Raw genomic sequence first — 144,179 nt, 5'->3', positions numbered from 1 at the left:
ACCTCCTGCCTGAGAGTGAAGTCTATTGGGAGGAGGGGGAAGAGATTCTTCTGCAGAGACTTCTCCCCATACACCTGGGGGCTGCAAGAGATGGAGGCGCTGCACCTGTGAGTATGATTCGGGCAAGACCCCAGAAGCCTGTCCTGTCATTCCCCTATAACACCATGCGGGAGACACAGGGCCCCCTGTTACCAGTAGTTTTGCAACACACTATACCATGTAACCAGACAGAGAGAGTTTCCCAGAGATAGCCCTATGTGAAATTGGGTGGGGGAAACAGGGTTACATGTACATTTTTCACTGAAGTTTACGAACCAGGAGAAATGATCCCCTTTTTGCTGAAGAATTTAAAAAAAAGTTCACATTTCACTCGCAAAATATCTGGACATTAAATTTAAATTTACTGGTCATATGACCCTTTATATAAGACCATTTTTGCAGAAATTTGAGCACTGTGATCTTTTATGAAAATATTGCAAAAAGGCGAACTCTACGTGAAATTCACCCCCAAAAAATCTGCATATCGCACATGCCTATTGAGGATTGTAGCAGAGGTGCAATGCTGTTGTATTCCAATATTCATCTGAGATTTCCCAAACTTAAACTTAGCTCACGTTGCATGAAGGAAAACAACCTGTTGACATAGATGGACATACAGGTATACAGATAATAAGTACCGTATGGTGCTTGAGCCATACAGAAGCAATGAAATTCAAAAGCATAATTGAAATGCTCGAAAGATTTGGAGATGTGACAAATATTTAAGTAACAGTGTACTAATACACAATACGAAACAAAAGAATTCCAATTATAGCCAGGCGAATGGTACAGTATTATATGTTAATACATATGTAACACAGTTTCCACCTCCCTCTCTGGAAGATTTACTACTGGTTACTGCTGTTTGTGGTGTGTGCATGCCTGTGAGGGTCCAGAAGAGCTGACTGGTCCGCGATGTTGTGGGGAACAGGACAGGCTTTTGGTGATCTTGATGTTCAACTCAGTGAGTTAGCGCCTCCAGCTTCAGTGGGCTCCAGTATTCCCAGAGACAATCCCCACAAAGCAGACTTCTTTCACACCCCTGCCCAATAGACTGAAGACGCAGGCAGAGGTATAGAGAGAAAGGGATGATTTATTTGGGCAGTCACTGCAGATGGTACACAGCGGATGCAGATTGATGCCAGTGGGTCCCAGGCCTCTGGATGGTGCTAAGCCCTCTGTTAGTTTTGAGGCCTCTGATCTACCTTGGCTCAGTCACTCCCAGCCAGGAGAGCAGCACACACCTCCTCTTCCTAGGAGGGGTAGAACAGCACTCGGTATAATTTGGCACTTCCTCTCTGAGACCCCAGAAGGGGAGGGTACAAGGTCTGTTCCATGATTCACTGTACACAGACCCTGAGTCACCACCACTTCCATCTCTCAGAGAGTCAGCATGCAGGGGGTCAATGCTCACAGGATAGCCTGTCACAGCCTGTAGCTACTAAGGGCTTACGTGACGGGGGTAGAGAGTCAGTCAAGGCCAGCCATGCTACACATATGTAACCCTATATGCCTGTCTCAGTTGACTACAGTATGTGCTTTTCTCAGTCCCTCATATCTTATCAGGGTGCTGGGTCTGCGCAGGCTGGATTCAGTTATACCGACGGAACAATCAAGGGTGCCAGGAACTTTTATATAATGTAGCCGATCCCCTCTGGGTCCCCCTTACCTCCAGTGTGGCTACGGCTGATAGCGAAGGCAACGGCGGGAGTCCAGGGTGAGTGCAAGGAGATGCCGGGTGCTGCCAGAGTGGTAGGCGGACCCGGCACAGCTGTAGGGAGCAATGCAGCAGGCGGGCTGCGATCCGGTCGCCGGAGCTCCGCAGTGGGAGGCCGGTAAGGGCAAGTGTGCATCTTGAGCATACCCAGTGGCCTAGTACTGCGGCAGCCATTGGAGGAAGGCTCCGCGAGGGAACTACAGTTCCCAGCAGCCACTGGGGCTGCAAGCACATGGGTGAGAACAGCCAATAGGGCTGCCAGGATCTCCTGCCCATAAAGAGATACATTTGGCACGCTGGCACCTCGCTCTCAGTCAGGAGCTGGACAGAAAAGGGTGAGGTAGTGTCTCAGGTTCCAGTGGCCCTGAGACTAGGCCTAGAGTCCCTCTTCAGGCCCAGCTAGGCCCCGACTCACCATCAGTCATCCCACACTAAGTCCATGACCTGCAAGGTGCAACAGACAGAAATAACCCCCACGTCATCGGCGAGCGCCCCAATGCCTAGCACCAATGAAACCACCAAGCCGGACACCTAAAGTCGAGTGGGACCGGCAGCAATTATACACGGCCTCGTGGAAGGTATAAACCAATTAAAAATGTTGATATGAACAGAAAGGGGAAAACTATACATTAATATAAAACCAAATAGAATAATGACCATAGATAATATTATAGCAATACGTAATAGCCATAAAGATCTATAATCGACATCCTTGTCTATCCCATTGTGTTTCCCTCCCCTCACTTATGATTTTTCGTTTTATGTACTTTGCAACAATAGTGTATGTAATTTTGATCTACTATTTTGTCCTCAGCAGTCATTTGCGTAACACGAAAATATGCTGCTGTTTATTATTCTTCGATACAAGTAAAAACTATTATTTTGACAATATTAATTATTTCGAGTGCTGGGAACAAATTTCTTGTAATAATATGTTTACGTTCATACCCCTTATCAATGAATGTCTTACTCAGAATATTAAATTGAGAAACAAAATCAATATCCCGCGAGCAGTGTTTCTTAAGCCGATGAAACTGGCCCACGGGTATGTTTCTGAGCCACAGATCTTTATGATTGCTAGAGGCATGAACGTAATTGTTGACTGACACAGGTTTAAAATAAGTCTTAGTAATAATACCAAGCTCATTGTCCATAGATAATTCTAAGTCCAGAACTATAATAGAACTGGAGCTCACATCAAAAGTTAATCTCAGACCTATTATTTTTCAAATCTAAAATAAAAAGATCATGTTCTATCAGTGGGAGTCATAATTTTGTGAAAGCTAATACATCCGTTTCTAAAGCTCCTAAATTTATCACCACGTTTAACCAGTCATTTAAGTCTATTTAGGCTATCCTGAACAGACATTGGGGTTTACTCAAATGCGATCCGCATTTGGGTCCCGTGTTACCTGATAAGGCAGCAGTCTTGTATAGGAAAGCGAGGAACCTTAAGGGGTCCCTTGCACCTAGTAAAATCAGACAGAATGATTCTCATGTAAATACTATTTTGGCAGGGTCATTAGGGAATTTGAGATGTGGACGGAATCGTTGCATTAATATTGATTCATCTTTTACATCATTTACTAAAGGGAAAAGTTACAAAAAAAAAGTCATATTAACTGTTTGAGTACCTTTATTGTGTACCTGCTCACATGCAGTTGTGTCTATCAGTATGTGGGCCTTTGAGTACTTGCTTCCCCGAGCACAGACGGAATGTCGTTAATGGCAACCGTGTTCATAGTGTTTCCAGACATTTCTTTACTTTTTTTATTTATAAAAATGTTTTACCAGGAAGTAATAAATTGAGAGATGCCTCTTGTTTTCAAGTATGTCCTGGGCACAGAGTTATAAAAAATACATGTTTACATTAAAAGAACAGGGTTATACAGTGAAGTCACAGACATTTCATGGACAGATAGAGTTAGAAAATTGGGTACAGGGGATAGAAATAGAGCAGCTTTAACATCAACCAACATCAGCGAAGGGCAGCCAACGGCTCATACCCTTTGGCTGCCCTTCGGCTGGGCGCCTTTTGGGCAATGGTGATGTACACTGTGGAGGGTGAGATTGAATCTGATGCATCTGTGAACAAAAAGATATTTTCTTTGTGTCCCCTTGGCTCATTAACATTCCATTGGGTGGGGTTGCAGATTCCACAAAGAACAAGAACATGTTAACCCTTAGCAAGCTGGTCCGGTGCAGAGGGGAGCAGTTCTTGGGGGGGGCAATCAAACTGTGTGCCTTTGGGGCAACGCAGATGTACAATGTGGTGGGTGAGATTGAATCTGATGCATCTGTGAACACACAATACAGATCCGTCATCTCTTAAGATTGTTGTTGCCCTCTTGTTTTAGGGGGCGATAGATTCAAAATTCTGTGCAAGAGGGAATCTTATTGGATCTACCAGCTGGGCACTTTGTCCCCTAGTGGATTCAATGAGTGCTTGGACACCAGCATCTGTAACGCGTAGCTCATCACAAACGAGGCGCGACCATGGGGCTGACTTAGGGATTGATATAGAACGCAGACCACAACAGCGAGGGCGCGTATAGAGTGTAGGATAGTCTTGCAAGCCGGGTCAGGGTTATAGAGGACAGCGTAAACGTGGTACTTGCCGGGTCTAGGATTGGAGAGTCTCGGATCGTTGGAGTATGTATCCAGAGTAAGGATTGGAGAGAGCAGAATCGTCATAGAGCCAAAGCCAGGTTCAGCGCAGGAGAGCGTAGAGTCGTCGTATCCAAAGCCAGGGACAGTGCAGGAGAGTATCACAAAGTCCAAGGTACTATCGGGGTCAGGCAGCAAGGTAAGAGGCAGACAGGCTAGATCAGGCCTGCACAACTCCAGTTCTCGAGGGCAGCAAACAGGTCAGGTTTTCAGGATATCCCTACTTCAGCACAGCTGGCTCAATTAGTGGCTCAGTCATACTGAGCCACTAATTGTGCCAGATGTGCTAAAATGGGGATATCCTGAAAACCAGGCCTGTTTGCGGCCCTCGAGGACTGGAGTTGTGCAGGCTTGGGCTAGATGCAGTGAGGTTCAGCGTCACAAACAGAAGTTATGCTCGGCAAGGAAAGAGAGTTCAGACAGCATATTTAAAGGACCTCCCACCAATGGGAGGCATCCAGGAAGCAGACGCGCCCTCTCTGATAGGCTGGCTGCTGGATCATGCAGGTGTGTCCCACTACACAGTCGTTTGAGGCAGAGGTGGGGCTTCTAGAGGATGCGCGCGCTCCGAATAACCCGCGCATCACGGTGGCAACCCTGTCGCGTGCCACCAATGTGCGCCACCAATGTGCGCCATGGCACTCGCGGCAGTATGGGGGATGGAGACCGGAGGCGGGACCCGCGGAGACAGTGGAGGAGCGTGGGGTACTGATGTGATGCGTAGCTCTGCCGTCAGAGCAGGGGCCGGATCGAGAGACAGGGACCGCAGACCGCCGGGGAGACCGCACAACGCAGTGCCAGAGTCAAGAGAGTGCACCCTGGACACAGGAATCGCGGAGATCGACGGTGCCTGTGCACTGCCCACGCGCCGCACATGAGCACCACCTCTAGAATGCCTTTCTTGAGTGCCACTGGATCCAGATGGGCAGGTGAGGGTTAAGGGGACAGAACCACCAGAAAGGTGAATCCTCACAGCATCATAGTGTAGGGAGGCTTTTGTTATCTTTGGTTCTCTGTTTGGTTTGCTTCTTCCTGATACGGAGTATGTCGCTCATGTCACACTTTGGTTGTACATCCTCAGTTCTGTCCTCCCTTTCCCCCCTCTTTTTAGCAATTTTATCATATACATCTTGATATTTATATTATAGTACAACTCAACCCCGTTATAGCGCGATCCGCTATAACGCGGATAGCTTATAATGTGGTTTGAGCATGGACCCCGAATATTAAAAAAATAATAATAATAATTGTTTTGCACACACACACTGCACCAGCACACAGCACACAGCACACACAGCACACACTCACTGCACACATACTACACTCACAGCACACTGCACACACAGCACACACTCACAGCACACTGCACACACTCACAGCACACTGCACACACACAGAACCAGCACACACACAGCCCCCCCTACACCCCTACCTCTGGTGTCATGGCTGCTGGGGGCATCGTGGGGCTGCTGGGTGGGATCGGTGCAGGGCTGGGGGGGGTTGGACTGGTGCGGAGCTGCATGTGTTGAAAGGGGGTTGGCCATTTACTCCTACAGGGGAGAGAAGGAAAGTGGGGGAGAGGAGGTCAAAGGATAAAGCACTTTTTTTGGCATCCAGGAAATAAGATTGCAGCTAGGGCAGGAGAGGTAAAGTTAGAAGGTATATATTTTTTTGACACTAGCCCCAGAGCCACAGCAGATTGGATGAGCGTGGGGTACTGATGTGCTGCGTAGCTCTGCCGTCAGAGCAGGGGCGGGATCTGGTTGTACGTTTCAGGATCGGTGCGGAGCTGGGGGGGGAGGGATTGGTGCGGGGCTAGGGGGGATCAGTGCGGGGCTGGGATCAGTGCGGGGCTGCTGGCAGGGAACGGTGCGGTGCTGGGGGTGGGGAATCAGTTTGGAGCTGCTGGGGGGGGGGATTTGTGTGGAGCTGCTAGGGCTGCTGGGGGAAGTACGGTGGCTGCTGGGGGATCATGTAGGGCTGCCGGCGCCTCACACCACCTCCTCCCCCTCCCCCCTCCACCCCCTCCCCCTCCTCCCGATCGGGCATGCGGCAGCCATTTTTTTTAAATTAGCGCGTCCCCGGTTATAGCACGGTCGGATCGGGTGGCCCCCGAGGACTGCGCTATAACGGGGTTGAGCTGTAATTATTTTTACTTTTGTATTGATAATTTTCACTTTTATATATAATTATCAATTTATTTATGATTACTGGAATTATATATTTAGATATTCTTTGCTCACTGTTTTAATGATGTGGATTTCTTACACATAAATTTAAATTTATATTTATACGTCACTGGTCACCATACATACAGTGGCATCTTTCCTGTTAAGTCACTCTATACCATGTGATGAGAGGGCATAAACCCCTCTGAATGAGCTCCAAGAGGGGGGCTACACATTAATAAACAGCTAAAAATAACTGGATCAAATGAGAAAGTATAATAGTATTTTTGTGTGAGAGTGAGGGAGGAAAGAGAGAGAAGTTGAGGGGGGGTGGAATAAGAGAGAGAAAGGGAGTAATGTAGTGAAGAAGCAGATAAGAAGAAGAGTATTAAGCTGGTATGGAGAGGAACGTGGGGTAGAAGCTGGTGAAGATGGGAGCATGTGGGTATGAGGCTTTGGTGCCGTCAGTGCCCACACTGAAGCCACAATGTCCATCTTATTCCCTGGCTGTCCTTTATTTACTTCCGCCCATACTGATGCTTCAGTGACCCTTTTGGTCACTGGCATCATGCCTATAAAGAGGCAGGAATTCCTCTAGGATGTTGCTAGAGCATATCCTGTTTGTTCCTGTCTGGATCCTGTGTTCTTGTTGATTTTCAAGCTGCCTTGTTTCCAGTCTGTGACCCCCGACCTTGCACCTTTGCCACATGCCTCCACCATTTACTGTGACCCTGACCGTACTCTTCTGCCACCTGCCTTGACCATTGGCAGTGACCCTGACCTTTCCTCTTTGTCACCTGCCTCGACCTAGGCCTGTGACCCCGACTACTCTTTTCTCGATTCTGGACTCTATCTCTTTTTTCAGATCTGTGATCTATATCCTACCTCAGCCTTGCGGTTCGCCTCCTGTTTAGAGATCAGCATTGTTACAGTGGGGAGAAGCCAGTGAGAAGGGTAAAATGTGGTTGAGAATCTGGTGAGGAGGGGGGAATGTGGGGGAGAAGCTGTGAGGCGGGGAGCATTTGGGGATAAGCTGGTGAGGCGGGGAGCTTGTGGGGAGAAGCTGGTATGGAGGAAGCATGTGGAGGAGAAGCTGGTAAAGAGGGGGACATGTGGGGGAGAAGCTGGTGAGGAGGGGAAGAAGGAGAAGTGAAGCTGGTGAGGAGATGAGCATTTGGGGGAGAAGCTGGTGAGTGGGGGAGCATTTAGGCGAGAAGCTGGTGAGGAGGGGAACGTGGGAGGAAAGCTGGAGTTGTGGAGGGGGGGAAGCTGGTGAGGTGGAGTCATGTTGGGAGAAGCTGATGTGGGGAGAAACTAGTGAGGAGAGAAGCATATGGGAAGAAGCTAGTGAGTAGGGGAGCATATGGGAAAAAAGAGAGTTCCTCCACTAGAACTGGATATGGCACTGAGAGGTAGTGATGTTAACCGCAGACCAATCATTCTCCCATAATGAGAATCCATTGTGCTCTACATGCCTCTGAGGCAATGGTGAGGAATGCATGACATATAGAATCTGTTGGAATGTTAAAGGGATCTGTGGATGATCTGCTGAAATGCCTACATAAATATTGGTTGCACGGGAAAATGTTTATTCTACAGACAGGAAAAAAATAATGTGAAGATAAAGGAAAGTAAGAAAAGAATCCAAGTAACCTAATCACTCTAACATCTATTTTAGAAATGTTATGCCCCAAGTCTTTAAAAACAGTCCAAATATATGTAGCCCCCTTTTCCTATGACAATGGGAAATATGTGTGCTGACTTTACCTGTGGCTCCCAGAAGGCCTAAGCATCTGCCACTGGGAGCCTGGGGAGAGCTCTCGCCCTTCTCGGTACAGCGCCTCCACCTGATGAGGGATCCCAACGTAGCGGGATAACCCTTCACAGGAACCAATACAGTGATAGTAACACACACACAGGTATGATATAACTGTTTACTAAAACGCTAATAATAATAACACTATAAAACAACGTCCCCAACAATGCAATGAGCCAACACACTATTCACACCCCGGTGTAATTCCCCCAAAGTTCTGAGGTGCCCTGGGCACCCAAAAACCCCAGTGTCCACAGAGCAAAGTTCACCCAAAGTGTGTGGATTAGCGCTACCCCAGTGTGTGATCGTTGGTGCACTTGGGATACCTCCCTGGGCACTCCTGTTCCCAGGTGTCACCGTCAGTAAAGGATCAGTCTGGTTCCACGACGTGGGGCCTGCAAATCCCTCCTCTCGCCTTATCCGGTCCACTGCATGGGACGAGCTCCAGCTGGAGGGTCTCACCATTAGAGTCTATAGTGTGCCTCTGGTCTGGTCCCAGACCACAGACCGTGGATTGCCGCATAGCTCCGTCCACCAGTGCAGCAACATTCTCACTATATAGATAATAAGGGAAGTGTCCCTATCTGGAGGCCTTCCCTATGCACACACAATCTACTGAGGATCGGGGACTAGCTGGGGCCTGCAGGGGAAGTTTGGCCTAGTCCAAGGGCTACTGGCACCTGGGACACTACCTCTTCCCTGGGCTGCCTCTCTTCGACTGAACGTGCAGTCTCTCTCTGCGCCAAATACACTCCTTGCCCCTCTGTGGATCCTTGAGACCTATTGCCCCACATGTGAGTCTCCACCGGAGCACTATGGGACATGAAGTCCTATGCGGAGCAGTCTGTACACTGCGCATGCGCACAGACTCCTATGCGCATGCGCGTGGATCCAAGATGGGTGCCGTCGCGGAGCAAACAAATTATTGTTGGCTCTATAAAAAAAAAATATTTTATTTATTTATTTATAAAAATATTTTACCAGTAAGTAATACATTGAGAGTTACCTCTCATTTTCAAGTATGTCCTGGGCACAGAGTTAAGACAAATAATACCGTACATGGTTACAAATAGTTACATAAATGAACAGGGTATACATTATATACACGACATTGCATGCACAGTTAAAGATAATAAATATTATGGGCGTATGAAACAGTTACAGACCAGATTTGAAAGAACTTAAACTGGTGGTGGATGTGAGAGTCTCTGGTAGGTTGTTCCAGTTTTGGGGTGCACGGTAAGAGAAGGAGGAACGTCCGGATACTTTGTTGAGCCTTGGGACCATGAACAGTCTTTTGGAGTCTGATCTCAGATGATAGGTGCTGCATGTGGTAGGGGTGAGGAGCTTGTTCAGGTAGCTGGGTAGCTTGTCCATAAAGAATTTGAAGGCAAGACAGGAAAGGTGAACTTTGCGCCTAGACTCGAGTGAAGACCAATCTAGTTCTTTGGAGGCCAGATGAGGAGTGAAGTTCTCTTGACTCAAACCAGTCTATTGACAAATGTATTAGTGTAAGGAATCAGGGAGCGCGTCCCCCGCGGCGTACTTTCTCCTTGCCTGATGTCTCGCGCAACCCCGCTATCCTTACAACGTGCGCGCGCTCCCGCAGGAGCTTTTCTGACATTGCAGAGTCTGGCTCTGCTCCCCCCCCCTCCGCTTGCAACATGCAACAACATCGTGCGGAGCGCACACATGATGCATGTGCACCGCTCCCAAGCTGCGTGTCAACTTTCCTTATCGTGCCCACCTGTCTCCTGTGTCTCTCTGCCTATCCGTGCCTCCGCGGAGGCTGTGCCTACACTCCGCCCCCCTCTCTCATTGGTTATGATCTCCCATATATGTTCAGCTGTGCCACTTGCATTTTGGCTGAGCATAGTTCCAGTTAGCGCTGTTCTCCCACTTCCTGGTTCCTTGTCCTGCCTTGTCTTGTTCCCTGCTGCCTTGCTTTCAGATTTACCTCCTGTGTACCAACCCAGATATTTTCTAGGACTCCACACTTCTGGCTTTTCGACCCGGTTTACCTCTGACTTTCCGCATCTCACCAATCCTGACCACGGCATATGGACCTCCACGCTCCTACTGGCTCCAACCCCTGACCATGGCTAAATGGACACTGACCATTCTACTGGCTCCTACTGCACCGACACACTTTATTCGAGCAAATACCCAGTATGTACCTGGCAGATACCTGGAATGCGCCGCTCCTCACCTCTGACAAGCCCCGTTGCGTTTGCCTTCCCAGCCTGGGTTCATGCCTGGCTGACGGGCGGCTGATCTGTTAAATGATAATGATTAGGATTTAATAGGCTGCAATGCTTCGCGTGTCTACCAGATGGCATAAATTCATGAATTGTAATGCAGTATATATATATATACTGTGCAGTATTGCAGCCAGCGGGAATAAAATGCTTCAATCCCTGCTTGGAAAATAACCCAATGCACTCGGGCAGAAAACAGTCACAAACCTCAATACACCCGGGTATACCCGAATTCGTGGGACTAGCCGAGCTCGAATAAAGTGTGTCGCCAGTGTACCTCTGACCTGGCTGAGGCAAGTACCTGACAATCATACTCTCTCCAATCCCGACCATCTGCACTCCAGACATGCCCCCGTGGCTATGGGTGGCATTATACCCATTCCCACCTCAGTACCGGGGTTCCGCCTTGTTTGTGGTGAGCACGGCGTTACAGTATGCTCAGCCCAACAAACGTGGACCCCACTGTGGTAGATCGGGCCCTGTCCTCAGTTGTGGACAGATGCTCCCAAATAGAGAGTCATGTTGCTGCCCTTGCGCAATCTTTTGGGGGTCTTACTTTGTAACACCAGCAGGCTAGGCCTCTGAGCCCTGCGACCACATTTTTGTCATCACCAGACACCCATCCTTCAGCTGAACCCCGTCTGCCTACTTCTAATTGTTACTCTGGGGATCATCACAGGTGTCGGGGTTTCCTTAACCAATGTGCTATTCAATTCGAGTTAACCCCTTCTCACTTTCTCTCCTCAAGATCTAAAGTGGCATACATAATCGCTCTACTTTCCGGAGATGCTCTGGCATGGGCTTCCCCCATCTGGGAACGGAGACCGGAGCTGACACAGAATCTCACAACTTCACTATGGAATTCAGACTTGTCTTTGATACCCCAGGCCATAAGGTGGCTGCTGCATCTTCTCTATTTAACCTTTCCCAGGGTTCACGCCCAGTTGCTCGCTATGCTCTGGAATTTCGTACCATAGCAGCTGAAACAGGCTGGAACAACGAGGCTCTGTCAGCCGCCTTTTGGCAAGGTTTATCTGACTGTTTTAAGGATCAACTAGCTACTCAAGAAAGCCCTGCTGACCTGGAGGAACATATTGCTGTCTGCATTAGAGTTGACCAACGTCTTCAGGAGAGGAAGGCCGAAAGTTCTCACCCTCGGCCTCTTCCGGCCAGATCACTGGCATCTCATTTTTCTCCTACAGGTCTGCCACCTCTTGATGATCTGGAACCCATGCAGCTGGGAAGCCACCGGTTATCCTTCTCGGAGAGGCATCGTAGACTTTCCAATTAACTTTGTCATTATTGTGGTCACCCTGACCATCAAGTCTTGTCTTGCCCGCTCAAACCAACGCTCAATGAGGTATCGGGGAATCTCGTTGGGCACTACCTCTCCTTCCCCGACTCCCCTAGAAATCCATCCTTCTCGGATCATCTCCCTCAAAAGGGCCAACTTCCAGGTCACTACCTCTGCCTTTATTGATTTTGGTTCTGGGAGCAACTTTATTGACCATAGCTTTGCTCTCAAGCATAATATTCCTCTCATTCGTAAAGCTGTGCCTGTCAGATTGGAAGCCATAGACGGATGCCCGCTTCAACCGGCCTTCATCTCTCTGGAGACCAGCAAATCTTACTACAGATGGCCATCAGGAGGAGATGTCCTTCACTCTCCATCTGTTAAGGTAATTCTCGAATGCCGTGGTTACAGCAACGTAATCCGCATCTTGATTGAACTGATAAATAACCCATCAATTGGAGTCCCCCCTTGCTTAAACTCTTCTCAACAGATCTGCATCCTAATTACTCCTAAAGAAGATAAGTGTATCCTACCCGAAGTCTGTGCTGAATTCAAGGATGTGTTCAATAAGGTACGATCCAAAATTCTTCCCCGTCCTTGCCCTTTCGACTGTCCTATTGATCTCTTGTCTGGTTCCGACTTACCAGAGGTAAATCTTATCCCCTGTCCCTACCCGAAACCAAAGCCATGTCGGAGTATATTCAAGAGAATTTAAAGAAAGGTTTCATTCGCAATTCCTCATCCCCAGCCGGAGCAGGGTTTTTCTTTGTTAAGAAAAAAGATGGTTCTCTTTGCCCTTGCATAGACTATAGGGGGTTAAACAAGATTACCTTAAAGAACCGCTACCCGCTTCCCCTTATCTCTGAGATTTTTGATCGTCTCCAAGGAGCCACTATTTTCTCGAAATTAGATTTGCGTGGTGCTTATAATCTCGTACGGATAAAACAGGGCGACGAGTGGAAGATGGCCTTTAATACCAGACACGGCCATTACGAGTATTCAGTCATGCCCTTTGGGCTGTGTAATGCCTCTGCCGTTTTTCAAGAATTTGTTAATGAGATTTTTCGGGACCTCCTAAACCTTTTTGTTATCGTCTATCTTGATGATTTTCTTATCTTTTCTAAATTTCTCTCTGAACATATCAAAGACACTAAGGTGGTCTTATCTCGTCTTTGTGAGAATCGTCTTCATGCAAAATTGGAGAAATGCCAGTTTCATCAGACTTCTACCACATTTCTAGGATACATTATTTCGTGCTCTGGTTTTGCCATGGATCCTGTCAAATTGAAGGCAGTTCTGGACTGACCACAACCTACCTCTCTCAAAGCAATCCAGCGATTATTATGATTCGCAAACTACTATCGTAGATTCATTCGAAATTTCTCCACCACAGTCGCTCCAATCACAGCCTTAACTAATAAAGGGGCAGATGCTGCTTCTTGGCCACCCGCTGCGCTCCAGGCATTTGAGCTTCTCAAAAAGACTTTCATCTCTGCTCCTATCTTAGTCCATCCTGATCCCAAACTTCCTTTCACTTTAGAAGTGGATGCTTCCGATGTCGAGGCTGGCGCCATATTATCTCAGAGACAGACACCCCAGGCCAAGCTACATCCCTGTGCTTTTTTTTCCAAGAAATTTTCGTCAGCTGAACAGAACTATGATGTCGGTAATCGGGAATTATTAGCCATAAAACTCACTCAACAGGAATGGAGACACCTCTTGGAAGGTACGGAACAACCTATCACCATTCTTCTTTTTTTTTTCTCAAACGTTTTATTAGGCAAAAGTAGTTACACAACAAGTCATAGTTTATACATAGACTAATACACATGGTTTTTCAAACATATAGGAAAGACAGGATAGAACATCGCCAAATGTGGCGAGGCCTCTTGGCCACATAGTGGGCCTCGACTGATAATAAAGGAGGAGGGGGGTATGGGGTGGGGGGAATGACCAACTCATTCCTTAACAACTGGGTTTGGAGAGCTCGGGGGGGTAATTAAGGGATCAGTCGAAAAGAAGGCTGTAAAAAGAGAAAAAAGAAGGGGGAAGAAGGGGGGTAGGGGGAAGGGGAAGGCGGTGGGGCCACCTCTCTCTCCGACTGCCAGGGGCTGATACTCATTTACCAGTGGTCAAGTCTACCGGATCCAGCAGATCCCAATGAGGAGATTGACCTCAACCCGGAAACTAAAGTAAGTCCTAACCACAGATCCCAGGTTTCATAAAATCCCGAGGTTGAATGCTTTTGGAAATCTGAAAGCTTTTCCATCAGCATAACCTCATTGATCCTTATTTGAATGGTTTGTTTAGAGGGAGGGTACACTTTCCTCCAGGAGGCCGCCACGGCACATCTCGCCGCATTAAGAATGAAGGAGATTAATTTCTTATTGGCCAGTCAATTTCCTCAATCGGCCGTGCCAACAAGTACATAGGTCAGTGGATCAATAGGTACGGTGAGGTCAGTTACTTCTTTTATAATAGTTTGTACAGAAAGACAATATTTCCGAATCCCCCCCCCCCTCCCAACCATTCTTATAGACCACAAAAACTTGCTGTACATTGAGAGGGCCCGTCGTCTTGGAGCACGTCAGTCAGTTTTTTTTTCACGCTTTAACTATATTATCTCTTTTATTTCGGGGTCAAAAAATCTTAAGCGGATGCCTTATCCTGCCAGTTCACTGCCGAAGACAACACTGAGTGTCAATCTGAGACTATACTTCCATCTAAATACATCTTGTCCGTTAATTCTTTCAACATCCTGGATGATATATTGGCGAACCAATCACATATTCCGGAAAGCTAGAGGTTCCGGATGGATGTCTGTATGCAGCGTCACGTATTCGCAAGAAAATTCTGGAGTGGAGCCATTCATCTAAATCTGCAGGCCATCCTGGCACCCGAAGGACTACCGATCTCATCAAACGTACATTTTGGTGGCCCACCATGCAGAAGGACACTGAACTGTTTGTCAAGTCTTGTTTCACGTGTGCTCGTAACAAGAGCTCTCTCAGTAGACCACTGGACTCTTACGCCCCCTCCCATACCGGATCACCCTTGGAGTCACTTGTCTATGGACTTTATTGTTGAATTACCTCCCTGAAAAGGGATGACTACTATTCTCGTTGTTGTCGACCGTTTCTCTAAACAATCTCATTTCATCCCTTTAGAAGGTCTTCCCAACTCGGCCACTCTGGCCGACATTTTCACCAAGGAAATCTTTCGCAACCATGGAGTGCCCTCGAACATAGTCTCTGATTGAGGCTCTCAATTCGTTTCCAAATTGTGGCGATCTTTTTCCCAGAGGATGGGAATCTCTCTAGATTTTTCGTCCGGATACCACCCTCAGACCGAGAGGACAAATCAGACTCTGGAGCAATACCTGAGATGCTTTATTTCCGACGCCCAAGATGTCTGGGTGGATCTTCTTCCCTGATATTGCCCACAACTCCCTTAGGAATGAGTCAACTCGAGAATCTCCATTTTTCGTTAATTTCGATTTCCATCCTGCACGCCTTCCCATCGCTTCCCCTTCTTTTGGGGTCCCAGCGACCGACAACAGAATCAATTCTCTACAAGAATCCTGGAGGAGAATACAAAACACCCTGGGAGAGGCCACCCGCAGGCAAAAATCTCAGGTGGATCGTCATCGGCGCAAGGTACCGGAGTTCAAACCAGGAGACAGGGTGTGGCTTTCCTCGAGGAACATAAGGCTTAAAACACATACTCTCAAATTGGCCCCAAGGTTTCTGGGTCCATACACTGTCCTGGAAAAGATTGACCCGGTTGCATACCGCCTTCAACTTTCCTCTTATATGAGGATACCATCCGTCTTCCATATCTCACTGTTGAAACCTGTGTTTCAAAGTTCACTTTCTCCAGATACCTCTTCTACTCCTGCTCCTGTTATCGTACAAGGACAAGAAGAATACGAGGTACAATCTATTAATGATTCAAGAATTTTGAGAGGAGTGGTACAGTATTTGGTACATTGGAAGGGATTTGGTCCAGAAGAAAGATCTTGGAAACTTCATCACCAAATACATGCTCCCAATCTCATAAGCGGTTTAACGCAAAATATCCTCTGAAGCCATATTGGAGTCTTCCAGACGCCGCTCCTCAAAGGGGGGGTATTGTAAGGAATCAGGGAGCACGTCCCCCGTGGCGCACTCCCTCCTTACCTGATGTTTCTAGCAACCCCACTGTCCTTACAGTGCACGTTTGTTGCCGCAGGAGCTTTTCTGAGGTCGCGGAGTCTGGCTTCGCCCCCCGCTTGTGACGTGCATCAACGTCGTGCGTGTGACACGTGTGCACTGCTCCAAAGCTGCGTGTCAACTCTCCTTATCATGCCCACCTGTCTTCTGTGTCTCTCCGCCTATCCGTGCCTCCGCGGAGGCCGCGCCTCCACTCCGCCCCCCTCTCTCATTGGTCATGCTCTCCCATATATGCTCAGCTGTGCCACTTGCACTTTGGCTGAGTATAGTTCCAGTTAGCGCTGTTCTCCTACTTCCTGATTCCTTGTTGTAAGAGACGTGTTCAGAGGTACGCAATTGAGACTGTTTTAAGGTGAAATTAAAATAAGGCTTTATTGCGCCTGTTGCTTTGAACACAGCAAACATGTAAATCAGCAATCGAAATCCGCTACACTCTGGAGTATATATACATTTGTAGTCCAGCTCTCTTTAAGTGTGTGGTTATGATTCACCAGCCTAAATCATAGGGACATTTATATATATTATATATATATATATATATATATATATATATATATATATATATATATATATATATATATATATAAAACGACATAGACAACAGTCTTATAAGAAAAGTCTTATCTGTTTCTTGTAGTTGGAGGGGAAGTCTTCTCTGTTCCTGGGTTGTTGCCTTTTCCTCAGGCTATATCAGCATTCAGGTTTAGAGGTACTTTCCCCTGTGTCTTGCTGGCAGCGTGCAGGCTCAAGACATCTGTTCCTATGGTCAGTCCCACAATTTGTGAGACTCAGGAAATCTCTCTTTCCGTCTCAAAGGCAGGCTTTTCAAACAGACCTCTAATCAGCCAGGTGGTGTTGGTTAATTGACTACCAACAGTTAACCACCACACTGCTGGATTAGAGGCACATTATTGAACATGTAACAAGTCCCCTGTTACATACCTCCCCTGTTTGTGGGAAGCTCTGGCTTACCATGACCGAAGCCCATCCTTCCACTCTCATTCGAGATATCTTTGTGACTTGAATGAGAGTGGATGGAGGAAGAGAACCCTCAGTCCCACTGGGATTGGAGCCCTTTCTCCAGTTTATTTGTGTCTCCTCCCGAAGGTGCTTGAGATCAGCACTCCTCAGTCGCTCGAGGAGGACTTTTTCCAAGTATAGTCTTTTTACTGCGTGCGCGGTCATGAGATTTCCCTTGCGTCGGGTGCTCCTCTTATTGTAGGCAGACTGTATGGCAACAGTTCCAGAGTGTTTAAAAATAGCCCTTTGAGTTTTCCGCTCTTGAAGCTGTCTCTCTGCCCTTGTTCCGTTCAATGGAGTTGCTAGATCAGTTTATTTGGGATTGAGTTGCAATTCCACATCCACTTCCTGAGAATGTCCCATCTTTTCAGCTTCATCAGCTAAGGATTCTTCTGGTTTTGATTCAGCACGTGTACCTTTTTTTGTTGCCTGTTGTGTGGCTGAAGGTTTTGCTAGTGCTTGTTTAGGTGGTGCAAATGTTGCAACCTTGTTTTTCAGAAAAGCGGTATTCCCAGCTCTCACTGTACCCTTGTCTTCATGGGTTTTTGTGGCTGTGGGATATTGACGCTTGGTCAGGGTCAATACTTGTCCTTGTAGAACTGTAATCTCATCTGCGAGAGATCCCTGTTTTTTGAGTACGTCTTGCAAGTCTCATATAGGGACTTTATCTGCACACTTTGCTTTCTCTGAGCTTGCTTCCACATGTTCATTGTATTGTGAGGCACTGTGAATTTCTTTGCTCGGGCATAGTTACTTGTCTCAGTTTCTGGACCTTCTTGTGCTCCCTCTTGTGCCGAGTCACCTGGGCTCTAAGCTTGGCCTCTAGCGATGCTTTGGTGATGCTTTGGTGATGCTCAGGGTAGCCTTCAGTTTCTCATGCTGCTTTGCAAAGACATACTGGGTAATCAGACTTTCCTGTAGCACTTGTACTTCTTTAGCAGCCTGCAGATTGTCTTCCTGCAGAGTTTGCTGCTTCTCCTCAGCCTTCTGGAGGTGCGTACGCAGACCTTGCAGTTGGTTCTGCAGTCGGTGCTCTGCTTCAAACTTCTCATCTTCCAAAGGTTTATTTATTTCTTTAAGCTCGTGCAGCTTTTCATTCTTTTCCTTGACGTAGTCTGTCAAATGAGAATTTTCTTCTTTCAGTTTTAAGTTTTCTCTTTTTGCAGTCTCCATGTAGTCCTCCTTCCATTTACGTACATCTGCTTTGCGTGAGACTTACATCTCTAGGTTGAGGGTCTGAAGCTCCTTCTGAGAGACTTTGAGATTCATTTTAAGACTGAGGTTAGTTTCTTGAGAGATGTCCAGCTCCTCAGTGAGACTGTGAAGTTCCTTTTTAGAGACTTCCAGATTTGTGCGGCAGGTGCCGATCTCGTGGTGTGAGGCATCCAGTGCTGTGTGGAGTGTATGAACCTCCTTCTGGGATTCGTCCACCTCTGTCCAGACACTGTTGACCTCCTGTTGTGAGGCATTCAGTTGTACGCGAAGAGTGTGAACCTCTTGCTGAAAGACTGTAATCTCCTTCAGTGCCTCCTCATACTTCTGCTTCAGCTTAGCCATCATTTTATCAGATTGGCTCTGCTTTTCATCCATGGTGGCATTAGTAGAGTTTGCAGCATCTAGCTCAGTCTTGAGATCGTCCAATTCTGTCCTGGCCAAAGAGTACATTGTGAGCACATATTTCTATAGCTTCGCGTTATTTTTCAGTAGCTCTGCGTAATCATCTTTCTTTCGTTTCAATTGTTCACTGAGCATATCCCAGTCATGCCTGTCAGTTTTCAGGACAGCTTCAGGGCTGCTCAAGGGATCGTCACTCATTGGTTCCGGTTCCGCTTCCCTGGTATGGTTGGTTGAGGGTTTCTCCCTATTAGCACCGGACAGACACATCTTTGGGGTAAACGACTTCTGCCTTGGGCCCTCTGGATATTCGGTTATCCGCGGGACGAATTCTCTATTTTCTCTAGGCTGCAAGGCATCTTGGTCCCCCTTTTCCTCCGCGGAATCTGCGGACGTGTCTGTTCCTTCCACTGTACGTGAAGAACCGCTTTTCTTTTTTCGCCTTTTTGTTTTGGATGACTCCGTCCCCTCAGGGATACTGGGGTCTCCATCTTCATTTGAAATTTTAGCAGCTTCACTGGATCCACCATGCTTTTCTTGCAACTGTATTAGCTGACGGAAATATTCGGTGATCCGCTGCTCCCGCTCTTTCTCCTGCCGATCATATTCGTCATCATATGGAGTGGTCTTTTCGGTTCGTACCGAGTTCAGGCATCCCCACCATTCTTGGGGTGTTTTGTGGGTGTGACTCGGTTTGGGTTCCCCGTAAGAAATGTCTTCCTCCTCATCTGACTGGAAGGGCCATTCTTCCGTGGGGTAGGGTTTATTACAGGAACGCCGCATCTTGTCCTCCATTTTGGGGCTATCAGGTGTCTTTTTCTTCCTGACCTCTGGAGGCGCTATTGCAGCTTTTGCCAGTGTATTTTCTAGAACCAGTGGAGGTGATTTGGTGCTCAAGCATGGAATCCTATTGCAAAGTATTATGAAAGGAACACTTCTGGGACATAAGATATTCAACCTAATAAAGAGCTCCAGATGCCCTGAAGGCAGGGGTAAATGCACAAAAACACCCCCCCTAACCTCATTGGGCTGGCCCCAGGTAAGTACTCACGAATGTGTCACCAGTGGTCCCTCTCAGTCTGCGTGCTGTTGCCAATGGGGAGAAGTCCAATGCAATATGGGTTGGTGCAACGCACAGCAAAAGAAAGGGGTGATGGCAGGTCTGGCAAAAAAGTTTCTTTATTGTGTGGACATAAAAACAGAAGGCTGCAACCTTCTACGCGTTTCGTGCAGACAAATTGCACTTTATCAAGATATCTTGATAAAGTGCAATTTGTCTGCACGAAACGCGTAGAAGGTTGCAGCCTTCTGTTTTTATGTCCACACAATAAAGAAATTTTTTTGCCAGACCTGCCATCACCCCTTTCTTTTGCTGTGCGTTGCACCAACCCATATTATATTTTCTAGAACCCCAGCTTGTGATAGTCCTACCGGTGGGCATATTTTGCTTGTAGAGGTCATAGCTCTCACAGGCATCTCCGTAGACTTTTTCTTTCCTTTAGTAAGTTTTAAAACATCAGCAGTACTGTGCATGCATTCTTTCTCATTAGGTATACTGGATGTGCAGTTGCTAAGTAAAAACTTTTATTTGCTTTACACCATTTACTTGCTAGGTACAATCCCTCCGCTTCAGTAAAATAATGTGGATTTCTGCTTGAGTTCAGTAATTTTCAGTCTCATCTTTGGGTATTATGCCATTCACTCTTCACACTTTGGGTGCCTGTTTTACTCCCAAGATACATAGACAGACTTTACTTTGCAGAAAAAAAATATATTCTTTGCAGTGGAATATTTCTTTTACTCCCAGCAGGGTGACTCAACACTCAGCAATTGGTTTTGGGTTACCTTTTACACAGTTCAGCAATCCCTTTTTATCTGTTAGGGCAATTTTACACTCAGCACTTGTTTGCTGAAAATTCCCCTTCTTCAGCACAGTCTTGCATCAATTTTCACACTTTTCTGCATACACTCCATTCACAGCTGACAGTCCTATGCAGTGTGGTAGCCTTTACTTGCAGAATCAGTACCGCTCGTGGGTCACCATCTGTATTCACTGCTTCAGCACAATTTTTTTTTTTAAACAATAAACAAAGCTTAGCTCCTCTGGAGCGCTAAACTCACTTCTTGAACCCTGACTATGACTGGAAGACAAAGCCCCTATTTTAACAACCATATTACACTTTATTCTGATAGGCAAGTAAGGTTTACCTGCTTCAGCAGTCTCTCTCTCTCCTCTTGGGATTGGGGAAAAGAGTCCCTCTGTGGTTTTGTGGCTTTCTTCAGTGCAGTGTAGATTTCCTAACTGGATGTGTTTCCCTTTAATTCTGATCTCTGCTGTAGGTGAATCTTTGTTTTTGTTGCTCAGGCTGTTTGTAAAAACTGTATGCAGGCAAAAAGCACAAAAAAAATTTCACAGGCAATCTCCGGGGCCCCTTTTAACTTCAAGGGCCACCTCTGTCCCAACTTCTGACACCATATGTAAGAGACGTGTTCAGAGGTACGCAATGGAGACTGTTTTAAAGGGAAATTAAAATAAGGCTTTTTTGCGCCTGTTGCTTTGAACACAGCAAACATGTAAATCAGCAAACAAAATCCGCTCCACTCTGGAGTATATATACACTTGTAGTCCAGCTCTCTTTAAGTGTGTGGTAATGATTCACCAGCCTAAATCATAGGGACATTTATATATATATAACGACATAGACAACAGTCTTACAAGAAAAGCCTTATCTGTTTCTTGTAGTTGGAGGGGAAGTCTTCTCTGTTCCTGGGTTGCTGCCTTTTCCTCAGGCTATATCAGCATTCAGGTTTAGAGGTACTTTCCCCTGTGTCTTGCTGGCAGCGTGCAGGCTCAAGACATCTGTTCCTATGGTCAGTCCCACAATTTGTGAGACTCAGGAAATCTCTCTTCCTGTCTCAAAGGCAGGCTTTTCAAACAGACCTCTAATCAGCCAGGTGGTGTTGGTTAATTGACTACCAGCAGTTAACCACCACACTGCTGTATTAGAGGCACATTTTTGAACATGTAACAAGTCCCCTGTTACACTTGTCCTGCCTTGTCTTGTTCCCTGCTGCCTTGCTTTCAGATTGACCTCCTGTGTACCGACCAGATATCTCCTAGGACTCCGCACTTCTGACTTATCGACCTGGCTTACCTCAAACCTTCCGCATCTCTCCAATCCTGACCATGGCATATGGACCTTTACGTTCCTACTGGCTCCAACCCCTGACCACAACTAAACGGACACTGACCATTCTACTGGCTCCTACCTCTGACCTCGGCAAGTACCTGACCATCCTACTCTCTCCAATTCTTACCCGGCTGCCTGACCATCTGCACTCCAGACGTGCCCCCGTGGCTGTGGGTGTCATTATACCCATTCCCACCTCAGTACTGCGGTCCCACCTTGTTTGCCTTTATTGGCTTGCGTGACCTCTTTTTAGACGCATTAAGTGGCATTCATTGACCAGTTTATTTGTACTGGTTACCTGTTGCCTCTCTTTGATACAAGCACATAGTGCTATTATTTAATGCATTTTTATTGTACTCACCCTATTTAGTCTGGTCCAGATATTTTAATGCATATCAATTAAACAGTTATTTTAATTCACTAATTAAGCAATACATTCAGGACCAGCATCACTGTTTTATTTCGCCTCTTAGGTTTGTGATAAGATACTTTCCCTTATACAGACATTGAGTGCACAATATACAGTAGGGACTTATCCGGGTAGTAGTGTCTATGCTCCATCGGTGTTTTCTATCTGTTGTCCATCAGCATTAAGATCAGTGTTGCTCGCCATGTACAGTATGACTGCAATGATCTGACCATTATGTAATTTTTTCTAAATTTCACTCCGAGCATGCACCAATATGCATCAATTTGAACTATTTCATATTCTATTTCCTAAAAAAATCCTAGGAAAGGCACTTCCCTCTCAAGGCTCCTCCCCAGATGTTTTATGAAACAGAATATAAATTGGTGCAAATTGGTGAATACTTGGAGTGAAATTTAGAATAATGATGTAGCGGACAGGTTATTTATAAATAACATTGTTCCCCACCAACGATTCTCACGCACGTCGCACCTTTCACCATTTTGTGCAGTATTTTTTGAGAAGCCACATGGCAAACCTATCTGTACTGTACCTGCACATACACCACGTGTCCCTTTTATTTTGTACCTGCACATAAACCCCTCACTCTCCAGTTGCTGATTCAATACATTCCTTCCGCACATGCTGCGAGTAACACGCCAGCCAATCAAAAGCCAGGACTCCGTTCTGCGCATCTCAGCAGTATTTGCAAGCCTGTCAGTGACACAAGGAACCGATGGGGTTAAAATCTAGCTGTGCGCATGCGCTGTTCTTGCCAGTCTGTGGTAAGGGCAACTTTTGGCTTAAAGGCGCAGCGTCAGGGAATGGAACTTTGCACAGTTCAGTTGCACAAACGCGCTGCAGGTGCTCAGGCACACCACGCTTTCCTAGTGGCATGGTGACGTAGTTGCCCCATGTAACCCAAAGTCTCTTGGAAAGGAGCTGTAAAGGACCCGGGTCCTGTAACCAGGGGGAGCAGGGATTAGAGGGCGAAGCAGGCCAAATTTTCTTCACATTTTCTGTGGTTCCCAGGTTCCCCCCAGGTTTGGTGTGGGTTCCCCGGTTTGGTTTAGGTTCTCTGAGCTTGGACCGGGTTAGGTTCCGGTATCCCGGGTTTGGGTCACCAGGTTCCGTTCAGGTTCTCTGTGTTTGGGCTGTAAGGTGAGAGAGAACAGTTGCTATAATATCTGAATCCCACTGCTGGACAAGGGTTGCTTTCAGATGTCTTTCACAATATTACCCTTTTGATTAAATGCCAACACTGGGCCTTATTGTTCTGCGGCTTGGTGTTCTGCATCTGTCAGTACTGTATCTGCTGCCGTTTACATTTTAACATTCCCACCTCAGGGCCACTCATTGGATCTATTGGGTTTTCCCAAATTATACATTTATACATTCACCTTTGTAGTTCATTCCCCTCTTTTGTATTAGAGTATTGTCTCATTTCTTTGTCCTCTTTCTTTGCCATATAAGGACATTTTTCCACCCTATTTCACTCTTCTTTTATTGTTTATTTCCTTTTTCCGTGCATTTATTTATTTTTGTTCCCCCTGTGATATATTGGCTATTTTTAATTTTGAATTGTAATGTCTCATGGGTTCGTTGTTATTTATATTATGGTGGTAGCTAGGGACACTAGATTGTATTTCTATCAGGAGGTACTGGTTCAAAGCACAGTAACAAAATTATGCATGCGGTTTGTAGAAGATACACGGAAGATACACCGATCTCTAATAATTACAAGAGAAGTCATGAACGGTCCCAAAACATTGCATTGGTCAGTATGTTGACCTGAATAAATCGCTAATGAGTCTACTACTTTTTTGTGCGCTGGTTTCTTATACCATTTTAGTCTCCAAGGAGGAAAACAAAAACTTAAATTCTATTTCACAAAGAAAACAGTAAATTCATGTGAAATTTGTGCAGATGTTAAAATGTGACTAAGTTGTACATAATAAGATGGATCTTTTTATATATATATATATATATATATATATATATATATATATATATATATATACAGTGTTCGACAAATCACCCAAAAATCTACTCGCCCAACCAAAAAATCTACTCGCCACATAGTCCCGCCCCCAACCCGCCCCCAACCCCGCCCCTAACCACGCCCTAGTCCCGCCCCCAACCCCGCTTTAAAATAAAATATATAAATAAAATACATTTAATAAATTCCTAGTCAGAACATAAGTTTTTGACATAAATGAATTACATTATACTACAATTAGTCCTTTTTACATGTGTGTGTGTGTATGTGTGTGTGTAAATGTCGGATCTAGAAATAAAAGCCAGGTGTGAATGACTAGTTTCCTGAACCCCTTAACCAGTGTCTGGACGTCCCCGCTTCACAATATCTAAAGCAGCAATCCCGCCTGGGATCTTACCTGATCCGCAGTCCCTCATTGTCCAGGTACCTCATTCCCGCAATGTTATACATTGGAGGGGATGTGTTCCCTACCTGTCTTCTGGGTTAGAGGGGATTCCGATGTCTTCCGTGTGAAGCTTGAGTCAGAGCTGGAATAAAGCAGTATAGGTTATTTCGGTGTAGTATAGGGCAGTTAAGATATATAGGGTAAATAAGAGATCCAGAGTGTGAGAGAGAGAGACACAGAGAGACAGAGAGAGACACACAGAGAGAGAGACAGAGAGACAGAGAGAGACACACAGAGAGACACAGAGAGACACAGAGAGAGGGAGAGAGGAGAGAGAGAAGAGAGAGGAGAGAGAGGAGAGAGAGAGGAGAGAGAGGAAGAGAGAGGAAGAGAGAGGAAGAGAGAGGGAGAGAGAGGAGAGAGGGTGAGGGAGACACAGAGGGAGGGGGAGAGAGGGAGGGGGAGAGAGAGACACACAGACACACACACAGAGACACACACAGAGAGAGACACACACACACACAGAGAGAGAGACACACACACAGAGAGAGACACACACACAGAGAGAGAGACACACACACAGAGAGAGAGAGAGAGAGAGAGAGAGAGATACACAGAGACACACACACACACACACACACAGAGAGAGAGATATGAGAGAAAGAGAGAGATATGAGACACACAGAGAAAGAGAGACACACAGAGAAAGAGAGACACACAGAGAAAGAGAGACACACAGAGAAAGAGAGACACACAGAGAAAGAGAGACACACAGAGAAAGAGAGACACACAGAGAAAAAGACACACAGAGAAAGAGAGACACACAGAGAAAGAGAGACACACAGAACGAGAGAGATGCAGAGAGACACAGAGAGATAGAGAGAACACACCGAGAGAGAATGAGAGAACACACACAGAGACAGTGCGGCAGAGAGAGTGCGGCAGAGAGAGTGCGGCAGAGAAAGGGCGGCGGCGACAGGGAAAGGGCGACAAGGAAAGGGCGAGGGCGACAGGGAGAGGGCGAGGGCGACAGGGAGAGGGCGAGGGCGACAGGGAAAGGGTGACAGGGAAAGGGTGAGGGCGACACAGGGAGAGGGTGACACAGGGAGAGGGTGACACAGGGAGAGGGTGACACACACTCACAGACACACACTCACAGACACATACACTCACAGACACATACACTCACAGACACATACACTCACAGACACACACATACACTCAGACACACACTCACTCACACAAACACTCACAGACACACACAAACACTCACAGACACACACACTCACAGACTCACACACTCACAGACACATACAAACACTCACAGAAGCACACACACTCACAGACACACACACTCACAGACACACACTCACAGACACACACTCACAGACACATACACTCACAGACACATACACTCACAGACACAAACACTCACAGACACATACACTCACAGACACATACACTCACAGACACATACACTCACAGACACATACACTCACAGACACATACACTCACAGACACATACTCACAGACACATACTCACAGACACACACTCACACACACACACACTCACAGACACATACACTCACAGACACATACACTCAGACACATACACGCACAGACACATACACTCACAGACACATACACATACACTCACACAGGCAGACAAACACTCACAGACACTCACAGACACATACACTCACACAGGCAGACACACACTCACAGACACTCACAGACACTCACACACACAGACACACACAGACACACACAGACACACACAGACACAGACACACACACACACACACTACAAGAAATGGAGCCGGGAGTCCCACTCACCAGAGGTATGTGGGTATCTTGGGCCTGGGGGGCGACATCGAGGTCTGCGGGTGACATTGGGGGGCCTTGCGGGTGACATTGGGGGGCCTGCGGGGGACATTGGGTGAAATTGGGGGGCTTGCGGGGGAAATCGGGGGTATGTGGGGGCCTGCGGGGAACATCGGGCAACATTGGGGGGCCTGCGGGGGAAATGGAGTGCACGTGGGGGCCTGCGGGGGACATCGAGCGACATTGGGGGGCCTGCGGAGGAACTGGAGTGCATGTGGGGGCCTGCGGGGAACATCGGGCGACATTGGGGGGGGCTTGCGGGGGAAAGCGGGGGTATGTGGGGGCCTGCGGGGAACATCGGGCGACATCGGGGGGCCTGCGGGGGAAATGGAGTGCACGTGGGGGCCTGCGGGAGACATCGGGGCGGCCACACCAACTCCCCGATGGGAAACGTGGCCGGACGGTGACGCGCTTGATCCAGCAGCGAACTTTGCTTGCGCGTGCGCACGCGCACTACCCTTGTGCATACAGAGCTGTCAGCCTGCAGCATTAATCTGCCCGCGCGGGATCCAAAGGAGCGTGGGACGGAGGGGAAGCGCTTCCCTTGCTCCTCCCGCCCCTGGCAGGGGGCAGAGGGCAGAGGGCGAGGGGGAGGGGGAGAGAGAGGCTGACCCAGAGCTGGCAGAGGGAAGGGGGAGAGGCTGACCCAGAGCTGCCAGCCAGCCCTCTTCCCCCGTCAGACCAATCAGGGAGAGGAATTATTTATTTATTTTTTAAAAAAAATTGAAAATTTTGGCGCGAGCAGGGGAATTAATAGAGCCGCAGCAACGGCTCACCAGTGGCCTAAATCCACCCACCGCGGGCGAGTATTTATAATGAATTGTCGAACACTGTATATATATATATATATATATATATATATATATATATATATATATATATATATATATATATATATATGTATGTCCCTATGATTTAGGCTGGTGAATCATAACCACACACTTAAAGAGAGCTGGACTACAAATGTATATATACTCCAGAGTGGAGCGGATTTCGATTGCTGATTTACATGTTTGCTGTGTTCAAAGCAACAGGCGCAATAAAGCCTTATTTTAATTTCACCTTAAAACAGTCTCAATTGCGTACCTCTGAACACGTCTCTTACAACAAGGAATCAGGAAGTGGGAGAACAGCGCTAACTGGAACTATACTCAGCCAAAGTGCAAGTGGCACAGCTGAGCATATATGGGAGAGCATGACCAATGAGAGAGGGGGGTGGAGTGGAGGCGCGGCCTCCGCGGAGGCACGGATAGGCGGAGAGACACAGAAGACAGGTGGGCATGATAAGGAGAGTTGACACGCAGCTTTGGAGCGGTGCACACGTGTCACACACACGACGTTGATGCACGTCACAAGCGGGGGGCGAAGCCAGACTCCACGACCTCAGAAAAGCTCCTGCGGGAGCAAGCGTGCACTGTAAGGACAGTGGAGTTGCTAGAAACATCGGGTAAGGAGGGAGTGCGCCAAGGGGGACGTGCTCCCTGATTCCTTACAATACCCCCCCTTTGAGGAGCGGCGTCTGGACGACTCCAATATGGCTTCAGAGGATATTTTGCGTTAAACCGCTTATGAGATTGGGAGCATGTATTTGGTGATGAAGTTTCCAAGATCTTTCTTCTGGACCAAATCCCTTCCAATGTACCAAATACTGTACCACTCCTCTCAAAATTCTTGAATCCTTAATAGATTGTACCTCGTATTCTTCTTGTCCTTGTACGATAACAGGAGCAGGAGTAGAAGAGGTATCTGGAGAAAGTGAACTTTGAAACACAGGTTTCAACAGTGAGATATGGAAGACGGATGGTATCCTCATACCCTTGAGAAAGGTCCTATTCCAGGACCGAAACGTCGGATTGGGTGACTTATCTTTTCTATTCAGATGCCCAATACAGTTTTTCATGATTACTGAACCAAGTGCAGTCTTTCTTTACCGGACGAGAGAATGGTAATGTTGTTTTTTTATATATATATATATATATATATATAGGGAACCATGTTAAAAATGGTTATTGAGGCAAAAAGTGACACTGTGTGCTCATTTGCATGTCATTTCCCAGAATCCCTTGCTGCAGTGGAAGTGCTGTATGCTGGGTGATAATGGGGAAAGGCGGGGTTGCAGACCTGCCTAAGACATGCAGATGAGCATACAGTTATATTTGTGTATATATATATATATATATATATATATATATATATATATATATATATATATATATGAAAAGAGAGAAAAAAACTGCTGCGCTAGCTGGAATACCAGACAACAAATGATAACAAGTGAACAATGTTAATTTACCAGAGGAATACAATAATTCCTGAATAAATAATATTGCTACTAAGGACAAAACAACGATAAACATACAACACAAACAAGGGGAAGGAAAAAGGAAGGGGAAGGAAAGGGAGGGGAAAAAGGGGGGGAAGAAGGGAAAAGGGAAGTAAATCAAGCCCAAAAAAAGAAATAAGGATAAATAAAATAATAAAGTATGAGTGTCTGTAATCAACTGCTGGGTGTCGCTGCCAGTCCTCAGGAAAAAAACACCTTCCTCTTGATCTATAGAACGAAAAGAAGACAGCGCGGCTCCCATAGCATAATACTGTATTTTAATGTTAAAAATGTGCATGCAGATAGATCATGGACACTTACATTTTGCAAGATAAAATAAGACAGTGATAATAAGTCTTTAAAGTCACCCGATGGAGCTTCCATAGATGGATGTCGTCGGTGAGATCCAACACGCTCCTGCCGTGGAAACCAGGAAGGTGTGCGTGCAAACAGTCTCCCCCTGGCAGTAGGATCCCGCGAGAGTTGGTAACCACCGGCACCACAAGATGCTGACAGGGCAGTCAAGCTCCCTGCACGATGCTCTAAACAAAATTGAACTGGACAAGCTCCAAACCGGGCAGATGGATAAAGTACTCAGAGATAGATATAAATAATAAAAAAAGTCCAATGCTGGCTCCTTCCCATATATATATATAATGGCAACAGTGTTTTACTGGTTCTCATTTGTAGGTCTTTGAAACTTTAGCAGATCCCCAGCATTTGGCATATGAAAATAGGTACACTTTATGTGCTACATGAGTGCAGGATAGAGGGACTACCAAGTAATTTATACTTTCTAAGTGTAGTGCACTTTACCCCACCCTCTGGGAGATAAGGCATCTACGGTGTATGTGGTGCTTTACCTGTGGCTCGCAGAAGACCTGAACCTCCACCGCTGTGAGCCTGGGGTGTACCTGATTCGATAAGTAACAGCGCCTCCACCTGCACGGGATCCTACTATGTGGGATAACCCAGTGCATGACCATATATGTACACACACTGTTGCAATAAAACAATAGTACTTTACTGTGCACATATCATAACAACAATAGACTAATAATGCTACTAGTTACAGCTACCCATCCAGCCTCGCAGGGCAGTGACCCACCACCGTGTAACCCACACCATGTCCACAGTACCTGATGGGGCCCTTGGGCACCCACCCACCCAGGTGTCCAGAAGAGTATAACCCCCTCCCCTTTTGTGTGGTCAGCGCTGCCACTATGGTGTATGTTAATGGGTTGGTGCACATAGTGAGGTAGGTACCTGCCGGGTGCTCCAGCACCCGGACGCGCCGACTGGTAGCGGTACAGGATCTGCTGATCCAGCAATGATGTTTGCTTCTGTGATGAGTCCTCCTCTGCGTGGGTGGTATCCAGATGGAGGGTCCCACATACAGACTGTCTCTACACTTGGCAGTGTGGTCTGGTCCCAGACCACAATCTTCAAGGTTGCGCAGCATTGCAACTGTGTCCCTGCACTCAAACCGCTAATGGGGCAGAGTCCCTACTTAAGGGGCCTGTCCCTGTAGCACCCACAATGTAGTATAGGAGTCAGGACCTATCAGGGGGTTTCTGGCCTAGTGCAGGGGCCACAGACACCCTGCACATACATCCTCCCCTATGTGCATCCCAGCTCCGACTGACTAGCATGGTGTTAGTGCGTGAAATGTATCCATTCCCTGCCGCAGGGAATCCTAGAGCCCTATTGGCTCTCGCGCAACATGTGGTCTTCGCCCCTATGCCTTATGGGGCTTGTAGTTCCCCAAGGAGCCTCGAATTCTATTGCGCCTGTACTGCGCATGCGCGGCATCTCGCCCATGAGCAACGTAGTCCAAGATGACAGCGGCCTGATCGGGAGCCGCCGGTAGTCACTGGCGAAGCGCTCGCCCTGCGCAACCCTTCTTCCCCCGCAGTAACCACACTCTCCCCAGCTGCAACGGAGGTAAGGGGAACTAGAAGGGGGAACCCAGGCCCCATAAGGATACACTATAAAAAAAACTTTGCAATTAACTATATTCAAAGATTATATTACCAATAAAATATGTATACTTGTGTTATCTATTCGTGCATACTTATACACCCAGACAATAGAAAATGGTATATTCCCAGAAAACAAAATTGTATTTCAAAAATAATTCTAAATGCCCAAAAAAAAAAAAAACAGAATTGACAGCAATGTGATACACTATTACATTTGCACCATGTCTCAGTCATCCTTTCCTAAAGTGCTTTCTGATGATGTGTAATGTTTCAGCCCCCCTAGGAAATTTCATCCCTCAGCCCTCCCTGAGTGTTTCATTTGGGCAGGAGGCGGTGTTGCACTGTTAAATTCTTCCTAAAGTCTCTCTGTGACTTGCAGTGGCTACTGCTGTTGTCTGAATTCGCTTTGGAGCAGAGCAGAAGTTATGCTTAAACTTTTCGGATTAAATCTAGCTATTAAAAGTAAACAGAGAATCAGAGGCGAGGGAGAAAAAGAAGAAACACGTCCCCTAAATTAAAAGTTTTTAATTTCCTTTAGACTAAAAAAACACATGAATCCATAGTCATCCTCTCTGGAAACAAAGGACCAAGGAAAAAGAATGATACGACAGACTATGGAGGTTTGAATGCATTCAAAGGACATCTGACTTCACTATAGGACAGAAATGGATGTGTAACTGACAAAAAGGCAAGACACTCAAGGTAATTACACTGGAGATGATATAAGAATGAAATCTTTATGGCTGTAAAATATTTGTTTTCTAACTTAAACCTTTCTATAGACTTGTGTAATAAATAATTATTTTAAACAAATGTTAACTACCGTTAACTAATTGTCCATAGCCTTCATTTTTTTTCAAATAGTCGAAGGCTATTTGGTAATATTTAGGCACAGAGCCTTACTTTACAAAAAGGCTTGAAGAAGCAGGAACAGCAGTGTGATGTAAATGTTATGAACGTATAAATTAAAGTATTTAAACTTTACGCTCTCAGGTTAATATAAAAAGTCTTATTATTCAAACATTTGAAAATGATTAAAATGTTGTGATTGCACATGGGTGTTTGCTGGGGGGGGGGGAAAGCAAGGGGGGAGGGTGCATTGGAAAACTACGCACTTTAATAAATAATTGATTTATTTTATAGTTATAATAACATGTTTCACTTGATTTATTTGTTTCGTAACTCAAACTTAGTTAAGTTCATGTTCTGTTATTCTAAACGAAAACTAAAGTTTTTTTTTTCCTTCTCGCACATGTGTTGCCTGGCAAAAAGAAAAGTTTAACCCTTTCAGCGCTTGTGAAACTTGTATTGTATAACCTCCCCCCCCCCCCAACTATATGTATTTGTTTATTTTATGACGCCAAGCAGGTACGAAGCGCCTTACATTTTCTTTTACAAACATTAAAATACAGAAATAGAATAATACAGATGGGATAAGTGTATCACGATCAAGACATACATGTAATGTTCTTACAATAGACAACATTTATTTTATTGAGCCATATTGATACAGCTGACAGTGGAAGGTTGAAAGAGGGGAGTAACATTGCAGCATTTGTTCCCAGAGCCAGAACACAGAGACTACCAAAAGATTACAGGAAACCAAACATTCAGCTGTAGTGAGGAAGAGGCAAAAAATGTTGGGGGAGGGTTGAGATTAAGATGAGTCAGAAACATGTTTCATCCAGGTTGGGGAGGTAAGAGGAAAGGTCAGAATTAAAGGCAAATGTAGATAAATTGGACTGACGTACAACTATAAAGAATATTACAAACAGAAAAAATAAAAATAGTGGCATATATTCCAAGAAAATATTTTTGACACCCTAAAAAACTCTTTAAAATAATATGTATTATTATGAGCAGGAAATATATACAAGTTAAACATTGTGCCTGGCACATTGAAAATAGCCTTTAATAATATATATTTTCACCATTTAAGTGTAATATGGCAAACCTGTCTAAAACAACATGCTGTGTCTAAAACATAATGTTAGAAACTTTGTTAAACTTTCTTGAAGTATGCCCTGCAAGCAGCATTGTTATGTTCTCTAATACAATACATCAAGAAATCTTTTTGATATAATGTGTAATGTTACTCTACCCACCACCATCAACATGTTTCATCTCAGGAATTGATGGTACTGTAGGATTACTACAGTAATTGTTCAGCCACAGTTACAATAAACTGGTGTTTCTTAAACTGCTTCCTGGTCATTTCTAAGGCTTACAGATCCCTTCCTTATGAAAACCTTTGCAGGAATTGGCATTAATAGCTGGATATATAGATAAATGACCATACCCTGCCATTTACTAATAAGATGCATTCATGCTGGAAGTGTAAAAAAAACATAATTTGTTTGTTGAAAATATATGAAAAAACTGACATGTCTGTCTAAAAATCAATAGGAAGAAATAATAAACAATTCAGAACTGAGGATGTGCATTTGCATATGCCTTTTGCATTACACATTGTTCAGACATTTGTATAAAAAATAAACAATATTCTTAAAAACGGAAATATTTTTGTTGCGTATATTGATGCAACTAAACAATAATAAGAGTAAGTAATTAATTTAAAACCTTACAAAACACATCTTACATGTAGCATGAGAACACTTCATTCACACTGTACCATACGTATGATTATGTTTCAACTAAAATTAGTCATAGTTAAAAAAAAACTGCATTGTAACGAAGAATGTGGAGACAAGAGAAATTGATTCAAAGACCAAAAAGGAGTTAGAAAAGGAAGATAGATAAAAGGTGCAAAGAAGAGGGACAGAACAGGACACAATATTTTACAAGCTGAAAATTATAGCTCCTTAAAGAAAGTTGTCAAAAGCGCACACATATAGAACTAATTCTTAAAAAATATACTGTACTAAACCACATCGATTTTATACCCTTCCTAGAAACCATAAAATCAAAGGTGACAGCAAATAAAAATATTTCTTCTTTTATTTACTGATGTATTAAAATTGTGGGGGTTTTTTTCTGTCTTTTGCAGTCAGCTACACAATGAATTGGATAATAATTTTACGTCTTTCAAGTCTGATAGCAGCATGGTTAGTGTGTGTTTCTGATCAATCTCAGGGGACATCACCTAGCAGAAACAATGGAGATATTCTTACGGCACACAATAACAGCAAACCAGGGTCCTTACCAGGAAGAGCAAGATTTTCCCAGAGACTATACCCTCATTTAGTCAGAAATCAAACTCATTCTGTTTCTGGAAGGAGCATATATTTAAGTAAAAAAACTGTACCGCCAAGTACATTAAGAGTTGAAGGCCATACTCAAGAGAACAAACAAAGGGCAAAAGTATACCAGGGACAGAACCCTGTTGGTAAAAATCCCCAGTTTAGAATGTTAAAGGATGATAGTGCAACAGCCGCACGTTCAAGAATGGTACGCTTTCCTTCTGGTTCAAATTCTCCAAATATTCTTGCTAGTTTTGCTGGAAAAAATAGAGTGTGGATTATCTCAGCACCACACGCATCTGATGGCTATTATCGCCTTATGATGAGCCTCCTGAAAAATGATGTATACTGTGAACTTGCTGAAAGACATATTCAACAGATTATTCTATTCCATGATGAAGGTGAGGAAGGGGGGAAAATTCGCAGAATTAACAACGAAGGAAAGATTTTGGAGCAGCCACTTGATCCATCAATTATACCAAAGATAATGAGTTCTCTAAAACTTGAGAAAGGAAAATTCGGTATGGTTCTTCTAAAAAAGACTTTACAGGTTGAGGAAAGATATCCTTATCCAGTGCGTCTAGAAGCTATGTATGAGGTTGTTGACCAAAGTCCAATAAGGAAAATAGAGAAAATCAGGCAGAAAGGCTTTGTACAGAAATGTAAAGCAGCCGGAATTGAGGGACAGGTAGCTGAAGAAGGAGAGAGTAGTAGTAGGGTTGTGAAACCAACACAAACTAGTGTCCAAGTGTCAGCAAGAAAAGAGGAGCCAAAGAAAAATGCTGTGCAGCCTACAAGATTCTCCAAAGTAAAAGCTACAAGAAAATCTATTCTAGTGCCACCAACACCATCACCTACATCTAGAGCAACCACAGCTTTTCCACCAACTAGGGCAACTACCCGAATATTAACTACAACAACAAGACCACCAACAACTACACCTACAACAATATTGCCCACAACTCAAAAAACCTGGACAACCAAAGCCTATACCACTCTTGACACTCACCGACTACCCATGATAGCTGAAGTAACGACAAGGGAACCGGAGACCCAAAGTCCATACTATCCTGTGAGAACAGATAAACGCAGAGATAGACAGCATGTCCAGACAGGAAAGCACTTTGCTCCTACAAGCAGAACAAATAAAGCAACAAGCCATGTGTCCCATACAGATGCTCCCATTGTTTTAACAACTGCAACTGAGCACTATACAAAAGAAAGTACAGGACGGTTTGGGGATAACCGGACAGACAGAAAAGATCATAATTCCCATGATAACGTACCAAGCCAAAAGAAGCCTCCAAAGACCAAGGCATCTAAAAAGAAAGCAGTAGAAAAAATATTAAACAATGAATATGAGGATAAATTTGAGCCTGGAAGACCTACTACATCACATTTGGAAGAGGGCATAGAAGAGACAAATGTTCCACAGAAAAAAGGTAAAGATAAAAAAAAAGAGGAAAAAGCAGACAAAATAGAGAAGAAGAAAAAGAAAAGTGAAAAAACAGCCAAGCCTCCAAAAGCTGAAAAACAAGCAAAGAAGGAAAAGGCAGAGAAAAAGGCTAAACCAGAAAAAGATCGAAACAAAAAAAACAAGAAGGGTGGCAAAAATGACAACGATGGATTTATTAAACCTGCCAAAAAAACATTTGTAGAAAGCCCACAAAGATTATTATCAACCTTCCTTGAAAACTTTGAAGGTAAACGTAGGCTATTGGTAAGTCTGCACTTTTTTTTTCTTAATTCAAATAATTATTAAATTGTTACAAATGTTTCCTATACTGTATATTATCAGGCTAAACTATTATTTTTCACTTGAGAAGATTTCATCTCAATTTAAAAAGTGAAGCTGACATTTTCCCAAAGAAGTGGAAGAAAACTGCCAAACATATTGAGAAATAACCTATACTGTATGTTTACATATTCATATTTTACAGTACCACTTGTATGATTATTTCTGCCTTGACTTTGCCTTTTCTCTTCAATGGGAAATCCTCCGGTTTTTATTTATTTCAGATATTATTTGATGTAAATAAATATGTAAGAGTCTCATTAAAAAGTATCCCATTTTTGTTTACAAAGAGTTGCTTCATATCTATGCTCTTATAACTTTATCAATGGAACCATTGCAACTTTCCCTGGGATCTATGTCGAAAAATGTCCTGCAGCATGTAATTTGTCGTGATGTTTGGAGTTCTGACTTAAAGCCAAACTTAAAAATTTATTTTATCATCTGAAAAACATGTATACTGTACTTGCATAAAAATGTATGGAGTAAATACTCACTTTGTTTCACACCCATTATTTATTCCAAAGTATTATTCATACTTTCATTCATCCCTTTTTATTTTGAGGAAGACTCATAATTCATTGAAAAGTGTATCTCTGCTTTCCCAGTGTAAAAAATATAATCAACCCAATGTAAGTCAATAGAAGATGAAGAGATCAACTATATTTTTCTACCATATCTCACTGAAAAAAGTTTTCGTATGATGGCGAGCTATGTGTGAACCTGCCAAGATTTGCTTCGCTGCTATTTCATTTTTTGGCAACATAGCATTTCCGCAACTTTTTACAGTTTTTTTTTAAAAGTTTGATTCAATTTGAAAGGGAAAGTAATTGAAATTAATCGAACATGCATTGACTATTACATATTAGCATTAAGCAAACTTGTTGTAAGCTTTTGGATCAAAGTAATTGCAAAGTAATTCAAACTTCTTTTCCGAACCAAAAAGGCTGAAATTCCCAAAGTTGGCTAATGTATGCAAAACGTTTGCACATCTCTAGTGTTGGCCAAAATGAAGAAATGTGCCAACTTGTTCTAATTCGCTTTGCTTATGTGTTGCTCAAACTTTTAAAAAAGTTTGAAACGTTCACCATCTCTATAGTATTTATTACACAGTGACTTATATACCTGATAAAACACTCATTTATACAACACATGGATAGATTAGGTGAATTCACCCAAAATATTTAGGAAACAAGATAATTTACAATATGCAAATTAGCGTATTTCCCTGGTATCTCAGATGGGACCAAAGGCAATACTATAAAAGACATCATAAAAAGTGACAGTTGTACAAATGTGTGAATGTCTCGCAATTCGGTTTGTAAAAATGTTTGAGATTTTAATTTTGTTCACTTATTTTTTTGCTATTTTTGCCATTTTGCTGCAAGTGTTTATCATTTTCTCCAAACAGATGCAAATATTAGCCAGTGCAGTATCCAATCCCTGTTTGCAGCCTTAGAAATCTGGTGGTTCTCTCACATGCACTGTAACAGCTAGCAGTCAGGGGAATAGTTCCTCCAGCAGAGAGGGGACTCAGGATTCTCAGACACCAAGAAAGATTGTGGTGGTAGGGGACTCCATTATTAGGAAGGTAGATAGGGCAATCTGTTGCCATGACCGCATGAACCGAACAATTTGTTTTCTCCAGGGGGCTCGTCATCATTGTGGATCGGTTAGACAGATTGTAGGGAGGGGCTGGGATTGACCTGGCGGTCTGGTACATGCTGGCACCAATGACAAAGTTAGAGAAAGATGGAGGGTCCTAAAAAATGATTTCAGGGATCTAGACCCAAAGTTTAAGGCAGAGACCTCCAAGGTAGTATTTTCTGAAATACTACCCATACCATGCACTACCCCAGGGAGAGAGTCGGAAATTAGGGAGGTTAATGCATGGCAAAGAAAGTGGTGTAGGAAGGAGGGTTTTGGGTTTTTAGAGCACTGGAACTCCATTTGTGAGAGGTGCAATCTTTATGCTAGGGACGGATTGCACCTCAATGAAGAGGGATCTTCTGAGCTAGGGGGGAGAATGTTAAAATGGTTGGAGGAGATTTTAAACTTGGATGGAGGGGGCAGGGAATGAAACAGATAACAAACAAAATAGAATAGATGAGGAAATAGCAAGGGGTTATGGAGGTAGAATGGAGGCAAGTGTGAGTTTGACAAGAAGCGAGACACCCATAATAAAAAAAGGTAATAGTAGAAAACTTCTAAAGACTAAACCAAATTGGCGCAGAAAGGAAGGAGCAGATAAGATAATAGTACAGGCTGAAAAAAAACTTAAATGCATGCTTGCTAATGCAAGAGGCCTGACATAAAATGGGGGAGCCTGAATTAATAGCTGCAAGGAGCAGTATGATATATAGGCATTATTGAAACATGGTGGGATGAAATTTATGACTGGGCAGTTAATTTAGAGGATTATTCCCTTTTTCGCAGGCTCGAGCAAGTAGAAGAGGAGGTGGACTATGTTTATATGTTAAACCGGATCTTAAACCTATTATAAGGGAAGATGTTAATGAAGGGAATTTTGAAAATGTAGAGACCTTGTGGATAGAAATTAGCAGTGGAGGTAAAAGTACAAAGAAAATGTTTGTAGGAATATGCTATAAACCATCAAATATCTGTGAGATTGAGATAGCTCAAATACTTTTGCAAATGGAAAAGGCATAAAAACTAGGTCATGTTTGCATAATGGGTGATTTTAATTATCCAGACATAGACTAGGGCAATGAGATTAGCATTACAACAAAAGGAAACATGTTTTTGGGGGTGCTTAAAGACAATTATATGACCCAAATTATTGAGGAACCAACAGGAGAGGGGCAATACTGGATTTGGTAATATGAAGCAAAGTAGAAGTAATAACAATTATTCAAGTCCTGGAACATTGGGGTAACAGTGATCATAACATGGTCTCATTTGAAATAAATGATGAAAAAACAGATGACTTGAGTTCAACAAAGACCTTAAACTTAGAAAGGCAGGTTTGAATAAACTGAGGACTAATCTACAAGTAGTACATTGGGATGATGATTTTGCAGGGGAAAATGTAGAAGATAAATGGGCAGTCTTTAAAACATTGTTAGAAAAGCACACTTATCAGTGGTAACCTTGGGTAATAAGTATAAAAGAAATAAGTCAAAACCAATGTGGCTAAATAAACAGATAGTGGGGGCAATTGAAAAGAAGAGGCAGGCGTTTAGAAGAGGCAGGCATTCAGAAGGGATGGAGGCAGCATATCAGAATTATAAGGAATGTAACAAAAATTGCAAAAGGGCAATCAAATTGGCAAAAATGGATAATGAAAAAACGATTGCAATAGAAAGTAAGGCTTTGGACATGGTCAGGCAGATGGCGCTGAGCCGCGCTTAGGCAGCGGACTTACCCCTGGCACCCATTATGAGGGTGGCTTTAGGAGGTGCTTCCGCATGCTTCCGCAGGCGTGCGGAGGCGGAGAAGACAGATCAATTTAAGTTTTGGTGCTGAGGGGAGCGGAGGGCCGGTCACATGAGAGGTTCGCCCAATGAGGGCAAACCAGCTCTGTGACATCACTGGCCTGCCCCCAGACATGCCCCCAGGCGGCGCGCGCACTAAGGCCAGGGAAAGCACCCGCTTTCCCTCAGCCTCCGCGTGCCTCCGCACGGCTGCAGTCTCTATGGACTCAGCCTAAGATCAACCCTAAAAAGTTCTTTAAGTACCTTAATAACAAAAAGAAAAGAAAATATAGGACCCTTTCAGTATGAGATGGGCAGGCAGATTATTGGAGATAAGGAAAAAGCAGAGGTATTAAACAAATGATTTGCCTCTGTGTTTACGAGGGAAGAATCAATTTCAATAGTAGTGCAGCAGGAGGAAGCCACAACCTCCATATTAATGAACAATTGGTTAACTGAGGAAGAAGTTCATAGACGGCTTGAAAAAATTAATGTAAATAAGGCACCTGGCCCCGATGGCATACATCTGAGAGTTCTCAAGGAGTTAAGTTCAGTAATAGCCAAACCATTCCATTAAATATTCAAGGGCTCAATTTCCACAGGCTCAGTATCACAAGATTGGCATAAAGCAGATGTAGTGCCTATATTTAAAAAGGGCTAGATCACAACCGGGGATTTACAGACCTGTAAGCCTGACTTAAAAAGTGGGGATGAAGAGAGAAAATAGCAGAGCACCACTCATGCAAAAAACAAGAGAATAGCGTGTCCCAATGTGGATAAAAATGAAAAAGATTTACAGGCATACCCCACATTAACGTACGCAATGGGACCAGAGCATGTATGTAAAGTGAAAATGTACTTAAAGTGAAGCACTACCTTTTTCCCACTTATCTATGCTTGTACTGTACTGCAATCATCATATACGTGCATAACTGATGTAAATAACGCATTTGTAACAGGCTCTATAGTCTCCCCGCTTGCGCACAGCTTCGGTACAGGTAGGGAGCCAGTATTGCTGTTCAGGACGTGCTGACAGGCGCATGCGTGAGCTGCCGTATGCCTATTGAGCGAGATGTACTTACTCGCGAGTGTACTTAAAGTGAGTGTCCTTAAACCGGGGTATGCCTGTATTGGATCAGTGCATGACAAGGGCTGGAGGCCCATACCTAAATGTTTCGCTAAAACAGGGGGCTTTAATCAAGCCTTGATAAAAATTCTTGTTGACACAAAACATTCCGGTGTGGGCTTCCAGCCCTTGTCATGCTCTGATCCAATAAATCTTTTTCATTTTTAGCCACATTGGAACACGCTATTCTCTTGTTTTTTGCATGAGTAGTGCTCTGCTATTTTCTCTCTTCATCCAATTTACCTTGACAGTGGATTTGCACACAGTACTTGAGGACATCTGGAAACCGATTTGGACTTTGTCTCGTTACGTGAGTCCTTTGATGTCTTCAATCAAGCTTATATGAGGTTTTTGACCCTTTCATTTGCACACACCATTCATTTTCTGGACACAGGATTGTTTTTAAGTCTCCATTTTTGCAGGTGGAGTTATTCCAGTTAGGTGTGTTGTTCTGGGACATTCACCAGCTTTATTGTAGATACATGTTACATGCTCTTAAATCATGTACCATGCTCTTAAATCATTAATTGATATTTTGTCTGTTTAGGGCTGTTTTGCGCATCCCACAGTCTATATTAAATAGTGGGTAAGATACTTGAAGGTTTAATATGGGATAATAATCAGGAATACCTACTGGAAAACAAAAATATTAGTAATAGTCAGCATGGATTTACACTGGCGACACACTTTATTCGAGCTTGGCTAGTCCCACGAATTCGGGTATACCCGGGTGTATTGAGGTTTGTGACTGTTTTCTGCCCGAGTGCATTGAGTTATTTTCCAAGCAGGGATTGAAGCATTTTATTCCCGCTGGCTGCAATACTGCACAGTATATATATATAAACTGCATTACAATTCATGAATTTATGCCATCTGGTAGACACGCGAAGCATTGCAGCCTATTAAATCCTAATCATTATCATTTAACAGATCAGCCGCCCATCAGCCAGGCATGAACCCAGGCTGGGAAGGCAAATGCAACGGGGCTTGTCAGAGGTTAGGAGCGGCACATTCCAGGTATCTGCCAGGTACATACCGGGTATTTGCTCGAATAAAGTGTGTCGGTGCAGTATGAAGGATAGATCATGCCAAACTAACCTTATTTGTTTCTTTGAGGAGGTAAGTAGGAATTTAGACCAGGGCAATGCAGTTGATGTGGTCTACTTAGATTGTGCAAAGGCTTTTGATACATATCCACACAAGATGTTGGTGTACAAAATAAAGCAAATTGGACTCAGTAAAAATATATGCACCTGGATTGAATACTGGTTGAAGGTTAGACAACAGAGGGTTGTATTAAATGGAACTTTTCAGGCTGGGCTAAGGTCGTGACTGGAGTAACTCAGGGATCAGTACTAGGACCCTTGTTTTTTAACTTGTTTATTAATGACCTTGAGGTTGGCATTGAGAGCAAAGTCTCCATCTTTGCTGATGATACTAAATTGTGTAAGGTAGTAGAATAGGAGCAGGATGTAATTTCTCTCCAGAAGGTTTATTACAGATACATGTAAGGTTATGCATTTGGGAACGCAGACAAAACAGTGACCAAGGTCACATGAGTCCCTTATTAGGACGCACTCATGGTGCAATAATAAATGAATATAGGGGATATAGTTATCCACAGAGAAGCCTCACGTTTACCACTCACCCGCAAATAATGGGGCTAATAATGGTAACAGGACGTCTAACCTGCTAAAAATAGAAAATAATAATTTTTTTAATGATACAATCAAAAACGCCAAAACAAGTGAACGTATGTACCAGTGAATTAAAATTCGATTAAAAATGAATCCCCAGATAGGGAGGTGCTCCTCCCCCCTGAAGAAGTGTCTTGCAACACGAAACGTGCGTTGGGGTGCTGTGACGTCACATCGGTGGCGTACGCATGAGGGTTGGTGCTAGGAGAAGGTGGATCGCCCCCACGCCAGCAAAGGATACGGTCATATACTTTGTTTGATATTCATCCCTTTACAGCTTTTTACAGCCAGACACTGGTATTGATTGCCTGTGTTACGTGACGGTTTGGTTTATTCCACACAAGGGTTGATGTATATTTGCACACTCAGCCTATGCACTGTTAATTGTTAGCTGCTGTTTGAGGTGGGCTGTGGGTCTGTTCCTTTATGCCCATACAGGTATTATTTACGCATACCATACAGTGTTTGATACTAGGACTGTGTTTACCTGTAGGTTAGGAGTTTGTGTGTGTAATATATCATGCTCACACTATGTACCTCACATTAGATCACTAGGTCATCTGGTAGTTACACTAGAGGGTATATTTTGTGTGTGGCAGCAGCATTTATAGTGTATTAATATCTGACGAGCTGCCACTACTATCCCCACTACCAGTTTTCTCCATAGCACCTCCCTATCTGGGGTTTCATTTTTAATCCAATTTTAACTCACTGGTACATACGTTCACTTGTTTCAGCGTTTTTGATTGTATTATTAAAACATTTATTATTTTCTATTTTTTGCAGGTTAGCTGTCCTGTTACCATTATTAGCCCCATTATTTGTGGGTGAGTGGTATAGGTGAGGCTTCTCTGTGGATAACTATGTCCCCTATATTCATTTATTATTGCACCATGAGTGCGTGCTAATAAGGGACTCATGTGACCTTGGTCACTGTCTTGTCTGCGTTCTAATTGATTTTCTCTATGCACCTGGTGTTTATTTTGTAATTACAAGCTATCTGAATTTGAGCGTTATCATTATCTATGTTTATGCATTTGGGAAGAAAGAATAAACAGACGACTAACAAATTAAATGGGGATAAATTGGGGGAATCCTTGATGGAGAAGGATTTAGGAGTGCTTGTAGACAGCAGACTTAGCAATAGTGCCCAAAATCAAGCAGTAGCTGCAAAGTCAAACAAGATCTTATCTTGCAATAAAGGTGCAATGGATGGAAGGGAAGTAAACATAATTATGCCCCTTTCTAAAGTATTAGTAAGACCACACCTTGAATATGGATTATAATTTATAGTGGGCACCACTCCTTAGAAAAGACATTATGGAATTAGAGAGAGTGCAGAGAAGAGCCACCAAATTAATAAAGGGACGGACAATCTAACTTACGAGGAGAAGCTAGCTAAATTGGATTTATTAACATTAGAAAAGAGGCGTCTAAGAGGGGATATGATAACTATATACAAAAATATTCGGGAACAGTACAAGGAGCTTTCAAATGAACTATTTATCCAAAGGACAGTACAAGGGACTCGGGTCATCCCTAAGGTTGGAGGAAAGGAGATTTCACCAGCAACAAAGAAAAGGAATTAAAATGCAGTTAAAATCTGCAATTCATTACCCATGGAGACTGTGATGGCAAATACAATAGATTTGTTCAAAAAAAAGGTTGGACATCTTTTTAGAAAGGAAAGGTATACAGTGAAATACCAAATAAGTAAACATGGGAAGGATGTTGATTCAGGGAGTAATCCGATTGCCAATTCTTGGAGTCAGGAAGGAATTTATTTTCCCCTTATTAGATATAATTGGATGATACTGTATAGTATGTCACTAGGGTTTTTTGTTTGCCTTCCTCAAGGTCAATAAGTAAGTATAGAAATAGAATAAAGTATCTGTTGTCTATATTAAGCATAGGTTGAACTTGATGGACACATGTCTATTTTCAACCTCATCTATTATGTAACTATGTATGTAACCTAGTGCCCTTGAACATGTATACCCACAAGTGCTTTAATAAATATCACAGAATATACAATGCCTATTCATCTCTTCTTATGAACTCATACACAACTGGGACAAAGATGCTGCAGAAAATCAAAATTACATTGATAATATATAATAATACATACATAATATATATATATATATATATATATATATATATATATATATATATATATATATATATATATATATAAAGAATAATCAGAATTAATCAACAATCAATATTACTCAGGAAACTGAAAAAAAATAGTATGGGGTGCTCTTTTAACAATGAAGTGAAGGCTAGGGGGCTTATTTTGTAAGGTATAATAAGCGCAGATGACGTTAGTCATTAAACTCAATGGGGCTTTTCATGCAATAGCACAACTTACAGAATAAGCCCCTAAGACTTTACAAAAAGCACCATGTAGTTTCATATTTCTACATCTACAATGATAACACTGGTAAGTAATAAGAGAATGGAATGTTATTACTTATCGATATATTTTTCAATGAATCAGAATGATAAAAATAAGACATATCAATTGTTCTACATTCTCAGTAAAGATAGCACTTGTACAATGTATACAAGGCCCATAATAGATCATAATGGCAATAGTCTTACTTTTTATTTGTCAGAAAAAAAACACATTTCTTTTAACTGCCTCATACTGTCTTCATGCAAAGATCGTATATCTCATTTAAATATCTTAGTAATATTGTATTTAACAAACAAAGGAGAAAAATATCCCCTTATGCGAGAGCACTCTAGAGAGTATGATAGGGCTAAGAGACACCCTGATTGGATGGGCTGGGGAGTACCTCAGTCCAAAATGTGGGTATAATGACTGATATGATATGATGTGTAGATTTAAAATGTAAACTTTATTGTGAGCTGCTCTATCAAGGCTATTTATATCACTTGTGAGGATCATCAGTACTATGGTGTATACTTTCCTCAATTATTTATTTTATATTGAGCACAGCTCACAATAAAGTTTACATTTTTAATCTACACATCATATCAGTCATTATACCCACATTTTGGACTGAGGTACTCCCCCGCCCGTCCAATCAGGGTGTCCCTTAGCCCTATCATACTCTCTAGAGTGCTCTCGCATAAGGGGATCTTTTTCTTCTTTGTTCGTGATCCAATTTTGCCCCTGATTGTACAGTAGCACCTATTTACTATTCGAGCTGTAGAGAGGGATTCCTTCCCATTTCCCCCCCTCCCCCTCCCCATCCTCTCCCTCAGTACGCCTAATATTGTATTTTAGTGTGCTTCTTGGTGGTGATGTATCAAGGTAAAGATAGTGCAAATTGAAGTTTGTTTTAATGCATTGTTCCATTTTCTGCTTGTTTTTATGACGTTTAAGATTTCTCAACATATTCTGCAAATTGTTAGCCAGTAACGAAAGGCCTCTTGGCTAATTTCTTCGACACAAATTCAATATAAAAAAGTGACTCACAGAAATGTAAAGTTTGATGCATCTTCTTAATATGGTATCAGTGTGTCGTGTAACGTCTCCCTAACTCCTGCTATTGACACCTTCCAAATTGCAAGCTCAAGAACCAGGGCTGGAGCTATGTTTGATACATTAATACAGCACCACCCATGCCTTTATCATAAAGATATTTAGGTTTATATTACTGCATTGCTTTTTTTGTATAACAACACTTTTTTTAATTTTCATCCTTTAGCTTATTACAGCACCAAAAGAAGACAACAACATGTATTCTCAACAACGAGATGAGTATCTGGAGACAGTTTGTGAAATGGCTATCAGGAAAATCTCAATTATCACCATTTTTGGAACTATGACAAACAGCACTATGAAAATGGACCACTTTCAGCTAGGTAAAGACAAAATGATATTTATCTACCAACAGTGTTAATCATGATGTATATTTGTTTGATATTTTGTAGTTCTAGGAAACGGCTTTGTATTTGACATACAGTATACTGTAGCTATAGGAAAACCCTCGTTCAGCCTAATATGAGGTGGAGTATGTGCTCCACTGGGATAAGTTAATGGTAAATACTAGAACAAAGAAAAAGTAATCCTAGTTGTGGGCACTCAACCCTCCAAATGAAATTAAATGGTCGAAGAAAGGTAAAAATGAACTTTTAATAAATATAATAAAATAATGGGAGAAGACTTAAACGATGATGAAATACACCATAAAAATATTTAAACACCCTACTTAAGTGCCCAAGTTAATATATGCACTCAAGACAGCTATGCCACGTAATACACACAGTAAGACAATTGTAGTCAGTATAGGGTGCTAACACAATAACCTTCAATAGGTAGTAAATCGTTACTAGTGTCATTTGTGGCCTCCTATAGACATAGAAGAAGTCTTGTGAATTAATAAGTATCACTGTGATCAGGGTCTTGATAGCTATAGAGCATAATTTGTTACTGAGTCAACAAATATATATTGCTCAGAACTGCTTGTCAGTAATAATCCTCGAAAAACTTCCTGTAATATGATAGGTGCCAATGTCTATGGAGATTTGTAGCACAATCAGTGGCTATTTAGTAACCTGCTACTCTGTAATGGGTAGTAAGCAGAAAATCCCCCCCCCCCTTCAAAACAAAACTCTAAAACAGGCTCCCGAAGTAGATACAAATGAGTCTGTCCTGAATATAGGGCAGCAGTCTCCTTATGCTATGCGGGTGTTGAACAATGCAGTAATAGTATTAATGGAGATCTCTTTTTTAATAGGTATCCATAAGGTATCAATATATTCCCAGGTCTAGAATGTAAAGGAATACATTGAGACCAGATATGCCTGATGTTTCAAATACCCAATCGATCATGTTTAGCATCAGGCACTAACCTATGATGTCATAGAGGTTAGCAGACCGCACTAGGGCATCCATGTAATGCCACGGACCCCTTTTTCTTTTTAAACTCACTAGAGCACTTACAGTATGGTAACTTAAAGACAGCGTTGTTATCAATACGTCCTCTTGGTTTTGGTATCTGGGTGTAGGAGTGACCATAATCACTAACAGCAAATGTGATCTAGCATTAGATGCGATACTGAGTACCTCTTTCTACCGGGAGTATTCTAAATATGATTGATCAAGTGTTAGTGAATATAATGGATTAGTATAATATTATTTATTACAGCCGTACTGTGAAGATAATACATTTTGTTACCATACATAATGAAACATTTGTGCGGTGTCAAAGACATTTTGCGTTGATGCATAGCAACTTAAATCGGCACTACCACTATTAATAGACTCTACCTTTTTTTTGCCGCACAGAAACATTATTTTTTAGTACATACCTGTTGCAGGGTACATGCAACTACACACGTGGGTTTCTTGACAAGGCTTATTTATTTAGCCTTAAAAGATATACAGCACACAAAAACAAAAATAGCTTTTCATCAGCAAACAAAAGAAAATGGCTTTTTCTTCAGCAAACCAAACAAAACAGTTTCTCTTTAGCAGACAGTCTATATATAAGGTAGCTACCCTTTTTCTATGCAGGGGACAGACAGTTCACAATACAACTACTTTGCTAATCAGACCTTATATCAGTAATCTCTTCAGCAGCTTACTCCTCTCTCCTCAACAGCCAGCTTCCATGTGTCTACAGCCTGGGTTTTAACACACCTTGATTAGGCAGCTGGGTTCCAACTAATTGTCCTGAGGATCCCAGCTGAAGTTAACCTAGTCAGTGCTGCACTGCAGACTAGACATAGGTTTTCCAGGCATATAGCTGGTGGCTTTAATTTACCCTGTCCCATTCCTCCCCTGTTAGTGTGTGGCTGGGGCTACGCACGGCTGAAGCCCGACCACCCACCCCTTCTCTAGAAAAGAAGTCAGCATTTGCGTTCTCTTTTCCCGGCCTATGCTGAATCTCAAATGAGAAGGGTTGGAGGGCCATATACCACCTAGTCAATCTAGCATTGGAATCCTTCATACTATTTAACCACTTCAGTGGAGCATGATCCGTCACCAAAGTAAAATGGACTCCTGCCAGGTAATGCCTCAAAGCCTCGATTGCCCACTTTACTGCGAGGCACTCTTTCTCAATCACTGAGTACTTTTTTTCTCTTGGGAACAATTTCCTACTCAGGAAAAGGATAGGATGTTCAACTCCCTCAAACTGTTGTGACAATACTGCCCCTAGCCATATCTCTGATGCATCTGTTTGCACTATAAAAAGGTTGTTGAAGTCTGGGCTTCTAAGGATGGGACCCTCTGATAGACACCTTTTTATGTCCTCAAAGCCTCTCTGACAATCCCTTGACCACACCACTTGTGTAGGGGCACACTTTTTTGTGAGGTCCGTTAAAGGGGCTGCCACTTCCGAATAGTTGGGGATGAACTGCCGGTAGTACCCTGCTAAACCCAGCAGAGAGCGTACCTGTGTTTTTGTTTGGGGGGGTCAGAACTTCTTTCAGGGCAACTACCTTTGTCGGCTAGTGGCCTTACTTTTCCACCTCCCACTGCATACCCTAAGTATTTGGTTTCCGCCTTACTCAGGGCACATTTCTTAGGGTTGGCTGTGAGCCCTGCCTCTCTTAGAGATTTGAGGACCGCTTTCAGCCTATTTTCATGGGCCCGCCAGTGTTTACTATAAATGACAATGTCATCTAGGTAGGCTGCGGCATAATTCCTATGGGGCCTCAGTACCTTATCCATGAGTCTCTGAAATGTGGCTGGGGCTCCATGCAGTCGAAATGGCATTGTCACAAACTGGTATAAACCCATGGGAGTGGCAAAGGCTGTTTTGCATTTGGACTTTTCCTCTAAGGGTATTTGCCAGTATCCTTTTGTCAAGTCCAGCGTGTATATATATTCCGCGTTACCAAGGGCGTCAATTAATCCGTCCACCCTTGGCATCGGATATGCGTCAAACTTGGATACCGCATTGACCTTTCGGAGGTCCACACAAAATCTTACCTTCCCATCGGCTTTAGGGACCATAATTAGTGGACTACACCACTCACTGCATGATTCCTCAATCACTCCTAAGTGTAACATTTCTTGTACCTCCTTCTCTACCAGAGCCCTACGACTTTCAGGCAACCTATAAGGACGGGAACGTACTTTTACCCCAGGTGCTGTCTCGATTGCATGGGAAATTAAGTTAGTTTGTCCTGGTAAGTCAGAAAAAACATCATGGAATTGTGTAATTATTGCTAACAAGTCCCCTTTTTATTCAGAGGACAACTGTTTACCCATTGGGATTTTATCGTCACTCACGATGTTCTCCCATGGAGGCTGAGGACCCAAGTCCGTTTCCTCCTCCACCGGGTGGATGAATAGAGACCGCTGCATCTTCCAGGGTTTCAGCAAGTTCACATGGTAAATTTGTTTACCCTTCCTGGACCGTGGTTGAGCGATCTCGTAATCCACATCACCCGTACGGCTGAGTACTTCGAATGGGCCCTGCCATTTGGCCAGGAGTTTATCTCGCAACTGGGTAATAATAACATCACCTGGTCTCCTGGGTGAAACACTCTCATGCGAGCATTCTGATTGTAATGTCTCTCCTGACTGTCCTGGGCTGATCTAAGATTCTCCCTGGCAAAATGGCTGACCACATCTAGGCGCTTCCTAAGGTCTAGTACATATTGCAGGGTATTCTTGGAAGGGGACTGCTGTTCCTCCCAGGACTCCTTTAGGAGGTCTAGGATACCCCGGGGTTGGCGGCCATAGAGCAATTCGAATGGAGAGAATCCCGCGGATGCCTGGGGAACTTCCCGCACTGCAAACAGCAGAAAAGGGAGAAGTTCATCCCAGGCTCTCTTCTCTGAATCTACAAATTTCCTCAGCATCCCTTTTAGAGTTCGGTTAAATCTTTCCACCAATCCGTCAGTCTGTGGATGGTAGACCGATGTCCGAACAGACTTGACCTCTAGTAAATTTAAGACATCCTGCATCAGTTTAGCCATGAAATTTGTACCTTGGTCTGTCAACATAACCTGGGGAAGTCCAACCCATGATATCAGTTCCAACAACTTGTTGGCTACTTGCTTCGCCGTTGCTGTTCTCAGGGGGAACGCCTCAGGATATCTTGTTGCATAGTCAACTATTACAAGGATAAACCTGTGTCCTTTCACAGAAGGTTTTAGAGGTCCTACCAAGTCCACCCCAATCCTCTCAAAGGGAACTGACACCAAGGGTAGAGGAACCAAAGGGGCTGGTTTTTGTCCTTTTGGACTAGTTAGCTGGCACTCCGGACATGCTGCACATAGCTTAGCAATATCACTATGCATCCCAGGCCAATAGAATCGGGATGAAATACGGTCCAATGTTTTATCCCTGCCCAGGTGACCACCCCAAGGGACAGTATGGGCTAGAGTGAACACAGATTTAACAAACGCCTTGGGAACCAATATCTGTCTGGTGACCTCCCCTGTTTGTGTCTGCCTATTAACCCTATATAGGATATCATTTGATAGCTCAAAATGGGAGAATACTATCACCCCCTGTGCATCTAAAATCTGTTCATCAATTTTCACCACCTTGTCATACTGTCTAGCAAGGACTGGGTCTTCCCTTTGCTTCTGGCGAAAGTCAGGGAGGTACAGGTCTGGTAAATCTCCAGGGCCCATATCCCCCTCCCTTTGGCCATCCCCAGCCATCACTTTTGACCTCTGACTACTAGAATGGTCAGCTTGAAACCCAGATTTCTGCAACCAGTCCTGTTTGTCCAAGCGTCTTTGCTTCCGAGTCTTTTGAACCCGGTGTCTACTGGGAAAAAGGTCTGCCGAGAAGGGGAACAGTTTGCCAGGGTTCTCCTGAGCCCTAGAAGGAGGCTCCTCGTGAAAGACTGGGGCCATTAGGTCCAAAAAGAAAGGCCAGTCCCGACCAAGCACAACGGGGCAGGGAGCCAAGGAGCGACTCCTACTTCGAGGTAAGCCTCCTGATCTTTTACCTGTAGCCGGATTTTGGCCGTCGGATAGCGTTTTACATCGCCGTGTATACATTCTATGCTCCATGGGGAGTCAAAAGAACACACGTTAGGCGGTAACAGTTCCTGGAGGACCAGAGTTTTCCCAAAGCCCGAATCTACAAGGGCCTGGATGGTTTTTCCCCCAATCAGGGCTGGAAGTAGCCAGGGCTTGTAATTTTCCCAAGTAAAAGCCGAGGCGACGGTTCTGCTGAATGAGCAATCCATCTGTGGACAGTCCACATACCGGTGGCCTTGTTCTCCGCAGGCGGAACATGGAGAGGGTTCCCTCGCAGGAGGGGGCTGTGGATAGCACTCTGCTGGACCGGTTACTGGAGACCAGGCATCTGGTGGGTCCTGTGGGCGATTTCCTCGGAAGTACCTCTCATTTTGCAACGAGCCGACATCCGGAAGGAGATGAGGGTCTCGGCTGGGACTAGCATTTGGACTCCGTCCTTGCTGGAACGACTGCTCCTTCCGTTGGACTTGGTGGTTGCGTATGGATGGGCCGTAGGTTCCCCATTGATCCAACCTCCCTCTTTGAGCGTCCGCAAGTGCCGGTGGAGTCGGGTCCAGGACACTCGCCTGCTGCTCAGCCCCAAGGACGTTCTCCACGAGTCGGACTGCCAAAGCTAGGGTTTCAGCAGCGTGGCGTTTTACCCACGAGCGTGCGGAAGGGGGTATTATTTGTAGAAATTGTTCCAAAACCACCTGCTCCAGAATTGCCTCCTTAGTGCACTCCTCGGGTTGTATCCAGCGTGTACACAAGTCCAATAATCGCTGAGCGAGGACCCGGGGTCTCATCTTAGCGGTGTACTTCATGTTCCGGAACTGCTGCCGGTAGGTCTCTGGGGTCAGACCTAAGCGATCCAGTATGGCGGCTTTTACTTGGCGGTAGTCCATTGCCTGATCTGTAGGGAGGTCCTGATATGAAGCCTGGGCTTCTCCTATGAGGAGCGGGGCCAAAGCAGTTGCCCAGCGATCTGTAGCCCAGCCCTGAGCTTCGGCAACTCTTTCAAAAGTCAGTAAAAAAGCCTCTGGATCCTCGTTCGGAGCCATTTTCCTCAGGAGTATCGGGGGTATGCTTGCAAGTTCTGGACTGGCAGACCCCTGGAATTGGGTCAGCAGCTTGGCCATTCGCTCCTGCTGTGCTGCCTGCTGCTGGGTTAGGAGCTGGGTTTGTTGCTGCCATAGTCTTTCATCTCTCTCTGCTTGCAGCCGGGCCTGCTCCTGCATTAACAGTCCCTGCTGTTTGGTCTGCTCCTGCATTAACTGTCCCTGCTGTTTGGTCTACTCGCACAAAAACTCTTAAAAAAATTCTTCCATTTTTTTCATTCTTGTGTGTATGTATGGCCCTTTAACTGCAGGGGCCTTTCAAAATCTCACTTCTTGACACCATATGTTGCAGGGTACATGCAACTACACACGTGGGTTTCTTGACAAGGCTTATTTATTTAGCCTTAAAAGATATACAGCAAACAAAAACAAAAATAGCTTTTCATCAGCAAACAAAAGAAAATGGATTTTTCTTCAGCAAACCAAACAAAACAGTTTCTCTTTAGCAGACAGTCTATATATAAGGTAGCTACCCTTTTTCTATGCAGGGGACAGACAGTTCACAATACAACTACTTTGCTAATCAGACCTTGTATCAGTAATCTCTTCAGCAGCTTACTCCTCTCTCCTCACCAGCCAGCTTCCATGTGTCTACAGCCTGGGTTTTAACACACCTTGATTAGGCAGCTGGGTTCCAACTAATTGTCCTGAGGTTCCCAGCTGAAGTTAACCTAGTCAGTGCTGCCCTGCAGACTAGACATAGGTTTTCCAGGCATATAGCTGGTGGCTTTTATTTACCCTGTCACAATACCCTTAACATTTGTTTGCCTAGAACAGTCCATTTCTGTGCACCAACAAAAATGAAACATTTATTTGGCATAGATTGCGAAACATAAAATTAGATTTTATATGCCAATTTTGCTCCACAATCGCCATTTGCAACACTTAATATATATGCCCGACAGAGGAAACAAGGATGGAATATACAGGGGTTTATTTACTCTCTTATACTGTATGTCTCCTTGCGACAAAACTAGGGCAGAAGAATTGCACCAAATTTGGAGAAACTCCAGTTGTTTTCAATGGAATTCATTTTCTTTGCTAACTATGGTGCTGTTTTTGCTCCAGTTTAGCAGCTAGGGCACTTTACTAAATAAACACCATAGTCAGAATAAGTGTAAAATCTTTAAGTACATGTGTCAGGGCTGTGGGCAGGAACATCTCATTTCCTGTCTGTTGTTGATATACCTTTAACTAAATATGTCCCCAGTACTTTGATGCAATACTGTAAATCAATCCAAACTATTGTACAGTTGCACTTTAGTCTGATATTTTGCACATAGTATAAGCAGTAAATGTTAATGTAAGTTGCTAGAACTGGTTTAGCTCACACTGCAAGAGCTGATGTCCAGAGTAACCGAGGTTGTGGGTTCTAATACTGTTGGGTCTGACACCAGTACACCTTTCCAGTTACTAGGTGCCTTAGGCTTGTCAATTCAGTATAGTTCTTATGTAAATCCTTGTAGGAAGTGTGGGATGTGACTCATTTAAATATACTTTGCATATCTCTCAGGGTACCTCAGGTGTGTTCCTTTTTCAGCACATTCATCTCTCCCTAATTTATTTGGAGGGAGGTTTGAGGAGGATATATAAAACTGCAGACACTATTAAATTGAAACTCTTCCAACTCCCCCTTCTCCCTATGTTCAGGTATTCAAATTCGGCTTCAGATTTTTAAAAATCCAAACTTGGATTTCAGATTGATTCTGTGGGGCTTATGCAGAGAGGTACGGTTCAAGAAAGGCTTAAATTCGCCGCAGGATTGGCATTTAATGTTGTGCTATGCAGGGTACTCCGGTAGCGCGGTGTGCATGAAATTGCTAATTAGGCAAGTTTCACTTGGCGTGAAACTCGCCATTCAGAGGCGCGCGGTATTTGCCCACAATACAGCCAACTTTTGTTGGCGGGCAAAATTTCCCCTAAACGCGCCATTTAGTAGCTCCGATTGGCGCGTACATGCGCATCGGAGATACTGGAATCGTGCGTGTTTTAGCATTGGCGAAATCACGCTTCTCGCCACACGTCTGGCGAATTTGAATTGGCCCGCCGAGTTCTCGCCACTAACTGCCTAAATGCGGACATTTTTGCCTCTAACCTGGCGAAATTTACCTTAACGTACCTCTCTGCATAAGCCCCTGTGTTCGGATTCTTAAAAATCTGGCGATATTTTTTGTGTACCCAATCCGCAGATGGATTCGGTATAAAAAAAAAACAGGAGAATCATGCTTTGGATTCTGATAGGTTCGCCCATCTCTACTGACAGTGAAGATTACAGTGAAGAAGAGTGACTGTAATTGGCAGCAGTCAAGTCACTGGCATGTGCACTTTCAGAACTATAAGTATTAGATTAGTGCTCAGGACAGTTTTCAGAACTGGTAATGCTAGTGAGGACCTTGGTAAAGTAGTGGTAATGGTAAAGGAGGATATATACCTACTCTGGCTTTGCTATCATGAGTTCTTTTGTACTGCAACTCATTTTGAGATGCCCCGAGGAGATATCTTACCGAGCAGCACTGTTTATGGCATTTTCAAATAATATGATACCTTCTTTTCAAATGCACTTAATATATAAAATAATAATTGTCATGGTAGCCCAGGTCTTTTAACGTATCAAAGAAAAATTGAATGGCGCTCCCACACTCATATAAATATGAAGAAATGTGGATTAATACAGTAGTAAATAACTTATAAGGAATACCCAATATACACCAAATCTAGGGTTTAAAATTGCTCAGACCTCCGGTGAGGACTTGTTTCCCACAGTCCGCTATATATACACTTCTCCTCCACGATCCAGAGCAGATATAACCCAAAAAAAGAAGAAAACACAACAATAGTGCAACACTGTATATAATGGTATGGGACTGGTTGGACAATCTTGGCTCATATTTGAGAACACTTACACAAAATAAAAGATAAGTAGACGTTACAACTATCGGCTGTTGTATGCCTCTTTGTGGCTCCTCAGTCCCAGGGTATAACAATAATCAGGAGGTATATCCCAGATGTGTACAGGTGTCCCTCAAAATGAAGACACAGACAATAGTGCAGATAAAAAATGAACACGTGTTTAGTGTTCACATAGACACATACTCACACTTTGTTAAAATCTCACTGGCAATAACAGGTTAAGGTCTTTGCTGTTACTGATCAGATGTTCTACTCCGCCGTGTACTGTTGCGGCACACTTTATTCTAACAAATCACTGGTTTGTCCCTGGATTGTTCCTGGAATGCGACGCTGTTCACCCGGAGCATGCCGCGTTCCCAGCCAAAGGTCATGCCCGGCTGACGCGCGGTTGATGTGTTAATTGATAATGGTTCAGGATTTACTAGGCTGCAATGCTTCGCGTGTCCACCAGATGGCATAAATTCATGAATTGTAATGCAGTATATATATATATATATATATATATATATATATATATATATATATATACTGTATAACAACAACCCCTATAACCCCTAACATACAGTACTGTACACATACAGTACTGTATATGCACATCAATGATACTATAGGCTGGCGGGGGCGAGATGTGTTTGCAGCAGAGAGAGAAACGCTGCTCTCTCTGCGCAAACATCGGCACATTAAAAATTATTTAAAATACATTTTTATTCATAGTGTAGATGTGCAGGGGGTCTCCGGAGCTGAACCGCATTGGTTTCAGGTCCGGGGACCCCCTCCTTCCCGAGATACAGCCCCCTTTATGAGGTGCCTGTATCCCTCTGCATTTAAAGGTCCCGATCACGTGACCGCGGCATGTAAACAAAGCAGAGGGATACCGGCACCCCCTAAAGGGGCCTGTATCTCGGGAAGCAGGGGGTCCCCGGACCTAAAACCACAGCGGTTCAGCTCCGGAGAGCCTCTGCACATCTACAGTATGAATAAAACACATATATAAATAAACACTCATTCCTTACCTTTGCGGCTGTGTGCTATGGTAACGAAGCAGCATGACTGTATTTTTAATAATATTGTACAGTGAGCAGGGGGTTCCCTGAGCCACAAATCAAAGCTCAGGGGACCCCCTGCTCCTGCACAATATTATTAAAAATACAGAAATGCTGCTTCATTATCATAGCTGATAGCCGCTAAGGCAATGAAGGGGTTAACCCACCGTGCCCGCTTTATTGTGGGTAGCGGGGGTGGGTGAAGGGGGTATTTGGCCCTTGGTGTGAGTTTAGGACTTGCGGGGGGTTGCGGGTGCACTTAACCCCTTCACGGCCGTAGTAGTTAGTACCGCTACGGTCATGAAGGGGTTAACCCCTCCCGCTACCCCCCCGCAAGCCCTAAACAACCATCGTTGGGGCTAATACCCCCTTCACCCACCCCCGCTACCCACAATAAAAAAAATTCACACACAGCAGCCGCCCAAAAAATAAATAAATAGATCTAAATAAATAAATAAATACATGAATATAAATAAATACATTTAAAATACATTTTTATTCATAGTGTAGATGTGCAGGGGGTCTCCGGAGCTGAACCACGTTGGTTTCAGGTCCGGGGACCCCCTGCTCCCCGAGATACAGGCCCCTTTATGAGGGGGGCCATCTTGCAGGGGGTGGCACGGTCCTGCAGGTAGGGGGGGATGCTGCAGCCTGCAGGGTGTGGACCGGTGCTGCAGCCGGCTGGATCAGGCTGGGGAAGGCCGCTACTGCAGGAGTTGGCCCAGTCCTGCAGGTAGGGGGGGGCGGGAGGAGAGAGAGAGGACCTCCCTCACACGCCGGCGCGCCGGAAGCTTACCCAGCAGCTGACTTCCGGCACTGCCAATAGGGAGACCCGGCACATTTTTTTTTTATTAGTTTATCTGGCGCCCGGTTGCACAGGGGGCCCGGGCAGCCGGGGCCCCCTGACTCACGGGGCCTTTGTCGCCAGTATCCTTTGTCCCCCCCCTCTTGGCGGCCCTGGGAACACACAATTTGATTGGCTCACGGCTTCTTAGAGTATTCTCTGCTTCATTCATAAAATAGAAGCAGCCCGGACAGACAATCGGTTCGTGGGAACTTTCTCAAGCGGCCAATCAGAGCCAAGCCGGGTAGAAAAGCCGGGTTAGCGGGAATTTTGAAATAGCCAAGGGACATGCACAAGCCTGCCACATCTCCCCCCAGCTATCCCAATGCCACCAGCTGGGCAGGCGCCCCTAGGTCTGGCAGAACAAGTGGCATCCCAGAGGACTGCCATTGATCTCCGAACCCAGAACTCCGCCTTTCCCGGACCTAGTACTCCGCCTTTCCCCGCTAACCAAACACTGTTCGCACTTCTGGGCGTTCTCCAGCTGCTTTGAACCGATGTCCCGCAGAAATACTGGCGTCTATGGTTTGCACGGGCTGCCTGTTTGGACATGAGTTCTGAACGTTGAAACATTTTAAAATATACTTTAATACATTCTGAGTCTTGGGGGAACCCCTACAGCTAGGACTCTACGTGAAGGTCTTTGGGTATAGAGAACAGGAAAGGAAAATGTTGTTGTTTTAATTCTGCCTGCCTTATTCCCCACACACTTTCCCTCTGACTCAGTTTGGAATCTTAGAGTCCCCCCAACCTTATATACGGTTGGGCACCCACAAACCCTATACTTGTTGTGGGTCACCTTGGCACTAGCTGGGGTACTCCCCTTAACCTATGGATTCCCTCAGCTGTAGGAATACATGTATATCCCTGTGCCTCATTCTCCTTTCAGAGCTGTGCTGAAGCCGGGTACCCTAGTGGTGAGTAGCACTTACGTTTTCAAGGGGAAGTATTGCTGGGACAATGTGCCTACATGTATACGAGAATCAAGCATGATTCCCGGGTACATTTATTGGGGACCCCAACCTCCTAGGCACATTCTGTCAATGGTTCCTCCGCAAAAAAAACCTTGAAACTCATACACTAGCAATCCCTGCTTGATTACATGCCCAGAAAGGGGAAAACACAAAAAATGATTTTAATACAGACAGTATAATGCAGTAATACAATGTTACTGGGCCAAGAGCTAACTCTCTTGGGCTCTTATACACAGAACAGGGGTAACCACATGGGCTTGGCCTTTATTATATAGCCTGGTTACCCCCTCCCGTCACATCCCCGACCTGGTATGCACATTCTGAAACCACTTTCTCCGCAAAATCCCCCTTAAAACACATGTACCAGAAATCCCTGCTCTATTGCATGCCTGGAAAGGGAAAAACACAAAAAATAAGTTTAATACATTTTTGGCAGTGGATTGCTGCCCAAATACACATGGGGATGACTATAGGGGTTCCCTAATAATCACCCCTGCTTCCCTGCTCCCAAAGTCACATTCCTGCAGATATCTCCTGGGGGAAATCACAACCCTATTCGGCATTCCTATCCCCCAACCCTGCAGGGGACCGTATATGGGAACATGGTTACAGAAAATACATGGTTTTACCTTACTGGACCCAAGAGCTAACCCTATTGACCCATTACCCATGGTCTCTAGAGGCAACCGGCCGGGCTTCACCTTTATTAATGAAGGCCAGCTACCTCCAACCTTCACAATAATGTTTTATTGCACTTGGAATTCTTCTGCTATAAATATTTAGATATAACATAGCTTGGCGAATATCATGAGTACAAACACCATTTACCCATCCTCCTCTTCTCTGGCACCTTGATACAGTATGTGTCTTCATAAAAACAGCACTAAATACAGTACATCGATGACAAAAAATATAGGAAGGCTGAGGATATGGTCTTCCAGTACCGCATTAACAGGCTGCTTTTTAGCGTGAGTTAGCGCTTTCACTTTCTCCATCTCTATCTTTATATTATGGTACTTGACTTAGCTGCTACAGTAGGAACTATATCAACACTTTTATTACATCCACTCAACATGATTAATGCCATGGGCAATAACAGCACACTTAGACTACTGTGATTGTCTTCTCACTTACTAAATGTCTTGAACTTTAAACAATAAGCAACTGAGAATGTGTCTGCAAGCTCTAAACAGGATGCTTTACAAATAGTTTTGAGTATATCTTGGAAAGTGTAGAAGAAGTTAAAGAGTATGTGAGTCTGGCATCGATGCCAACCAGTTTGGTTGCAAAATGTTTGGTTTGCAAGGTAGCAGAGATATTAGCCAGTTAGGGTGTGGCATACACATACCAAACTGTGCTGCTGTTCTCTGCTATGTGGAAAAAAAATGGAATGCCTTGAAATCAGTTAGTGTAGATAACAAGCTTCAGTTTGGCTAAGAAAGATAAAGTAACATTGTTAGATACGTTTAAATATATTGCATAACAGATTGCTTAAACTGCTTCCTTAAATTTGAAGCAAACTTGTAGCTGAGCAGAGACTTTAGGCTAAGGCCACGCTGCACGCTCCTGCACGGCCGCCTTGCTTGCCGGCGGCGCGTGCAATTCACTGCACCGCGATCTGCGGTCTGCAGTGAATTTTTTCCGGGACAGGGGGGCGTGGCCAAAACAGGTGGGGGGCGCGGCCATGACTTGAGTGGGCGGGACTGCCCCACAGCGCAGCACTGTAGCCGCCCCTCAGCCCCTTGGCCCCCTCCGCCCCTCAGCACCCTCAGCCCCTTGGCACCCTCGGCCCCCTCAGCCCCTCGGCCCCCTCACACACACAGGCACCCTCACACACTCACAGGCACTCACACACACACAGGCAGGGGGATCAGAGCAGGAGGGGAATCGGAAGGGGGATCGGAGCAGGGGGGTTGATCGGAGCAGGGGGGTTGATCGGAGCAAAAGGGTTGATTGGAGCAGAGGGGAGAATCGGGGGGGGGGGGGTCGGATTGGCTGCCTTGCGTGTCACGTGACGCGGCACTCGCCGAAACCACAAGCTCCTTGTAGCTCCGGCTGGCTGACGCGTCACAGCATGCAATCAGCCACGCCGGAAGGAGCCAGCGGGGACATCCAGACCGGAGGCAGGCAGCTGGTGGACCGCGACCGCACATGCCACCGGCCGCAGCGGGACCAAAGCCTTAGAGTGAGCAGCTACTGCAGTGCCGACGAGTATTCTAAAACAAATCTGGGGCAATCACCAACAAGACCCAGGTACATGCTGGGTACATGCTGCAACATTTCAGTGACATTTCTGCAGACAGACTAATGGCCCATCGGATTAACAGCGGGGGTCCCTGGCAGTCCCATTCAAACTGAATGGAAATGCCAGGGACCATTGCTGTGTTAATCCGATGGGCCATTAGTCTCTGCAGAAATTTCACTGAAATGTTGCAGCATGTACCCAGCATGTACCCAGCATGTACCCAGCATGTACCCAGCATGTACCTGGGTCTTGTTGGTGATAGCCCCAGATTTTCCAAGGCAAGTTTAAGGCAAGTTTTAGAATACTCGTCGGCGCACCTGTATGTCAACATCATTGGCAATAATCCTAAATAGAAATTGTGTGGAGTGTAAAAACAGCATCACAATATAAAGCAATACTGCATATACAATTTTATTAAAGCAGCAACAGCAAGATACAGATGTAGCAGACATCATTGCACTTGCTGGCATCTGCCAGTGGGTGCTATAACACACTAGCCCCTACCCTTTAATGCTTGAGGCTGATGCTATTACAATGGCATCTTCTCCCGCTGGCGTGCTGTGTGTGTCACGCTGCAAATCGCCAGTTGGAGCAATAACCTGCTATATCTGTACTAAAAACCTGCATCTACTGTATAGACTGAGGAAAGGCAACAGCTGTGAACAAAGTGCATTGCTCAAGTAAAACGATCGGAACCAGAACTGGAAGGGTTATGATGTCACATTTAAATAATCACCACTTCTTTGTGGCATCACATCCCTCTTACATTTGTAGCCATGCTGTAAAATGGCTAACAGTCATCTCTCCTACTGACAGTAAGGCCTGGTAAGTTGTGGGCATGCCAGTAGTAATCATGGAGGTTTGCCCTCACACCCTGGTGAGGTGCCCTATGTGTGGATGGGAGTGGCTACATACTCTGAGTAGCCATGGAAGCCCCAGAGTACTCTAGCCCATTCCAGACCACTTATTGTAGGGAGCACAGACTGGGAGGAAGGAGATACAGCAGACACTGAGAGAGTGAGCCTAGCCTGAGGTAGTGCATACACGAGTCCAGCCTACATTAGGTACACATGGTGGTGCATCAGGGAAATCTTTATTGTGCTGGTGTGGTAGCTGCCCCGCAGAGAGGAGCTCCATGTACAATAATCATGGAAATAATATATCTATGTCGACCGCAAGAATGGAGGATCCGCGCGGTGCGGATAGTCCAAATTGGCGACCGGAGGCTGATGGGGAGAGCACACCTGGCGTGCGCCCCGCTGAAGAGCAAGCTGTTACTGATATGTCTGTCACGAGCCTGCTATGGAGTGGAGTGAGAGCAGTGGCCGCACCGTCCTGCCTAGGACACCGGGGCGCTACCCTGAAGGACTGTGTTGAGGACATTGCTATAACAGGAGGAGAACACAGTGAGAGTGACTGTCAGTCGGCATACAAACAGATGAACGCTACCTCAGTCATTGACCAGACTGACAGTGCAACCCAAAATGGCGGCTCCCGCTTCCCTGGGAGACCGTGTGGGCCGATTGCAGACAATTCTGCAAATGCAAAATTTACAAGGAGTTGGCCAGGAGCGGCGCCAACAGGAGAGCCCCGCCCTGATGGGGGGTATGGCGCAAAGGCTGCGGCCGCGCCTTCATGGACAGTGACTCACTCAGCCCCAGTGCTGAGCCAACCCCTTACCCTGTGGGACCCTCCCCTAATCTCGACCAGGGGGAGTGGTTTCCAACTATGCCCCGTGGGTATGAATCCAGCGGAGCAAGGAGCTGGTGAGCCGGCGGGACTGCTACCAAAAGTAGTCCCTGCAGCTGGTGTCGTGGGCAGAAAGGAAGGGTATTTTGCACGCAAGGCAGCTGCAAGAAACCGGCTGGGATTGGCGCCAAAGGAAGAACCCCACCCTGTTGGGGATAAGGGCGCGAAAGCTGTGGCTGCGCCCTCCAGGACTGAAAGAGGTGCGGCCCCAATTGAAGGACATCCTATCCCATTGTGGGACCCGCCCAAAATCGCCACTACTGGGGGCGGGTTCCAACTATGTCAGATGAGGGTGGAGCTGGACCAAGGAGTGGCTGACAACTCAACCCCTGCTGATCAGTCGCGCGGAGCTAGCTTGCAGAACAGGCCGTTGCTGCAAGTGCCTCCCACGAAGAGAATGATACAACCGCAGGAAGTAACCACGATGGTCTCCACCCAGCCCTATACGGTGCCCGGAGGAGTGTTGGTGTTTCGGCTGGCAGGGACTGAGACTGTAGTGGGCCTCTGCCTTCAATGTCGGACACCTGGCGGTACTATGGGCACGGCGGCGCGCTGTCCACAATGCGGGACCCAGTATTTGTGGCCGATGCCCACCTTTGTGCCCATTGGGGGATACGGCTAGGCTGTCCGCCGAGTCCCCCGGTGCACTGTGGACCAAGGGTGCACATCCCGGAGAATGGGGATCGGAGCCGGTTAATAAGCCTGGGTCCGAAGAGAATGGAGCGATCGGTCAGGCGACTGACCGGGAGACGAGACGACGATCGCCACGATTGGTGACCCTGAGCCCGGTAAAAGCGGATTCCTCTGATGAGGGACCCAAGGAACTATCCAGCCTCGTGATCCGGCTGGAGGCGGTGTCCTGTGGAGGAAATGGGGTGAAAAGGCCACTTACCGGGAGTGACAGTGGGAGGAGTCGGGCGTCGCCGGTGGAGCGGAAGCCTGAGAGGCGGAGCTCTTCCATTCTGGGGACTGGCGGGTCCAGTGGCAACGGGCGATCCACGCCCACCCTGCGGACTGGTAAGGATAGTCCTTGTTCTTGCCAGGCTCCGGTGCTGACACTAGCGGAGGAGGGGCCGTGGCAGCCCAAGATGGCGCACGTGGCAGCAGGTGGACTTCCGGATGTCATCGTGGAGGAAGAGATCCCGCATGGGGGTCCATCCCAAGATGGCGGCATATCCGAATCCGGCGATGACGTCGGTTCCGCCGGAGGTGGCGGAGCAAGCGGAAGTCGAGTACACGCGTCTCAGCGATCGGGCAGAGGTTCCCAATCACCCCAGAAGACATAGAGCTGGCAGGCCGAGAGGCGGATCGAGAAGGGTGAGGCTCAGCCAGCGGAACCCCCGCTCAGTGGTACAGGACAGTCCGATAGCCGAGAGCGGGTCGTAGCCCCGTGGCTACCAATCGATTGCCCCTATGCCCAACCCCACGCCCTAGTTAATGCCCCTGTCCCAATCACCTTTTCCCGGGGATCCACATCCAGTTTGGGGATATCGGAGGGGTCCTTGGGGGTTGGTGAGAACCGGACTGAGGAGAGACTAGGCAGTTATGCCTTTGAGGGTGGTTCAAGGGGTGGAGGACAATTGGGGCACGTGCCTGAAGAGGCTGATGTGCAATTGGAGGAGACGCCGAAGCATGAAAGGTGGTCCAGACCCCGTTCAGTGGGGACCTCCGGGGTATGCTCTTGGGGAGGTACCGAAGAGGGAGACTCTCTAGAGTCTGGGCCCGAGAGGCCTAAGGAGACCCGTTGGTGGGCTCCATTATTTGAGGGATATGTGGGGTGGATGGACCGCACGCGGTTTCTGTTAGAAAAGGATGATGTGGTGGACTACTGGTGGGCTAAAGGGGAGTTCACGGCCGCCGAGAGAAAGAAAGAATTACAATTCAGGTGGTTCCTGATAGGCCGGAACGAGATTGAACCAATGGGTCCTGAGATGTTATCAGACCCTGTGGACCCAGATGAGCCCTTGTCCTGGGTATTACCAGGGAGAGCGGGGAACGCCAATTTGACTAGGTGTAGCTGGGCTGAAAGGGCCATCACAGCCAAATATAAGTATTCCCATGGCTTGGAGTATCCATATGTCCCAGAACCCCTCATGCAGGAGATTGAGGATAACAGGGACCAATGGTTAAGGGAGACCATAGAAGAATACATGGTCAATAAGGGGGGTGCCATTACTGGCAGTAAGGCGGAGGAACGAATAGAACACTTAATAAGGGTGTCGAGCATAGGCCGGAGTGTTTACAAACACAAGGTGGTGTACCGGCCTGAGAGGGGTTTGCCGCGCAGTTACAGCGTGACTGTCCTGGACATGGGGGTCGGGAGGTTAAGAAACCCGATCCCCGGCACTATTATTAGGAGGTACTGGGTAGCATTGCGCGAGTTCGTGGCTGCTGGACAGGGCGTGCTTGACACGATGTGGTTTGTTTTTCATAAATCTGCATGTTCTAATAAAAATGTGTGTATGTTCCATTTTACAGTGCTTCCTGAGGAAAGGTACTTCAAATTTAGGTCCCAGCCGGGGACGGTGGGATTCACCAGGGGGAGAATATAGCCATGCTGTAAAATGGCTTACAGTCATTTCTCCTACTGACAGTAAGGCCTGGTAAGTTGTGGGCATGCCAGTAGTAATCATGGAGGTTTGCCCTCACACCCTGGTGAGGTGCCCTATGTGTGGATGGGAGTGGCTACATACTCTGAGTCCACCCTTAGTGACATCAGAGATGTGCCCACCCCCTGACGATATAAGGCACAGCACTGCTCAAAAGTTAGGTTCAGTTCTGCAATGTTATGCAAAGAGTAAAAGTAGTTGGTGTAGTTAGACACTGCAAAGTGATGAGACTGTGACCAGGGACCTGGCACAGGAAAGACATCCCTGCGGGGATAGGGAATCCCCAAATCAAAGACAGAGATATACCTTTCATAGGGAAGCAGCTGAATAATTATGTGTGGCTAGAAGATCACTGTGAGGGGCAGTTAGCCCACAACCGTCAATAAAGATGTTCCTGATTAAAGATACTCTCGTGTGTAAGTGTGGAGTCATTACACCGAGAGGGGCACCACGGAGGAGTTCCTCACCAGGACCATCCCCAAGCGACAGAAGGGATCCTGATGAGGTGGAGGCGCTGCACTGGATATAGGTAGGACTCAGCACACTACCTCAGCTGCCTGTCTGGGTTGGCAAATCCCCACACACCATCATGCGGGAGACTCAGGAGTCCTGTTGCCAACAGGTGCACCACCAGACATCACACTGTAATGGGGACTGGTTAGACCACAGGGGCCAATATGAGATTGGGTGGGTCAGGCCAGTCCAGAAACCCCGTTACTCATTCTAGACTTGAATTACATTTTCACTATTGTAAAACAGAGCTTTCATGCTATTAATGGTGTTGATGGAGATAATGATGACTTTTGGTGTGGCTAACTCTGAGGCTTGGAGAGGAAAGAAGCAGTATGTTTTGAGCCTCAGGGCATTATTCTATGTAGCCATGTATAAAAATGGTATACAGTTCTCTCTCATGCTGGCAGTAAAACCTGGTAGGTATGCAGGATTGCCAGCATCAATCATGGAGGTTTGCCCTCACACCCTGGTGAGGTGTCATATGTACACAAGGGGAGTGGTAACACGCTCTGTATCCACTATTAGTGACACAAGAGGTGTGGCTATTCCCTAAGGTATATAAGACACAGAACAGCCCAAAGTTAGTGTGTTAAGCTGTATGGTTCAAGAGTTATGATTCAGTTCTGGAGGTCTGCAGCAAGCAAGGCTGTCAGACCTAATCATTAGTATCTGCACTGTGATCAGGGACCTGACACAGGTGGTGATCTCCCTGAGGGGAGAGGTAACCCAACTTCATTAGGAGGGAAGGACCTTCTGAAGGGATGAACTGTACTACAATGAGCGGCTGAGTATGACCGCTGCGAGGGGCAGTCTGCTATGATGACAATAAAGATGCCCAAGTTCACCAAACCCTTGCTGTGTGGGAGTGAAGTTCTTGCACAGGAAGAGGCACCACAGAGGAGGTCCTCATCAGTTACATCTTCCTGCGGACGCAGAGATCCTGATGAGGTGCACTGGATATAGGTAGGACTCTAAGCACGCTACCTCAGATGCCTGTCATGCTGGTATCCCCATACCAACTCAGTGGGAGACTCAGGAGTCCTGTACGCCAGCAGGTGCACCACAGCATACATGCATGTAATGGGGACCAGTTAGACCACAGGGGCCAATGTGAGATTGGGTGGGTCGAGAAAAAATGTTACATCTATAAAGTGTGATATCATCGATATGTGGGGTCATATAAAGCCCCATTAAAGTCAAAGGGTCATTCCGTGCTTTAGCGCCGGGTTGGGAATTATTTTATTTATATGAAGCTTAACTATACGCAGAGCTATATTTTGAACTTTTTTCGGGTGTAATTCCTTACCATATATGGTTTACAATCTATTTAGGGGAATAACGGAGATAAAGTTGGAATATGAACTGGATTCAAACCACTTCAAAAGCAATGATGTTACCATCAGACTGCTGTGCCTAGTGTCTAGTCTAGTCTATTAAGCAGGTCATCAGAATATGTAGAAAAAGCCTGATGAGATTATATATGGCTATCAAATTACTTAATTTCATTATTCACCATGCTTTGAAGACAGGCATCCAAATAAGATGACCTTATGAATCCACATTATCAATTTACCAGCAGGTATCTCAGCACTCCTGAATTCATCTCCTTATATCTCACTCTAAGCTGTTAGCCATACAGTTGTGCGCTTGTTGCCCTACAGTATGTTATTATAGGAATCTTGTTGCAACAAAAACCCTCTCTCATAAAATATTTTTGTCAGATATGAAAGCTGAAGATTTTGCCAAAGAGTAGCCTGCTTACTGTATTTTACCCTACAGCCCAACAAAAATAGGGACCAAGCGATAACTTTAAGGGCTAACCCGTGATTAAAAATAGTGCTAGCTCTCAGCACCACAAAGGCTCCTTCTTCAGACCCCATCCCATTATAGTCAGTGGTGAAGTGTGATACTAAGGGGCCGCAGAGTACAGCTACATTTTTTATTTACAGACACACAGAACCCATAATTAATTTTTTTTTACTGAAAAATAAATGTATTTTATAAAGCATTCTAAATCTTTCTATTTTTACAGCACGAATGCTGCTTAAATGTTTCCAAAGTACAGTTCAAAGAGCTTGGCTCCAAAGCTTAAAAAAACTAGATTTTTTTTTTTAAACTAGGGACTGTACTATATACAGTACATAACTTTTTTGAAGCCACATCCTTATTAAATACATGGGATCCCCATGAACAGAAGTGTTTATGTTTTGTTTACACATGCCCACTGAAAGTGTTTTTTTTACATCCAGAATTTGAATATGTGCTGTTCAAACACCGTACGGCGTGTTAAAAACAGGAACTTGTGTGAGACATTTTGACCCCAGTACAATATTATTGCAAGTTTATTTTTCAAAATTCTGTTTTACAGACGCATAACATATTTCCTGAGATTTTTTTTGTGCAGTTACCATCTTTGCATGAGGTTGAATGAGGCAATAAAATACAATATTTCCATTTGTGCATACAAATGACTAACTTTCCACTGTACAGCTCTGTGGTTGTCTCAGTTTGTCTTCAGTTATTATACATGCAAATATTTAGAATATTTGTTGCCTGCCACCAGCAGAGCTGCTGCGCTGTCATTGATCAAACATTTGATTTTCTCATTTATATTACTTAAAGTTAATTCCACTTAACATGGGTCTGTGAATCTCAGTTTCTCACACACAACTTTCAGTCCCTCCTAGGACCAATGTGAACTAAGAACAGTCCATTTGTAATGTACAGATGCAACGGCCGTTATTCGAACAAATCACGGAGCCGTTTTCGTGTGCTCTGCTGCATTCCATGCGGCATTAACGCGGCCAATCGCCCCAGGCGCACGTGTTTATCGCGGCTGCTATGTTTGAATTTCATGGATTCTGTTTCGTATGGGTGGCAGAAATGAATGAATTGTAGTGTGTACAGTACTGTGCTACTGTGCTATTGTGTCAATTTCACACTGTTTAACACTGTTTAACACTGAAATGCCATTTTCCGCACTAACCTGCACTCGTGTCTACAGTAAAAGCGGTAAGGTTGGAAGAAATCACGCGCCATGACGTGGGATTCCAAGGTATACAACGTGTGAAGTGTTCGAATAACGGCCGCTGCATGTGTATGCATGTCTTTATGTATTTAGCTCTGGGGCACTATTTATATGTTACAATTGTGGAATGTATTTATGCCATTGTCACTTGAAAAAGACCACTAAGGTCGAAACGTCGTGTTGGCTCAATAAATGAGTTTCTTTTGCTGAAATCCGCAGTGCCCTTTCTTCCTTTATTCATCTGTCTTGGACTGATTGCAGGCTTTCGTGCAAACATTGGAGCACCGGTAATTGTATGTTTTTTCTATTTTTGAGGTGTGCAGCATCACTCTATTTGTTCTTTATGTATATAGCGCCATTAGTGTTCATAACGCTTCATAGTAGTAATACACGTGGCAATCATATAAATAACAAATAATATAAATAACAGATCATGGCAATAAGTGCTTCAGACATAAAAGTAACATTTCAAAAGAGGAATCCCTGTAGTAGAATTATTTGTAATTATTAAAAAAAAAAAAAACTTTTAGGATTTCCATGGTAAACAAATAATTTGGGGTGTTTTGACAGTTTTAGCTAATGTCTTTTGGTAATAACACTTCAAATAGCAGATGAATTGTTGTTTTGTGATGTTCTTTGTAAAGTAATTATGATGCTTCATTAATCAAATCAATAAACATAAATAACTGATATAAACTCACCTAAAGTGATACATGGATTTAAAATAAGTAAAATATTTTTTTTTTAACATGATACAAATAAGTTACATCATTATTATTATTATTATTATTATTTTAAGGGTGGTTGAATCTTTCTAAAGGACTAAGGAATATGGCTTTACACTAATAAACTGGTCACCACTGTTCTTTTTGGGCTCACTATACAGACACCGTAACCTTTCTTCATTATCAAAGTGTATTTTATTTTTTTATTTTTTATTTAAAAGGATGTTCTACTAGCATCCAGAGGTATACTAATAAAACTGATCTCTTTTCATTACCCAGATTTTTTATTAGTGCTTGGAAGCACATTTCTTTTCCTCTGTAGCCTTGCTTTTGCTTACAGTGTGGTACTGTATACACTAGGGACAGCATTGCCTTCTTGGTACATGTTGTTCAACCCCATTAAAAAGGATTGAATTACATTCATGCGTACTGTATGTAACGATGATAACATGTTGTTTCAATAAGGCTACATCAACATATGGCTTGTATTGTATTCAAATGACAGACTACGATGCATAATTAAAACTACACCCTTTTTGTTTCATTCCCTAACATTCTCAGTCATTTATTTTTGCTTAGAATATGTATACAAAGCAATCTTATAAATGCATTTTTTGGGAAATAGTTAAAACGTTAAAGAACAAATCAAGAAAGCCCTGGAACTGGAGGGGGATGGGCAGCATTACTTAAGGCTGAGGGCCCCCTCCTCTAAGGAACTGTGCGCTCAGACTTGTACAGGAGGGTGTAACAGGGCCTTATCCCCGTTTAATAAAAGCCTCTAGTGGTCTGAGAAAACCAGCATAGAGCTGGTTGATTGCAGCTTGTCAATTAACCAGCTCCACCTGGGTAATCTGTGGAGAGTAAACCCCCCCCTGCTGGGGACAGCCCACGAAGACTCCTTAGTGCAGACACATTGGGCTGACAGAGGAGATACTATCTTGAGCACAAAGGCTGTGCTGAGATCAAGACACCTGGACACCACTGACCTGAAGTGCCACCTGCTTTAAGGTACCGCTTGAGACTTCGGGGTGGTAGGCTGGTAAGGGGCTTTTCCTCCCAGTCTTGCAGATTGGGACTGAGGACGTAAGTTAGCCCTTACAAGGGATAGGTGTTTGTTTCTTTTATATATTTTTGTTTGCTGTGCATTGTTTAAAGGGACTGACTAAATAAAGCCATGTTTTTATTTCCTAAAACTGTCTCCTTGTGTGTACGTCTGCACCTGCCTCTTACAGAGGGGGAAAGGGATCATACATACCTCTTTCTACAGATCCATCCACAGTGAAGTTCTCCATCTGTAGTGTGCTGGTTTCAGGATCCTGAGGCCTAGGTATGGCAGTGAACTGTGGAGTAAGAAGTACAGGGTCGGGTGGCCCTGTTGGAAAGGCGGCGCAAAGTCCTGCGATTGGCAACGGCAGAAAGGAATCCTGGATGAGGGAGCCGCAGGAGGAAGCGTGGTGACACAGTCTGGAGAGTGGTTGCTGGCCCATTTCTTTGCCGGTGGATCCAGGGGTCTCGGTTAGGGTGGTTGACAATTAACAGATGAAGATAAAGAAGAAAAGAAAGAAGATGAAATTAAGTTACTGTACCTGAAGGCTGTGGATGTTGCGGATCATGGCTTCTTTGTTCAAGAGCTTCCTGAGACCGGGGAATCAGAGGGTGGAGACATCTAAAAGGTAAGAAAAACCATTGAATGTATGTTATTTTAATTTTGCAGTATTTTTCATTGTATTTTTAAATTTGTATTTTTTTCATTGTACATTGATTGCCAAAGTATTTATGTATGCCCCTTTGGGGCTCTACATACATACAGTGACAAGCAATTAATTTTTTGGCAAATGCTTGCGTTTATTTCTTTTAGATGTGTTTTGGTTGTTTGCTTTTAATTATTTCAGCTATTTCTTTTGTGGTTTGATTTCTAATAATTGGATCTTTTGGTCTTTTCTATTTTGAATTTTTGTTATTGTTTTGGTGTTTGCTTTTTAATTATGGTTTATGTTTGGTGTTTTGCTTTTTAATAATGGTGTTTATTTGGTGTTTTCTTTTTATTTTATTTTTTTGGTGTTTTGATTTTTAATTCTAGTAATTCTTTGGTATTTGCTTTATTAATTTCTGTTTTTTTGTGTTTGCTTTTTTTATTCTTATTTATTTGGTGATTGTTTTGATTGATTTTGATATTGTTAGTGGTTGTTTATTTTTTAGGTTGACCTTTGACTGTCATACTGGTAAATCATACCCACATTATATGGGCATGATGTACCACTGTGCCAATCTATTATTTTCTTGGCATTTGGAATGTGTATATTTTTTATGTCATGTGTTTTATTTTGGGCCTGTTTTTTCAGCTTCCCCATTTATTGCTATAGTGGCAAAGCATGACCATATTATATGGGCATGTTTTAACACTGTGCCAATCAATGGTAAGTGGGGGTAGTTTTCCTGGGGTGGGTAGTTAAACCTCCCATGTGGGTAGCGGGGGAGGGTGGTGGGTTAACCCCTTAATTACTATAGTGGTTACTAACCGCTAAGGTGATTAAGGGGTTAGGGGCCATTAGTTTATATTGTTTATTGTAAAGTTGCTGCCAATGAAGGACAAGGACAATGGTGAGGATGAGGACAGCCTTCATCATGGCAGGGGTGAGTGCATGTTTTATTTACATTATTCTGGCTGATCATATCTGGATAATAGTAATTTTGCCCATTACTGTACTGTATGTGTTTGGGAGGGGGGGGGGGGGTTTAATTGAATGTATTGCATTTTTTTTTCTGCACAGGATTGATACTGCAGGCCAGCGGGGACCCGCAGGGACCCGTGGGGCCACCGGACCCCCACAGAGACCACCCGGAGGCCCCTGGAAACCTATTGGGCCCCCAGAAACCCACAGGGACCACCTGAGAACCCCCAGACACACGGAGGCCCATGGACACCTGCAGGGACCTCCCGAGGACCCCTGGACACAAGTGAGGCCCCCAGGCACATGCAGAGACCACCTGGAGGCCCCCTGACACCTGTGTGGACCACCCGGAGACCCCCGCCGGCCTCTGGTATCAATCCTGTGCAGAATTATTTTTTTTTATATTATTTTATGCTTCTCTCAATTTTTTTAGCTGGTGCTAAAATATTGAGAAATTTAATACACCGGTAAACTTATCACTGCTTCCTGAATGGCAATTACTGGCAATAAAAGGCACTTTTGCCTTTTTTTGCCCTATTGGATGACTTGTCTCTGGCTGTTAATGGGCGTTAAAAAGCCACTGTAGCCCGATACTGCACTGTTATCACTGCTTTGAGAATAGCAGATCAGGCAGTAGCGCTCTATAAGCATTTATCGCTCACTAAACCACTTATTACCGCTTTGTGAGCAGGCCCCATAGTGTTTTAAATTATAAACTGCTATAGTTTTAAACTTTCTTTTGTAACACTTATAATATCAAATATATTAACCCTAGAGGAATATTTATTCATTAACAATAATATTTAAAATGTGCACCTGCCAAGATTTCTATTACTCTCATATCATGTTTAACAATTGCTGATAGCAACATCCCTTCTAAAAAATTTCCGACGTGGCGAGATTTTCTTTGCTGCTCAAAAGTTGACAAAATCTGGGAAAATTTAAGTTGAACTTTGGTTACCACAAATTCAAGCACAATGGGTCAAATTGTAAAAAAATAACTAGTATACATAAAAAAAGGGTTTTCTTTTTACAAGTTTGATCTCATTTTAAAAGGGAAAGTAATTGAAAATGCAATGCTCCTTGACCTGCATTAATCTAATTTGCCACAAACTGTATAGCAGCAAACCGAAATAGGTGATATTCGCCAAGTCGCAAACTAACCTTCCGAAATGTTTGCACATCTCTAGTTGCTTGGGATATACAGAATTTTGTGTCGGGTAACCCTTTCAGTGCCGAGGACCCACTGTCCCACAATGCCACGGCCTCTCCGGCAAGTTGAGGCCATGTAAACCCTCCAGGGTGATCAGATGCTATCTACCCTATGAAATTACCAAAAAAAGGCATGATGCTTATTGATTCACACAAGGGCCCTCAGAGTGACAGCCCACGTGTCAGTGCAAGTCATTAGGGCATCGGAGCTGTTAAACCTCTTCCCTACCTCAAGCAGGATTATCAATGTTTGCTCCTCCTTCTTCCACTTGTGTCCAAGTATGACTTAACCTCCATTGTTTCCTAGTGATGTGTTATCTTTCCCATGAGTGACTATTCTAAGGGACGAGCAATGCCAACTTTCCTCCCTGGGAACGTAGCTGTTTGTTCTCCTATTCCTTTTTACTATCCACAAAAAGCTCAACTCCGATTATAGTTGCACATTTATATTTTTGCTGTCACCTGCTGCATGTCATGTTGCACACAAAAAAACTGGCAGTTGTCCTTTAAACAAGTGGTCATTCAAGGCCAGGTAACAAGGTTGTCTCCGTATGGTGAAAGAGTTAGGGAACATATATATTTTTTTCCTTAGTACTTTCTCTTGCGGATATCCTTTCCTATAAATTGATTTGTAGGCTGCCTTCATAAGTCTCATTATCAGACTCTTAGGTTCATCTTCTTTTCAAAAGTGGCTGATTTCAAGACTTCAGTTTTTGTTATCCATCACCTCTGTTGACCCAACCTATGTCCAAACTCCTGTAAGCCTTGAAAAAGGCACATTGCACCCTTGTCTAATCAAGTTATATTCCTAGTTCTTTCTCTTTCTGCCTTTGTACAGTTTTTCCTTCCTGCTTTCATTGGTAATGCAATATGCTCAAACACGACATTCATTACTGTGTACTGTATATATATGTAATTGTTTCAATTGCACATGTGTGCTTACATTAAAAGGAACGATAGTACTGTACGTCTGGAATAATGGCAGTAATGCAGCCAATCAGTATTAATCTAGTGCAGGTTTTTCCTTGTGTGCTTATTGATTTCACAATATTATACTGTAGTTGGAGGATATGACATCGTTTGGGGCTTTTTGAATCCCATTCCTTAAGCATTAGTTGGAATACAGTTCCAAGTTGGAGAATCAGATACATGTGCAATTCGTAAAAAGTTAAAAGGAATTCACTTTTGATTTACAAGTACAGTAATAACAAAATGCTACAGTCGCTTTGTTTTCTAAATAGATATCACCCACACATATTTCCCTTTTTCTCATTGTCATTAACACAAATTTGAAACCGTTTTAGCACTGATAATAATTGGTTTCAAAGTTCTCAATTTTAGTACTCCTATTTTCTTTTATTCTGAAATCAATCTTATGAATTTCCTATGCCCGAAAAGGACCTTTCTTACAATAACACTTTGGAACATTGATAATAATCACATTTTTTTTGCAGAACTGCTTTTATGCGGAAAGCTAGAAATATTTCAAATCTGCAATTGGAACATACATACTGTATAGAGAGATTGGGGTCTATGTATCAAGACAATTTTGGTTAAAAAAAAATTGTGCATTTTCATCCTGTCCCTACGTATTGAAGTATGTTGCTCCAATTTTGCCCAATCTAACCCACGTTTCGACCTGGGGAGTGTCAGTAGGAGGAGTTACACTTTTTCTATTTTATTTGAGATAAAAATATGCTGTATCTGACAATTGTGCTTCAGGTATAATAATAATCATTATAATAATATTTATTATTATAATAATAACAGTAATAATAATAGGCAGACCCCTCCCTTATTTTAAGTTAAGTGACTGTGTTTTAGAGTATTTAAGGCAGTCTATCTTGGCTGTGAGCCATATGGCTGTGTGTAACATCAAAAGTGTCACATATAAAGTGTATGTGGTGTTAATACTGGAGTTGAAATTGGAGGTGAATACTACAAGAAAATCTGGACTTTTCACCACAACAACAACAACTTTGCAACTGTGAGAACTTGACTTTCTAACTGCTGTGATTATTTGTACTCTTCCTATCCTCCAATAAGTGGTTTAGTCTCTCCTGCATTTCATTATGCCCTCCCTATTGCTTTTTCTATTTACTGTTTCCTGACTCCTTGTGAGCGTTTCTGTTCTCCCCAACTTCCCCACTCCCCTCCTATCCACATTTCTTCATCTCTGCTCCCCTCCACCTATGCATGTGCCCATACACTGCACCATTATGTACAGTATGCACCTCTTTCCCAACAACTTCTTTGCCCCTCAATAAAATGTGCCCCCACAAATCCTCTATTCCAACCCTCTAGCTACTATTTCCTGCTGATGGGGATATCTCTCCTAATCCTGGACCCAGCCATGTACACACCTGCTCCCGTCCATGCCTCCTTGCCACCTCTTCCCCTGCTAATAGTGTTAACTTACAGTATCTCATTTAATACTGACTAACCTTAAAACTCGCCTCACAAATCAGACATCCCAACAACTGGCACTCATGGCTATTGTCCCACCCACAGTCACTCCTACCACCCATTGTGATCAAGCATTGCCATCTACAGCACTTATTCCCTCACCTGCTGTCTCTATAAGTCTAGCATCATACCACATAGATTGTAAGCTCTTCGGGCAGGGATTTCCTTTCCTATTGTCTGATTTTGCTGCGCTTATTGTATTATTATAATTCCCTGTACTGTATACTTTGTGAAGCGCTGAGTACACTTTTGGTGCTATATAAAAAAAGACACACAATACAATAATAAACTTTTCTTACATATGATGCAACTGTGCTGCTCAAAATTTAGCAGTGCATCAAAACAAGTTTTTTTACGTTGATAAATACACCCCATTATGTTGAATAAAATTTGCTGCAGTGCTGGGGATGTCATTCAGCCACCAACAGAGAGTGGTTGAAGTTACCTCAAAAACAAAACAGAATTATGCCTGATTTAAAATTCATCTACATATATTACATGTTTTGGCAAAGCTCTTTGTACAGTATTTTCAAAGGATTTTAATAATATTTTGGCAGCAAAAATAGGAAAGGCGATAGGCTTCATAAAAAAGAAAGTGGAATTTGATGTCTGTAAATAAAAAAATGCTATGGTTATCTGGGATTGAAAATGAAAAACTGGTAGTATTTTTTACTCCTTTGTAGCACCACACCTTAAACAGTCTGTCTGGGTCAGTTTGGTTATCTCATCCACCATACAGTATGTCTATTCCAGAATACATACAGTATGAATCAGTGAGAACCCCAAATAGCACAGCAAACAATCTCCAGACACAATCATCTTTAAATTAAACTTCAAAACGGGTGCATACTAAAACTAGCTGGGCCCCAACAGCATCTAGGGAGAAAAGTTCAGAAAGTTAAACACATACTGTATGCATGTCCTGGAAGAGAAATACTGTAACTAATGTAGCACAACTTATTGTGAGATATTTACAAGGACACAGAAGACATTAGTTGAAGGTTGATTTTATGCAGATTACAAGTACAGATGTGTATGGGTTTGAAATGTTTTGGATCCAACATGACCATTGCCGAGGCCTTGAAACATTGTACTTCTGTTCAGCAAATCTGCGTAAAACCAATGCCTTCTATTTGTTTGTGTGTATCTCACTTAGGTGTTACCTAATATGTTTCACTTCAAGGTTATGTAAGGTCATAAGGTTTCTCAGGTGCATCTCAAATACTATAAGTAATATGGAACTTAGATTGATTGATGTTTTTCTGTTAGAGTAGAATCAATAAATTCATTATTATGCTCTATTACATAGTGCATATTCAAAGATCAAAAATGGAACGTTAAGTAATGTCTTCAGCAGAAACAGAAACTGCATACATTATAACGGCCATTAGTGATTGTTATACGCGTTGCCCCTAACAGTGCATATCCACAAAGGTCTGCAAATGTTAACACACGGATTTAACATTTTGTTAGTTACTGTAAGTCAAACGTAAAAGTGTCGTTACTCATCTAGACCCCGAAAAAGGGCTTTGGAGGGGTGAGAGGGAAATCTGGAAAATGTCCTCATTTAACTATGCAATTTCTAAAATAGTACTCTCTCCTCCTGAACAGAAAGGGTCCTTTTTCAGGCCCTGGATGGGAATAATGCTACTTTAACACATACTTAATGACTTAATATCACATTATTGGAAGCTAATGAAACTTTGCGCTATAATATTGTGACATTAAGCCTATGCTAATGAGATATATGATCTCCGTTGTTTGTGCATATAATTAGCTTTGTGGATATGCATTAATCTCATTGAAAATAATGTCCATTGCTGATTTATGTAACGCAGGGCTAGCTGGTAGTTTGACATGGCTCGGTGCTGTGGGAGAGCGCGGGACCTCTTACATCTCCTCCTGCTCCTCATCTCCGGCATCTCCTCCAGCTACATCGTGGCTTCATGTGACATCGCATTGTCATGGCGACTCATCACAAGGAGAAGATGCCGGAGCTTACGGAGGCCCCATGCTTTCCCCTGGCAATCAGTATAAAAGTTGGGGGGAACAGCGCAGGGCTTTTGTAAGCATGGGGCTTGGTGCAGTGGCAAGCCAGCCTTGATGTAAATGGTCATTATGAGCCCTGACTTAACAGAGATCTGTGGATCCGGCCCATAGTGTTCTATGTTTTGGTTACCACTGACAAGGCACAATACAACATGGATTTTCTGCTTGATAATGAAACTTTCCATGTGACAGATGATGTAGGAATATGTTCCTTACAGGGAATGATGCATTTATTACTGTTGGAATCTGATATACTGAAGGATATCTTAGAAACGAATAGTTAACTGAACGTTTAAGAGATAATGGTGAAAGGCAGGGTTGCCGACCTGTCTGAAGACATGAATGTGCTCAAAGGTAGTATCTTATTTGCTCAACAATATTTCTGAAATCTGTGTAGGTTTGTGTAAATGAATTGCCGATCCGTATGTTTCTTTCCATTACACTTTAAATATGTATATTGGCTCATTGTTACCAGGCAATTGTATACTACAGTACAAGATACCTTCTAGTGCCAGAAGACATTAGAGTCAACTCAAGTGAACAAGTCATCAGGTGTCTTCTAACTCCAGTGGAGTAGTACTAGTTAGTAAATATAGGCCATCATATCAAATTGCCTATTCCTGGACATGTACGTGTTGAGTTTATTGGCTGTGTATTTAACGTTTCTGCTACCTTTCAGTATTATTTTAGGCAGTATATTGCCTTTTACATTCCATTAGTGTTACAAAGAAAACACTGGAAGCATTTATTTTGTAATACCTTAATACTCTGGTTGTAAGAAACTATTACTTGATATGCTTTGGTAATAATTATCACTTTTTATTTAAGATAATGAAAAGCCAATGAAAGTCATTGGAGATGATGAGCTGCTGGACAAGGATCTCATAAGTGAATTGAGAAAAGAGTATGGCATGACTTATAATGATTTCTTTATGGTGCTAACAGACTTAGACATGAAGGTTAAGGTAAGGCATTTTCATTCTCTAAGCACAAAACTAAAAAGATATAAAAGCGAATGACTGCATTATATTCACCAGTGAGAAAATACATTTTAAAAAATTATTATTTTTGAGAAATAAATGATATAAGGAAATAGTTAATAAGGATTTTCTGCACAGACACCTGGTATACATTGTTCTTATATAGTATTCAATGTTAATAATGAGTGAATGGAACATTACATTTGTAGATCTATATAATTACAAAGTAGGTCTTAATATATTGGGCCAGATGTGCTCATTAGAGCCGAACTTTTAAGTAAGAGGGTAAAACTGGAAACAGCTGCTGATTGTGATATGGAAGATACTTGCAAGTGTGCGTGAAAGAAGGTAACATTCAGGAATCCTGCAGGCAGCAGCTGGAGCTTGGCTATAAGCTAACATGTACCCTGTCATACATGGCATACCTTCCTTCTAATAAAAGCCTTACTGTTTGAAATTCCTTAGACTGCAAAGATAAAAAAAAATCCCATTTGGTGGGTAATTTAGAATTCTTGTCAAAAGGCCAAACCTGCTGTTTTTTTGAAAGGTCCAGTCATCTAGTCCACATGGGACAGTATGGCACTGTATATGTTTTGATAGTGCTTAACAGAAACATTAAATAAGCTAATATAATATTTGATGTTGGGTTACATTCAACAGAGAGACAGAGATAAATGCAAGACTTCATATCTAAACAGGGAGGTTTTTTTATGTATAAGACAGAGTTTTTATAAAGGTGGGAGATCACATTTATTAACCATCTTCATATTTTTTCAAGCAGACTCAGTATGAATTAGCGTGGACCTATTCAATTCTTATGTGTTAGGTGGAGGGAAAGGGAAAGAACGTCTGTCTTTTTTTTTTTGTCTTATACAGTGAAAGGGAAAAAGTCTATGTTTACATGTAATATCTCGTTCTTTTTTGCCACAGCAATATTACGAAGTGCCCATCGTTATGAAATCTGTGTTTGACATAGTAGATACGTTCCAGTCACGAATCAAAGAAATGGAAAAGCAAAAACGGGAGGGCATAACATGCAAGAGAGAAGACAAGGCTAGGTCACTGGAAAATTTTCTATCAAGGTACATTTTTCATATAACTAAATAGGTGAATACTACATTGTATATACTGTACAGATGCACCCACCTTATTTCCCAGGAAAACATATTGGTAATGTAAGTTAAACATGTGACCACCCCTTTCCCCAATGCTGCAACTTTTATTGCATTGTCTCAAGTATTTTAAACTTGTACTGACTTTAAAGTAGTAGCAAAAAGCGGTGCACTGCTGACCGGTAGATAGTAAATACAGCCGAGCGCAATCATTGAAAATAGAAAAATGGAATGTGCAGTAGGAGTACACATAACAACGAACTCTGACATGTTTCGTTCCAGAGTGGAACTCTTTGACAAAGTTCTACACTGAAACGAAACGTGTCAGAGTTAGTATTTAATTTCTACCGGTCAGCAATGCACCGCTTTTTGCTACTATTTTACTTCCGGATAGCTGGAGGACGCTGCTTTGGACCCGATCTACGGCTGATACACTTACAAACAGGCAACAATACTGTGAGTACGTTCCTGCCATCAGGCATCGTAGTACTGTGTGGGACACCAGGGCTTGCGGGGGTTTGTGGTGCAGTAATTTGGATGTTTACCGGGGAATATACAGTACGGTGAGTTCACGGCATCTCCGGTTCCTCCTCCCGCTATATTCACCCCCCCCCATCCTGTTCTGTTAGTCCAAAACACACAAGGAGCCGATATGAACTGTATAAAATGTATTAACAGCCTGATCGGGATTATCTATACATGAAGATTATGCTACCTAAACCCTGTCTAATTCTAGAGCATCAGTTATGGGGGGTTAACCCCATTTTTTCACTTGTACTGACTTTAGGTTTCTCTACTTGTATGGAGAAGCTTGTAGGGACCTTGCCTATGCCAGGGAAAGAAACAAATAAAGTATACAGTATTTATTAATTTCCCTGCATGTATGGATGTTGGTACCACTAAAGCACGTTTTCTCTGCACATGCAACAAAGCCACTTGTGCAGATATCAATTAAAGTGCATACTAAGAGAAGAATTAAATAACAATGGATTTTTTTTTCCAGCTCGCACACTTTAACCCTTCATTGGTCCTATGACATACACTGTATATCATGGCTTCTTGCTAATATTCTAGGCAACATTTGCAAACAGAGAACAGGAATGGTGATCGTGAAAACTAAATTAAAGAGGTGGAAAATGTTAGCCCGGGGGTCATGCCCAACCAACTGGCACCCCACACAGCAAACATAGATGCATTTAAAGAAAGAATACCAGCGCAAAGAACATGTACCAAAAGTAAAAAGATTTATATTATCAATGAGATAACGAAAACACAAATAAGTGCCACAAAGAAACACTTAAAAACTTAGGCAATATAAAATTAGAACGATGCAGAGCTACCAGAGGCTCCTTATGTGTTGTAGGTGCAGCCGTTGAAAGGGCAACAAAATAGCAGTCCTATGATCAAGGCAATGCCGATAGGGAAAGCACCCGCTCTCAGCTCGTCAGTGCAGGCAGCTCACGTCTCAGCAGAAAGCAATTTAGATCAGCTAGTCCGCTTCACGTCTGGCTCCACTAAGTACCAGATAGGGAATGCACCCGCTCCCGGTTGTATATACTTCTTGATGCTTTTGAGCCATCTTCTTTACCTGCTGCATCTTTTCATGTTCAGAGCTACATACTCTCTTATTACACAGAGCACCTATCTGTGATAGTTAAACACAGTTGGTCTAGAGCACACCACACCACTCTTTTTTCTAAACATAGATGCATGCTACATGCATGCACCCTACATACATGTACACACCATACAATAAGGAAGCTCTGACACGTACATGTACAATAAACAAACACACCAGATATACATACCATATACATATGTACACACATCAGAAACACATAACACACACGATAACAGACGAAAAATACAAATTAGGTGCACGCAGCATGCATGAACAAACACTATATAAACACATGCACACCACATACTATACACAGAACATATATGCACAATATACATACAGATGCAACACAGTTTATTGCACCCAATGGTAATACATGTGATATATAAATATAAATATAGATATATACATATAGCAAATGGAAATATACCTGTATGCTCATTTGCATGTCTTAGACAGGTCTGCAACCCCGCCTTTCACCATTATCACCTAGCACACAGCGCTTCCACTACAGCAAGGGATTCAAATGAGGTGCAAATGAGCACACAGTGCCACCTTTTGCTTCAAAACCATTTAACATGGTTCCCTATAAGCTTAAGCTTGCTGCATTTCACAGCTTTGAGCACAGCCATGGTTAAGATGCATAGCCATTAACCCATGCATGTCATTTCCCAGAATCCCTTGCTGCAGCGGAAGTGCTTTGTGCTGGGTGATAATGGTGTAAGGTAAGGTTGCAGACCTGTCTAAGACATGCAAATGAGCATATAGTAATATTTCCATTTGCTATATGCTTTACTGTGGAGGGGTTTTGTCACTTTTTTTTCCATAACTTAACTAAGTGTGTATATATATATATATATATATATATATATATATATATATATATATATATATATATATATATATATATATATATATATATATATATATATATATATATACTATATATATATATATATATATATATATATATATATATATATATATATTTATATATATATATATATACACACTTAGTGTGTATCAGGGTCATCCCTTAAGGTTGGATGAAATTGAGATTTCACCAGGAACAAAGGAAAGGGTTCTTTACAGCAAGGGCAGTTAAAATGTGGAATTCATTACCCATGGAGACTATGATGGCAGATGCAATAGATATCTTCAAAAAAGAGTGAACATCTGCCTAGAAAGGAAAGGTATACAGGGATATACCAAATAAGTAAACATGAGAAGGATATTGATCCAGGGAGTAATCTGATTGCCAATATTTGCAGTCAGGAAGGAATTTATTTTTCCCCATATGAGATATCATTAGATGATATTTCACTGGGGTTTTTTGTTTGCCTTCCTCTAGATCAATATTCTGTAGGTACAAATACAGGTTAAAGTATCTGTAGTCTAAATTTAGTATAGGTTAAACTTGATGGACGTATATCTTTTTTCAACCTGATCTACTATATAACTATGTAACCACGCAAAAAAAATTTTTGGCTTATTTTGTTTCTCTGGATACTAAATACAAATTGCATTTCTTATGAGTCTCTGGATGGGGGAGTGAATGTCAATCAAGTGTTTTATTTACTCTAAGCACACCCTGTCCTTATCTCAGAGACAAAAAAAGATAAGAGGAGGGAGAGAGGAGGGCTGTTCATACTCTTGTTTAACACACAAAGACCTCAGACAAAAAAAGAGTGTAGCCAGAGGGAATCAAACTCATCCCATATCTTAGCTCAAGATGTTTAACTAATTTTGAAAATGATGTATAAACAGACATACAGAATGTGTCAGATTTTTGTTTTAAAAAAAAAAGGCATACATCACGCTGATGTAACTCATTAAACATATCACTGCCATTAGTACACTTCGGTCGTCCAAGGGATTACCTCAGTTTGTGCAGGTTTTTTTGTTTGCATATAGCAAAACCTTTTTTTGGAACAGGAGGGGAATCTTGTAAGGACTTTGTGGGAAGTCCTTAAAGCTTTTCTAAACAAGTAACTTTGACACGTGTATGTAAACAATTGCACAAAGTCTCTAAAGTTTACAGAGAAAGGAAAACAAATAATCTTTATTCATCTTTATTTATTTCCTCTGCTTGTTCAAACTTTAGGCAAAGTCTGTATATGTGTTTCTGTACACATAACAAAGCTGGGTTTTGCATAAGAGCCAAGTTTTAAAGTAACTGTTGCATTGTCCCACATTAGTGTCTCCATGATTTGTTCGCATCTTTCCTCACATATAAGTTTTACATATACAAAGTTTATTTTCTACAAAAAGGAAAAAACATACAGGTACATCTATCTGTATATAATATATATAGAAGATGTACAGTGGCACTTATGCTGGATGGTTAAACCATGCTTTTAAATCTTGAACAATTTAACCAGCTAAAGTGAAAAAGGTACTTGCCAACTTACAGTTGAGGCCAGCCTGGCAAGTAAGGCCTCAACCCATCAATATAAAATATATGGAACAGCGATGGCCATTATTCTCTGACAGTCGAATTGTTACAGGGCTGACAACATTCAGAAAGCAGGCATTTAAACCTCCATCTGGCTGCCTACAACTACCAGAATCCCTCCAGCACTGCAAGAACTGTAATACCAGTGTAGCCATGCAGCCCCTGGTTACTAAATTTCCCTGCCCTAGTACTGTCAGTAAGTGCTAGCAGTGCTAGGGTTAAGTCTCTTGCACATGGGCCTGCATGTGAGATGGCTAACCAGAGAGACAGGTGCAGGAGCCTGGCAGTGGGAGTCACATGTAAGGTGGTGGGCTGACAAGGACTGTGATGTCAGCTGGGCCTGCCCAGATATTGGGGGAGAGGGATTAACCCCTCCCCAGGTATAAAGGTTGAGGGGCCCTGTAACAGGGACTTATCACTGTTGGAGAAAACTTGCCTCTAATCCAGCAGTGTGCTGGTTAATTGCACACCAGCAATCATCCAGACTCCACCTGGCTGATTAGGACAGGTAGAAAAAGCCTGTTCTGAGAAACAGGAAGATTTCCTTAGCCCACAACTAAGGCTGACCAGAGGAACAGATGTCTTGAGCTGCAGAAGGACTTTATGCTGATAGCAAGACAAGGGGACCAGACCTCTACAGATGGACACAGACATTGCCATAGCACACAATGGTGCTGACCGAGGAGAGCAGAGGCCTTCCACTACAGCTACAAGAACAGATAAGAGACTTTCTTCTTGGACTGTCGAATATCTATATGTATATATGTTTGGGGGTGGTAACTGGCTTAGCTACCACCCAGTTAGAGAGGACTGGAGTAAAGGTGTAGGTATTCTCCAAAGCGGAGTAGGCCTTTATATTGTTTATTTTGAATGTTTTGCCATGTAAAAGGAACAGGCGCAATAAAGCCTCATTTTAGTTTCACCTTTAAACGGTCTCCATTGCGTACCTTTGCACACATCTCTTACAGACCTCTCCCTAGTGGTGGCTGTACTCTCCCCTCTGGGGGAAGAGAGTTCGAAGTGAGTCCTGTTCTGCCTTACCCCTTAATTTAATCTTGCAAAACAAGTGTGGCTTGGCACAAAAGCCATAGCCACACCCTTTTCTAGAAGTGTCTGGGACTCCTGGATTCACCAGGGGGAGGAGACACTGATTCTATTACCACTACGTGGGGTGTGGGTGCTGCCCAAGCCTGTAAAACAATGATGGACTTACCCATCTCCATGCCAGCCAGTGTGGAGGGTGCTTAGTCCTTCTTCCTCATGGAGCTGGAGCAAGCCCAGCAGCTCAACGAGGGTGCAACAGCCCAGCAGCTCAACGAGGGTGCAACAGCCCAGCAGCTCAACGAGGGTGCAACAGCACAGCAGAGTGACACGGGTGCATTATTCGCAGAGGTATCGGCCAGTACTTCAACCATTCCTGCTGCCAAGTTTGTCTCATCTGCTCCAGTGGGAATTCCTGTGATTGTTGGTGAGCAGCACTGATCCAAATCCATTCCTGCTGTGGCACAGGGAAATCAATAAGGCCCGAGCGCTGGTTGTGGAGAAAGCGGTGTCTGCGGAGCCAGTGCCTGATCCTCCATGTCTAAGGAGGATGTGGACGCACTGATCGCAGCAATCGGACGAGACCGCAGTAAGGTGACTATGAGACTGGGACATTCATGCTTCAGTTGTTATAGTTGTGAGCCAGGATACTCTGTTTGCTTCCGTGATGAAGGTGGCTACCTCTAGGGAGAAGCGGGACATTGCCGTGCTGGCCCAAACCAACGACTACCTCTACTACCACCCCGGTGCCCCTAAATGTTTTGCCAGGGTTAAGTGGGGAATTCAGGCCCTTTAAGCACTGATAAAGGGCTGGGAGGAAAGGGAAGGGGCCCAGAAATGTGTTATTGTTATGAAATGTTATAGAAATGTGAAATATTATTGTGAGTGCTGAGTATCTAATGATATGCTGCAGGGTATGAGGGGACTTTAGAATCTAATGATATGTTGAAGTGGTGGGATCCTATGTTCCAGGGAAATGTGCCACATATGGACTGGACAAGATTAGTGCTTATGCAGGGTAACAAAATAGATCACTGGTGAGAAGAGGTGAGTGGGTGTAATGTTTTCACTCTCTCATCTGGAGATTGAGTTGATCTACCTAAGTCAGGGACTGCACCAAAACAGCTATGGAGCTAAGTACAGGACAGGACAGAATTGAAAACCCTCCTGGCCTTGATTAGCAGACAAGGGATAAGGTTCCAGAGATGCAGGGGGCTAGGAATTAGTCACCAATAGTAGACCACTCTTGCAAGGGAGGGTGGTGTACCAGGTTACCCTGTGCAATGCAAGGCTTGAGGTGGACTAGAGGCTAAAGCATGCAGGGAACTCCTCGTCTGGTGGGGGAGAGGGTACGCGTAAGGCGGAATGCTGATTGTTCACACTAAAACCTGTCCTGATTGCTGCTATGTTTCTGGTTCTTCCTAGGGAAGGGACTGCTATCACAGTTATTGGTATATGTTTGTACCATGCTTATTGTCTTTTTCATTATATAAATGTTGATGGTATGGGGGATTTATATAGTGTGTCTCATCCGAGCGTTTGAGATTTTTCCAACAGCGGGTGAATGTAGCAATGCAGCCCCTGGCTACTAAATGTCCCTGCCCTAGTACTGTCAGTTCTAGTAAGTGCTTGCAGTACTAGGGTTAAGTCTCTTGCACAAGGGCCTGCATGTGAGATGGCTAACCAGAGAGACACTACGTAGCCAAGTGTAGGTTCAGGGGCCTGGCAGTGGGAGTCACATGTAAGGGGGTGGGCTGACTAGGCCTGTGATGTCAGCTGGGCCTGCCCAGATATTGAGGAGAGGGATTAACCCATACCCAGGTATAAAGGGTGAGCCCCACCTAGTGGTGGCTGTTCTCTCCCCTCTGGGGGAAGAGAGTTCTGAGTGAGACCTGTTCTGCCTTACCCCTTAGGGGTAATGAATTATGAGGAGAATGACTATGTATGCGGTAAGGATGTATCTGTGCTGTGAGACCCCGAATAAAAGACAAGTTGCATTGTTGCTGGTACTCCAGAGTGCCTCTTGCTAGACGTAAAGTTCCGGTAGGGATGAAGTTCAGCCCCTGGCAGAGCCCAGCAGGATGGAGCCGCTGCACCAACCTGAGGAAAAGACCCCTGCACCAGTAACATACAAATCTCCCTTGGAGGGGGGGGGGGTGGCGTTACACAAGCTTGTAAAGATGAAATGGAATAATAAATGAACAAATTGTCAGGCCCCAAAAGATCTGAACGTTGAACTGCAACTGCAATTCAAACACAGCAGCTCTAGCTGCAAGCTAGATCAGCTGTTGTCAGAAGTGTGCTTCTGAGCTCTACAGGGTTAACTGAACTGCCTGCTGTTGCTGCACTTGCTTGTAACAGCCTCTTGGACACACCCTTGAACTTCCTTTAAACGGTAACTATTTCCTGGTTTCCAGATCATGTGGTTCAGCTGTCTTTTTCCAGCCATGCTTTTGGTGTGTTCCTGATCTATGTGGCCTGCGGCTTTCTCTGACTAGCAGCTTGCCCAGACATCAGAAGCCCACCCTAACCAGCCTGCTCCCTGTCTTCAGCCTGCCCCTGATCATGGCTTGTCCTGGCCTTGTTTCTGCTTCCTACCTGCCCTGACCTCAGCCTGTTCCTGACTTCACCCTATTCTAGGCTTATCTTGCACAGCCGGACTCGGTTCTGATATGTTATGCTCTGGAGATCTGAGTTGACAGTGCTCACCCTCTTCTGACTCTGAATGTTCACACCGTCACACACAACCTGCTTCCTGATATAAAGGAAATTGCCATCTCATTATGGGAAATGTAATTGCAAAGATTGGTGCCCAGCAGAAGGAAAAAGCATCAATTGTTTATGGTAACAGAAATGAACGTGGAGACAGATTGGTATAATTTTTGCATAATGCGCACAACTTCTACATTATGTATTAATTCTTAAAGTTGAGTCTTGAAGTATTGCCTGAAGACAAGAGAAGAAGAACTCTCAAAAGATTGTCTTGAAATATCAATTGTTAGTCCAAATAAAAAAGTTAGCACCTAATACTGAAGTACTAATTAATTCTGCACTAGATTAATAATCGAACTGGATTAACACGGCTAATTCTATTTAATTAAAGAAAAATCCAAATAGAAATTGAACGTGGAATAGACCCAATGAAATAGACTATATACTAACTAACAAGAAATGCATGATTGAAGACTTCATCGTCCTTATCCGTTTTGATCACAGATAGTTTTGTTACTCAGCGGCAACGGATCCTCAACTTTGCCCAGCCTACAGAACAGGAAAGGGAATCCCCAGCTGGGGAAAAGCACCAAGCACTGCTGTAGTGGAGATGCCAAATGAAAAGCTGAGGCTGCTGGGTCACTAAAAATGATTATTTATTTGTTGCTGAACATATACAAAAAAATAGCGGGCACCTCGCGGAGGCGCACTCTGACGCATTTCGTATCTCTCGGGTACTTTGTCAAAGAGAACAAGCTGGATTTTGCAGTGCATACAATATAAGGGAGCATATCCAAGTGTTACAAGAAGTGATTTCCTTAAGTAATGAATATGATCTACCACCCATTTTAGGATTCATAGATTAAAAAAAAGCATTTGATTCTGTCTACTCCTCAGTTGATTTAAATACATTAAAGCTGCAGTTCAGGCTCCCGTTTTTTTTTTTTTTTTAGTTTTTTTTTCAACTTCAATAGTTTCATGTGTGCAATCTCTACTTACCTAAAAAAAACTGCATAGCTGCCGGTCAATTCGTTCTCCGTTTATTGATCGGCAAAGTTTGGCGACATCTTTAAATATGGGGAATGTAAAGCGTTGCTATAGGAACAAGCAAATTGGTCCTTCAAAGTTGTTGTTTTTTAAACAGAAAATGCTAAAAGTATTTTTTCTGACTACAGAACTGATTTATTAAAAAAAACACACATGCAGGATATTGCATGAACTGCAGCTTTAAGAAGACAAAGGGTTAACGATATTATAAAGAACACTTACAAATCATTAGATGAAGATGATATTAGGCTGGATTCCAAGAGATTTTAAATGACCGAGAAAGCAACCAAAATTAAGATTGAAAGATGAAATTAGGAAATTTCTTGGAGCAGCATGGAGAAGAGAGGCTTGTAACTACTAGAAGGTCATTGGGGAGGCCTTCACCCAGAAGTGGATTAACAAGGGCTGAAGATGTGTGTGTATATGCTGTATGTATATCTCTCTTGATAGATAGGCAGACAGACACAGACAGACTAGGAGTAAATACATAAATAATAAATAAGTAAATCCCTATATGTTGAATTATTGTCTGAAATGTTCTATAGCCAATAAACAATATAGAGGCATGTCAGCTTTGTCAGAGGCAAAACAATATCCAGTGTTTCAGTACAGATTAAAAGCCATTAATAACCATGTCATATCTAGATAATTAACGCCATGAACCTTTACAACAGATTTTTTCTATTATTGAAAAGAATACACTCTAATTACAGTCCTTATTTAAACCATTTCTGCACTAATTGCATTTCCTTTTCAAAAGTGCCTTACTGCTTAACGTTTAACGATTGCAATAGAAAAAAATCGTTTTTTTCTCTCATTTCGTTCTGCTTCTTGTGAACATACCAAACCACCCAGTTTGGCAATGGCAATTTTGGAGCTACTAAAATAAGTCCCTAAGTATCTATGGTACTCGGATATTGAGTACAGTGTCCACATGTATAACTTTATTGAATAAATCCTTTGATTTTCTATAAGTAAACCTCAATAATCGTGTAATCATTTGTTTTGTAACTTGCGCTCTGCTCATAACTGCCTGTTGGGAGAAACAAAAGTTATACCTGGATGGAATATAGTAGATGGAGATAGGTTGGGTACTAGTGACGCTGAATATTGGACAAGCTACTCTACATGTATTGCGTAATATAAACTGTACACATTCATTAATTTAGTTACAAAAGTTAACTTTGCCTGTATTCACCATTTGCAAATATCTGATTTAGGGATACAATTTCAAACCAAAGTTTTTAGTGAGTTTTGAGAGCATTTTCTGGGTTTTTTGCTTGGAGTTTTGCAAATTTTTGCTATTTTGCACAAGACTTCTGGCAAGACCTGCTAATACCGTGAATGTTTGTTGATGTTGAAAAAAGCGAATGTTGTTTAAAAAAAATGTGCACAGACTTTTTCCTTTCACACAAATTTCTTTTAACATTGGAATGAACTGAAACAACATCACACATCTTTACTGACCGTAACAGCACATTAACATATAACAAGTACAAATAATTAAATATTTGAATATTGTTAACAGTTTAGCTATTTTTTGGCAGTGCATTGTGAGTACAGCAGTGGAAATTATTCTACAAACCTACAGTATATATAAAAAGCAGACACATTTAACAAGTTTGCCATTCAAGAGGTTGGCAACAAGGGTTCCTGCCTTTTCTAGTTTGTATGTAACAAAATCGCGTAATGCACAGTTTTGTTTACTGAGTAAATATAAGGTAGTCACTAGTAATTAGATTTTAAGTAACCTAATCCCACTACTATGTTACATTAAGTAGGCAGGTACTGTGCACTTTCCATGTGCATGCCAAGTAACAACAGTGAATTAAACCATTCTCTCTTGATGTTACTTGCTACATTTCTATATACCATATGTTGAATCCCAGCACCAAGCTGTTAACTAATACATGCCTCTAAAGTTTCCATCAATGATAGGTGACCTAAGATACATTACATTTTCATCAACCTGATCATATCAGCACAGAGCTAGAAGTCTTTTACCAGGAGATCCGAAGTCTCAGCACAGAGGTGTGTAAATGGAAGGATGACTACAGACAGGCCCTGAATGTTATAGAGACTGTAAAAAGAGAGAACATTAGCCTGACAGAGGAAGTTTCATATCTGACTGGCAGTTCATATGTGGTAATTTAGTAGATATTACATTAATGCAATTTCCTAAATAAAGACATAATTTCAATACACATTTGTCAATTTGTCAACTCATCATTATCACTTCACATTAACACACATATCTTTAGCCTTGGTAAATCCATCGATTTTGTATTCACAAAATGTACAATGTAAGTCAATTACAATTGGTTAGCAAAGAAAGGTGGGTAGCGACGTTGGTCCTTTGTTTCCATGTAGTAACAGGAATGGGACAAGACAGTGTACAGTATGTGTCAAAATATCTATCTATATACTGTATACAAAACAGGTGGTAAATGAAATGCAGGTATAGAACCTGAAAGGTAGGAGGGGTGGTGAGGGAAGGGGCGGGCTGATATCACTGATAAGGTGGGGGTGGGGGAGAAACAGTCCCTGATGGGGAAGGATATCTGTGCAGGAAGATGTTGCCCCCCTCATCTTCCTGCACAGATATCCTTCCCCGTCAGGGACTGTTTCTACCCTTATCAGTGATATCACCCCCCCCCCTTCCCTCACCACCCCTCCTACCTTTCAGGTTCTATACCTGCATTTCATTTACCACCTGTTTTTTACCACCAGGCTGTGCTGAAAGCTGTGTAATGCAGCGAGCATAAGCTTATAAGTGTTCCAGCTGGCTTCTCCATAAATACTGGATACAATGGTTAAAGGTGACGCGCTCGAGACACACACACCTCTCACTGCTCCATGCTGTTTCCTCCTCTCATTGGACCCACCCCCAGGCTCTTGACTCCTCCTGATTGGCTGCATTACCCAGCAGCAGGCAATCCAAATGGAGGAAGCTGCCCAGCCCCTTAGCAACAGCCCTGCTCTCTCCCTGCTCTGGGAAATCCCACGGCCCACCCAAGCCAGTCAGATCACTATGTCCAGTAGTCCCTCTAATTTTTAATTGATAGAGTGTACAAATACAGGACAGTCCAGTTCAATACTGGACACCTGGCAACCCTAGCCCATGTAAAAATGATTTTGAGGCATAAGGTGACACTGTGTGCTCATTTGCATGTTATTTCCCAGAATCCCTTGCTGCAGTGGAAGCGCTGTATGCTAGGTGATAAGGGCAAAAAGCAGGGTTGCAGACCTGTCTAAGACATGTGAATGTGCTCACAGGTGCTATTTGTATTTGCTATTGGCTTTACGGTGGAGGGTTTTTCATCACCTTTTTCACCCACCATAACTTATCTAACTATATATAAACAGATATTTTTATGCATACACTGTCTTGTCCCATTCCACTCCCCCCTCACGTACCCTGACTGCCTAGGCCGTCTTTGCATTTCATTAGAGAGAAGCCTTTTATATGTCTCTGCTGTTAATTTTCACACTAGTCTACCTGTTTATACTTTATCTTATTTCCCACTTCCTCTCAACAGCCATTGCAACCGGATATCCATCTTACAAACACTGTACAGGCATACCCCGCATTAACGTACGCAATGGGACCAGAGCATGTATGTAAAGCGAAAATGTACTTAAAGTGAAGCACTACCTTTTTCCCACTTATCACTGTACTGCAATCGTCATATACGCGCATAACTGATGTAAATAATGCATGTGTAACAGGCTCTATAGCCTCCCCGCTTGCGCACAGCTTCGGTACAGGTAGGGAGCCGGTATTGCTGTTCAGGACGTGCTGACAGGCGCATGCGTGAGCTGACATTTGTCTATTGGGCGATATGTACTTACTCGCGAGTGTACTTAAAGTGAGTGTACTTAAACCGGGGTATGCCTGTATATAATAATTTTGTTTATGTATTTCTGCCATACCCGATGAAGCAGAAAGGTTCGAATCTTATAACAGATCAACTACTTGTTGATCCAATTAAAGGCATCGTACCACCTATTCCCTCTCCCTCCTTTGTTACTACTTACAAGTGTTTAGTAAATATAGCCCTTCAGATATTAAAAAAATGGTAGCTATGTAAGGTATGGGAATTACGGTCTAGGACGACTTGCCGCAGCCAACTCGCCATGCAACCAACTCGCTGCTGCCAATCAGCTGCTGAGCGCATCGTGCCACAATCCGTCTCGCTGCAAAGATAACCCGCAAACCTTACCCCTTACCCCAAAAGCCCCTAACATTAAAACCTTTCCCTAGCCCGTTAACCCCTTACCCTAACCTTAAACCCTAAAGCTAACGATAATCTTCAATACTAAAAGGGAGATATGTGATAAGAAGAAATATCACAATTCACCACAAAGAGTTGTGTCGTTGGTGCACACCAAAAATTATGACAACTTTTAATGATCAAAATGAAAATAAATAGCAATATAATACGACACTGTGTTATAGTGCAGGGAACCAAAAAATAAAGGTGGCTGAACAAGTTAAAAGCAGGAAAATGGCAAGGTGTGTTGTGTCGCTTTAAAGGGTTAAATACTAGCAGGCAGGACTTAGTGTGTTTGTCAGTTAAGGGGTTAATACCTCCTATATTGCCTCAGTTTAACAGAGGGGGGACAATGCAAATATTAACACACCCTGTAGGATTAGCACCCAGCACAAGTCTCAATCTATCTGATAGGTTAGATAGAAATAAAATGTTGAACAATAAAAAATAAATAAAAGACTTGCGCAATGCATTCCGTAGAAATGAGACATTGTTGTCTAGAGCTCAAAAGACAATCAGGATTATAATGTACCTGTATTATTACAGGAAATGTATAACAAGACATTGTGCAGAGCAGCGCATTTAGATGTAACAATGTGTTTTGAGGTTGACAGATGGCTATGTCAGTAAAAAAAATAAAAGAAAGGCAAAGGCATAAATTGTGATAAACCTCCTAGACACATTCTGCTGATCTAAACACGTGTAAACATCATGCTATAAATCATCGAAAACACAATTAATAGGAATAACACAATTAATAAGAATAATAGAAAACTAGAATAAGACAGCCGCAAGAACTACTGGTGCTTTAGCTACATACAGTATTAACTGTAGGAGGACAAGTGGCATTATACAGTACCTGCTGCATTTAGTTTTAGTAATGAATAGTGAATTCACTTTCACAGACCAGCACATTGTTACAGTCCAATAGTGAATGGAGTATTAAACTTTCTCTGTATGGCAGAACACTTCACTTTCATGACTCATGAAAGGGGTCCGTTGTGTAGGTCCTGCTGGAGAACTCCACAGGTTGCAATAACGTTGATTACATCTGTATGTACATCAAAAATGGTGAAATAAATCTGAATCGTTTTATAACAACTTAAATTAATGTTGGTTTAGTAGAGCTTAGTGAATTTTGGCCGCTTTGGTAATTATTTTTTTTTTTTTTAAATACCCAGAAATTAGAAAAAGTCATGAATAAAACAATGTGACTAAAACAGGATATTAATGAGTAATAGCTGAGAAATCTACCTTTGTTCCAATATGCATTTCCTCTGCACTGCCAATAACTACTGTCTCAGTTTGTCTCCAAGATTACGCAGATTGAAAATTCATTCCATTCTGGTTTCCAGTTTCTACCACTCCCTGTTTTTGTTTTCAGTGTAGTTTTTAAAGCAGCAATAACCCCCCAAAAAACAACCTTATATGAACGATGGTGTCTCCTGGAGCTAAACGGTGGCACTTAAAGCTCCAGGGACCAGAGATGGGCGAATTTTGGGGGCGAATTTGGATCGGATTGTGGATTGGCCGGTTTTCAGCAGATCAATCTCAAAAAGGGCGATTTGCATTTTGTAGATTTTTTATTATTATTATCAATAAACTATGCAGATTCCACAACCCGTGGATGGATTTGTAAAATCCAAACCGCGGATTCTTAAGAATCCCCCTACGGATTGCTGAATCCGAGGATTGGATTCTATAACTCTGCCCACGAGTTATGTCCAATGGCGTTTTTTTATGAATCCGCATGGATTAAAACCGACCAAATCGGTTTGCGGATTTTACACCACAAAACGTATTTTGGGGGGAAAATGCGAAAAATATTCGGGAAACGGATTTGGGCGGATGCACCCATCTCTACCAGGGCCCCCGCCAATGCTGAGATAAACATATTTTTAGTTTTGACAATACTTGCAAGGAAAAATAAAGATTGCTGCTGGTTCACCAAATAAAAAGCAGCAATGTCATCTCAGGATGATGTCACGGCTTTCTATTGGCTGTAAGAGTGAGGCTGACCACAATGGAAATATTGTTTCTTCCAGACAAGCATAACTTCAGAGTTGTGTAAAGCTAATAAATCATTCCATACACAGTTTTCTCTGTGTATCAACTAATAATATAAAACAGAAAGAACTTAATTTTTCAATTTGTATGCTCTTTTCATAAGAGTCCAAATGAGGTCTATGTATTCCTAAAGATCTTGTACCATGTCCTGTCTTGAATTGCGATCAGAAATCTTCCTGATTAAATTAATAACAGACATTGAGATAATTGTGTAATTAAACAGAACTTTCTTGCTGGCATCCTAGCTTGTTGTCACTAAGAAATCTTTGCTATCATAGTGCATGACACTGCCTATGTTTTAATGATAAAACTTAGTACACTACATACTGCAGTTGTCATAACAGCATCTAGCTCAGCAGTTCTTCACATATTGGAAATGTTAAGGCTTTAAAAACAACTAAGTTGGCATTACCAGGTGGCACATGAGATGGAAACTTTACAGATAGCACTGTATAGGAAATACCATTTCAATAACATCTCTGTCATTATGTGTTCATAAAATAATGTTAAACTGTGCTATAATCCACAAATGTTCCTTTTTGTTTAAGGATAATTACATTGGTAAAGTAGTAATGCAGGAATCAGTTTTTTGGAATTTTAATTCTTTGGATAGGATTTAGAGAGTTTTTAACAATCATACTGGGACCAATTTCCCAGTGTGTCATAAAACTCATGTCTGTTACTTCAATAAATTCAAGATAGTTTCCAATATTCAGACAAAATTAATCACGTTTCTCTACTGATGCTATTACAGAACGAATGTTGATATTGCACATGCACTTTAAATAATCATTCAAACACCGAGGCAAGGTTTCCATTGTTATCATCTAGGGTGGAAGTGGTTATAACATGCAAATGCATTTTTCTCTGGAATAAAATGTTTATAGGATCAATTGGCCTTCACCTGTACACACAAATCAATTTGTATTACACTCAGAGAATAACACAGCCTTGTAAATGTTGTTTAAAAGAAAATAACACAAAAAAAAAAAAAAAACATTATCTTGTGTGTTGCTGCATTTTTGGATCATTCAAGGCAACACTGACATTTACTTTGTTTGAAGGTTCCGTTGGAGAAGAAGGTTATTTATTATCTCAGCCCCCAGTGATGAAGAGTGGGCCTATCAGCAGCAGGTCTATGCACTAAATGGACAAGCTTGTAATATGGGTAAGTTTCTATTTGTTGTCACTTTTAGTTCCTCACTCAAATGCACGACAGCGTGATTTAGTTACATGATTAATGAAAGTTCCATATTGAATGTGGTTCATGCAACCACTCAAGCACTTGCATCAAATGTTGATCCTTCAACTAAAGATATATCCATATCTCTGAAAATAATGCCTGGTGAGGGTATTTTCCTTATTAACCTTCTTCTATGGTAACATGGATTTGACACCCAGCAACACCCATGAAATTTAGCAAGGAAAAAGGGAAACTCTTTTTTTTTTTAAAGCCTTTTTTCTTTTATGCAACTAGTGTATGTTTTGGACCATTATTACCCTAATTTTCAGCTACAAAAGTCAGTAATTACTTGCAGATAAATTGCTTTTCTCTGAAAATCCTTTTGATAAACAGTGCACTGAAGAGATGATGATTTCAAGCCGAAATAATAATTATATTATATTTTCTATATACATATATATGTAACGGTGTTTTCCCTGGGCTCTTATGATCCTGACCCATATGTAGAAAATCCTCCAATTACATGTCTGTGTGATGTGTAGGGTTGCCCCCCTAGCATACTTGCCGTTCTCCGTTTTTTGTGTATATTCCTTGTGTTTCATGTTTTTTTCCCCTTTTCCTTTTCCCTCCCCCCCCACCCCTCACTTTGTGACATGCCCATTTGGGATACTGGTTTCTGCAAACACATTTGATTTATTTCTGGTTTGTTTTATTATTAAATGTTTATTCTGCATTACAACTGTTTTCATCATTTAGCTATTAGACAGTGAGTGCTGGTACTTACGTAGATTTGTTAGTACTATACAGGGGAATAAGGGTCCCCTTTGGTTCCGTGCACCCTGCAATTGCATTAATTTAACATCATCAGAGTGCTGTCTATTGTCCCCCTTTTACCCACAGATTGTATTGATGCTCGTATTGAATAGGAAAAAAATATATTTTTTTTTTTCAAAAACGAGCTTGAACTGCAGATTTAAGAACTTGGTATGTTTCATGTCTGCTGAGTTGCAAGAGTTTGGAATCAAAGGTTAGTTAAATAGTTAGTAAGACAATACAGTAGAGATTGCTTTTTAAAGATGAGGGACATAGTTATTCCTATAGTTACTTAGTGACAGAACAAAGAGGGTTGTTCAAATCAAAGTAAATATTGCAAAATGAAGGAACAGTGTTCTAATATTGATGATAGACTAAGAAGATTGGTCTGGCAGTGAGAAAAACAGGGATTGCTAAAATGTATAATGAGTGTATTTGGAATTATGGAATTCAGAATAATTTCACAGCACCAAGCTAAGAACACCAAGCTAAGGATTCTCCACTCAATAACTAAATTCTATATGCGAGCCTGAAAACCTGATATAACAGACTGAAATTATGCTGTAAAATATGTTTTCTACCGACTCTGAATAAATTGAGAAAAGAACCGGACTGTGGACTATTTGATATACATTGAAAGTTGGGACATTTATTTGCACCCATCTAATGAGCTAATCTCTGATCTTTTACAGTGCTAAGGATTTATTTCCCCACAGAATCTATTTCATATTCTTTTTACAGCAAATTAAAATACCAGGTCTGGAACCTTGCCTTTCCTCATTATCTCTTAGCATACAATGCTTCACTTGCAGTCAGGGATTCTGGGTAATGACACGCAAATGAGCACTCACGGTGTGTCATATTCTTTTTAGAAACCTTTCTTAGTGCCCTTAGTGCCCTCTTGCACTATGGGTTGTGATTTTACAAATAAATTAACCAACAAATAAGTAATAGAACCTAAATAAACATGATAGTCTAATATGAATCAGTACAAAATTCTAACAGCTGCACAGTAAACGTATAGTTTTATTGAGCCAACATGAAAATTCTTCATAAATTTAGCAGTACTTGACATTTATTTATGATATGTTATTGTGCTAAAGAACCACTGAATGTGGAAGTTTAGAACTCCCTTTTCCAATTAAGTTAATTATTCTTTTATTTATACTGTATGAGTTTACAGTAACATACTGATTGGCACATTAATTACAAGTAGTTAGTGGCATTTATAGATAGCACAACCTGCAACAAATCTAATATGATTTACAATAATAAGCAGCACATGTACAAATGTAACCTTTACTTCCTTCATGCCTGGAAGGCATCATTGGTATACAGCAAGTCAATTCTCACTAAGTAGATATTTAGCCAAACTGATATTTAGGAATAAGTGGGAAGAATAAATGTAAGATAACCTCTGGTGTGAATCCATAAACAAATAATACTAAGTAAATGTAGTGAACATAATGCAAACGAAAAATCAAGAATTTCAAAACATTACTGACTTTATGTATCAAGCCAAAAGTGGTAACATTTTGGGCAATTATGCCTTATGTATCACTGAAGAATATTCTATTGCGTTCAAAGGGATTTTTCTTTGATAAATTTGGACCAATTTATTTGCTCCAGAATAGTACCACGTTCGTCTTGATGCACAGACCCCTTTGCTGTCAGTAAAGTAGAGAGGTAAAAAAACGAAAAGACGCAACATCCCATTTTTTTAAACACATTTTAGCTTCTAAGGTGAATCCATTTCTAAAAATGGAGGCTTACGTTTTAAGATATATTGAGTATGGTTTGCGCCCAGCTGCAACACTGGGGTAAAACTGGAGCAAGAAAAGCTACACCCAGGGTTGCCACCTTCGACTGACGGTCAACCCGGAGATTTTTTTTTTTTAAATGACACTGTGTTGCCATGACAACGGGATGCTATGTAACGTCACGCGGCGTCAAGTCGCCATGACAACGTGGCACCGCATGACGTCGTGACATCATGTGGCGTCTCATTGTCATGGCAACGAGCCTCACGTGATGCTGTTACGTCACGTGACGTTCCCGTTGGCATGGCAACGCAGCGCCATTTGACGCCGCGCAGCCATATTGAGAGTAGTTGCAGGGGGAGATGGAGGGAAAATGCTATTGCTGGCACTATTGCTGCGTTAATGGTATATGGAATTATACCTTACGTCATTTCTATTATTTATAACTAACGCTGATGACAATTGTTGCAAACAGAGTCGTCACTGATCAATATTAATTTATTACAATGTTTACCTCAGTTAACTTTACTTGAGTTAATTTAACAAAGACAAGGTTACCTCATTGCTATCAAAAGGGAGGAACTGAAGCAGCTTTACTGTAAAGAGAGAGGGGGAGAAGAGAGAGAGAGGGGGGGAGGAGAAGAGAGAGAGAGAGGGGGGAGGAGAAGAGAGAGAGAGAGGGGGGGAGGAGAAGAGAGAGAGAGAGAGGGGGAGGAGAAGAGAGAGAGAGGGGGGAGAAGAGAGAGAGAGAGAGAGAGGGAGGAGAAGAGAGAGAGAGGGAGGAGAAGAGAGAGAGAGAGAGAGAGGGAGGAGAAGAGAGAGAGAGAGGAGAAGAGAGAGAGAGGGAGGAGAAGAGAGAGAGAGAGAGAGAGAGAGAGAGAGAGAGAGAGAGAGAGAGAGGAGGAGGAGGAGAAGAGAGAGAGAGAGAGAGAGAGGGGGGAGGAGAAGAGAGAGAGAGAGAGGGGGGAGGAGAAGAGAGAGAGGGGGGGGGAGAAGAGAGAGAGAGGGGGGAGAAGAGAGAGAGGGGGGAGAAAAGAGAGAGGGGGAGAAGAGAGAGAGGGGGAGATGAAGAGAGAGAGAGAGGGGGAGGAGGAGAGAGAGGGGGAGGAGAAGAGAGAGGGGAGAAGAGAGAGAGAGGGGAGAAGGGAGAGGGGGGGAGAAGGGAGAGGGGGGGGAGAAGGGAGAGGGGGGGAGAAGGGAGAGGGGGGGAGAAGGGAGAGGGGGGGGAGAAGGGAGAGGGGGGGGAGAAGGGAGAGGGGGGGGGAGAAGGGAGAGGAGGGGGGGAGAAGGGAGAGGGGGGGAAAAGGGAGAGGGGGGGAAAGGGAGAGGGGGGGAAAGGGAGAGGGGGGGGAAAAGGGAGAGGGGGGGGAAAGGGAGAGGGGGGGAAGAAGGGAGAGGGGGGGAAGAAGGGAGAGGGGGGGGAGAAGGGAGAGGGGGGGGAGAAGGGAGAGGGGGGGGAGAAGGGAGAGGGGGGGGAGAAGGGAGATGGGGGGAGAAGGGAGAGGGGGGGAGAAGGGAGAGGGGGGGGAGAAGGGAGAGGGGGGGGAGAAGGGAGAGGGGGGGAGAAGGGAGAGGGGGGGAGAATGGAGAGGGGGGGAGAAGGGAGAGGGGGGGAGAAGGGAGAGGGGGGGAGAAGGGAGAGGGGGGGGAGAAGGGAGAGGGGGGGAGAAGGGAGAGGGGGGGAGAGAAGGGAGAGGGGGGGGAGAAGGGAGAGGGGGGGGGGAGAAGGGAGAGGGGGGGAGAAGGGAGAGGGGGGGGGGAGAAGGGAGAGGGGGGGAGAAGGGAGAGGGGGGGGAGAAGGGAGAGGGGAGGGAGAGGGGGGAGAAGGGAGAGGGGAGGGAGAGGGGGGAGAAGGGAGAGAGGAGATAAGATACATGGGGGTGGTGTGTGTTCTCTAGCAGGGTTTCTAGGAATGTTACTGTGTTGCTTATGTGCCAATCGAGCTTGTCTAATAAAAACTACAACTCCCATGATCCCCTACCTGTGAGCATGTGCAGTAGAGCATAGGGCTGTGACCCGGATGTAGTAGGCTGTGAAGTGCACACAGATAGTCCCGTGAGAAATGCAGAGGATCTGTGAGTGATGCAGCAATGCGAACTCACTTACTGTGCTGCCCTGTCTGCAACAACCCGCCCACCCGGAGATTTCAGGGACAAACCCGGAGCCCGGAGAAGGGGATGCCAAACCCGGAGTCTCCGGGTGAAACCCGGAGAGGTGGCAACCCCGGCTACACCAGATTTATCAATAGGAGAATTCCGATCGTATCCTATGGCAGTGGTTCTCAAATCCAGTCCTCAAGTGCCACCATTAGATCAGGATTTAAGGATATCCCTGCTTAAGAACAGGTGGCTCAGTCAAGCAGCAATGTCCTTAAAATCTCACCTGTTGGTGACACTTGAGGACTGGAGTTGAGAACCTCTGTCCTAATGAGACCTTGTTTCTTGATAAATCTGGTGCAAATATTTTGATGTCTATCCGTCAGGAAACTGTGATTCCAAACCCCTATTATTTTTACTCTGCACAATTATTTTTAAGAATTGTTAACTATTTCAAATAAAATATCATGGGTTCTTGGTTTTGACCAACTTAGAACATCTAAAACTATTGAGAACTGCAGGGTATGTTCGTCTACCTCAAGTTGCTGGGTGTGAGGTGGGTGAATTTTTCAGCAAAGTTTGAATTTGCTACAAAAGCAGGTTTTGGGGGGTTCTTTTGCATTTTTAAATATTTGGGAAATTACAACATTTCAAGGCAAAATAATGCAATTTTTAAAAAAAAGATTTAAAACGTTTTTAAAAAAAATAGCAATGTTAATAAAAAAGGGAAGTTATCAAAATTCGATTAAAAAAAAGATGCTAATAATTTGCTACTAATCAATAGGATGACTCACTTATACAGTATACCACATTTGCAATTTCACAGCTAAAAATAGCCCACTTATTTTCAATAAACAATTTGACATTTTTCAGTTTAAAAGTTCAATTTATTTTTTTTACACATTTTTAAAAGTTTGAAGGAAAAAAAAACGACACGGATTTCATTAGGTTTACCCATATCTAGTCAGGAACTTTACTCAAAAGGAAACCATTGCTTTCAATAAAGAAGGCCACCTCAAACTGAATTCTTTTATTTTCAAAGTCTGTAATGGCAAGCAATCAAGATTTAACCTCATATGGAAGTATGAGTGTTGTGTAGAAACATGGTTTGGAAAGAACAAAACATCTGCAGAGTGCTCTACATTGACATAATGTCTGATCCAATTTTTTCATAGAATTTCAAGCGTGCTACAAAATCACAGTTGTATTGTTCTGGATTGCAGTGTAATTTGTGCCAAGAGGCAGAGACCGGTTTCTTCACGTATACTGAGTTCTTCACGCAAAACTGAGTTCATTTGCGTTTAGATAATCAACTAGTAAATCCTCATGAGCTAACGCAATTCAAGCAAGTAGCTTAGTGGCATTGTTGCTGCTTTTAATGCAGGTGTACCTACAGTAGTTTAAATCTCAGTGTCAGCTCCTTGTGACCTTGGGCAAGTCATTTTATCTCCCTGTGCCTCAGACACCAAAAACATAATGAACCTGCTATGTATCTCAACTTTGTTCTTTCTTGTGGCCTCATGGAAATGTTACTTTCTCTATCCACTACAAACTCCTCCCTCCTAGCCCAAACCCAACATCACCATGCACCCTGGATTACTCAAAAGCCTTGCACTATTTACTGAATGTTGGTGGAGAACTCTGAAAACCAGCACACCACCCACCGCTCACTCTAATAGCAAACATCACAAATGTACAACTTGCAAACAACTACTCAACACTTACAGGAATGGGGCAAAACGAAATAAAATGTTCACGGAACGAAATCCACAGAAATCAAGTCTCTAGGCATCAATTCCCATAAGCTGGGTTGCTGCACAAAAAGAGCCGTGTAACCGTCCTTGGCTAAGGACGCCACTTGCAGCCCCTGTTTCTCTGCCGAAAGGAATATTTTCATTCTGTCCTTGCAGGATTCGTTTTCCAAACCTCAGTTCTAACGAACTTTTTAAGCAGGGTGCAATCCTTAGTTACGATGTTATGACCTTTGCACCGCACGCTGTAGCTCAGATGAATCTTGTTACATGTTGGAACTAACTCCTGCCTGGCTGCACCAGACTTTTTTAAAACACCAAAAGCCAATCTGTATCATGTGCAGCCAATCCAACCTGTAGCAGTGTTCTGCTAGTCTCTACAGAACCTGGCAGAGAGCTTCAGTATAGCAACTGAACATGTGCGATAAATGCCATCTTTCCCCATTTGTCATGCTAGCCCCCCCTGCCGGCTCAGCGCCTGAAAGTCTGCCATTTGCAAGGATGCTTATTGAGATTCTCTTCCTTCATCTCTCTTTGCTAACAATAGGTTTAACACCTCCATATCCTGGCTACACCAATGGTTAACACCTTCATCTCCTGGCCTTTGAAGCTGGTAAGCGGAGTAGCTCCCTATGCAAATGGACTTTTATCCATACTAAATTACTTCCTTACTGCAATAAAAATATAACCCTTGGGGATTGTTAAAAACTATTTTCTTTTCCTCTTATTCAGAAAAACATTGTTACAATAACCCATACATTTAAAACATGATATGATCCTTGCCACCTAATCCCTGGTGGGAGGCACACAGACAATTCTGACACATTTTACAGGACTGCATCGCGTAGTTGGCTGCAGAGCTGACACTCTACACTTAATTTAACCCCTAGAACTCTCTCTACCTTATACCTGGTGAGAGAGGTACGGAACCCCTCACTGGGTTTTGGAATTTGGGCATACTCCGGGACCTGTCGTGTAACTCCGTTCCCTGCCCGGTCTTGCTGCCCTGGTTTGTGCTGAAGTAGGGGGATTTGGCGTTGAGCTGCAAACTGCATTATACGGAGGATTATGTCTGGTGGTCTGTGTTCCTCATGTCCTCAGGAATCTGGGGAGATTCCTGAGTGCCTGTTTTGGGGTACCCGCAACACTGGCCCCCTTCCAACCATACACACCCTGACAACATTTTACCGTAAAATCACCCCTGAGACTCATGCCTTGCACATCTCTGCTGGCCAGCACTCCTGGAACAGTAAAAAAAACACATATCTTTATTACACATTCAGTTACATGCCACAATTGGGCTGCAGAGCTGACACTTTACATTTACCCACTATGACTCAGGGGACCCTGTTATATAGAGTGAAACAGATAGTATTGCGCTCATAAGTGACCTGTGATAAATATATATATGTGATAATAATAAAGGTATTCAATACAACCTGATATAGTGTGGTTTTATGCTGCTGGTCTGATGGGATTGGCTCAAACACCAGGCTAAATGGATACAAAGAAAAGACAGCGCAAAAAAACCATAGTGTAGTAAATTCAATGAATATTTATAAAGTGAAGGTGAGTGTTGCACGTACATGAAAATAAAGGGTTAATAGCATGACATGTTTAGGGACATGTTACCACTCAGCAGGAACAGCCAGACACCAATGCAGAGATCTTTACACGTTCACCCTCTTTGCTGCCAGCATCCAGGGAGACTCTGTGTTGCTCTGTGGTGGCGAGTCGTGTTGAAGGAGCTCCAGGCAGTGGATCGGCAGAGATGATCTCAGCTCACTTCCGTGTTACTCCACGCTGGCGTGTGACGTCATCCGGCGGCGTCTCTCAGCCTCTTTGGATCCACACGTGTGAGGGTGAACGTGTAAAGATCTCTGCATTGGTGTCTGGCTGTTCCTGCTGAGTGGTAACATGTCCCTAAACATGTCATGCTATTAACCCTTTATTTTGATGTACGTGCAACACTCACCTTCACTTTATAAATATTAATTGAATTTACTACACTATGGTTTTTTTGCGCTGTCTTTTCTTTGTATCCATTGACCCTGTTATATGGCTTATACAGTTGATACATGGTATTAATCTCACCCCCTTATCCCTGGGGAGGAAGGCACAGGCATTTTCAATACATTTGCAGTATTATTACCCTGGTTGGGTTGCAGAGCTGACACTTTACAATTCCCAATCTGCTTCAGGGGCACACAGCCAGGACAAATACCTTTATTAATGGCCTGGGTACCCCTTCACCATCACAAGGCCATATCCCCAAGAGCTGGAAAACTGCCAGAGTTGCCCCAATCTTCAAACATGGGACAAAAACACTGTCTCAAACTACAGGCCAATCACTTTTCTCCCAATACTACCCAAAGTCATGGGAAAATGTGTCCACTCCACCTTTAGATATTACTATACCAAGACACATTTCCCTAGCCAATTCCAATCTGGCTTTCGCCCCAAACACTCTTCACGGTAACTACCCTGCTAAAAGTTTGCAATGAAATCCAGTATGGAATGAACTGGGACAACTCACTGGTGCAATATTCCTAGATTTTGCAAAGGCTTTTGATACTGTTGATCATGTTATCTTGCTTAACAAACTCCAGTGCTCTGGAATAGGGAAGCATGCTTTAAACTGGTTTTATTCCTACCTATCAGGTAGATGCCAACATGTGTCTATCTCAGGCTCTAACGCCAACCACTTGGATATCACCTGTGATGTCCCGCAAGGCTCTGTTCTGGGGCCCCTACTCTTCTCAGTGTTCATCAATAATCTTCCTACAGCTTGTAAGGGAGCTTCAATACACATGTATGCAGATGACACAATCTTATATGCACACAGCCATAGCCTCTCTGACGTTGAACACATACTTCAATTGACTTTTTGAGACTTGAAAATTGGATTTCCCAAAACAAACCGTTTTTAAAAACTGACAAGATTGTAACAATCGTATTTGGGACCAAGGCTAAATTTTTAAAGCTTCCAGTGACTGAGCTCCAGATCAGAACCAACGTTAATACCAACCTAGCCCCTGTTACTAGTTTTAAATACTTGGGCATATGGTTTGACTCCCATTTAACATTTGGGATGCACATTGATACCCTGACATCCAAAACCTATGCCAAACTAGGTGTACTTTACAGGAACAAATCCACAAATCCTCCCTAAGTCTGCTGGTCAGAAAGCATATCGCACAACAGATGCTAATGGCAATTATCGACTATGGGGACATAGTATACGGTTCGGCACCCCAAACTCACCTTAGCAAACTTGATACCTCTACAATTCAATATGCCGTTTTGTTCTCCAATGCAACTACAACACACTTCACTGTGAAATGCTCAAAGAACTAGATTGATCATCACGTGAGTCTAGGCGCAAAGTTCATCTCCCCTGTCTTGCCTTCAAATACTTTCTGGGCAAGCTACTCGTTTAACTGAACAAGCTTCTCACCCCTACCCCATGCAGCACTTATCATCTGAGATCTGACTCCAAAAGACTGTTCATGGTCCCATGATTCAGCAAAGTATCTGGTCACTCCTCCTTCTGTTACCATGCACCCCAAAACTGGAACAATCTACCGGAGACTCTCACAGCCGCCACCAGTCTAAGTTCTTTAAAAACTAAAGCTGTCTCACATTTTAATCTGGTCTGTAACTGTTACATATGCCTATAACATATATTATCTCTAACTGTGCATGCAATGTCTTGTATATAATGTATAACCCTGTTGACTTATGTAACTATGTATTTGTAACCATGACATGTATTTGTCATCTTAACTCTATGCTCAGGACATACTTGAAAACGAGAGGTAACTCTCAACGTATTACTTCCTGGTAAAACATTTTATAAATAAATAGATAGATTGTAAGCTCTACGGGGCAGGGACTAATTGAGTCTTCAAAATTTGATGTACCGTGCTGTGTACACTGGCTGCACTGTACAAGAAAAAAAATATTATTCATTTGGGGGAGTGACAAAAGTATCCATCGGATAGTGAGCAGTGCATGTATAAACACACCCCAGAGTTGCCCCTCATGACTCACTTGGCTATTCTGTACAGTAAACATAGAACTTGACAGCAGAGAAATACTTGGCTGCCTATTTTATAAACCTAGTACAAAGCCAGGCACCTCATTTAAGCCCATATTTACTAAGTAGTATTTTGCCATTATACATCTTCTGGCCCTGGAAGGCACCCTACAGTGGAACACTGCTTAGTAAATATAGTCCTTAATTTATTTTCTTGAGATCCAGGTCATTTTTGTCAAGATAATTTTCAATGCCTTCTAATATACACATCATGGTTTTATTTGCATTATATCTGCAGAAATTATATTATAGTATTATATTTGAAACAAGCTGTTAACGCCTGTGTGAGACGTGGGCAGGTTTTCGGGGTTATTAAAACATGCTTACAAAGTGATTCAATTCTCATGTAACCCTTTTGATCTCTTGTAAGTTGTTATATCTTTTAGGGTCTAATATTAGCATTCTTTATAGATTTAATTATAGTGTTCAGAGCTTACAAAATCTCACAGGTTTCTCTAGGTGCACATGAGAAAGAAACCTATGTTATTACCAACCAACATAATTAGCAGTTTTGTTGATGTAATTACAGTGTCCTTTTGAAAATGTAACCTATGAGTTATTAAAAGCTTTATACACCATAATTTAATTTATTCAAAACCCTAATGTTGGTCACCTAAAAGGTATCTAAATTTCTCCAGGACCCATACAGCTACTAGAACTTTGAACTATATTTAACCTTTTGACAATAGTTATGAGTTGGAATTTGCAGCTGGTATCAAAAAAAGGATTCTAGATGTGATAACATAGTTTTATGTATAATTTTAAATTTTCAGTGCATTAATGCACCCAGATGGAGCTCAACATTGGTTTTCCCCACTCTGTTGATGCAAAATGACACTTTGTTTTTTGTTGGTTTCTATTGGAAAGCGACAAGGATGGGCACATAGTCACTTCTAAAACGCTGGATGTAATATTGTTGACTTTGCAGCTTTCTGTTGGTCGGGCACCAAAGTAATTGCTGATTCGGACAGTCATATTGTTCTTCCGGATAAGTATTATTGCCAGGAGATTTCTCCTCAATGAGGAAGGTCCCTAGAGTTGGGAGCATTACGATTAAGCTCTTCAGGTTAGCCCAGTACCAAGAGGGATAAACAAAAGCATGAAAGAAAAAAAAACATGAGCAGCTTCTAATGATTTAAGAAAATTGGTCACAATCAAATAGAATTAGCAATAAAGTGAATTCAGAATGTATTCAAATGCTATAGTTTAAAAATTAATCAGTCAAAAACTCCCCTTTTCAATAGATCATATACCATCATTTTTTAAATCATTAAAAGCCATCTGTAAAACTTGAAAACCATGCAAGTGTAAAGGACTGGTTCTGTACTTAGAAACACAGGTAAAAGGCTCCATCTAATGGCAAAAGAAAATAATTGCTAGAAAACTGTAGTGGCAAAAAAAAGAAAAAATATATATGTTTATTTACCCAGTGCTCAACAAATACACTCACCCGCGGCGAGTTAATCTTGGCAGCTGGTGAGTAGGGCGGCCAGCGCAGAAGAGGAGGTCTAAAGACCATGGGAGGTGAGCGGCAAAGGAGGAAGACAGCTGGTGGTGGGAGAAGAGGACCGAGGACCACAATGTCAGTGGAGCAGGGCAGCAGAGGTGTTAGACAGTGGGTGGCGGCAGGAGAAGAGCATTGACACCATGTGAGCAGCACAGGAGAAGGGCCGAGTAGGAGCTGCGCTGTAGCAGTTGCAGACACCGGAAGTTAGTAAAGACTTCTGGGGTCAGACAGCTGGGGCGCACTCTTCCCTGACCATTCTCCTGTGCTGCCCAAATTGTGTCAATGCTCTTCTCCTGCCACGCCGCCTGATGTCTATCACCTCTGCTTTCCTGCTCCGCTGACATGGTGGCCCTCGGTCCTCTTCTCCCGCTGCCAGCTATCTTTCTCCTGTGCCGCTCCTGTGGTCTTCAATCCTCCTCTTCTGCCACCGGCCGCCATCTTCCTCCTCTGATTCCATGCTCCACCGAAACCAGCTACTGTAAGTGAGAGCAGGAGGGGGGTGAGAGCAGGATTGGGTGAGAGCAAGAGGGGGGAGAGAGCTATTGTTGGAAAAGAGAGAATCTACCTCAGGTGGTGAAGCAATTAATCCGCTCTCGTTCTGCTTTGGGAAACGACCTCAGGATTCACTGAAAGAGCATACTGGGCCCTGGATGCAGAAAGGCTCTGTCTGAAAAGCACCAGCAAGAGATCATCCTACCTCTCATTTACCCCGGGGCCATCACCACGAGTGAAGTTGAAGATTGAGTATGCAATGTCATTTTGGATAGTGGGTCTCAGGTATCCTTTTTTTAAAAACCCTGGTACGATCAGTACCTCAAACATCTGTCAATGCAACCACTGGAGTGCTTGGTCATTTGGGTCCTCAATGACACCAGCTACCCTTATCTAGGATATGTAGTGGTGAAGCTCGAGTTTCCAAAGAAGATAACTGGAGTAGAAGGACCGTTGGTGGTGGTGGTCCTTATATGCCCTGATGTCTGCATCAAGGAAGAAACTGGAGGCATAATTGGCATGAATGCTAATTTTTCTCCAACTAGTAAAACGGTACCAGAGCATCGGCAGAAATGATTATGGCAGGACGATGACCATCCATCCTTTATACTTGAAGGTATTCCAGCGGATGCAGAGAAAAAACAAGGCACAGAGTGAAGGGCCAGTAGGGGACGTCGCATGGGCAGGAACCTGCTCGGTGCAAGTGCCCCCAACAGTGTACAGAAGATAACTGGAAAGGTAACACTGGCAAAATATAAAAGGGAACACTATCATGATAGATAGTCCACCACATGGAGGATACAAGGAAGGGTTACTGGTAAAGAGCGGGGTATTATCCGTGCAGCCCGGGAAAATGGAAACATTAGGAGAAGAAGTGAGAAATGAAACCGCAAATGGTGTGTGGATACGAAGAGGCACGGTAGTGGCTCATCTGTATAGTGCCAAAGTGATGGGCCCCACACGGCTGAGCAAATCCCATGGGGATAGATTGACCCTGGCTATGTTCAATATTGGAGAAAGTCCTGCTCCAGAACACTGGAAGAAACTTTGCCGGAGAAGATAGCACGGTGGCCTGAGATCTTCTCTACTCAGGAATGGGATGTAGGAAAAGTCCATGGAGCATAACACCAGATTGCTCACCCGATCAATGAGATTGGCCATGTCTGATGTGGAGGATGTTAGATGCCATCTACAGTAATTAATAGAGGCCGGCATAATCTACATAATCCTGTAGCCCTTACGCATCACCCATATTTGTGGCCCGGAAGAAAAATAGAGCAGTAAGAATGTGTATTGATTACCACACGTTGAACAAGAGGACCACTCTGGATCAATATACAGTATCAGGCAGCATATACAGGATGCATTGGATTGTCTCAATGGAGCAAATGGTTCTCGGTCTTGGACCAAAGCAGTGGATAGTACCAAATCCCAATGTGCAAACAAGATTAAGAAAAGACAGCTTTTATATGTCAGAGGTTGATGGAACATATTGTGGGGGATATGAATCTATTAGAGGTACTAGTATATCTTGATGACCTTAAAGTGTTTGGAAAGACCTTGGAAGAACACAATGGCAGCCTGATAAAGGTACTAGACCAACTAAGAGAGCGGATTAAAGTGTCAGTTCTGCCGGACGTCTGTCTAAAAAAGGTGTGGCTACCGACCCCTCTAAATTAGAGGCCATTGCATTCTGGCCTGGGCCCAAACAACTGACAGAATTTGAATCCTTTATGGGGTTCTGTGGATACTACAGACATTTTGTGAATAAATTCTCTGCTATGGTAAAGCCGTTGACCCATTTAACAAAAGGTTATCCGCACCACGAGGACGCAGTACGGCCGCTGGAGCCACCAGTCAAGACTATTTTTAAATGAACGAGCCATTTGGAGATAGCTGGACTTACAAAAGTGAAAAGGCTTTCCAAGCCATAAAGGCCAGTCTCCCTAATGTGCCACTACTAGCATTTGCTGACCCACAAAAACCCTATGTACTTCATCTGGACACTAGTCTGGAGGGGTTAGGAGCAGGGGTCAGGAGCATCCTAAGGGGCTGAGACCAGTGGCATTTTTAAGTTGGGCAGTGGCACTTTCAGAAAAGAACTACTCAGTGGACAAACGTGAACTCTTAGCATTGAAATGGGCAGTAGTGGTCAAGCTACATTACTAGCTGTATAGAGAACTATTCATAGTGCACACAGAAAACAACCCACTTAATTACAAATGCACGATTATCGAAGTTCGTTTTAAGTGCAAGAAAACTGCTGCTGAACGTGATCTGACATTTGTCTACATATGGGTTGGCCATGATGAATACAAATCTGCGTGGATCTGACTGCTACCAGATTCTTCCGAGGATTGCAGCATGTGTATGAGTGTACATGGCAATAGGAGTAGCGGATTCCAGTCATGACATTACAGAAAGAGTGAGCGCCGTCGGAGGGGACCCTCAAAGGCTACAAAGTACAGTGCTACCGAAGCACCCTTTTTGAAGTACAAGCCTGCAACAGTTGGTACACAGTGATCTCCCACAGTGTTTCGGCACCATCCCAAAGCCAGTGTACCCAGGATTGGATGGGTCACTTACTACTGATCCTGTCTTACACCTGAGCAGTGTTATTGGGGATTGTGTTATATGTGTTTGCTGTTTGTGGCAATCCTCTTCAGAGGATGACAGGTTGTTCGTGCTAGTAGGAGTACAGTAAAGCCTTTGTATCAACTGTATCTGTATTTTCTCGCTCTCTGACCATAGGCCACTTGTGACCCTCTAAAGTATCAATAGGGACTCAAGCCCCCACCTCAGCAATAGTTATGTCTGAGAGCTAAAATTGGACAGGATTTACAAAATCCCAGAAGGTCTATGTAAAACTAATATGTAAAATATGTATGTGATGATAATATTTAACCAACTCAGTCAGAGCATTGTTGCTGTAACAGTTTACTGTTTACTCTGTGCCATTATATATCGATAATGCCTTTATATGGAAAGAAACATTATTAGAAATTCTAAAATGTATTCCTTTTCTTTCCATAGGTCTCCGCCACTTGGCAATTCTGAAAATGGCAGGCATTGGAGTTGAGGGCACTGGTGTTTTAGAACTGTTTCCTATCAATGGTAAGAAATGATCTAAACCTTTTCAAATACTGTACAGTTTGAAAATTACAGATGTGATCAATACCATTAATCACATGGTCAACTCTTCGCTCGCACACGTATCTTAAAATATTACTGCAGAAGAAGGTGATACGTGTGTGTGTGTGTGTGTGTGTGTGTGTGTGTGTGTGTGTGTGTGTGTGTGTGTGTGTGTGTGTGTGTGTGTGTGTGTGTGTGTGTGTGTGTGTGTGTGTATGTGTGTATATTATTGATCCACTGCTGGATAAAGATCTCCCTAATGGTTTTCCAATTACTCAGCTTGCAAGTCTCTTCTCCACGTTGCACCAACAATATACACACATAAGGAATAAAACAGCCACTCACATTCATTTTGTTTTAAATAATTAAATGTTTTTTTTCCTGAGACATGTCAATAAACTTAAATTATTATCTTCAAAAAGTGTGTGTTACACATTGAGGTCTTAAAAAAAAATATAACAAGAAAAAATTATAAGTTAATGAAGTGGAAGGCCTGATAACCAGCAAGAGAACTGTAGGGTTCCACAGTACATAGGCTGAAAATGATTGCCTTCATTCATTTTGCAATCCGTGCATACACAGTCTCTCTTTTCGTCTTATCTGCAGTCTTTTTTTTTTTTTTCTCAAACATTTTTATTGTTTTTTTGTCATAATACAAATAATAATACTCTTAATAAAGAAAAGTAATAGCAATAGTAAGCAACAATACAAGGGTATACAGGAGAGCATAGATCCAAAAGTTCTTATTAACAAATAGATATATACCAAGGTATACTATGACTAATATTGGAGAAACATTGAATTGTATTTCAACTGATTGTGGAAATATAAGAAGAGAAAAATAATAGGGGAGGTGGAGGGTGGTGGGTAGACATCACCACTTCCACCATTGCTTCCCAACAACCCACTGAGCCCTTTAGAACCACACTATTCCACCATTTCACCACACCGGCCAGCACCCATCCGGACCTGTCCCTCCGCCAATCTGTTAAGAGGGTCTTCCTGGTCTTCTGAGTCCTATATAGCTACTAGATTATATCCTTCTAACTATGTCAGCTCAACGCTCTATCCAAGGGTCCCAGGTTCTGTAAAATCTATCAGTGGATTGCCTAGGAAAAGCGGTAAGCTTCTCCATCAACATCACCTCGTTTATCTTTTTCTCTACCATTCGTCTGGATGGGGGTGATTTTTTCTTCCAGGCGGCCGCAATTGCACACCTGGCTGCCGTTAGGATAAACGAGATCAATCGCTTTAGAGAGTGGCTCACATCTTCTACTGGTTTAGCTAATAAATAGGTTAATGGGTTGATGGGGATTGTTAATCCAGTTGTTGCCCTAATAGTCTTTTGTATAGTTAACCAATCGTTTTGGATAGCTGGGCAGTTCCTCCAAATGTGGACCATGTTACCTTTCTGTCAAGAACCCCTCCAACACATATCAGATGCTTCGGGGTAAATTTGTTTCAACCTACTTGGGGTGAGATACCATTGAAATAGGATCTTGTAAATATTTTCTTTGATTGTTTTACATATGGAGGTTTTAGCAGCATACTCCCAGATATCCTCCCACTCCTTTCTATATATATATAGGTTTAAGTCCCTGGCCCACCTGTCCATATACCTATGATCAGTTGTTTCTGCTGCTTCTTCCATCCCAAGATATATTTTAGTGATCAGACCCTTCTGGTAGGATCCATTCCTGCTAAGCGATTCAAAATTAGACAATTCCGGAAATTCAAGTTTCTGGGATACTTTAGAGAGAAAGTGCCTGATTTGCAAATATTTGAACAAATTGAGGTCACGTGCATTGTATTTAGTACGGAGATCTTGGAAACTTAATAGCTTTCCTCTATGTAGGAGGTCCGCTATCATTCTGATATTTTTATTTTGAAATTGGTCGAAAGATTTTTTGTCACATCCTGGGGGAAAATTAGGGTTATTAAAGAGAGAAGTACATTGAAATAGGGACAATGAGAGTTTAAGCTTCGTTTTTGTTTTGGACTAAATATTCCACGTGCATTTCATTGACCCTAGATCAAATGTTTTTATGCCCGAGTGTTTTTTTCTCAGGGGCCCAGAGAGACAGTTGCAGAGGGAGTGCCTTTGAGTACTGAGATTCAATGGCCAACCAGCAATATTGATTTGGGTCAGCACTCCATACTACCACTTGTCTGAGCTGGGCATTCTGAAAATATTTCAGAACATCTGGTACCCCTAAGCCACCTCTTGCCTTAGAGGTCAGCATAACTGATCTGGCCATCCTAGGTCTTTTGCCCTGTCAAATGAATGAGAATATTTTGTTTTGAAGAGCTTTCAGTTCAGTTTCTGGGATCTGGATCGGGAGGGTTTGGAAATAATATAACAATCTAGAGAGAATATTCAGTTTGACAGATATTATTCTCCCAATCCTTGAGATTTGAAATGTATTCCAATTCAGTAGATCTTTTTTAATCTCTTCCACAAATGAGAACCAGGCTGAATTTGTGTGGAAAGTCCTAGAATCGATTGATACCATGTATTTGTTTTCCTTTGTTGTGGGTGGACATGAATATGTTTATCACCCCTGATCTTGACAGGTCAACCACCCCAGGCCAGGCTCACTCGGCCCTGGTACATAAAACATCAACATTTTTTAGAGATTTGATTCAGGAATTCTCTCTGATAGATGTTTGGTGGGCCCTACATCAGGTTCAGCGGGACTATTCCTTCTTCTCTTCTCCACACCAGATGTATTCCAGGATAGACTATTTCCTGGTCACAAAAAACATCCTTCAAGCCTCCTCGCTCTCCGATATTGGCTCAATTACTTTGTCAGATCATGCGCCTGTTGACCTGACTCTCTCCCTCCCATTTGTCAGAAGTAAATCCTATTACTGTATTGTACCTGTAGAGGTGTGATCACCGAAACAGTTCTGCCTCATTCTAGCCAAAGACTGAATCTTTCTATTCTGAGAGACTTCCAACTCTCTATAGCAATTGTGAACCTCTTGCTGAGAGAGACTAATCTTTTTCAGTGCCTCCTCATACTTCTGTTTCAGGTTAGCAATAATTTTGTCACATTTGCTCTACTTTTTATCCATGGTGGTAATAATAGTGCTCGACGTTTTCAGCTCAGTTGTCAGATCTTCTAAGTCACTACGTAAGCGACTCTCCATATTCATCACAGTCCCACAGTCAAGGGAGAGTGTGAGCTGACCACTCTACAGCTTGCATTAGCTTCCATCTCCTGTTTCAATCGCTTAAAGAGGAAATCACAGTCCTGCCTCGCAGTTTGCACGGCATCTTCAAAGTTGGTCAAGGGATCGTCACTCATTGGTTCCGGGTCCGCTTCCTTGGTAGAGTTTGAGGGTTTCTCACTTTCAGCACCAGACAGACATTTCTTTGGGGTTCACGAATTCTGCATTAGGCCCTCTGAATATTCTGTCATCCGCAGGACGAATTCTCCATTTCCACTAGGCTTTCTCCATTTCCACTAGGCTGTAGGGCATCTCGGCCCCCCTTTTCCTCAGCGGAATCTACGGACGTGTCTGATCCTTCCATTGTAATTGGAGAAACTCCTTTCTTTTTCTTTTTACATCTTTTTGCTTTGGACGACTTGGCCCCATCAGGGATACTGGGGCCTCCTTTTTTGTTTGAAACTTCAGCAGTTTCACAGCATCCACCATGCTTTTCTTGCAGTTGCAGTAGCTGGCAGGAATATCCAGGGTCATAGAGACCTGTTTTTTCGGTGCGTACCAAGTTCAGGCACCTCCACCATCCTAGGGCTGTTTTGTTGGTGACTCGTTTCGGGCTCCACATAAGAGATATCTTCATCCTCATCAGTATCTTCGTAGGACTGGAAGGGCCACTCTTTCGTGTGGCCGGGTTCAGTACAGGAAAACCAAATTTTGCCCTCCATTTTGGCAGTATCAGGTGTATTCTTCCCCCTGACCTCGGGAGGCGTTATTGCAGTGATTTTCTCTTTATATGCTAGAACCCCAGCTGGTAGTTCTACAGGTGGGTAAACTTCACTTGCAGAGTTTGTAGCTCTCACAGGCATCTCTGTAGAATTTTTCTTCTTCTTTACTTTTGTAGATTCTGAGACATCAGCAGTACTGTGCACACCTCCTTTCTCATCAGTGATACTGGATGTGCACTTGCTAAGAAAAACTTCTGCGTTTTCCTTGTGACCACAGCGCATTGATTCTGCTGCAGTTCCTTGGCTGGGTGCTGCCCTTTTCCAAGGGCCACATAGGCATCATCCTCGTTATCAGAATAACGCCTGAAGGGACACTCCTCCATGTGGCTGGGCTCTCTACACCAGGAACACATTTTCTTCTTCTTTCTTGCAGAGTCTGTACTGCTATTTTAAAAACACACAGGGGGGTTCACATGTGGAGCATCAGTACCTTGTGTGGGTCACCATCTGTCGCAGTCCCTCCAGTCAAACTGTGGCATTGTGGCTTTCTCCAGTGCAGTGAAGCTTTCCAGCCTGGATGAGTAGCCCTTTAATTCTCGTCACTTCTGTTCTTTGTTTTGTTGCTAAGGCTGTTGCAGGAACTGTATGCAGGCAAAAGCACAAAAAAAATCCCCGGCAGTCTTCGGGGCCCCTTTGAAATTCAAGGGCCACCTCTCATCCAACATCTGACACCATATGTAAGAGACCTGTGCAGAGTATACACGGGGAGACCGATTTGGGGGAATTTAAACATGGTTTTGTTTAGCCTGTCACTTAAAACCGCATTTTAAGGCAAAACATAATACAAAGAAACAAATATCTATCCCTATGTAAAGGCTAACTAACTTCCCCAGTCCCTATCTGCCAGGCTGGGGGGGGGGGGTGGGTGACCCTTACCCACCTATCACCCCAAAGTCTCAAGAGGGACCTGTATGCAGGGGCTCTTTGTGGCAGTCTCTGAGTCTAAGTGGGTCCAGGAAAAGGGGTCTGGTGTCTTATCAGCACAGCTCTTCTGTGTACTCAAGACTTCATCTCTTTATGTCAGCACAGTGTGTCTGTGCTAAGGAGTCTCTTGGTCTGTCTTCTGATTACCCAGGTGGAGCTGGAAAATTGACTAGCTGCAATTAACCAGCTCTCCACTGGATTTTCAGACCACTAGAGACAGCTTTATTTAAATAGGGATACGTCCCTGTTACAGTAATATATTCTATTTCAGTCTTATACAAGTTACAGTACACAAATCATCCCTAAATATGGGTAAATATTGTCACGGAAGATCAGAACTTAACCCAGGGATTAATGCACCAGACAGGACAAAGCAGTTCAAAAAATAATTTTTATTCCAGCCGGAGCCAGCAAGCATAAGAGAAAAAAACACATTTAGAGCTTTACTTACTAAAAACGGGACATACGTGGGAAATCCTAGCTGGCTAGATGCTGAGTTCCACATCAAAGGCTTACCCAGGGCTTGCTTACACTCTCCGACGACGAAAGGACCGTACAAACCTCTCTGGTGCAATTTGCGGCCGAGCACTTTCAAATCTCCTGCTAAAAAAATTCCTCTCTACTGCTCCAGCACAGCTACAGTCTCATAGCACAAAGCAGTTTTACCTTTTCCACTGGCGAGGCTCTCAGCCTCATTTTCAGGTGTCTCCAGCAAAGCCTCGGATCACACCACTTATTCCGTCTGCACGTCATGATCAGAATGAACTGTGCAGTGCTGATCAGGTTCCCTTTTTCTAGCTTCCCCGATACCATAGAAAAGCAGGATAGAGGGTCTGGCTACCAACTGCAGTGCAGATGCTGCTCACGGCCCAATCAGGAGGCGATGGCTCATCTGCATTGGCCAATTAGGGCTGGGGGTAGGTTTAGAGAGTTAAAAGGCTTGTGGAGGGAGATACAAATGAGTCAGTGGGAGCAGCGCCTACCAGAGGGACTCGGCAACGGCTTCCCCTGGCAGGATATCTCCTTCTGGATAGCCGCCACTCTGGCTGGGGAGGCAACCATCTGCTCCGCTTTTTGGGCGAATGACCCTTCGACCCAATCTTCACCCCTAGACACTTTGTCCTCTGCACCTTCTCTCCCCCTCCAGTCCCAGCAGCAGCCATTTTCTCTGGACATGCGGGCTGCACACAGGGTTTTTCAGCCCTGCATGCCCATAAGCAACAGAAATAAAAGCTCACAGTACAAGGTATGAATGGGGCTTCCCAGTGCCTGAAAACTAGGTAGCTCCGGGGTCTGGTGGCCTGATGAGCTCCAGAGAAGGATGGTGGGGGCAAGGGACCGGGCTTAACCTTTATTATACTGGTCCCTGGGCCCTTTCCGTCACAAATATGTCTACCCTAAATCCTGCCTCAGTGTATCCTGTGATAGCCTTTTCTAGTTCAGACTTAAAATGATATATTAACCTTATACCTAGATAAAACTAAAGTAAAATCATAGCTTTCAAAATCCCCTAATGCTGACGAAATAGTGATGCAAAAACAGAAATTAAAAATGTTTAGATCTCCATAAAGTTTTACAAAGATACAGATTTAAGATCATCATACTGTGTTTATCAGAATCAACAATCTGTTGAGAATTACGCAACATTTTTTTCATATGATCCCTATAAATAAAATAAATATTAGATTGAACTTGATGGACGGAAGTCTTTTTTCAACCTCACCTACTATGTAACTATGTAACTATGTAACTATGTAACTATTACTAGAACCGTGTATACAGATATATCTCTGTGTGCTTCCCTTCCAGGAAGTTCCAGTGTTGACCGAGAAGACCTTCCTTTTAACTTGGTGAAAGACATAAGAAACTACTTTCAAGTCAGTCCTGAATATTTCTCCATGCTCCTTGTTGGGAAAGACGGCAATGTGAAGTCCTGGTATCCTTCCCCAATGTGGTCCTTTTCAATTGTATATGATTTAATTGACTCTATGCAACTCCGGCGACAAGAAATGGCAATTCAGCAATCACTGGGGATGCGCTGCCCAGAAGATGAGTATGGGGGGTATGGTTACCATGGTTACCCTCACCAAGGCTATGAGGAAGGTTATCAGGATGACTATAGACATCATGAGGGATACTACCATAGGTATCATGACTAACAAAATAATGAACATGTAACCAAAAAACAACACTATAGCAGCCATGAAAGAAATCTGAGAATGTCACAAAGAAACTGCTCTTTCTTTATGAGAGCTATAAAAACAGCTTTAAAAAATAAAAAAAACTGGAATAGACTAAGGGTTAAATTCTATATACTCCATTGAGTCTGTTCTAGGCATTTTTGGCTTGAAAATCCCCATTGACGTCTATGGGTTTTTTTAGGCTGAAAACATCAGAACAGTCGCTTTCGTGGATATAAAATTAGCCTCTAAAACTGCTGTCTGGTAAGATTTATTTTTTTTTACACTTTGTTTATGCCAGAAATCATATCATAGAGTTTAGGCTCTTTTATTCTTTATATATGAAAATATTTGTAAGTGTATTTATTGGAAAAGTGATACTCATGCAGCATTCAGGAACATATCTGTGGAGCAGGTCACATACATGTATTATTACTGTAGGTTATCATGCACAAATGCAGGCCCTTCCAGCACTTAACGACTGAAAAGATCTTTTGATTTTGTCTGTATACATATTTTGCACTGCATGGATTTTATTAATGTCTCATAGCACAGTTTTTAAATCTGAAACAAGTTTTACAAGGGCTTTTTGTGTGCTTTAATATAATACAGAATGCATTCATACCGTATATCATTCCTTTTGGAAAGCAAGACCTTAATTATACATAAATTGAAGCACTACCAAATTATAAATTTCAGCCACAGACAATTTAATTTTTTTTATTTAATAAAAACAAGTGTTGTGAAGACTCGTGCTTTTCTGGGGTGCCTTTGATGTATATTTCTTTAGAATTTTAATATTTGGGTATCCAAAGTTTTGATTCATTATATTAGCTGTAATGCCTATATACGTACTGTAGCATCCCAGCACCAATATTTCTATACACAATAGGGTTACTCACTAATTTCCAATACGAGTTATCACACCATGATCCCACGTTAACTGCCATCCGTGTCAATGAGCATTAACATGATTGCGCTGAAATAACCTGTATCGAAGGTTAGTAAATCCCGGCGGAACACCTCTAAACTTTGGAGGAAAGACTGTCACTGCAAGATGCTACCTGATTTCATGGCCTGATATAAGGTCACCAGGAGATTGCACAGGTTTTTTTTTTTCAGTCATAGGATACAACAGTTAAAAAAAAAAATTGTATTATAACCATGTTTCATGATCCATTCTTTTGCCATTTTCCAAGATGGCCACTAATACAAATACAATGGATATTGTAAAATGTGATTTGTAGATAGTGATATGTTTTGACCATATTTAGAATTGTTTAATACTGTCATTTGTACATGAGATGTTTTAAAAAGCATAGCTCTTCCAATTTGTCCATCTTAAAGAGATTTGTGTAGTAAAAGGTATCACTATCCACAACATAAACTGGTTTGCATTAGGACCCATATAGCTGGTAAACTCTTCGCAACAAGATGAATAATGCTACACAATAGAAATACAACATATTCATGAAAAATTGTCAAAATATTAGGATAACAAATACCAAGAAGAAAAGAATACAATGTGCAATGGATGATTAAGTAATTCAATAAATGTTTTTCAAACAAGCTCAGTCTCATAATTGGTTTTCTTGTGCTTTGATCCACACTCTTTAATCTGACACAGGGCCATATTAATGAGGCTGTACAATGTACAATGTCAAAATACACCTTGTGGCCTATTCAACTGAAGGAACCAACTTGTGTCTCGAGTAGCACCATTTAGTTAATATGGCTGAGTGTGTGTGTATATATATATACTAGCTGAGAGACCCGGCGCTGCCCGGGACCAAAACCTCCCGCTCCTTCCTCTCTCCACCCTCCCTTCCCCCCTGTCTCCCCTCCCCATGTTCCCCTCGTCTCTCTCCACCTCCCCCCACCCATGCGCAGCAGTGGTCCTTCCCCCCCTCTGCGCAGGTCCGGTCCTCCCACCCCCTGCGCTGCTCCGGTCCCCCCCCTGCACAGCTCCGGTCACCCCGCGCAGCACACAGTGCCACACACACCGTGAGAAACACACAGTGCCACACACACAAACCCAGTGAGACACACACAGTGGTAGACACATACACACACACACATACACACACAGTGTCACACACATACACACACAGTGTCACACACACACAGTGTCACACTCACAGTGTCACACACACACAGTGTCACACACACACATTGTCACACACACCCAGTGTCACACACATACACACATACACACACACACACACACACAAATGTCCTCGGGCACCAACAACAAGTGCAGTGAGGACCCGCCCCTTCCCCCCACTGGTGGACAACAGCCACCTCCGGCCAGTCTCAGAGCTCCCACTGGTCCAGAAGGCGCCTCTCTCCTGTCCGGGCGCTCTGACCGGTCGGTCCTGGGTGTGGGGGCGGAGCATGCAGCGCAGGCCGCCGAGCGCACGGCAACCTGGAGTGGGCGCGAGCCGGCGTCAGGAGGAGGCTGAAGTGCCCGATGAGCGGGAGCAGCCACAGCCTGGAGCCGCAGCGTGTGCACACCGCCAGGCCCCTGGATGACGGAGCACACGTGCAACAAGCATGTGACAGGGGGCACCGGGGAAAGGGGTGGGGGCACTGGGGAAAGGGGTGGGGGGCAGGGTCCAGGGTGGACCGACACAGGGGGCAGTGGGGGGGGGTTGACACACGGGGGGCATGGGGGTGCGCTACCCAGGAGGGGCAGGTGGAGGTGATACCCGGGGGCAGGAGGACTCAGCGGGAGACAGGGACACAGAGTGGTGTGACCGAGGGGAGGGGGGTTGGTGGTGGGGGAGAGGTGAGGCCGGCACCGAGGAGCAGCAGGTGGTAGTGGCGTGACCGGAGGGAGGGGGGTTGGTGGTGGGGGAGAGGTGAGGCCAAGCGGCGGGTGGTAGTGGTGTGACCGGAGGGAGGGGGGTTGGTGGTGGAGGAGAGGCGAGTCCTGCGTCGAGGAGCGGCAGAGGTGTGTGGGTGTGGGGGGAGATGTGAGGAGTGTGGGTTCACCAAGTTGTTCTCGCAATGTGAGGGGTGGGTGAGGGGGGCGCGTCCGTGGCCAATGACACAATGGGATAGAAATACACACACAAACATTATTTCAGTCATATATATATATATATATATATATATATATATATATATATATAAAAGAAAGAGAGAAAGGACCCACTTAAGAGCACTCAGGTATACCATATGAAAAATAACAATTTATTAATTGACACAAAGAAGATTTAGAAAACAGTACAAGATTTTAAAAAAATTAAGGCTAGGACCCCTGTCACGGATACTACCCAATGGAAACACTGTAGCAAAACTAAGGGATAAACTCACAATGTAAACCCTAATGTCATATAAAGACAATGATAACCAAACACTTAAATAGGCAGAAATCTCAAATGCAGGCTGTTATATTCACAAGCACCTATGGCATGCATAAAATATAGTGCGTCCTATAGGACATAGGGCCTCATGCAGTAAGGCCCGATAAAATCTTTTAGCCAAGTGTGGCGGATAGGTGGGGGATCGGTCTTTTTTTGGCGATTTGCCCTCGCAGTATTCAGTAAGGGCCGAATCCTTCTGATCCCTGCCGAAGCACTGCGAAAGCAAAGCTGCCGATGAGCCTGTGCCGATACAGGCTGGCTCCCGATAAGCCTGCCGATAAGCCTTTGGTGGCGATAGATGTTTGCAGCAGAGAGAGACAAGCCGCTCTCTCAGCGCAAACATCGGCAACAAATAAAGTATTTTTAAACAACTTTTACTCCTAGTGTACATATGCAGGGGGTCTCTGGAGCTGAACCGCATTGGTTTCAGGTCGGGGGAACCCCTGCTTCCCGAGATACAGGCCCCTTTATGAGGTGCCGGTATCCCTCTACATTTAAAGGTCCCAATCACGTGACCGCGGCCTGTAAACAAAGCAGAGGGATACCGGCACCCCATAAAGGGGCCTGTATCTCGGGAAGCAGGGGGTCCCCAGACCTAAAACAAAAGCGCTTCAGCTGCGGAGACCCCCTGCACATCTACACTATGAGTAAAACACACACATCAATAAAGACTCGTTCCTTACCTTACAGGGTATCTGCTACGGTAACGAAGCAGCATGAATATTTATTTAATAATACTGTACAGTGAGCAGGGGGTCCCTCGAGCTGAACCGCATCACTTTGTGGACCAGGGACCCCCTGCTTCCTGAGTTACAGGCCCCGGAATGTGTCATTGGGTGGCAGTGTCGCCGCCATCTTTATAGCGTCCCATTCGCGACGTGCCCGCTATAAATATGGCGGCGACACTGTAACCGATGCCCCAAACCGGGGCCTGTAATTCGGGAAGCAGGGGGTCTCTGAGACACAAATTAATGCGGTTCAGCTCAGGGGGCCCCCTGCTCCCGCACAATAGTATTAAAAATACATAAATGCTGCTTCATTACCATAGCGGATAGCCGCTAAGGCAATGAAGGGGTTAAGGCAGAATAGCATGTTTATTGGGGACATTTGCCCCCAATAAACATTGCAATAAAAACATACACCCCCTGTGTATGTAAAATACATAAACAAAAATAAAGACATTAAATACATATAGTACTCACCACCCATGTCCGGCTGCCATGATGAAGGCCATCCTCATCTTCATCCTGCCCATGCACCATCCGCTTCTGCAAAACAGACACAAGAATTAAAACATCCAATGTAATGTCCCCTAACCCCTTAATCACCATAGCGGTTATTAACCGCTACAGTCATTAAGGGGTTAACCCACCCTCACCCACATACCCTCCCCCACTATCCCCCCCAACCCTGAGGCCTAACCACCCTCACCCACTACCCACAGGGGAGTCCTACCAAATACCCTTGGGGCCAATACCCCCTCCCCCAGCACATACAGTACAATAATGTGCCAAATAACTATTATCCACATAGGGATAATACATTATTTGGCCATTATTAAACACATTAAATACCGTAATAAAATAAAGAAAATTGTACTAACCTCATCAATAAGAAGGCTCCGTCGCCAGCATCATCCTTGGGGTCCGTTGCCAAAATAATAAATAGCCAATACATCTCAATTACATTAACATACCAATGAACCCCTTAATCACCTTATCGGGTACTAACCTCAAAGGTAATTAAGGGGTGAAGCCATCCTGCAATGGCAACACCACTTATGCATAACATCCTCAATGAATTAAAAAGCAATTTCCTAACCAAATCTCATTTAATCATTCAATCTGAAGGCTCAAATGCCACTTAAAACATTGCATTTACAGTGTATACATGTAGCATAACATGTAAACTACATGTACACGCTGCAAATCAATGTTAACAATACAATAATCCAACTCAAATAGCCTGACATCACAAGAACTATATTATGTAAGCAAATAAAGTCACCATCAATGAATTAACAGACATGAATTACATCCCTAAACAATTAAAATACCATCCCTACCAATTACACAATTAACTATAGCTATCGTAACAGAGAACAAGTTCAAAACATAATAAAAAGGACACCAACATTTACAATATACTAAAGCAAGCCTCTCCATAACCTACAGTACAGCATAAAGCCCAAAACTTACATCTCTCTAATAATAAAATACATTTAACACACATCTATGCATAGCAGCATAGCCACAATGATTTACAATACAGAAAATCAAGCTTTAAAAACACTATCATTTCTTACCCTGTATGTATATATCTCTCCAGACATACATACATACATACAGTGGCAAGAAATGATATGCATTAAAAAAAATGAAGACATGAAAAAGCACAAAAAAACACAGTTACATTAAATACATTTCTTTATTTAACTTACCATTACTTGCCCCCACCGACTCCCGTTGATCAGCTTACTCACGAACCAATCCACGAACAGGAACCCATAAAATAAAAAAACATAAAATAATAAACATTAAAATAATAAAACACGACAATCCAGGGGTCTTCTAGTTGTAATCCATCTTCATCTGTATTCTTCTACCTTCTTCCGGGGTCTTCTTGCCGTCTGCTGCCACGCCCTGGTCTTCTTTCTTCAGAGGAGGTCCTTCCTCCTCGGCGCCTGGCTTCAAAATGAGACGACATAGGCTTTTAAAGGCCTATGACGTCACATTTTCGTCATATGGTTCCCATGGCCCTGATTGGGCCGTGAAAACCATGTGTTTTGGCCGATGTAAAAAAAAATGATGACGTCACTTAAAGGCAATGACAGCACAGCCAATCAGAATGGCTTTGCTGCAATTGCCTTTAAGATGACGTCATGAAAAGACACATGGCCGGACTCACATGGTACGGCAGCCAATCAGAGCGTGGGAAGTCTATCCCTACTCTGATTGGTTCAAGTACCATGTGACAGAGGCTTTCAATGATGTCACATCCTTTCTCCCCCAAGCCTCTGTCACATGGTACTTGAACCAATCAGAGTAGGGATAGACTTCCCACGCTCTGATTGGCTGCCGTACCATGTGATTCCGGCCATGTATCTTTTCATGACGTCATCTTAAAGGCAATTGCAGCAAAGCCATTCTGATTGGCTGTGCTGTCTTTGCCTTTAAGTGACGTCATCATTTTTTTTTTACATCGGCCAAAACACATGGTTTTCACGGCCCAATCAGGGCCGTGGGAACCATATGACGAAAATGTGACGTCATAGGCCTTTAAAAGCCTATGTCGTCTAATTTTGAAGCCAGACGCCGAGGAGGAAGGACCTCCTCTGAAGAAAGAAGACCAGGGCGTGGCAGCAGATGGCAAGAAGACCCCGGAAGAAGGTAGAAGAATACAGATGAAGATGGATTACAACTAGAAGACCCCTGGATTGTCGTGTTTTATTATTTTAATGTTTATTATTTTATATTTTTTTATTTTATGGGCTCCTGTTCGTGGATTGGTTCGTGAGTAAGCTGATCAACGGGAGTCGGTGGGGGCAAGTAATGGTAAGTTAAATAAAGAAATGTATTTAATGTAACTGTGTTTTTTTGTGCTTTTTCATGTCTTCATTTTTTTTAATGCATATCATTTCTTGCCACTGTATGTATGTATGTATGTCTGGAGAGATATATACATACAGGGTAAGAAATGATAGTGTTTTTAAAGCTTGATTTTCTGTATTGTAAATCATTGTGGCTATGCTGCTATGCATAGATGTGTGTTAAATGTATTTTATTATTAGAGAGATGTAAGTTTTGGGCTTTATGCTGTACTGTAGGTTATGGAGAGGCTTGCTTTAGTATATTGTAAATGTTGGTGTCCTTTTTATTATGTTTTGAACTTGTTCTCTGTTACGATAGCTATAGTTAATTGTGTAATTGGTAGGGATGGTATTTTAATTGTTTAGGGATGTAATTCATGTCTGTTAATTCATTGATGGTGACTTTATTTGCTTACATAATATAGTTCTTGTGATGTCAGGCTATTTGAGTTGGATTATTGTATTGTTAACATTGATTTGCAGCGTGTACATGTAGTTTACATGTTATGCTACATGTATACACTGTAAATGCAATGTTTTAAGTGGCATTTGAGCCTTCAGATTGAATGATTAAATGAGATTTGGTTAGGAAATTGCTTTTTAATTCATTGAGGATGTTATGCATAAGTGGTGTTGCCATTGCAGGATGGCTTCACCCCTTAATTACCTTTGAGGTTAGTACCCGGTAAGGTGATTAAGGGGTTCATTGGTATGTTAATGTAATTGAGATGTATTGGCTATTTATTATTTTGGCAACGGACCCCAAGGATGATGCTGGCGACGGAGCCTTCTTATTGATGAGGTTAGTACAATTTTCTTTACTTTATTACGGTATTGAATGTGTTTAATAATGGCCAAATAATGTATTATCCCTATGTGGATAATAGTTATTTGGCTCATTATTGTACTGTATGTACTGTATGTGCTGGGGGAGGGGGTATTGGCCCCAAGGGTATTTGGTAGGACTCCCCTGTGGGTAGTGGGTGAGGGTGGTTAGGCCTCAGGGTTGGGGGGGTTAGTGGGGGAGGGTATGTGGGTGATGGTGGGTTAACCCCTTAATGACTGTAGCGGTTAATAACCGCTATGGTGATTAAGGGGTTAGGGGACATTACATTGGATGTTTTAATTATTGTGTCTGTTTTGCAGAAGCGGATGGGGCATGGACAGGATGAAGATGAGGATGGCCTTCATCGTGGCAGGCGCACATGGGTGAGTGCTATATGTATTTAATGTCTTTATTGCTGTGTATGTATTTTAAATGGACAACTGCACTATTATCCATTTGTGGATAATAATCATTGTGCCCATTACTATACTGTATGTTAGGGGGGTATAGGTGTTGTTGGTGTTATTTATTTATTTATTTAGTTAGTGTGGGGCTGGTGTGTGTATTTTTTATTATTGTGGGTAGTGGGGTGGGTGAAGGGGGTATTAGCCCCAACGGTGGTTGTTTAGGGCTTGCGGGTGGGTAGTGGGAGGCCTTAACCCCTTCATGACCGTAGCGGTATTAACCGCTACGGTCGTGAAGGGGTTAAGTGCCCCCGCAAGCCCCCCGCAAGTCCTAAACTCACACCCAGGGCCAAATACCCCCTTCACCCACCCCCACTAGCCACAATAAAGATGGCACGGTGGGTTAACCCCTTCATTGCCTTAGCGGTTAGCCGCTAAGGTAATGAAGTGGCTTTTAAATGCCTTTTTCCTGCCTCGGATGCATGCCGGAGGCCTCCGGTGCGGATATCAGCTCCGGAGACCCCCGGCATCAATCACAGACAGGGAAAAGGGCTGATTTTTTCTAAGTGTCGCCCCGGCCGATGCTTCTCCTCCAGCAAGTTGCCAACTTTAGTTGGCGGGCTGGATTGGCCATAAAATCTCCAATCTGGGGTGCCGATCAGCACTGAAAAGCTGATCGGGGCTTCCTGAATTCAGCCGGGTTAAAAAAGTGCCGATAAGTGGCTTATCGCCAGCCGTCTCCCGATAATTTCTTATCGGGAGGAAATGTTGCCGATAATTCCCACTTATCGGCGCTTACTGAATCTGGAAGGAAAAAATTGCTACAAAATGCCGAAAAAGCCTTATCGGGGCTTACTGCATGAGGCCCATAGAGTGATAAGGCAGTATATACTTGACTACCTCAACAAGCATTAAGTCTGCTTCCTAAAAGCAGATATAAAGACCAAGATCAACAGCAAAAAAAATCCCTGAGGGAAATTGGTAACAGTGCTAGGAGGGTCACTCCAAACATAGAACAATTCACATGCAAATGACATGAATAGAATGCAACCTCTCAATAGCGTGCTGGATAAACAACCTGTGTATTGCAAGTTTAACTATAATGAAAAAGTGTTTCAATGTCCAGAAAAAATCATAGCAGCAGTGTTAGGTAGCATAATTACGTGACAACATAATCCAGGGGTCCTGCCTAGCACCCCCACTCCTACGCGTTTCGTCAGAGGAATTAAACTTGGAGTGGTGGGGAGGCTAGGGCAAAACACTGTTAAAAAGGAAAATTTTCGCGCCAAAAAGGACCAAAGAACAGCTGTATACACTAATTAACATGAGTGTTTGTCTGTGCTTCCGCGTTCCACGGTGACACGCATAGCCAGTCATGCCAATTCCGCTATGGCGCCATGACAGTCTAGTGCGCATGCGCAGTACCTCCATAACACCGAAGGCAGCACGGCATTCTGTAACATAATATGTTTAGTGTGCGACACTTACTTCAATAGCAGCACGCGCAACGAGAGCACAGAAGTAGAAACAGGGAAATACATTTCTGGCCGCATGTTGCGCCGATAGAACATAGTAATATAAACTGCGCATGCGCAATACAAACAAAACAGAAGACATATTTACTGGAAACCAATGGCCAGCTCTATACACTAATTAACATGAGTGATTGTCTGTGTTTCCGTGTTCCACGGTGACACGCATAGCCAGTCATGCCAATTCCGCTTTGACGCCATGACAGTTTAGTGCGTATGCGCAGTACCTCCGTAACACCGAAGGCAGCACGGCCCTCTGTAACAGAATATGCTTAGTGCGCGGTTTTGACTTCAATAACAGCACATAGTAATATAAACTGTGCATGCGCAATATATACAAAACGGGGGAGATATTTACTGCAAACCAATGGCAAGAAATTGCCAAATTACAACCTAGGCACGTCATAAGGATCAGAATGAGGACGCCCCCATCAGGGCACATGATATCATTACATTGTTATCATATAGATATAGATGTGTGAATTCTGCTTAGTCCAAATGTCTTGCCTGAACCCAAATATAGGTCCATACATATTCTTGAGGCTATAAGTCCAAGTCTTCAAGAAGGAGACTGCATACGATATTAGTCAGTAGAAATGCATTATGTCAGAGATCAAGGATATGCTTTGATAATGCTGGTCATATGGTATGTTCATCAGGTGATGAGTTCGGGTCTTCAAAAGAGAAACTGTATAGGATGAAGTACATAGATGCTGATCTTGCGGTTCCTCTTGTGTACATGGATTACAGAATACTGGATAGAGGAAGATGCCATCCACTACATGTTTATGTTAGCCTGGTCAGACGCCGCGCATCCGAAGTCGGCCACATATCCTCAGCATTATACCACACAGGTGATGCACTCGAACTGAAAAAGCACAACAAAAACATGCAATAAATCTTCTTATCAAATTTTGTGTTTATATCAATTGAGTGCTAATGAGCATGAGCACAATAGATTCTATAGAAACATGGCAAAACCAATGTAATCATTTAAGCCTTTTGGGATCATTGAATCTATTTGTGTGATCCATCTGGTCTCCCTTTGTAAGAGGGCCCTTTCAAGGTCTCCGCCACGTATGCCCAGCGTGACCTTTTCAATCGCAAAAGCCCTCAGGAGCGTACTGTCTGCATTATGTTTTATTAGAAAATGTCTGGCAACAGTTGTTATTTTCTTGAAATTATCAAGGTTTCTTTGTGTATTTTTTGACATTTCTGACGTGTTCTAAAATCCGAAACCGGACCTCCCTTGAGGTCATACCGACATAGGGTAAATCACAGGGACATAAAATGCAGTAAATAACCCCTTTAGATTTACAATTTAATGTGGTCTTAATGTTATAATTGTGGGTCTTCATGCTATTAGAAAAGGTAAGTGTGTTCTCCATAAATTTACAAGCTGAACAATTAGAGCCCCTCGCGAAACCCCTTCTTTGGGTAGTTGACAAAAATGTCCTACTAACATTAGGGACATAATGACTGTTCACCAAACTGTCTTTTAAGTTTGGCGAACGGCGACTCGTCATAGTGACCTGTTTACCCAGGACTTGTGCTAGGTCTGGGTCGGTCATTAATATGTCCCAATGTCGTTGCAGGACATTACGCAATAATGGCCATTGTTTATTGTAGGTACCCACAAAATGAATAACCTTCTGACCTATGGTAGTTCGTTTAGGTTGTAAAAGTGAAGTACGTTTTTTTTTCAAGCTATTACGAAAACCTTTCTCAACAATGGTCTTACTGTAACACCTCTGGGCAAATCTTTGTCTCATCTCCCCTGATCTTAATAAAAAGTCAGAGAGAGAGAGACAGTTAGTGTGGGAGAGAGAGAGAGTTAGTGTGGGAGAGAGAGAGAGAGTTAGTGTGGGAGAGAGAGAGAGAGTTAGTGTGGGAGAGAGAGAGAGAGAGTTAGTGTGGGAGATAGAGAGATAGTGTGGGAGAGAGAGAGAGAGAGAGAGAGTGTGGGTGCGACAGAGAGTGGGTGCAACAGAGAGAGGGTGACAGAGAGAGGGTGACAGACACAGACATTCACACAGACACACACACACCCAGATAGACACACACACACATACCCAGACACAAACACACACCCAGACACACACACACACAGACACATACTCAGACACACACACAGAGACACACGCACTCAGACACACGCGCACACACACACACACATACTCAGACACACACACTCACTCACTGGGTGGGTGACTGGGTGGGAGGGTATTCATTGGAAGGGAGGGGGCCCACCTGTACAGTTCATCCAGGGCTTGCTTGTCCTCCACATGCAGCCAGCTGGGCAGATGTTGGGGGGGGGGTCGGGCAGCCGGGCAGAAGGGTGTTGAAGCTGAGCGGTGGGTCTGAAAGCCGGACGGGGGGGACTGAAAGCCGGGCGGGGGGGGACTGAAAGCTGGGCGGGAGATGTGGGGTGCCTGGAAGCCGGGCGGGAGGGCCTGGTTGCCGGGCGGGAGGTGCGGGCGGGCCGGCGCCAGGCTCCAATCGGTGTCTTGTGATACCCAGCATCGGCTGCCTCCTCAGCTGTTGGCATGGCAATGCAGCGCCTGACGCCACGTGGCCATTACAGTTGCAGGAGGCAAATAATAATGCCCATAGAAGCGCAGGCTCATAGCGCGAGCAGGTAAAATTGCGTGTGCTGCTTGGGCAGCCATGAGGTCGCCACGGGGTCAAATCCAGTCTCCCGGACCGTGCGGTTTGTCGAAAACTGTATATATATATATATATATATATATATATAATCACAACATTTATTAAGGTTATGGTGGGTAAAAATGTGACAAAAACCCTCCACAGTATAGCATATAGCAACTGTAAATATTCCTGTATATTCATTTGCATGTCTTAGACAGGTCTGCAACCCTGTCTTTCACCATTATCGCCCAGCACACAGCACTTCAACTGCAGCAAGGGATTCTGGGAAATGACATGCAAATGAGCACACAGTGCCACCTTTTATCTCAAGCTCACATTACATGAACAACCCTTTGCCAATGCATGCTGCTTTAAACACAGCTTTTAAGCAAGGACTTGGGAGATGCAAAGTCAGTTAACCCACTCACAGACATGTTTCAACCTTGATGGGTATCATCAGTGTGAGGTTGGTTTCTGACATTTGCTCATATATATATACATATATATATATACATATATACATATATACATATATACATATATACATACATACATATATATGTATATATATCCCTGTGTGGTTTAGGCTATAGGTCTGCCCTCCTCCTGGCAGTAATCCCTGTGTAAGGGCAGGTGCCAGGAGCAATCATGGGTTTTCCCCACTTCAGGCAGTGCAGTAAGTCAGTGAAAGCAGTGCATCAGGCTCTGTGTCCAATCAGAAGACACAGGGGTGGTGCCTGCTAGAGCTACTTAGTGCCACTTTCTATTTAGTTGAGTCTGTCCCAAGACTGAGAGGGACAAGGTGACCCAGACAAAGCTGCCAGAACTGGCAGGCTTGAGGCCTCCCTATGGGTAGAGAGAGGGTGTACCCCATACCTCCTATCCTGCATATAAGATAATGGAAGAGCAAGACCCACTCTTGGTGCCCTAGGCCAGGAGTGAGGTCAGGGACATCCTGGAGGGAGACAGTGTGTGATCTGGATGCTGAATAGAAGAGACCAATAAAGAGACTGCACTTTAATTTATACACCTGCCTGAGAGTGAAGTGTATCGGGAGGAGGTGAAGGAATATTCTCTTGTAGATACTTCACCCCATATAGCTGGGGGCTGTAGGAGATGGAGGCGCTGCACCTGTAAGTGAGACGGAGGCACAACCCCAGAAGCCTGTCCTGTTCTCCCCCATTTCATCGCGGGAGATGGTAATCTTTCTCACTGTATAATGATGGACTTTAAATTGTTTGGAAATGGCCTTATAATCACTCCCAGATTGATGGGCAGCAACAATTGCTTCTCTAAGATCATTGCTGATGTCTTTCCTCCTTGGCATTGTGTTAACACACACCTGAATGCTCCAGGCCTCGCTTTCTTGACACTTCATCAGCCATCCATTTGTGTAATTGATGAACTGTGCATTTGACTGTCCACATTTCTGGTAAGGCTCAGCGGTGTTCAACCTAGTTTTTGGTTAAGAGTTGCTCTCCTAGCCAAGCCCCATCAGAACCGGACAGTGACGTCATCTCCTGAGACGTCCCTCAAAGCACGTGACGCTGCGAGTGTGGAATGCAGAAGTGAAGGATCCATCGGCTGCTGTGTGTGCAGTAGCAGCTCACAGCGGATCCCTGCATCTGATAGCCACCCAAGGTCGTCCATATCCACGAAGGCGGACTTCGTACCATGTTTGTACATTTGGGGTCTACATGTGAGTGGTCATTTGTCTTTTGATCTTTGACTTACCAATATAGCATTATTCCCTATGCGTCTCCTCTGTGTATATCTTATCTCCTATGTCCGTCCGAATCCTGGAAGACTAACACCACTGACACCACCATCAAAGCACTCCTTCTTATCAACACCCGGGGTGTTTGCCCAGAGAGGCACACATGCTATTTTACTACGGGAAAGTGTGTGTGTACACCTATCAGGAGTTATATTCACCTATTGATTCATCGCCATCACACAGTGTTGCACTATATATTTTTATTTTTGTTTCACATATTTCACGGTTCCTGAGCTCCCCGCATCTTTGCTACATAGAAGCCACACTCAACATGAGTATCTCATCTTTGGGTAAACAACCTGAAAACAGAAAAAAAGTGTGTGTGTCCTGAGCAGGTGCTTTTTAAGTGAAACGTCTTTTGTCACTGTTTTGTCACAGAAATTGTATTTGTAATGGTGACGTTTTTAATTAAAAATCAAAACACAATTTCAGTGCCAAAACGCAAAGAAGTTTGACTTAGAACGTGTGTTTTAGCTATTTGTAATTCTATATTTTGTCATAGAAGGAAAAACTTGAGAGACTGTATAATATACTTAGTTTAATTTGTAGTTAACATTTCAATTGCATCTGTTGGAATGCTTGATACAATTGATTTATGATAGCTAAAGAAAGATACATATATTTTTGATTGTAAACTATCTAAATGGAGTTGAGACTGCATCAATGGTTGAACCGGATGTTGTTGTTGCAATGGCTGGATTGGTGTTGAGCTAAATGGATTTTTTCTTGCATCAGTTTTATGAGTGGCAGTGCTTCTTCAGACTGAAAGTTTATGTTAAAGTCGCCACTTAAAATTATGGGTATTTTTGGATACTCTTTGTTCAATAAGATTGCTCCTTCAATAGAGTATGGGTGTGGAATGAAATCTCTGTATTTTATGATATGCTCCATAGTCTCGTTTGGCGCAATTTATATGACGGTGCAGAGGATCATTTTTCCATTGGGTAAAATGCACTCTGCTGCGCAAGTGTCTCCAACCGCTGTAATATTAAGTGGTAATTCATTCGTGTGACGGTGGATAATGTATAAATGTGATCTAATAATATGTGCATCATTTTGTTTATTATGGTACACAGCAACTCCACCGGCGCAAACATGTTGACGTTTAAATTGAACCACACAGTCAAAGTTAAGAATAGTGACTTGTTCATTATTGTCTAGCCAAGTCTCTGAAAGGAGTAAGATGTCGCACTGCTGCATAACTGAATCAGTGAGGTCCGCATGGTGCGCTTGAAGGCTTTGACAGTTTAGCATGAGCAATGACAGATATGTTTTGTCATGAATAAAATGAAGTAAAGTGTCTTGCATTGTCTGAAGTTGGTTTGTTTCTTGTCTGGCAAACTCATTTTGGTGGTCTATTGTGGAAGTTGCATTTCTAAGTCTGCGATAGAATGTATTTTGACCTTTTGACAAGACAATGTAAAGTCCATTGATGTTGCGATAAAGCAACGTAAACTAACTGTTGTTCGTGTCCTTTTTCATAATCATACAAAACGGCGTTGAATGTTCCGCCTTGGGATTTATGAATTGTAATAGCACACGCCGGTATTAATGGGAAATGATTTTGTTTAGTGGTGATAGTTTTGTTGTTATTTAGAGATATAGTGGAGGTTCGTCTTGTTAGTGGCACCGCTGAGTGGATGATGTTTGTTTGTATGTAAGCAGTAATTTTCTTGCGAGCATTCTTTCCTACTTTCGGCGATGTAAGAAACTCAAGCCATAGGCGTTGAACTTGGCCCTCCTCGTTGTATTGGATGTGAGCTAACATTCCCAACGCACCATTGGCTAGACCATCAGATACATCTACATTTGTAGTGATGAGGTAAGGCTTTCCAATTACAAGTGGGAGTTCATAGGGTAAACCACCGGTATCGAGCACAGACATTTTATAAAAATTTTGACGAACGTGTGCTTCTTGCTCTGCGTTTCAGCAGCCAACAAATATGTCTAGCGCTATAGAAATTACTTTGTTAATTGCGGCATTGAGGATTAATTGATTGTAGGTGTTGACCGAATTATTACACAGATAGAGGCGTATTCCATTTGGACACAGACGGTCAGCTTCATCTTTGGTGTAGAAACGGGATTCAATTGGTTGTTGCTCGCATTCATCCAATCTGATGCCGTTACCAATTTTAGTTAGCACTTTGGAAAATGTTATATTTGATTGACGCATAACTTCTTGGAGTTCATAGCATTTAAGTCCACACCACAATGTGGGTCCCACCATACGCGCTTTATCTGCTTATATATGGGTGTTGCGCGAACCAGAGACAATTGACGCAAGTCACCAATTAGAAAGACACTTTGGTAATGTTGATAACAACTTTGGTGGACAGTTATTTGTTTAAGTCTGGTGTCTATTTGAGATAACAACTCTGCACCTAACATACAGACTTCATCTATGATAAGGACTCGGACGTATTTGAAAAGAGTGCGATATTGTTGAGCTACTTCAATAGAAAGCATTATTTTTTTAGAAATTTATATTTTCAGAGCGGTGTGCACGGTTGGGCCATCATGTGCCACGGCGGCTTTACCAGTGGATGCACAAGTAATGTACGCATTGCAGTATCTGTCAGTGTTACTGATCCGATTAAAAATGTCCATTAAAAGGCGTATTATAAAAGTGTTACCACAGGGCCATTGAGGAAGATCTGAAGTGGTTCAGCATGTGGAGATAGTAGGCTCCAAATTAGATGCATCAACAGGCCTTTTTGTTTTTCATTTGCCATTTGCATGAGTTTGAAGACTTATGCCTTTGACATAAGATTGTCACGTTTCTTTGCCATTACACCTAGTTTGTTGAGCGTGGTGAGCCTAAGATCTGCATTCATTACACTGTCTGGATTCTCATAAAACTATTGGAATGGATCAGCTTCTTGTTGTAATCTTTTGACTAAGTTGTGTAAGTCACCCGTGCATGCCTGGTCAGGATCTGCATTGCCTTCCTCTTTGCAGATTTGCTTGCAGATTTCTAGAGTTTTGCGAATGTCTAAATCTGATTCATAGATTTTGCGGCTCTCTAAAATAATCTCCTCATTTGTATCGTAGATTGTTAAAAATGTAATCTCTGAAGAATCTCCTCCTCTTTTCTAAATGGTATGTGTAGAGTGACCATTTCACAGTTATATTCGTTTACATCTTGAGCCATGTCATAATTTCTATAGTGCATAATGTGTGGATACTGCCATTTCTTGTATACTCCTTTGACGATACATGTGTAATTGGCAACAAAAGATGCCATAGTTATATCGTCTAAGTTTTGTGGTATTTATTCGTACTTGTCAAACCTGTTCTCTTTCCATATGTCACTTGAATCATCTGTCAGATTATTGTCATTCATTTCTTGGTTGGATTTCTTTAATCGTTGTCGCTCAATAGGCCAGATGGTGGGAATGTACACTATGACGCTGGAGCTGTGAGGTTGACATTGCAAATACCAAAAGCTTCTTGGCTTGTGATTTCAACAGTGTTTAGCATGCCAATGCTTAGTTTTCTTGTGATTTCAATTATGTCGAACTCTGGATGGTCGTTCATAATTGCAATTACTGTATTTGTCGTTGTAAGTTGCTGATACTGTACCTCTGTTTGTCTTGTTCACGTACTCAACTACATAGGCAGCACAAGAGTATTCCTCAGTTATAAATTGTATGTCTGTGTTTGATTTAAAAATGTTAAAGATGATGGTATTGAAAGGATTCTGCCACTTTTCACTTGGTTGTCTCTTTATGAAAACGTTTGGTCATTTAATGTCAGCTCTGAGTACATCTAAGTAATAATCATAGGAATGTATGTCATTTGCTTTAAAGAAGGTATTTATGTTGGCGTAATCGTTATTCTCTAGATTTTCCCGCATTGTTTTGTAATGAGCAGCATATATTTTTTTGGCGACCGTCTGTTTTGGGCTTTGGCACTAATATAGTTGTAGATCAACACGGCATGAATGGAGCTTCAAAGCGACACATTTGTCGTTTATCTGTGGCTATTTTCTTCTAGCACGTGAATGTATGTTTGTGCATTTGAAGTTTTATATGTCCCGATGCATTGCTAGCGGATACAGAAATTAGTTGGTCTATCATGGCAATGGCGTCTGCTTTGTCGGCACCAAGTGGGTCTTTTGGGGCATTATTAAGCCAAAGCAGAATATGGGCGTGTGGACTGCCCCGAGTCAAGAACATTGTTGGTTTACCAAGATGTCTAATCATATCAAACAGATTCCATTTGTGTTGAACCCAGTAGTAGGTAGAGTTTGGAATTGTGCGTAGGAAGGCTAAGTTGTTTTTAATGCAGTTGTTGATGTATTCTTTTGATTCAACTTGCTGCCGGGTTAGTTTAGTGTCTTTACCAATGTATTTGCATGCAACAGTTAGACAGTCTCGAGTTCTTAATTGCATAATTTTCATAGCTACATAAAGCAGATGATATGGTATGACGGCACGTCGATCTGCACGTCTTAGTTAGCTGGTTGCCATCATGAATGGTGTAACACGTAAATTATCTGGAAAAGTTCAAAATTGACCAAGATAAATGCTGGAAAATTATAGTTCCTCGGTTCACTCATCAAACAGTAAACTCTGTGGAGTGTTCATTTCTCCAGGTGCAATGTGGAGATACTTATCTTCACAACATAACAAAGTTTGTTGTTGTGCCTCAAGACTGTCTTCAATGGTTATAGGTTCACTTATTTCATCTTGAGGTATTTCAGTGTGCATTTCGTTGTTAGTGAAGAAGGATTGATCAATTGTAATTTGATTGAGACAATAAAGAGGTGTTTGTAGAAGATACTGTAAAAATTTGTGAATGGGGAGGGGAAAGAGGGGAAAACACTCTTGCTACTGTCTAATAAGAAAATTGGGGTGCTGGAGCTAAAATCCTGAAGAGAAGAACCCACCTATGCAAATAGGTAGAAAAAGAAAGGACCCTATTATAGCACTCCCAATGGTGTAATGGTGTATTGTTTAAAATAAAACTTTATTAGTATAGTAAATAAAATAAATGTTTTTTTGGTTAGTCCACATTTATTTTATTTACTATACTAATAAAGTTTTATTTTAAACAATACACCATTACACCATTGGGAGTGCTATAATAGGGGACTTTCTAAAAGGTACTGTAGCCAAGTTATATTGTTTTTTTTCGTACCAAACCCATCAAGTAGTTGGACTTGTGTATTTTTTTGCGTTGTATGTGTAAGTTAACGCAGTGATCATCTGCAATGTTTCTTGGCAGACGATTTACCATGGTATTGACTGACACAGGGACATGGATTATTTGACCTAGAATTGCATATTGACCATGTCTCAAGCGTCTAATCTGCATAAATGGTTGATGCGGTTAAATTAGTTTTCCTGTTACTACTGTAAGTCCAATTTTGGTAAATGTGCTGGTACCTCTGGGTAAACAAAGCTATTTAACTTGGATAATGCAGTAATGGTGTTTCTTGTGAGAGATCCTCTACAGCTGTTACTCACTTTAATACAAGGTGAAAAGAAGTGCGCAACTACATTCAATCACACAAAGTGAAGTGTTAAAGTGATGTTTAAATAAATCAATACGTGACCTTTGGACACTGATATAGGAGCGTCTGCAGCCGTGAAACCAGGGATGGCTCAAAACACCCCCTACACGTTTAGACAAAATACACAAGAACACAGCGCACAATGCTCATAGTGCATTCAAAGAAATATTATTCAGATCAAACAGTACAGGTAAGTATTATGCGTACATCAGTGTAGAAAAAAATCAGCATGTCAGGGGTTAATGTTACCCATGCGCCAAACAGATCTCCAGATAGGATGTAATCTAGGTAAGTGCAGCTTCCCGTCTCTGGATCTCTCAGTCACGAGCCAAGATAGACAAATCCTGGATAGTCCCACTCCTTGAGATGGAAAGTCAAGTGGACTCGTGGTGAGTGAGGGAGAGAACCGCTGTAAGGGTTGATCTCCTGCGGTAGTTGGATATACACTCGCAGCCCTCCGATCCTTGACTTCCAGACCTCTGATGTCACTGGACAGCGACACCGCAACTTGCGCTACGATCTTCTCTCCAAAAGTGGAAACCGGGTCCGTCGTAGTGGGATGAACAGTTCAATGAAAGTAGCTAAAAACCTTTCCAACGCGTTTCGAAACCACACGGTTTCTTCATCAGGGTTTTAATAAATGATTGAATCATAGGCATTGAAATACCCCACGCTCTCGTCCGATTGGCCCGCTTCTCGGGTCCTCCAGCCAATATGACGGTAGCGGGGAGGAGTCAATTACCCCATGTTAACAGTATACTGTTGCTCACGGCAACATTGACAACAAACACAACTTTATTCAAAAACAAACAACATATTAATACAATATAAGCACAAAAACGGCTCTAGGATGGAAAAGAAAAAGAGATTAAAATATGCAACATAAAAATACAATAAACAGAACTAGATTGCTTGCAAAAAAATTTGTATCCAGGTGGTTTAAATGAGGGCATTGACATTTGGTCCCTTTACTAGGGATTGGTTTGTAATTTTCTGTCGAAAAGAGGGAATTCAGTCCCTTTGTACTCCATTTGTGTCTATTCCAATACACTAAGACTGTCCTGTCCGTTTTTTATACAATTTATTTTACTAAGATTAGTGGTTTATGCTTATCTCAGGATTTAACTATTTCCTCTTTCTTTTAATATTGTTTTTTGCAAGCAGTCTAGTTCTGTTTATTGTATTTTTATGTTGCATATTTTAATCTCTTTTTCTTTTCCATCCTAGAGCCGTTTTTGTGCTTATATTGTATTAATATGTTGTTTGTTTTTGAATAAAGTTGTGTTTGTTGTCAATGTTGCCGTGAGCAACAGTATACTGTTTACATGGGGTAATTGACTCCTCCCCGCTCCCGTCGTATTGGCTGGAGGACCCGAGAAGCGGACCAATCGGACGAGAGCGTGGGGTATTTCAACCCTCTCTCTGACGAAGCGCCGCATAGGCGTGAAACGCGTAAGAGATGGAGGTTTTTTGCACCCATCCCTGTCTGCACCATGATGTGTTAATAAAGTATCTTTTTTACCATACCGCTGCTGTCCCATGAATTCAGACACTGCAAATTTATCGCAATATGTTGACCATTTCCTCCAGCCCTATGTGGTTAAACTTCCCTCCCATCTAAGGGATTCCACATCGGTACTACATTTGTTACAAGATCTTAAGTGGAAAGATTCGTTATAGATGGCTCACATGTGATGTGCAGGCCCTCTATACAAATATACCGCATTTAGAAGGTATGGCAGCTGTTGACTTTTTTCTACCAGGTGATGTGGAGTTACACCCATATAATAGAATGTTAATTTTGGACTCAATCGGATTCATCTTGAAGCATAATTATTTTATGTTTCTGGATGAATTCTTCCTGCAGGTTTGCGGAACTGCCATGGGCACAAGGTTTGCCCCCAGTTTCGCAAACCTGTACATGGGAGAATGGGAATTTCGATACATTTTGAATAATAATCCTTTCAAAAACAACATCATTATATGTGTCGTTTTATCGACGACATTATATGCGTATGGGATGGAGATCAATGATCTGTAGGCGAATTTATAAAATATATTAATAACAACACCAGAAATCTGTCCTTTACTCATCTGGATAATGAGAGGGAAATCAGCTTTCTGGATCTGAAGTTGATAGCTACAGATGAAGGGAAGTTGGTAACTAAAACACATTTTAAGGATGTGGATGCAAATAATCTTTTGCAAGCCACCAGCAATCATAAAAAAACATGGATTCAAAATATTCCTGGTGGTCAGTTCTATAGGCTAAAAAAGAACTGTAGTTTGGAGGAAAATTTCAAAACACAGGCGAATGATCTCCTATCCAGATTTTTAGAGAGAGGTTATTCTCTGCAAAAGCTCAATAGTGATTTGGACAGGGTGAGAAAACTTGATAGAAGTCAAATGCTAATTCCAAAAAAGAAACAAAAAAAGTTAGAGGGTAATGAGGGTAAATGTAATGTTGCATTCATCACCAATTTCAACTCCATGACATTGCAAATGGAAAGAATTGTTAAAAAACATTGGACAATCTTGGCTAACGACCCGATTCTGGGGGCTCACATTTCAAAATTTCCAAAGTTTAAATATAGGGAAGCCAAAAATCTTAAAAGTACTTTATCCCCTAGTGATATTAAGATCAGAGATGAATGTGGGGGGGGGGGGGACAAAGATGGCTTAATAATAAACCGGTTGGTAATTTTCAGTGTGGAAAGTGCTCAGTGTGCAAATACCTCCATCCAAATAGAAAATCATTCACGTGTAATTCCACTGGAGAGGTTTTTGAAGTCTTGGGCTTCATTTACTGTATCTCAGACCATATTGTTATGTAATAGGGATTGGTTTGTAATTTTCTGTCCAAAAGAGGGAATTCAGTCCCTTTGTACTCCATTTGTGTCTATTCCAATACACTAAGACTGTCCTGTCCGTTTTTTATACAATTTATTTTACTAAGATTAGTGGTTTCTGCTTATCTCAGGATTTAACTATTTCCTCTTTCTTTTAATATTGTTTTTTGCAAGCAGTCTAGTTCTGTTTATTGTATTTTTATGTTGCATATTTTAATCTCTTTTTCTTTTCCATCCTAGAGCCGTTTTTGTGCTTATATTGTATTAATATGTTGTTTGTTTTTGAATAAAGTTGTGTTTGTTGTCAATGTTGCCGTGAGCAACAGTATACTGTTTACATGGGGTAATTGACTCCTCCCCGCTCCCGTCGTATTGGCTGGAGGACCCGAGAAGCGGACCAATTGGACGAGAGCGTGGGGTATTTCAACCCTCTCTCTGACGAAGCGCCGCATAGGCGTGAAACGCGTAAGAGATGGAGGTTTTTTGCACCCATCCCTGTCTGCACCATGATGTGTTAATAAAGTATCTTTTTTACCATACCGCTGCTGTCCCATGAATTCAGACACTGCAAATTTATCGCAATATGTTGACCATTTCCTCCAGCCCTATGTGGTTAAACTTCCCTCCCATCTAAGGGATTCCACATCGGTACTACATTTGTTACAAGATCTTAAGTGGAAAGATTCGTTATAGATGGCTCACATGTGATGTGCAGGCCCTCTATACAAATATACCGCATTTAGAAGGTATGGCAGCTGTTGACTTTTTTCTACCAGGTGATGTGGAGTTACACCCATATAATAGAATGTTAATTTTGGACTCAATCGGATTCATCTTGAAGCATAATTATTTTATGTTTCTGGATGAATTCTTCCTGCAGGTTTGCGGTACTGCCATGGGCACAAGGTTTGCCCCCAGTTTCGCAAACCTGTACATGGGAGAATGGGAATTTCGATACATTTTGAATAATAATCCTTTCAAAAACAACATCATTATATGTGTCGTTTTATCGACGACATTATATGCGTATGGGATGGAGATCAATGATCTGTAGGCGAATTTATAAAATATATTAATAACAACACCAGAAATCTGTCCTTTACTCATCTGGATAATGAGAGGGAAATCAGCTTTCTGGATCTGAAGTTGATAGCTACAGATGAAGGGAAGTTGGTAACTAAAACACATTTTAAGGATGTGGATGCAAATAATCTTTTGCAAGCCACCAGCAATCATAAAAAAACATGGATTCAAAATATTCCTGGTGGTCAGTTCTATAGGCTAAAAAAGAACTGTAGTTTGGAGGAAAATTTCAAAACACAGGCGAATGATCTCCTATCCAGATTTTTAGAGAGAGGTTATTCTCTGCAAAAGCTCAATAGTGATTTGGACAGGGTGAGAAAACTTGATAGAAGTCAAATGCTAATTCCAAAAAAGAAACAAAAAAAGTTAGAGGGTAATGAGGGTAAATGTAATGTTGCATTCATCACCAATTTCAACTCCATGACATTGCAAATGGAAAGAATTGTTAAAAAACATTGGACAATCTTGGCTAACGACCCGATTCTGGGGGCTCACATTTCAAAATTTCCAAAGTTTAAATATAGGGAAGCCAAAAATCTTAAAAGTACTTTATCCCCTAGTGATATTAAGATCAGAGATGAATGTGGGGGGGGGGGGACAAAGATGGCTTAATAATAAACCGGTTGGTAATTTTCAGTGTGGAAAGTGCTCAGTGTGCAAATATCTCCATCCAAATAGAAAATCATTCACGTGTAATTCCACTGGAGAGGTTTTTGAAGTCTTGGGCTTCATTTACTGTAACTCAGACCATATTGTTATGTAATAGGGATTGGTTTGTAATTTTCTGTCCAAAAGAGGGAATTCAGTCCCTTTGTACTCCATTTGTGTCTATTCCAATACACTAAGACTGTCCTGTCCGTTTTTTATACAATTTATTTTACTAAGATTAGTGGTTTATGCTTATCTCAGGATTTAACTATTTCCTCTTTCTTTTAATATTGTTTTTTGCAAGCAGTCTAGTTCTGTTTATTGTATTTTTATGTTGCATATTTTAATCTCTTTTTCTTTTCCATCCTAGAGCCGTTTTTGTGCTTATATTGTATTAATATGTTGTTTGTTTTTGAATAAAGTTGTGTTTGTTGTCAATGTTGCCGTGAGCAACAGTATACTGTTTACATGGGGTAATTGACTCCTCCCCGCTCCCGTCGTATTGGCTGGAGGACCCGAGAAGCGGACCAATCGGACGAGAGCGTGGGGTATTTCAACCCTCTCTCTGACGAAGCGCCGCATAGGCGTGAAACGCGTAAGAGATGGAGGTTTTTTGCACCCATCCCTGTCTGCACCATGATGTGTTAATAAAGTATCTTTTTTACCATACCGCTGCTGTTCCATGAATTCAGACACTGCAAATTTATCGCAATATGTTGACCATTTCCTCCAGCCCTATGTGGTTAAACTTCCCTCCCATCTAAGGGATTCCACATCGGTACTACATTTGTTACAAGATCTTAAGTGGAAAGATTCGTTATAGATGGCTCACATGTGATGTGCAGGCCCTCTATACAAATATACCGCATTTAGAAGGTATGGCAGCTGTTGACTTTTTTCTACCAGGTGATGTGGAGTTACACCCATATAATAGAATGTTAATTTTGGACTCAATCGGATTCATCTTGAAGCATAATTATTTTATGTTTCTGGATGAATTCTTCCTGCAGGTTTGCGGAACTGCCATGGGCACAAGGTTTGCCCCCAGTTTCGCAAACCTGTACATGGGAGAATGGGAATTTCGATACATTTTGAATAATAATCCTTTCAAAAACAACATCATTATATGTGTCGTTTTATCGACGACATTATATGCGTATGGGATGGAGATCAATGATCTGTAGGCGAATTTATAAAATATATTAATAACAACACCAGAAATCTGTCCTTTACTCATCTGGATAATGAGAGGGAAATCAGCTTTCTGGATCTGAAGTTGATAGCTACAGATGAAGGGAAGTTGGTAACTAAAACACATTTTAAGGATGTGGATGCAAATAATCTTTTGCAAGCCACCAGCAATCATAAAAAAACATGGATTCAAAATATTCCTGGTGGTCAGTTCTATAGGCTAAAAAAGAACTGTAGTTTGGAGGAAAAT

General features: G+C 43.0%; 1 protein-coding gene across 1 annotated transcript; it reads left to right on the top strand.

The window, feature by feature from the left end:
• Positions 1 to 31,304: 31,304 nt before the first annotated feature.
• On the top strand, positions 31,305 to 120,061 carry CCDC80 (coiled-coil domain containing 80). The gene is made up of 8 exons (XM_075589461.1): positions 31,305 to 31,676; positions 33,982 to 35,894; positions 45,907 to 46,063; positions 78,119 to 78,255; positions 79,201 to 79,352; positions 95,664 to 95,767; positions 111,334 to 111,414; positions 118,122 to 120,061. The coding sequence occupies exons 2-8, from the start codon at positions 33,993 to 33,995 to the stop codon at positions 118,469 to 118,471; spliced, it is 2,883 nt and encodes a 960-aa protein (XP_075445576.1). The 5' UTR covers positions 31,305 to 31,676; positions 33,982 to 33,992; the 3' UTR covers positions 118,472 to 120,061.
• Positions 120,062 to 144,179: the final 24,118 nt, after the last annotated feature.

Source organism: Ascaphus truei, chromosome 3 (genome assembly GCF_040206685.1).
Source record: "Ascaphus truei isolate aAscTru1 chromosome 3, aAscTru1.hap1, whole genome shotgun sequence".
Taxonomy (NCBI): domain Eukaryota; kingdom Metazoa; phylum Chordata; class Amphibia; order Anura; family Ascaphidae; genus Ascaphus; species Ascaphus truei.
This window is presented reverse-complemented; position numbering and strand designations above follow the sequence as displayed.

What these genes read in the sequence shown, in the direction of transcription:
- CCDC80 (XM_075589461.1), top strand. Translation starts at nt 33,993, where the DNA reads ATGAATTGGATAATAATTTTACGTCTTTCAAGTCTGATAGCAGCATGG. An exon ending in CTGGAAAATTTTCTATCAAG is followed by an intron (nt 79,353 to 95,663) that starts GTACATTTTTCA and finishes CTTTGTTTGAAG; the next exon opens with GTTCCGTTGGAGAAGAAGGT. An exon ending in TGGACAAGCTTGTAATATGG is followed by an intron (nt 95,768 to 111,333) that starts GTAAGTTTCTAT and finishes TTCTTTCCATAG; the next exon opens with GTCTCCGCCACTTGGCAATT.